Source organism: Tinamus guttatus, unplaced genomic scaffold (genome assembly GCF_059628265.1).
Source record: "Tinamus guttatus ecotype Peru unplaced genomic scaffold, ASM5962826v1 Tinamus_guttatus_pri_ptg000314l, whole genome shotgun sequence".
Lineage (NCBI taxonomy): Eukaryota > Metazoa > Chordata > Aves > Tinamiformes > Tinamidae > Tinamus > Tinamus guttatus.
In genome coordinates, this window is record NW_028288848.1 from 3,307,897 (window position 1) to 3,419,302 (window position 111,406).

Consider the following 111,406-nt stretch of genomic DNA (forward strand, 5'->3'; position numbering starts at 1 on the left):
ATAAAGAGATCTTTGGCCTGTGGGGAAGATTGCTGGCTAGAAAGCTTTGAACAGAGCACGTTCATCGCACTAAGCCTATGGGTGCAAAATGTACATTCTTAACTAGCTGTAAAAGTGAGAAACCATCGAATAAAGGGGAAGAATCTTGCTGCCCAGACAAACCACATTCCGCTTCTGGGTTTGGAAATGAATTGATAGAGCAAATGGGTCCAGAAGCCAGATGTCTGCCTTCATCTCTGCACAGAAACTGGAATAGTGCCCACAACATCTACACCGAAATACTTCCTTTGAAAGCTCTTTGTTAATCGCTTTCCAACAAGGCCAGAGACAGCAAATGTGAAAAACTGATGCCATCTAATGGCCATTGGAGTCTTTACTTTCAAGGGCTGTTTTTCACTTTGGACTTGACCAGAATTTCGATGCTAAGTGAATACCCTTGAATACACATTGCTTCTTATAGATACAGAGAGAAGAAAGGAGCAATTAGCTGTAAAGGCACTTGGATACTCATCCAAGGAAATGAACTTTCTCTCCTCGTCCTTCACAGAATTGCCCTGGGGAGCTCACTGCTGTAGTGTGTTTTTATGGGATTAAACATATAGATATTTAATGGGTAATGCTAGAGCTATGTTAAACTATGTAAGTGGAGGGGGGAGCATAAGCTGTTACCACGTGTGCCGCAGATCTCATCCTACAGCTTCGTTTTGTTTGTTTATAAGTTGACAAAAGCTTTCCACGCTGTGTGCTCTTGCAAGGCAGAACTGCTCGGATGTGTTGGCATTCAGTCTGCAGATACAACACTTAAGGCTAATGCAATTGTACAGTTTCAAAGAACAAAGCTATAGGACAATGTACAACTTGATCCATCTTGCATTTTGGCAATCTTTTATTTTAGAGACTTAAATTCCTGCTGGCTTGCAAGAATTGCCACAGATTTTAGCAAAGGAGTGAGTAGCCTTTATACTAGGGATTTGTTTTCACTCTTCTTGAAAAAGTCTGTGCAAGTTGGGCTGATCTGTAAGTCCCTGAGAACAAGAGTTTATATGAGCTGTGCACGAACCCAAACGCTGGCCAAGCCTGTGGCCCTGTGCACCGGCCGGCCGCGGTGCAGCCGCCCTCCGCGCGCGATTTTAATCCCCCAGCAGCTTTTAATTCGTGCTTCCTAAAGCGGTTCCACACCTGGCTCGCCGGCAGGCGCCCCCGGAGCGCTCGTGCCAGGGTTGGTTGGCTCCTGGCTGAGCTCGTTCCTCTCGCAGCGCGTTGCTGCAGCGCGACCAGGACACGAGCGCTCCTCGCCTCCCGCACAGTGACGAGCTGGCACCGCAGGACGGTGCTGTCCCGAATGGCCCTGTCCGTGACGGCATCCCGTCTCCTCGCCTCAGCAACTGCACTTCAGGCTGCTGCAGCAAAGGAGGCAAAACCCATTTTGCTGCCGGAGCCCCACGGGGAGAGCCCCTGCGGGCAGCTGGGGGGCATCACCCGCTCTCCGCTCGGATTGAGTTGTACTGTCGCACAGGGGCAGGAGCGGGTGTAAATGTGCACCCCCTCAGTTCCTTAAAAACATTCTTACCCAATAGCTTGTGTGCAATTCCTCATGGGACACACTGCTTCTTCTCTGACTTTCTTGGGTTGAGCATTCTGATAGCAAGAACGGCCACCTATTAGTAGCAGTAATTACTACTCTTGACGTGTTGTGTCAGTGATCTGTTTTCAAGCTGGATTTTCCAAGGCCTCCTACAAGACCACGTGTTGAGCCTTAACATCCCTTATGCCTGCGGTGAGCATCTACCTTGTGTCCATGCTTAGGCTGTGGAATCTCTCTTGCAGCACTGGAGGAACAAGGTCCAAGTGCACGTGAAGAGGCTGTTGTGGTTCATGGACCCTTGGAAAAAAAGGGAATTGGCATCAGAACAAAGCTATGGAGGCAGTCAGCCTTAGAGGGCAAGTACCCCAGCGTTTGATACGGCATCCACTGTCATGTCCCAGCAGCACGGAGCAGAATGTAGCTGCTCCTGGAGAGGGAAAGAGAGAAAGAAAACAAAATACTGAACCCTCTACACTGGGACAGAGCTCATGACAGAGCTGGATTTTGACCTCTTTGCAAACAGAAACAAAAGGCTGTTTTGTGGAAGGACAAAGCAAACAAACGTTACATTTTACAAAGCTGACACAGCTCTGAACGCATCACACTTGAAATGCTGCTGCCTCGGAGGGGCTGCGGTTTACCCCGTGCTGGCCGGGTACAACATGGGTGTCTTCAAGTAACTTTGAAAGAAAAGCTTTACTACGAAGATCTCTATTTTCATATTTTTTAATTATTTTTAATGTTTTTAGGGAAGTTCACCCACGTTGCTCCCCTGCTCTGCACCTGCACATCTGCCCCGGAGCTGCGGCTGCAGCAGATGCCCTCGAGCCTCGGTGAGGGAGCAGCACAGGCACAGCCCAGCAGGCAATTCCCTGCTTTTGGCCACACCATTCACCTCTCCCAAGACAGAAAACAATAGTTTTTAGAATATTTTTTCTAAATATTTTTAGAAAAAAAATATTTTTTAGAGAATTTTTAGAATAAACTCATGGAAAAGCCCGTCTTTAGCATAAAAACTTTACACATAGTGTTCAGAACCAAAGCATCTCCTTACCAGGAAGAGTTGCAAGAGTCCTGTCCAAACAAAAGGCTGCTACACAAAGTCCATCTATTTAAAATACTGTTTATTTGTGATTTAACATTAATTAGCATTACATCTATGAGCAATTTCAGATAACATTTATATATTTTCCACAGGACACAGAGTTGGCTGGCTCATTCTTTATGCCAAAGCAAGTAAATAGAGGCATTAGCAAAAGGTGCAAATAGTTCACGGTTGCATTTTAAAAAATATTTATGCACATTGCATTCATTTAGATATATTTTTAAAAAAGTTATGAAAAGCGTAGTTCACAGGTTACTGTTTCTACATATGTTGTAATACAACACAAATAATGTAGAACATAAAAAACAAAGTAAGCAACTGAAAGTTTCCACTATGATTAAAAACACTGATTCCAGTATTTAGTGATAGCTAGAAAATTGTTTCCAGGATCCATTCCGACGTTGCATTATCACACTGACACGGTCAAAGCTAACCAGCCCCCAAACATGCTATAATCAACATTTTTGCATGCCAAACCACTCTCCAGCCATATTTGACAATTTATATATCGTATAATATTTCAACTTGCAATTCGGGAATCACACGGATCTTTTAAATGTATTTCCTATTGCGATGACTGATTTACAGACAAATTTGACACAGCGAAGAAAAACCCTATGTTAATTTCTATGCTTGTTTGTATTTACAATACAGTAAAAGTAGTAAAATGACAATATCAGTAAAAATGAGTAAGTGGCAGTGCCACCCTTACCCATGGCACTAGGCTCTAATTTGCTCTGGGTTCATCCAAAGGACAACACAGATTCATGAGACCCTTTTAAAAGTAAAATGAAAGTGAAGGAAAAAAAATAAGTGTTGCACTCCGTATGAATCCATACAAATTATTTAAAACGTCTAATATGGAAATGTAACTTTGCTGATTTAATAAAAATACCCCACATTCCATATCATATATTTAATAAAAAATAATCACCGAACTTTACCTTTCTTTGTCTGCTCCTATTTTCTTACTATTTCACTTTCCCTTTTATCGGTTTTGTTTCCTTCATTTGGTTATGTTAAGAGATTACTTTTCTTCATTCATTAGCAATACCACAAGGAAAAAAAACAGTAAGTTTTAAACATGAATCCAGTTTAGTTTTTATGCTTTTATCTTTTGATTTCTAAGTCCCTGGATTCCTGAATTATATTTAAGTATACTCTAAACCAAGCATTATTAAATACACTCTACTATTAAATGCTTGGTTCACATGCTTATAATATTTTTATACTGAATGGTATACAAACATTTGAACATATAAAATCTTTTTTTTTGTTGTTTTGCCAGTTAAACTAAATTATCAATGTTAAGTGTATAAAATCCCCTTTCTTGAAAAATAAGGGTATTTCTCCCCCCAACTGATAGAATAAAAAAGAAGTTTTCAAAAATTATATTTCACTAAAATGAAATATTTGGCAAAAAGTTATTGATGAATGGAATTCTTAGACATTTTGTATAATTCCAATAAACTTTCTCTTACACAGTTTTTCCCCTAATATTATGTGCCAGTGTATATTTCTAAATGATCTAATCTTAAAAAGACCTACAGGTGTGCTGCTAATATGCCCCCACTCAAACAGGGGGACAGCAACAAAGTATACGGTCAAAATCACAATACAAAAATGGATGATCTGGTCACCAAATGAGACAGCAGTTTAAAAAAAAAGTCACATGGTCACTCAACAGTAACTTCGTTAAAGACTTTAACTGTACGGAAAATTTTTAGGTCTGCAGAATACTCCAAGCGGAACTTGCTGCGATGGTCTCGGATCTTGCTATGATGGTATTCGAGCACCTGCCAGTGGTTGTGTATGAACCTATCGAATGTTTCAGACCCTCATAGCAATTCTGAACACACTTACGTGAGAGATGAATTTATTCGCGATTAACACAGAAACGTTTTATTATTCTTCTTTAAAGCAAAACCTCTTCCAGTTCGTTGTTGTCGCGGTTAAAAGTCCAGTTACTGCACCCCTCCCGCCCCCCCATCACTACTCTGTTAATGGTCAACTTAAATGTTTAAAATGTGCAATGTCTCCTCCCAACACAACTGCACTTACGCTTCTACTTTCTCCTTCTTTTTATTCTTTTTCAGAAAAGATGGAGTACGGAATTTCTTCTTCTTCTTGGAGGGCGATTTGGAAGGTGACCCCTCAGGGGACAGGGCCTCTTCGATCTTCTCAGAGCTCTTGATGGTGATCTCTACGCTCTCCACAGTACTGCTCGTGGTCAGCTGGCTCACCCTCTTGGTGAGCTCTTCTTCCACGTCGTGCGCGTCGTCTTTGCCATTGACCACCACGACGGGCGCCTCCGCAGACACCAGGTTGGCCCCTTGCGTGTACAGGTCTTCGTGGTTTGCTAGGGGAACAGAGAGTTTGGCAGTGAGATTCTACGTTGTGTGCAGCAAAAAGACCGCACCGAAACGCGCACCAGGTGCGAGGCGAGCCTGTGTTGCAAAGAATGACACGAGGCCTTTGCAGATGTGTTGCTTTCTTTATCTGCCCTCTTGCTTGTTGCAAACAGACAAACGCTGTGAGGACGTCGCTAAAGGACAAGGGGCTCCAAAAGGTGACCTCATCTGTCCCAGGTACACACATGGCTGTTCAGTCTCCTGTGCCTCTGGACTGTGTTTTACTGCACGAGAACAGCTCGTGAGAGCACAGCCATTGCACACAGAAACCTGAAATACCAACCTCTAAAAGGTGGTAAAAGTTAGCTCTTTCTGGAAAATTCTTAGCCTAATCATAGCACTTTATTTAAAGGCAATATGTAACCTCCATTTCCCCCATCTCATCAATATCTAAATTTCAGTATGCCATGAGTTATTTTCCATTTGTGAGAATTCCACATGAGGAAAAATTGAGAAAAAAAAACAATTAAGTTTTCTGGACAGACTCCCACCTGTGTTCTGGTAAAACTGGGTTCTTTTTTTACCCAGTTGACTTCAAGTAAACGTAAAGAATGCAACAAAGGATGACTCAGGCTCGAGCCACTGGCATTTGACAGAAATTACATGGAATACCTTCTAATTTTTCTGGGACATTTTGCGGGGACTGAGTTTGTGACTGAATTTGTGACACAGATGAACCGTCATCTGAGAATAATTCCTGTTCAGCATCTGCAGGACAAGATGTGAATTAGTAGCCATGCAAAAGTAAAACTAAGGCAAGAATGTCAGTAATAGTGCTACAAGATTTACAGCTCTGCTAGCGTTGTACTCTTCATGCTGATAACCTCAAGAAGTTACAATATGCAGTTTAAACTCTGTAGACTGTGAAATTACAAATGTCATCCATTAACTGTGTATTAGTGGTTCCATAGGAAGGGGGGTTGATGAATTCCAGGTAGCCCCATGGTTTCACCTAGCCACAGGCCACAGTTTGCTGTTGTAGGAAATTATTACACCATGCCCTGAAGGAGATATACAGAAAAGTTGTTTTATTACACAATATTAGTGAAGAAGAGTGCATAATAAGTGCAATTGTTAAAAAAACATACACAAACTGAATTAGTCATTCCCTATGCAACAGCAGTATTGGAAAAAATATATAAAGAGGTCATAGCAAAAGTAGTTAAGTTGGGCATTGGGAGAATAATGGAAAAGTTACTGAAATGCTTGAAGAAGCAATGATAACATTTTGGAAATAAGCAAACACAAGGCTTGTTAAAAATACTGAAATCTGATAGCCAGAAAATGGAGAACTTATCGACAAGGCGGTACCGAATACAAAATATCAGAGTATTTCATGGTCTCATGAGAGCTTCTTCTTGTGAATTCTGAAATCTGAACCTTTATTGAAAGAACCCAAGATTTATTCTCTTGCCACGTATTCCTAAATAAGTGTGCAGGAGGGGTTCTCACAGGCTCGCTGTTCGCATATCCCTCCCTTTTCAGGTGGAAACGCTCCCAGCGCGGCGGTGCGGCCCTGGGCAGGTTGCTGGCGGCTCCGCGCGGCCGCTCGGCCCTCAGGGGGACAGGGGGGTCCCCAGCGACCTGGCCAGCTCTGAAATTAACTTCGAGCAGGACCTTGGGCTAAGTGACCTTCATGCTCCTCCAAGCCAAGTTATTCCGTGACTCTAACATAAAAACTCACTATGCCAAAGTGTTTTCTCCTCAACCCTAGTTCTGTGCAAAACTTTCCTTAACTTCAGCATTAAGCAAAACCAATTAAAAAAAAAAAACCCAAGCATTTAACAATTAAAATTCTACATATCTTTTTACAGTATTTTCAAACTACAAAGGAACTGCTGATTGTTGACCTGTAAAGCCCAGCACTAAATGCACCACTGACCTTCCAGCCCCAGCTGCTTGCGCTCCACTGTTTTCTTGTACTCTTCCAGCTCCCGTTCCGTGAGGTGGCTGAAGGGGTTGGGGGGTGCTGGTGGCGCGTGCTCGTCCTCCTCAAACTGCATTGGCTGGAAAAGAGAAAAACACAAATTTTAGCTTTTTTTTTTTTTTTTTTTTTTTTTTAAAGAAAGAAACAGGATGTACCTGGTTAATATCTCCCCCCTTTTTTTTTTTGGCCTCAGATTTGCACATAGCAAACCTGCAGAGAAGGAATATGAAAAGAACCACACAAGCACGGGTGCGCGCACACACACACACACACACAGAGGATAAAACTGACCCAAATAATGGATATTTGCTTAGCAATGAGCAGTGACCACCGAGATGGAAATCACCACTGAATTACATTGGCACAATCACTGTTTGAGTATTTTTCTGCTACAACACCTTCAAAGGGCAAACGTGCTCACAGTTTTGGGAGTAGGATATTCTTCAGAGAAATGAAAGTCCTTATACAATATGAATCTAAACAAAATGTTTCCTGCATTTTTTGGGGAATACCCTAAGTTCTAGGATTTTTTTTTGGTAGGAAAATAATGATGCAGTTTAAGACTGCAACTGGAAGAACTTTTGTGAGATGAAACTTCTAATGACAAAATTATTTTCACACTGATTAAACACCTATTTGGAAAATATTCTTTTTGTCTGAAATAAACCATTCAGCTCAGTATTACCTCAAAAGAGTACTGGAAATTAAAATGAAGAAGCAGACACACCCATGGATGATGCACAACTTTTAGAATTACAGAATTTTGTGTATAATTAAGCATGGCTTGTTAGATACACTAGGGATATTTGTACTATTCAGAAATGTATTGGTGTGGACAGGTAAGAAACTTCACCAGCGAGTTCTATAGGGAGATAAAAGGGTTATTTTCAGCTCTGTGCTTTAGGAAGTTTGCCACGCTCCAGGTTAAACGGTTTGGGGCCAGATCCGTACTTCATTAATATGAAAGCCAGGGTAACCCACTGCACCCTTTGAAACTAAGATTTTAAACCTCTGAGATTAAAGATGCATCCACACTAATAAAGTGTATCGCACATCCTAAATTTGGTGTTAAAATAACCAGTTCTAATAAATGATTTAAAATAAGAAATAGCCCAAACTGAAGTTTGAAAGAAATACAGCTGAAGTAGCCTGCACGTGTGTGAATCAAGGAATCAAGTCCTACTCACTGGGCTCGGCTTTTTATCCACAACAATCCCAGCAAGCAGCTGGGACTGGGGTCCTGCTGTCTTGAGGTCATATCTGTTCTGCTCCCGAATCTATAAAGAGAAAAAAAAGGGTGTTAGAAGCAGATATTGGTAGAGTGTTTCCTTCTGTGAACAATTCACTCATTTCCCCCCAAACCAACAGCTATAACTTCATGCTGTCAGTGCTCACTAGACTGGCAGACCAGAAATGAATGCAAAAATAAATTGATAAATTCTACAGCTAAAACCAGTGAGCAGCCACTTAATGAAGCAGTGGTGCTTAAGTCTAAAAGGCACTGTCTGGGACTTGTAGCTTTAATCTCATCAACAGGTACATTTTTTGTTTTTCCAGCTCTAAGGAAGGGAGTTGCTACTCCTGACTCCAGTTCGATCCCATGGATGCAGTTACAGCTCCTTCCAGTGGAAATTGTCTTCTGTATCTGCTGATACAGTTATGCTTAGGGTGGGGTATTTGGTCAGTCTGACAGCGGGCACCCTATGTGCTTTAAGGGAAAAACAGCAAGATTTTTAGGCGCAGAGAGAGAGCGCTCTAACAATAAACTCTTTTTTTCTCCTCTCTTCTTAACTGCCATTAGACAGTGGACTGGACAACAGAAACTCCAGCACAGTAAGTGCAAATTAATATAGTCTAAGGTCACATCACACTATTAATGATGCAGAGCAATTCAGATTACATCTAATTATCCACTAAACGTATTGCTCAACAGCGCAGACTAAGGTTTCTAGCCTATCATTTCCAGAGTTAATGTGCACATTCACCATCAAAATATATATGTTTGTATCTTTATATAGTATTTATATGTATTATGTATTTGCATACAGGTATTTAGTGCCAAAAGCACTTGTAAACTTAGAAATGTTTTTGTGAAATGACTTGAAAATGTTATTTTACTGCTGTGTCAAATCGTTACTTAAACAGATAATTATATTCTGAAATGTTACAGTTTTCTTCGATTCACTTATTTTACCTTATTTCTTTTTTCCAACACTTCATTTGGATTTGTGTTTAAAGGAACAAATTGGTTGGGATCTTCAATTTTGATTGGTGTCCCTCCACTAGTCTTGGAGGAGTCATCAGCTTTCATCCACTGTAAGAAAGAACATGGCTAGAGATGGCACCATGGGAGAGGGACAATTAGCAGAGAGTTTCCTTATGGCTAGAGAGCAGATGCAAAGAAAGGACTTCCCGACTCGATTCTCAATTCTGCAGGACATTCACAAAATAAAAACAAGCTTGCCCATGGGCACTTAAGTTCTCTTCAAAGGATATGGTGAAGATTACTTTTAATGAGTAGTGAAATAAAAACTCTTGCAAAATGCAATGCAAACTGCACAATAATGAAATATATTTTGAGATGATCACCCTTTCTGGCAACTGCTCTAGAGATCTGCTGACTCCAGAGTCTGTCCCTTCTTATCACTTCATTCATACAATCAAATTCCAGCTCTGCTACTCACAAATTCTGTCTTAAAGATTTTCCCTGGCAAGCCAGGTTTAAATACATCAGTCACAGGGGCGTTCTGTGCAAGCTTGGCTTTAGAGCGTTGCTGGCTACCAGGAGAGGGAGCTCATGGACTGCGAGGTGCTTCCTGCGCCGGCACCAACTCCAGTGCACGGGCCCTGCGCTCGCGGCCTGCAAGAGAGCCGGCTCTGGAACGGCCTGGAAGCGGCTCGGAAGGCAGGGCAGAAGGTGAACCCTGCTCGTCACCACAAGCAGTAACACGGACGGACTCCTCAGAGCCTTAGCAGTTTCACAAACACCGGGGAAGCGTCAGTGAGAGGAGATTGAAAGCTTGTGTTCTCCTCATGCAGAGATGAGAAGATCCCACAGGTGATGTAAAATCCTGAATAATTAATAGCTTTAAAATATATGCTAGAAAAACTGTTTTCTACTATAGGACTCAGAGGAGCTAGCAAAAAAAAGGTGGGGGGAGATCACTGTTCAGTTTTATCATAAACACTTAATTTTCCAAGCAGTAACATCACCAAAACAGAAGAGGCCTTGGTAGTGAGGCCATTAAATCTCCCAGCATCCTCTTTTTACCTGCTTGATTAACTGATCTGCTGATCCTGTTAAAGATTTCCTCATACAAAGCAAGTGCAGGTCGCTTTCTCCCAGGCAGAGTGGGAGTACGAAACAACTGCCTCACGTCTCCACGTACCGTGATCTTAGTCCTGGGACTGGCTTCTCCGTTCCACGACTCCTCAGGCACGTTCACTTTCAAGTAGGTATTTGGAGAGTTCAGCCATCTTGTCTTCTCCCTCTGTTGTCTTTGGGCCAGGAATTTGAGGGGGGAGAGCGGGACTGTATCGTCTTCGAAGGAGAAGGCCGTCACCGTGGCCGGGATCTCGACATCGCTCTTGTGCCTGGGCTTTTCTCTGACTAGTGGTTGCCTGTAGGCATAGCCAGTTCGGTACCCCTGCGGGGGTGACAGAAGATCACCAACGTGCTGTGCTGCCCTCTCTATATTAAACAGGTTCCCTCAGCGCTTCAAAGAATGAATTAGCGATGTACTTCATCATTAATTCAGCCTATTCTGTTATTTTCCCATTTAAAACACCTAGTCCATTGGACTGGGCTCTGCTCATGCTTCCCTGTTCTAGTCTTTGTGAATGAGTGACCAGGGAACAATCGCCCTGCTCGAGCTGCGACTCGGGTGTCATTGAAGAAGACCTTTAATGACCTTGCACCATGACACACACTAACTTGAGACACCACCCCATTTCTCACTTTGCTGTATTAAAAGGCCCTTCCAGAATTCATAATATAAAAGCTATTCCAAACAAGCAATAATTATCATCGTATTTTCTTTTCTCTAGTACACAATTGTACATCGATAAAATATAATATTACAATTAATAACAAAATATAGATGGAAATTTCAAAATCTATTTTCTATGGTAGCGATTGAAAAACATTTGGCCACTACAAAGAGAAAACAGTAATGCTGTGAGATGGGTGGGACGAAGTTTAAGTTCAAAACATTATAAATTCTTACGACGCATTACAGTTTTCAAATAAACTGACATAAAAGCTAAGCCCAACAGCACAGATTAAACCTACTGTAAACATCGCTTCCCCTTCATTTTCAGATTCAAAGAGAAACCAGAAGGAATCATTCTCTTTGAGGAATATCCCCCCATATTCAGCAGGCTACAGCAATTTTTGTGCAGTGCCAACACCGTGTTCTTACCAGGTTGTCTAGCATCCTCATGAGAGCCTCAAACTCCTGCTCCCCAACTTTCCACTTCTGCTGGGAGGCCATGTTGACTCCTCCTCCTCCGGCCGCCGCCAGCGCGTGCGTGAGAGGCTTGAACTTCTGCACGTCCAGGACCAGCAGATTGTCCACCCCACCCGCGCCAGCTAATGCGTGCACCTAGGGGTGTTGAAGGATATAGTTCATTTGTGGAGAAAATTTTGGAATTCTCTGGTTGTCTGAATTCTCAAAAACAAAACAAAACAAGCACTGCAAAAACCCCATGCTCAATATACAAGATGCAGTTCTATCTCAGGCAGGTTTGTTTTCTCCTATGCAAAAACACACTGAAATATAAAATAAATTATTCTTATTGAATGAGACTATCTATACTCTTGGAGTACCCTAAAAAGATTTTTTTTGGCATCATACAACTATTGATATCTTTCATTTTGATTTTGATTTCAAAGCGGATGAGTGACAGAATTCCAAGTGAATGGCAGGGAGATGGAGGAGAGAAAGAGTGGGGGACTCTCATTTCCCCTTCCCCTCTAAATGCATTCTTGGGAGGACAGAATTGCTAGGGAACAGCAAAGAGGGAAGTGGTGAATTTCTGAGGATGAGGCTAGGATTATGGAAGGTAAGGAGACTTCCAGTGGCATCTCCCTAAACTTACAGATATACCTAGACATCTAAAGAGACAGCAGAAGTCAGACAAAATGGAAACCATTGATCTAAGGACTCTATTTTTAAACATAGCCTCTACCATTCTTCCAAAGACCTTTTCTTTATTTGGTTTTGCAATTCTTTGTGACCACAGACTAAAACTTCTTTTCCCTGTCTGAACATTCTGCTTTGACAAATGAGCTAGACATGAAGGTATCTCAAGTCACATCTCCACACACAATGAGTACCGCTGCATCTTCCCGACACTTCAGAGTGTAACAAGATATCTTCTAAGGGAAGTTTGCCCCATTTATATTTTCTTGATAAATCCAATTTCTCTGATTTTTACCTAGCATATTACACTGGATTCCACAACTCTAAACAGTAACATTAGAGATTTTCCCATCTGGGATTTAATCCATAATGCATCAGCACAAGCTTTCGGCACCAAATACTGACAAATTCTCACCTGTGTTTCACAGGCCAGCTGCACATTGAAAATATAGTGAAATGCTTCTTCCAGTGACTCTCCCAGGGCTACCACACCATGGTTTCTCAAGACCAATACCTAGTAAATAGAGACACTGATGTTAAATGGTAGAAACTGGCACAGTGCATGAAAATTGGTCATGAAAAACATGCAGGAGGTTGAATACCTTGCAACTGGGTCCAAGCACTTTTTGAAGCTGAATTCTCTCTTCCTGCTCATCAAGAGACCCCTGGTAATTGTAATAAGCAACATCTCCCAGAATCAGAGCCTCTTGTGATATGGGAAGGATACCACATTTCATTGACGAAACCTGTTTCAAGAAAATGAAGCACTGATAAGTAGAGACAAAAACTCACCATCTTTAAAAACCCTTTTTCTCCAAGAGCCTTCCTGGACTGTAAATTACATCTTTGCTAGGAAAGAGAAAACCTCTCCATAATATAAGTTGAGAAACAATACCTTAATGCTTTACCTGGCGTAGCTTCCTGTAGGGTTACAGAGCTGCTGTTACTTAGGAATGGATTTATGATAGGAGAGGACAAATTATCCCAAAGTATTTTCTGTGAATTTCACCCATATTTAAATCTCATCATATATCTACACAGTACTTTTTCATGCTTTCCTGCTGTTTTTAACTAAAATGCTGGTATATAAAAAAAGGAATATATATCAAAAAGTGAGTTAGCCCTTCCTTTTTCTGTCTCTAGCAAAGGAAGGCACATATATAAATTCATATACAATAATATAACATGGAATTTATTTATCTTGAAGCAACTCTTTTAAGTCTCCTTACATTTTCATTGTGGTCCAGCTTAGATCTCTACTTAATTGTGCCATAATTATAACCTATCTTTTAACTACTACTTTTTAAATAGGGAGGTAAATCAGTACTGAACTACTAGTACAGCCATTTAAAAACATAAATTGCATAATCCAAATGACAATGTACCTAGTACATTATATGCTAGGAGATGCTATAAATAAAGATCGTGCGAACCGTATACTTTACTGCCTCCTCAACCTGAGTTCCATCATATCATATCTGCTCATCTTTTCACTGTGGTGACCCAGCCCTCCTCCTCTGCTGATTTTGTAACCTCACAGAATCAGCCTTTTCTATCAGTGTAGTCATGAATAACTAGTCGGATGCTAAAAAAAAAAATTAAACTGTTGTGAGCAGTGATTCAGCTGCAGAAAGCTGATCTAAGCTCCCCAGTGAACTTGCTTTCTTTTGCACTTCATGCTGGAAGCAGGAGGACTTACGGCTGCTGTTGCAGGGGTGTGTATGTGTATCACACATCTCACGTCTGGTCGTGTGGAGTAGATGGCCACGTGTGGACTGAATCCGGCGCTGTCAATACTTAGAGTTGTACTTCCCTGGTCAACTACGTCTCCTAGGATGTTTACCTTGACCTGCAAAAACCAAAGGAACAAGGTGCAGGAGATCTGCTACTGCTGCAGTTGCCTGAACCCTCCGTCCCTTCTCTGTGCCTCCTCCCATGGCCAAAATTTCACCTACATTTTCTGCACTTTTAGAGATCTGTGCACAAAACAAACACACAAAAAAGAAGCAGAAGAGCAGAACAGCCATGAATCTGTGGTCAACAGACCACCCTAATGTCCAAAATTTTGCTAACTCTTAAAAGCCCAGCCATGGAAAAAGTAAAGATGAGACCCTGATATATATATCCCTCTTTGGTTCAGCTCCATTTTTGTATAAAAGAAAGTCTTGCCACCAAGACCAGCTGTGTGTAAAAACAAAAGATTTGTTTCAACCAGTAAGTGTATTTTTATGTCTATAACATCGTCCAACTGAAGTGAAAAAGAAGAAAAAACATCATCAAAAATGTCAAGTGAATTATATGCTCATGGAACCCATTAGCTAATAGCTTCATTTCTTTTTAGTGAGGTATCTCACTTTCACATTTTAAAATTAATTTTATTTGCTTTTCCTACATTTTAAACTTGAAGAAAATTAAGCTTCTGAGAAATTTCCAATAAGCATGTTAAATGCATAAGGAATTAAAAATAACGAATTACAAACTGCTTGGAATGTTAAAAAAGTTACTCATGGCCCAAGCAAAACAACAGCTGCACATCAAGTCTTGCTCTCATGTTTGTACTTGGGTCTAGCTTTGTTGGTCCATGATACCAATCTCAATTGGCTGCTCCCTTCCAACAACAGGTAGTTTCTTCACAGAAACATCCTGACACAGTGCAGCTTCTATGCCAAAAGCAGCATGTTTTAGCAGCCAGAAATTCCCAAATGCCACTCTATAACTTTATCCCTGATCCTTCTTGAGCCTGGAAAAGATTATTCAGTGCTCTTGCCCCACTTATAAAGATAAGAGCTGATTCTAGTAACACTCTTCCTACAAAGCAGTTTCGTATATATTACTATATCATCACATTATAAAAGCTTGCTGTTACGCCAAGTCTATTTGATTAGCTTCAGCAGAGAGGAAAACAAAGCTCTGCTGCTTCACATCAAAGCTAAGCTGGAGACAAAGCACCAGAAAGCAAAGCTAAACCCAAACAGAAATGCCCAGGACAAAGGACTGTATGATCCAAATAGTTAATCAGCTTTTCATCTGCTGGGCAAACATTAAAAACAAACAAAAACATGATTACAGGTTAGGAGTCCGTGTTAGAGGCCACAGAAGCCTTTTAGAAAACAGGTTGAGCCTTGGTGGGTATCGGTGTTGGTGAATCACATACCAAATTAGAAGCTGATGCTTCAGAAAAAGAGAGACCTCTTGGAATGATTAGAATGTGGTCATGCTCTTTGCTTACTCTTACCTATAAAGGAAGAAAAAAAAAGAGATTACTGATCTATTTTTGAGTTTGTATTAAGCACATGGGAGGGAAGAACTTAAATAAATTATTACATGAATTGAAGGAAAAGGTAAAGTCCCAAATTAAAAAAAAAATCTCTAAATTACTTACTGTGATATAGGAGTTTGGCAAATGTGCCCACCCAAACAAGTCGGCCAATCTGTATAAACTGGCTAGCTTGCAGCGAGTGAGTTTTTCTCCCTTAACGAAGGAGGAGGTATCGATTCCAGCTAGGTCGTTGATGGGTGTAACCATTCCATGGCCTGCAAACACACAAGCAAACAGTGGTCAGTCAGACAATTCATTTGAGGTTATGGCAAGGTTCTCCAGAAGCTCTGTATTTAACATGGTTACCTTAGCGGTACCACCAACTACCACACTGGAAATGCACTTCTCTATTTCTAAGGTCTTCATCAAAACCCTCTGTGAATTTAAGACAGTAGGAACCATACCTTGAAATTATTAAGTCTCTAATGTCTGCAGGGCTATTAAAGAAGTGATATAAAGGCCTGCTTTTAAATACCTTTGAACTTCACACTTTGAACTCTTTCCTGCCCCCAGATGCTATGTAAGGATTGAGCGATGCTTTAAGACATTTGATACTAATCAAGTATTTTTACATGTTACTTTGAAAACTGAAGGAGAAAACACCTCTGCTGGACTCCAGACACCGATATAAATAACGAGAAGGAACATCTCAGTCCGAGTCCTTTAACTCAATACTAAGGGAAAAGTAAGAACTAGTGCAAGAATTCTCCAACTGTTGGACGAAATGATAGGTCTTAACAGAGAAAACACATTGAAGATCAATTTATGTGGAAAGTACTTCCAGAAAATGATTTTTTTTTTAAACAAGGAGAGTTTGCACTTCCAGATTAGCCATCCTGGCCGAGTCCCTGGACCAGTGCTGTGTAGACAACAGTTGGACCTGTGATCTCTCCAGCAGGCCCCACCGCCCAGATAAGGCTATCTGGGTTCTCCCCTAGTCTCCTCCACTTGCCTTATGAATTCTGCAGAGTCAGTTGGGGATTAGTTTCCAAAAGGTGCTGAATATCAGCAGTTGCCTTTTCATAATTTAAATGCAAGAGTAGAAAAACAATCAGAATCTAGAATGGTGTGTTTCACATCTCAGTTTATGTAAACTGCTAATAGTGATGTGCTGCATTTTGTTCTCTGTCTTCATAAAAAATTCATTAGCAAACTCTAGAGTAACCTATTGTCAAGACTCAAGACATTTTGGATAGCACAGACACAAATCAAAAAATATGGGAGAGGGGCTGAAAAGGACAGGTCTTCAAGCCTAGCATCGGTATTGCTTTACAGCTCAAATGGCCTCTGACAGAACTTTTGTACCAAAGAAATTCCAGCATGGATAAACCTGGCGTTGATGGAAAAAAAAAAGAAAAAGAAAAGAGGAAAAAAGGCAATTATGCACATAGTTCACTTACTGAGTGAAGATGAGGAAAAACCTGCAAAAGAGCTTGCTGTAATGTAATCAGCAATCTGCTGTAGCGCAAGCAGTCCAGTTGGGTTATTGCCCTTCTTCATCTGTTCTTGAATAAGGCATTCCAAATCTTCTCTAAAAGCCTGTGGAAACATTTGAGAATCATCAAGGAAACCTGGCTTTGACAGAAATAAGATTACTATAGGTGGGGCTGGTAGGTTTGTCTGTTATTAATGTTACGTGACACTTCCCCTTAGACCTTGTTTTTATCTGCTTAGAACTTTGCCAGACTTTAACCATCTGGTCTACAACTTTGTATGCAAAGTATTGGCTTTTGGGAGGAGTGGGAGGGAGGGGAGGCTCTGTGGCTCAGCCCCAGAGGGTTAGCTATTTCCTAGGGAGACAAAAAAACCCGCAAAATATATTTTTGCAAATATTAACAAGAACGTTTATAGCAATAATTAAAGAATTCTCATAGTTTGGAAGATGTTCTTGAAATTTGACCAAGATTGGTTGTTTTTAATGCTGGATATATTTTCTTTTTGATTCTATAATCTCTCTGAAAATCCATCCACGTTTGATAGAGTCATGAACAAATGGAAAACTGGAGTTCAACCATGGTCAAACACAGATATGAAAAAATAGAAGAAATGTCAGCACGCCACCTCCTCTCTAATTTGTTCCTTCTGTAAAAGAGAGAAACTCTTCCCTCTTCTCACCAGTACTAATGTCGACAAGCCCAGCAGCTAAACTCTTGCAGACAATAAGTGTGAAAAAGGTTTTTATGCTATTAAATCTAATACGTTCCATACCACAGACAAGGCCTGTTTCTTTTAGGCAATAGGAAGGCTAATGACTGCTCAGAACACACACCTGTTTAAAGATTCCTACAGCCTCCTTCAGTCTTGAAATTCCTGGACTAAATAAATTCATGTCTTTTAAACTTTCTGTAGAGGTTCTATTTTCTAAACCTCGTTATTCTTCGGCAGTATCCTCCTGCTTTTCCCTTTAACACACTTGTTCCTTCCAGTTTACCTCCCTCGCTGGAGGACTTGGACTCAGGAAAGCGTTCTGTAAAGCAAATGCTGCTTCTTCAATCTACTCACTGAATTTTAATTCTGTCCTCTACAACACCCACTTTGTTGGGTGAAACTCAACCCGTTTTGTAACACACTCTCTTGTATAATCAAAACTGTTGAACAGGCTGAGGACCACGGGACCCCACAGACATGCACAAGACCCTATGTGACCCTATGCATTGGAGAGCTGAGCACCAGGAACTACCCTTGAAATGTGTTTTTAAGACTTTTGTGCTCCTCCTTCTGAGTAATTTTGCTAAGATCACATCACCTGGGGCTTCTGCAGAGCAGACCACATGAACAACATTCCCATAAAACTGCTATAACTTATCACAAGTGTAAGGTAGACACGAAAAGTCTGATTTTTCCCTCTGTAGAGGCTCTGCAGGGCTAAGATCGGACAGGATGGGAAACCGGAGCCTCCTGGCGCTCCCGACCGATGTCGCTGCTCCCTCTGTTCTGGTCGGGAAAGGGGAATTCACATCTGGGTGCGAGGGGCAGGCAGCAGATGGGGAAAAGGAAGGAAGAGGAGTGGAGAGAAGGAAGAAAGGGACAAACTGGGAGGAAAGAAGTGGAGCTATGGGAGGTGGATCAGGGGGAGGTAAGGGCCATGGGAGGTAATTGCTGGTAAAGCGAACAAAAAATGGAAATGGAGGGCAGGAAAATGGCGGCAAACGTTTGGGAAAACGAAAGGGGCCAAGAGGCTGACAGGCAAAGGAGGAGAAAACGTGAAGCGGGGCACGGGGCTCAGCAAAGAGCCTGGATACGACTGATGCTTCTCAGCTCATCTTGCACACATGCAATGTGCACGGGGACCAGGGTCACCCCGGCCTCACGCCTCGCTTAGCGCCCAGTGGCTAATTCTCTCTGAAAAAGTGGAAATTTAGTTTTTTATCATCTTCCCACTGTTTAGTACTCGGCCCTATGCTTTTCCTGAACGCTATTCATACCCTGTTGAGATGACAATTATTATTTATCTGACAAGCTTTTCTCCGGGGCAGATAATTACTATAAATCCAAACGCTTCACAAGCATTAACTTACTAATCCTCACAACATGCCTCCAAGGTGAAGCACGGCACTGTCACCATTTGCACAGAATGGGTGGAAGAGAGATTGAGGTCAAAAGATGGCAGTAATTTAGGGTACTCGCTCGGAGATGCCATGGGCCCGATTTTCAGAGTACTTAGCACTAAGCAGCTTTTTCCGCACCCAAAGCACAATTCTCAGAGTAACTTCAAAAGCTGCTTGGAGTGTTTAATCCACTGGAAATTACATCTCAGGCCAACAAGTTGGATACACAGAAAAACAAAATTAAAAAAAAAATCAATTATTTCTCAGTTGTTATTAAAAGGCCCCTACAAAAGAACTCTGCCATTTCACACTGTGGGAAAGTGAAATGGGGAGAGTTTATACTTTCATTTGGATAACGGGAAGCCACACATTTGTAGTCTCATGGAGGCGGTGTGGAAGCTGCAATCTGAAATGTGCTTGTTTGGGAGAAGAGGGAGAAAAAACAGTTATTTCTATTACGTTAAAGTCACCTCTATTTCAGGTCAGCAAGGACTATGAAAAGGATCTGCAGAAGTCTTCTCAGTAAACTCTTCTTAATCTTAGTCAGACTGAATTTTAAAACTTTTGTAAGTAACTTTGCAATAGATTTCACATCTTTTTCCTCTCAAGCATCCATAGCAAAAAAATGGCAGTAAAATGCATTCTGGACATTTTTTCATGGAAAATTTTGTCTTTTAAATTGTATTCTTAGTTCTTTTGCTTTCTGATTGAGATGTTTTCATTCTTCTGAGCTCGGTTTTCTCTCTGATGTGAACAACAGTATATTTTACACTCTCTGAGATTGTTTTTAGTGCTGTATCAACCATTTTGTTAAACTCAGCAACCTTCCCTTAAAAATTGCTTCCAAAATATCAGCAGAGAGGTAGGCACAGCAGCTAGGCAGCCTTTGGACAAACTACAAAACAGAGGTGAAAACGGGGAGCAGCTTTTGCAGCCGAAGGCAGCAGTGCAGGCCGTGCCCGCGCGCAGCCGCGATGCTCTCGTCACGCGGATGACCCGCACGCGTTCTTCGATCCACGGTTACGAATTTGAGCGCCTCCACACTCGCTCCTTCGGCCTCCTGTCTGGCTGTCCCTCCCGTCCGCAGCGCTGAGGATCCTCTCCTCCTCACGGTGCTGTGCTGCCCCTCAGATAAGCGCTCGACGCGGGCAGGCAGAGCCTTGCTCTGGAGCTGATAGCGCTGGGAGCAGCGGTTCGGACCAACAGCTCCGCATTCCTCTGGAGAACAGCGTCCCTTACGTGCTGGCCAGCACACGAGCCACCTCTATTGGGGTTCATGGCTTTTTTCTCACTGGTCTCTAAAATCACTGCTGAGGTGGGCTCTGATTTGGAGTTCTGACCCATTCAGCAGCAAGAAGGTGCTTCTGAAAAGCCCCAAGTGCAGCCTGGGGCCCAAGTGCTTTGGTTTTGCTGCAGGCCACGGGGCTGCACTGGAAGCTGTGGGACGTTGCCGCTGCCCACAAATGACCCAGCAAAAGCCACGCTCAGGGTGCACAAACGCTCTGCTCCAGCACAGGGCAGGGATTTCTCAAGGGGAGAGGTCCCTGGTGATCTACACTCTAGTACTCAACAAGAAAACGCTGACTAAGGAAAACAAATTGCTGTCAGATGAATGAAATAATTTATTCAGCTGTTCGCTCAGTATTGCTCAATAAAGAGAAAGTTTCAGGTCTGGGATTTAAGTCATTTCTAAAGATAAATGTGTGTTTGTACTTCCTCATACATGCAACTTCCAGATACATAAACCTAAGCACAATAATAAGTGGTTTAGGTACAAATTTTTTTAACTTGCACCTGCAAGGGTTCTCTGAAACAGTGAAGCCACAAGCCTCAAGTCTTAATCATTTACTTATATTTTTGGAAAGAAAATATATTAAATGTAAGCTGACAGTGCAAAATCAGGGCTTTTAGAAAACAAAGTAAATGTTTGCAATTATTACTTGACAACAGGTATGTTTTTAACCAACAGAAGCAGATAAAGTAGAGTATCTACCTAAAATAGCCTATAACATATTATTGTTCTCTCCTATAGATATTTTATTAAAATTTGAGTATTAGTCTGTTCACCTTGACAGACAGTTCTCTGAAGACATGATGATACATACAAGCTTATAGATATTTAGACTACCTTTCTATGTTGTTTCATGGCTTTCAATCATTGATTTCTACATGTAGGACTCACGTACTTAACAGAACTAGAAACAAAATGACACGACCCTCCCATTAATACAGCAAACAGAACAGCATAGAGGTCACCTGCAAATACATGAAGCCACAGCCAACGCATACGTTCACATCAGGACTAATTATATCATGGTCCAAACCAAACAGCGTTTGATACACCAGTCTATGGGACTAGAATAACGAGGAAACACAAATGAGGTTCCTAAACTTACCAACAGTAATGATACGGCCTGAAAGCTAATAATGTGAAATGCAATATCATGCAAAAAATATTGCAATAAAGCCCTTTATAAATTTTCAATTTTGTCCATTTTTGATCAGTTTATATATTAATATGTATTTTTTTTAAGAGTATAACCAGCCATACCTATATGCATGTGTGCCTGCACACATTCCCACATACGCATCAAGGAATAGTTTCAAACCTGAGCTGGTATCTTGTTGTCGGGGCTGGAGAGCCGGGGCTGCCCGCGCGTCGCTCCGTGGCCCTGTCCGGGACGCGGTTGTGCACAAACAACCCCAGCTGGGAAAAGGGTGGAGCTGGCCGCAAACAACCGCCAGCGGGTTCAGGCTTGCAGGGAAAAGATAAGAAACTCTAAGAAAAAAAAATGGCTTCTAGGTGAAGGCCGAAAGGAACAGACTCACCTATAAATACTGGGAATTGGATAAAGCTGCTGCTGTGTCTATGGAGGAGGCTGCAGCGAAGCCTGGGCTGGATTTGGTGAGTGGCTCAGGCAGAGCAAAGCTGTCCCAAACACAGGTCTGTGGCCACGACAGGCCGTCTGCACCAGCTCTGGGGCCAAAGCAGCGCTGAAACGTTGGCAAAGGCAGCGCCAGCAGCTCCAGGGCTGAAATCCCCCTCACCGAAACCTCCGAGAAGCTGCTGCAGCGACTCCTGCCTGTACACACGGAGGGAAGGCCCTTGGCTGCAATATGGTACTGAATAAAGTGACACTGTGTCACTTACTTACATCCTACTGGATAGAATATAACCACCATTTTTTAAACATGCAAAGCTTAAAATACCAGATCAAATCCAATTCAAGCTTGTCAGGGATCTTGTGTGTTTATGACTAATTGATTTTTCAGTAGATGCACATATGGCAGCAATGCATCCGGACACAAAATGGGTAAAGCCTTCAATGGCGGTTCGAAATATGCTTATTTTTTCATCAGGCAGGAAGGGCACTGGATAGGGATAAACTGGTATTAAACCAAATGATTATTTACCAATATTTATCTGAGAAAAATGACTAAAATAAAATAAAATAAAATAAAGACTTGAAAATGAAGTTAGCTATATTCCTTTTAATTGCCACTCATTGCTTCTCCTGCAATGGAAACTCTTCTTGCTCCCTCACCAGACCCACTTGATAACTTTATTTGAGAGCATTTACCAAACCAGTGAATGAAAGCAAAATGGTAGGTTTCATTACACTCGATTTTATTTTATACATCCCTACCACTTTCCTACAGAATTACTTCAGATCAGACTGCTATTTATAATTAATTAACTTAAAATAGGCGTAGATCCATAGAGATACGATCTAGTTAAAATGTCAGCAAAGGAGGAAGGATTTCATTATGTTTAATGATTTCAGTAATCTAAAGAACAGTGTGTGCTAACAGGGCTCAGATTATGCCAAATTTACAACAAGATTTGCAGACACTTAAAGAAAAGATTAGAAAAGACAGACCTCCAAAACCCCCGAAAGCACCGCTGCCCTGCAGCCCTCTCCTCCCCGAGAGGGAAGGAAAAACCCAACCACTCCAGCACACCACAGGGAATCGGAAATATGGATGTGAAAAATTCCATCTGGAATCTGTCAGGAATTTACAGCTAATGAAAGAAATACAGCATTAGCCCGAGTACAACTTTCCAGCCCTTTAAATTTGCAGCTCCGCAGGCGGGCAGGCCGGGCTGGGGGGTTGCTGCAGGCTCGTGGCCCGTTTCGGGACGTGCCGTCCGCGCCGCGACCGGAGCGCTGCCCCACGCCGTGCCGGGAAGCACGAGGTGCAGAGACGTCTCCATGAGGGAAGGGCAGGCGCCGACCCTCTGAAATCCCCTCCTGGAGATACTGGAGGAGCGCGAAGCGGGACAAGGGCACCGCGATCGGGATGGCCCTGTCCCACGGGAAGGTCTGTGGGGGACGCGCGGGAATGAGCCTAGAGAAGGGGCTGAGGCGACGGGTCCCGCTCCTGGAGGCTCTGAAAGGGGCTTGAGCCCACGGGGGAAAGCAGCGGGTGCTGACACACACACACAGGCCACGGGAAGGACGTTTTGCAGAAATAAAGCGCCCCACAAGGGAGTGGGATTGTGAAAACGCCCCATGTTCACTCACTGCAAAGTACAACAAGCTATGCGACCGCAAAGGCCGAAGTCAAACCATGTCCTTCATCTCTGTCCTGAGATGAACATAGCCAGGGAAAAAAAAAAAAAAAAAAGGAAGCATGCTTTTCTTTGTGTTTGTTTTATTTTGAGGATCCTGTATCCTGCAAGCTAATCCCTTGGGGTTGCCCGCTGCTAACTGCAATTGCTATTTGCCCACTTCTGGAGCAGGAGGCTGGGGTGCAGGCACATGTATAAGAGAAGAAAGACAACAGGAACAAGATAAATTTGTTTTCAACCTCAGTGTACATAAGTAGGCAAATCGATTGATGGCTAAAACTGAATTAATGTGGTTATGCAATAGCAGCACTGAACCAGAACCGCTCTGAATGCCCTTCATAGCTCAAGTGCAGACAAACGCTCTCCACACCCAATATAAACTCAAAGCAAAGCAGCACGAGATCCTGCACGCAAGCCTCCTGCTCGGAGTGAAACCAAAGCAGCCCCAAACCTGCATTTCAGCTGCCAAAGAGGCAGGTGCACATCGGGTGACGTGCCTTGACAGACCCCAAGAAACTGCCACAGATAACTCCAAACCATAAGCCAGGCATCTAAATTCCAATAACCAGGCATTTATATGCTGCAACTATTCAACTCACCCTCATGTACATTATTTGACAGCTTCACCTTTTTCTTAAAACCCATAAAAAAGGTGAATTACACTGCATACAACTGTGCAACTCCAGCAAGAGGGTATGTTAAAGGCAGGCAGGTATGTGTCCTCTTCTGCTTCCATTCTGACCTGTACCTCTTCTTCAAACACAGCAACATTAACTGGACACTATCCATGTTTAAGCAGTGATCCTAATTTCTTTTAGGTGAATTTCTTTTAGGTGATATGTGCATTGCTGTTAGTGAAAGCCCCCAGTCTACTAAAGGCAATGGCTCTACTAATGAAGGCTAACTGGCAATTTTGGTGTTTGTGTGTCCCTATTGTGGAATTTAAGGCTTTACAGGGAACAATTATCCAACCATGGGAAACCCATTTGTTTCCCAAATTCTCCCATAATTACAAATTACAAGCAGGAGGACGGCTAATGCCTGCTCACTACAACATCAAACATTTCCCTTGCAGTTTTCCCACTCTGGGAGGACTACAGCTTCTTTCACTGAATGCTGACGAATGCTGAATGCCATGATACCTGGGCAAGCACTATGGATTTTTTCTCTCTCCTTTTTTGAGAAAAGCATCAAAAAATGCCAGAAGGAAATGAAGGCCAAAGGGTTTGCATACCATAGCTTAAATTATGGTTTTGATTATGCAGCAAATAAACACACTGAAAGATGCAGTTACTCTCTATAAAAAACAGAATCCTATTGTTTAACATAAAAAAGACACAAAAGTGTTTTTAATTTCAGAGTTCAGCTGGAAAAAAATCTAAAAATTCTATTCACATTTTGCATATCCTACAGACAAAAACTTAAAACAGTTTTACTTTAAAGACTGGTCAGCGGTACTTCTGGATGCTACCAGGCTACTCTGACTTACCTGAACTTAATTTCTTTTCACCTTTCAATAAACAAACCACCACAGTTTGGGTCCTAAAAGATCCTCCAGGCCTTTGAGTGTTCATGAGCTACCACCCAACGCAACACGAAGTAAACGTGTCTGAGCTTTCATGGTAACGTCGGGGCATTTTGTGGGCAGTGATTGCACGACTCCTATATTTTGTGTAACACTGATAATGAACAGGCTCTAAAACATTAGCAAATGTTAGAGGTAATGAGAACGGCTTTCCAGCAGCTTTGAAATTACTCAATTTTAGAAAGGAAAATGGCATATGAGAGAAGCATAGTCAGATGGCACATGAAATGGACACCTCAGGTCACACATCGGAGAGAGACGGTAGTTCAGTGCCTGAGGACTTCTGGTCAGGGCCACAGCCCCTAGATAATGTGTATTGCCCCAAATATTCAGTGGTTTCTGAAATAAATTCACTAATTAATTTTCTTGCTAAAGGATTTTAATTTTCCTACGTGAAGGAAGCCAAATTTTCATATCACAGATGAAACATGAGGTAACCAAATTTCCTAGTATCTTGCAGTGATTTACCCTTCAATTTTATACTATAATCCTGTGCTTAGAAAAAAAATGCATGTTCAAACAATCGCATCTTGAGTTCATACATGCCTGTATATTTTTAGAAAGGAAGATTATCATCCTTGCTATATACACTTCATATTGACCAACACTTGCCAGAAGATGACTCAACAACTGTTTCTGCAATTTCCGTGCACACATTAAAATGCAGATTTATCAGTAAATAATAAGATCTTCTTTAAAGTATATCTAATAACCTCTCCTCCTCTTCCAGGACACCTTCCAACTACCTACTACTTGTAGGGTGGAATAAACCAGAAAAGCAGCAAGGCTCTACGGAAACTTCTAATATAATGTAATCCTACAGCTATAACACAAAGCATTACCTACAACATAGCATGATTCAACCTTGAACTTGTGTTAGGCAGCCTGGTAACAAGACAAAAGTTTTCTGGTACTTTTGTGACAAGCAGTATATTCCAGAGGAGAACAGATAAATTATTCTCGGTCCTGCCCCAAGCGCACCACGTCACGCTGCAGCAGCTGGACCCTGCGGGAAATAACGTAGCCTCTATCCCCAAATTTCCGAACCGACAGCTCCCAAACTGTGAGGGACATTCCGTCATAAATGTAGAGAGAAATTACATTAAAAATGCTTTATTTTCTCAGGTAAGAAATCAGAGCAGGATTCCGCTAGACTTTCTACTTTATCAGAAGATGCGATCAACAAAAGAAAGTACTGGATGGCAGAAATCTGTAGGTCAAACACCTCTTTGGGCCTGATGATGGTGTGTTCAGGTCCCAGGACTCCTGTTCTCTTCTTGCCCTTTGCTGCAAGTTTATCCGGACAGCTCTCCTCTTAAAAAAAAGGGACTTGTAGCATAATGGCAGCTCCAAATAGCTACTTTCTAAAAAGTTCTGGGCTCAGCCGCCCAGATACTACCAATAGCCCAACTACTCTTTGTGCTCTCTTCTGTTAAAGCGGTTCCTCAGCCGCAGAAGCAGTACCTGCCCACCCCTCCTGCGAGCCTCGTGCTGACACTGCAGCTTTAGAAAAAGGGACTTGCAAAGGGACATTTATCACATCTGGCAGACTTGGCAAACCAGCTTTTCCCCTGCAAACACCAAGGAGAGTTACGCCTCTCAGATTTAGTGCTTCCCTCAGAAGGACCTGAGAATGCTACATACACAAACACGGTCTCTGTAATTTATTTTTATTTTGTGCTTAAGCAGGCTAAAGACCGGAGTCTTAGCTGTTAGTTCTGACCACTCAGAGTGTAAGTATTTTAACAGTAGAACATTTAACTGTTCTAAAATATGACTAGTGTTATTTAACATAAAATTATCATGATTAATGCATTACACAATATCTCTATATTTTCTTTATAATAAAGAGGTTGGCTGCAAAATTAAACTTGCACAAATCGACTTGAATGTAATAAATTCCTTAGTCAACAGGTTCACATTATCCTCAGAGCAGCGCAGACCCAAGAGGCACTCCACGACAGCACTTTAGCAAACAATCCTATTATTCATGGATGACTTTAATAGAGTGATTACTAACAGCTGTTTGCAGTCTTGTTACATATGGGAAAGCTTCAAAAAATTACACGAGAAGAACCCCAACTTTTAGAATAATTGAACAGAGAAGGACCATAAGCAAAGCTGCTTAACCCCTTGCAAGCTGTGTTATCCCGGTTTTATATACGTATATATGTGTGTATATATATATATATATATATATATATATATATATATATATGTATATACACACACATATATATTTACACACCCACACTGCCACCTGCAATGATCCACTCTCACCCAGTCCTCACTCAGGCCCAATGGCTTCAAAAGTCTTAGACAAGAGTGTTTATTCAATGCGTTCACCAGGTTAATCCAAAAGAACACATAAATTAAAACTATTTTGAAGTCTTCCAATAGATGTAATAGTCTTATCCACAGCCTACACAGGCACCAAACTGACACAGAGATGAGGACTAACGTGGCAAAGACTGGGTGTGATTGCCCCCAAGTACACGATAAGAACATGTAGTTTAACTTTTAAGCAAACAGCCTGATTAAAAATAGTAATCAATGCATTCCTGGATGCAAACGAGAAGTTAATATGCAAAATCAGAAAGCAGAACGTCATGTAACGTGTGTCCTAATTTCTTCATATTTGACCAGTGACTCTGTTGCTCCCTTCCCTGCTCCTAAGTTTTAATTAGGCGCCCTGCAGTAGCCAGTTCTTTTTGTAGTGCTGCAATGAAGCATTAAACCATAAAAGCATCAGGGCTGTTTGTTCACAGACAAAAACTATGCAAACAAACGTTGGATAAGCTGTTTAATGACTGTTCTAAGATGTTCCACCATCCAGGGTTATTCCAGCCAGCTGTGACGCAGCTTTGAAAACACTAAAATCCCAGAAGGTTAACCAGGAACCTCAAAAAACAGCACTTCAGTTCTCGTTCCCCGCTTAGCCCTACTCACCGGGCTTTGGAGGATCTGCGTGACCCTCTTCCTTTGCTCCATCATGTTGAAGTCCTGCCTCAGGTCAGGAGACATGTTCCTCTCGCGGATATATTCCGGGTCGTTTTCATTGATGCGATCAAAGTACCTCTCCTTATGGGGCATGGTGGCTGCGGGGGGAGTAGTGATCACCACCTGGCTGGCATCCGTACTCATGCTTCAGGGCTGCAGGGCTCTTCCTCTCCTAAAACATGAGGGGGAAAGAAGGAAGAGTGATTAAAAACAAAACATAACTTCAAGTCTGGACACAAGCAACGTTCTTCTCAACTCTGCAGAATGATATCTATAAGGAAGCAGAACAGGCAAATAATTGTCAGGAACAGAAAAAAAAAAAGAGAAAAATATATTTAAAAAAAGTATTCAAAACCTATTACTGAATTTTAAATGTTGTGAAAAGTCTCCCCAACCCTTCCGAACCATCTATTCAAGTTCAGTCAAGAAAACAGCAGCACGCAATTAAGAAGTGACATTGAAAGTGCCCATAAGAAGTTTTATGGCAATCTTTGCACATTACATTCATCAAGCCTCCCATGGCTTTTATGTATGACCTGTTCTACTTCAACAGCTCTCCTCAGAAGATGGGCCCTCTGTTTGACATCCACCCAGAAGTTGTCTCCCAACTTGAACTAAGATGTTCCCCAACTGCAGCCTTTCTAACCCATCTCCTGACTTGACTTTGAGGATGAAGCTCTGGGTAACCTGGATCTCATCAGGCCTCCAGATGGTGTCTCAGCTTTGAGAAGACACTAGGAAAAATTGCTAAGGAATTAGGGAATTAGCAGAGAAGGTCATACAAGTGGCCAGGACTGCAGTTTCATACCCCCTGAAAATATTAGTTTTAGCTTTTCTTCTCTTGTATTCAGCGGCAGTAAGAAGACCCTCACTGAAGCTCATTTAATCACATTAGAGAAAAAAAAAAGTTGTGTTTTGGCAGAAAGCTACACTTAAAACGTCATTTTAAAAACTGATCAGCATTTGTATATTTGTATACACAAAGAGGAGGATCAAAAGCAGACGCCGAATTTTCATACAAAAAAAATGAGGTTCAGAAACAACAGATGCGAGAGCAGCGCTCTTCACGGCTTCCCCGCTTTGAGGAACGAAGGGAAACAAGATTTGTGGGAAAAGGCAGCCTGTTATAAAAATAGATTTTAATTTATTTTATAATAAATATATTATATATTTAATATATTTATGTAAATATACATATTGAATAATATATGTAACATGAAAACATTTACATGCAAAAGTATTTAGTATGTAAATAGTTCACATCTCCAGAGGAGGAAAAAGAAGCTGAGCATTAAGGTGCACAATGAAGTACTGCTGGGGTTTGCCATCGTCTGCCCTGGCTCGAAGGGGCTCTTGCTTGGTGCCACCGTGCGCCCTCCCCTTGCATGGGCCAGGGCGATACAGGTAGGACAAGAGGAAATGGCTGCACCAAGCTGCACCAGGGGAGGTTAAGGTTCTGACCTTCTACCTGGGAAGAGCAGTCAAGCATTGGAACAGGCTGCGCTGGGAAGTGGAGTCGCCGACCCTGGCAGTGCTGAAGACACGTACAGATGCGGTGCTTAGGGACATGGTTTAGCAGGCAGGTGTTGAAGGGATTACAGTGGGACTCGATGATCTTGAAGGTCTTTTCCAGTGATTCCACAATTCCGGCAGTGGAACCTGCTGCTGGCATGAGCGGTGTGGAGCCACCTCTGCCTCTCCCACCACAACCTCGTGCTTTCTCCAGCTGCGCGGCCGTGCGAGGAGCCGGGGTGCAGGTGGTTCCTGCCGGCCCCGCTCATGGCAAGGGACATGGCCAGGGTGGGAGCCGGGCGCCAAACACAAACCCAGAAAGCCACAGACACCAGCTGCAGAGCAGCGAAGGCGCTAGCACGTGGGGCCTAAGCAAGCCCTCCCCATGAGCCGCTTGCGTGTTGTAGATCAGCATTACATTTAGGGCTGAGGTGAAAGACAGTTAACACCCTTCTCAGAAAAATCACTAAAAGTTGCAATTGCTTTTGTCCTTTACTAATTTATTTATTTTGCATTTTTTTGAAGGAGCTCATGTTGGCATGCAATGTTATCTCATTTCACGTGAAGAGCTTCCAGGAGCTTATCTGGGACGCTGGATGAAACAAATCACATTCTGCGATGTAGAAGCCACATCCTCAATACATGATCCATGAACTCTGATGACTTTGCTATGGAGGATGTGCAAGTTTGGATGAGGATGTGGAAGAAACTGGCAAGTTTTGCATTTGCTGCTCCAGTGCAGGCCGAGCTCATCCAGTGTTTGCTGGTGGCTCCCCAAGAAGCCTCCTGAGCAGGACTGGTCCAGGGAGGACCGATTTTGCCAAAGAAATATTTCAAGGTAGGACCTTCCCTTACTGCAGACTAGTGATTTAAGGCCTTCACATTCAGGCTGCAGCTTAGGACAGTATATAAAGGGGAGGTATAAAAGCACCTGCTGAAGAATTATCCATCGTGTTTTACAGCTAAGGTCACTGCAGCAGAAGGACGAACCTCTTGAACACCTCAAAGATATGGTCACAGCGTTCGTTCCCTGTGTTCAGGCTACAAGAAGAGACACCTTTATGAATACTGCCATTTATTATGGCTCCCCACTGTAAATGCAGGCTTAAGAAACCAAAGGGAAAAAAAAGCACTACGAGAACAGCAGACCATGCAGACCTCCCTGTGTAAATGCTGCAAGGAGAGAGCAGCCTCACACCAGACCTCTCAACCATCTCCATTTGATATACACTGCTCCACCAAAGTGAGAACCACAACACCTGGTAGTAACTGAAGTTACCCTATAAACGTGCCTAACAAGACCCGTTCTGAATCAGCAGTGAACTGCAATGCCCGTGCCTGGTTTCTTGGTTACTTTTTCTTCCCAGGAGTTACACTGTCCGACTGTTGTTTTTCCAAAATGCTCCTGAATCCCCCTTACCCTCAGTGACGCTTGTTTGGTTGGACCAACCACATGCATGTCTGGACTTCAAAAACCATTTTTTTTTTTAAAGTTTACAGGACATAATTAGTTCAAGTCTGCTACTTTACAATACATCACAATACAGTGACAGAAAGGCCCATTCATCTGCAAAGACACACAAATATGTGGCTGGCAAGACTTAAAAATCCTCAGGAGATAGTTTCTAATTGCTTTCAGCTTTATTCTTTCCTCCTTCCTTTCAGACTAATTTGTTACCTCTAGCCATTAAGATTACATTAAAGTCCTTGTCCCACAGAAAAACTCAGTTACTGAAGGTAATACAGGGTTTGGGCCCAGTTGTTCTTATTAGATCCAGTTCAATGCGCACTCTGTAGGGCCCAGGCTGACTCTTGTGTACCCCCTACTGCTGAGTTGGAAAATGTTCAAACAAACCCAGCCATTCTTTTATTATTTCGGTCGTGCACTGATTAAAAAAAAAAAAAAAGAAGAAGAAAGAGAGAGAGACTTTTGTTGAAAAATATGCAGAGCTTCTAGGGATCCAAAAGTCTGCAGTGCCTTCTGAGAACAGGACTAGTAAGGACACTGAATCAAGGTACTGGCAGAAAACACAGATCAAAATCTATTAATTGCAACAGAGGAGGAGCATCCTCTCCATTTTTATTTCTCTGTTTTTTTTTTCCTTTTAATTCCGTTGCCTGGAGGCAAACCAACTTTGCTGCAAGGCTGTGCAGCTTCTGCCCCTTCCAGCGATGCTCTAGGGTTACTCAAAGTGAGCTGCCGACCTCCAGAGTGGCATTAGTTAGTGCTGCTTAGGCATGCGGCACTGCCCGGGGTGTCCACAGCAGAGACACGTGTCCTTTACAAAGAGCGTCACAGGTAGGAAGAGAAGGAATAAGAGATTATTGTGTCTGTAGCAACTCGACACTACATCTAGACTGGCCAAAATGGATAGACATGCATACACAAAACCATGATCTCCATCCGCTCCCTGCCCCCAGAAGACCTCCAAGACCTCATCCTATCCTGGTGAGATCCATCATTCCTGACCAGCTGACACACAGGCCCATGTCTTGGCCAAACACATACATACTGTCATGTCCATGAAAGATTCAAAACGTACACAGTACCAGTTTTGCCACCTGTCCAACTAACCCCATGCGGAAGTGGAGGTTTCCACAAAAGTATCTAGGAAAATCAGGCTTCCTGTATTTCATATAGAGGTCTGCATCTCTGCAGAAAGCCCTTGTACTTGTGACACCCAGCAGTGTGAGTGACGGCTCTCGTTGCAGAGCTCCTTGTTAACCTCCCTCTGCTTCCTTGGCCACAGCTATGCCCTCCTGAGGCCCAGGGAACAGAGCTGGTACTTGCTGCAGTAGGAAACGGGCCCCTTCCTCCCTCCGCTGATGCCCTTACAACATGGCAGTTTGGCCTCCATAGTCTGTCATATTTTATATCTGCAATGAGGCTAAAAAAGTTGAAGGCTTTGCCTTCATAAAGATGCATGTCTCACTACTCAAAAATAAGTCTTATTTATCAAAAGCTTCTAATTAATTCAAATTACTTTCAGTCTGACATGTGCCGTTCCAAGATTAAGCTTGAGCTCTCCATCTGACATTTGGAAAATTCTAAGGAAAGTGCTGTGCTGCTTTTGCCAGAATCGCTGTGTTCAAAGTCAAATCAGAGAAGCAGCTCAAGAGCAAAGTCAGAGAAGCAAGTATAGAAGAAAATAAAGAGACCAAATGGGAGAAAAAATTACCTTGCCAAAGAGCATCCCAGAAAGGACTGACTTGATGTATTTGTCTGTCAGAGTGCACAGAATATATATATATATATATATAAACAAATATATAGAGTGCGTATATATGTATAACCTGTAAAAAAAAGCATAAGGGAAAAACAGGAGCAACAGAGAAGGGACCAAACGGTCTGATCACCTAGCAACCAACCATGAATCTACCTTTTACGCTGCCTTCAGGGCCGGTTTCAGGTACTCTGTTTTCTCGTCGCGGCAGGATCCCCTCCGCCGGCGAGTTTGTGGCGCTGGAACGCGGCCGCGCGTGCGCTGCATAATGAACGGCCACCGCGCGTTCCCAGCCGGAGCGCTCCCGCTGCATGAGGCGGCCGCCGCGCGTCTCTCCGAGGAGCACGCTGTGCTGCTCTGCCCTTGCTCCTTCGCACCCGCCTGAGTTTGAGGAGCAGCCTGCGCCTTCTTCCCCGCTCCCCGGGACGGCATCGGCGCCAGGTGAGCGGGATGATCCTCGCTCTTGCTGCCGGCCTCACTGGGAAGCAGGCAGGGCGCAGCGGGGCCAACGCGCTGCCTTGGGCCCACGCGAGGGCTGCGGGAGCCGGCACCGAGGCTGGGCACGAAGGAACACGGAAAGGATTCCGAGCAAACGCTTTGGAAGGATGGGGAATACGCAGGGCAGCGCGGCCTGAGCCTGCAGTCACCACCATGATCAAACACAAGTCAAACTTCATGCATCTCTCCTACGAAATTCAGTAGTGAATGCTATTGAATAATCAAATCTATAATCAAAAATCACTTGGATAAACATATAAAGAAACAAATTTTCATTCTACTGTTCATGATATCAAATATGATGAATATCTGACAAGGAGTTGACAGAATGTGTTATGTTATAGCAAGCCTGGGTTTTGCTCATCCGAGCTTACGCACTGGTAGGATGAACAGGAGTAGGCTTCACGCATTAGCATTTTCCCAAAATAAGCAGTGGGACTGCACACACATATGCTGTGCTCCATAGGTACCACATTTGTTTATGAGCCTATTTTGCTAATATACCATGATTCTAACAACGTGTCAGTACACAAGCGCATACTGAAAGTATGAAGCCATGTGCCTAAGTTGGCACAAGGCAGTATATGCCTCAAAAAAAATCCAAGAAACAAAACAAAGAACAAAAAAACACTTCGGTTTTCCCCCTTTAGATTTCAGCTGTGACTTGTGTAGCCAGTTCCCTCCATAGTTCCACAAACGCTTGTTCTGAAGCACGGGGGTGTCCACGGCTGCGGCTTTCGACACAGTTTCTCATACTACAGCCCAAGCTGGTTACAGATCCAATACTCTAATCCAGTGCTGCATATTTAAGTCCTGCAGCTTTTAAACCAAGTAAGCTAATGAAATAGTATCTTCTTTCAGACACTGCATTAAAGTGGGGCAACAGTATACATTTTTTCTAAGAAATACATGCCTGTGTGCATTTGAATCTTGTTTTTGTGTTTCTGCATTAAATCTAAAGCATTATTTTTTTCACAACTATATAGTGCAATATTAAAGTCAACATAAATAATGCAAGCCATTCAACTCACACTTCACACAGTGTAAACTGAAACTGAACCACAGCCACCTCCTTCCACCATTAAAAAGCAAGGGGAGATACTGGGTTGCTGACAGCCATCAAAATGTGAGGATTATTAATTGAGGGTTTAATCTTTTAATGGAGGATGTGAAATCTCTGCTTCGTGCGGGAAGGCTCCTTACGGCGCATCCATCACCGGGAGCTCCGTGGCAGCACCAGCTTGCCGCGGGCACGCTCGGCACCCTCCCATTCGCAGGGCAGCCTTGCAGCATTTTGCAGCACAACCAGGAAAAGAAATAACGCCGGGAATCACGGCTTGATTTACACAATATGCTCTGCCACATGGTCACAAATGCCACTTGCATGTGTTAAGTCTCAAAAATGAGTTTGTGTACTTAACCCGCGTAGACCCAGACTATCTCTGTGCTTCACGATTTGGTATTCCTCCCGGTTCCGCGACAGCTTGTAACGGCAGAGACAACCCTTGAAGAGCTAGTTACCAAATCATCGTTTTTTGGGGTGATAGGAAACACAAATAACCTTCCAAGAGCTGCCTCTTCAGCTCAGACGGGCGGTTCATCCCATCCCTGCTGGGGACACCGCGCGGCCGGGCACGCACGGAGCCTGTCCCCCTGGACACGCTGCTCTGCAGCGACCCACCGCACAGGGACCTCCTGCCCTCAGCTCTCGGACTGCCACCTTCGGGTTTTGACTAGCAAACGGCTAAGCCTGTACAGGCAAGGCCAATACTTCACTGCCAGACTGCCCTGTTTGCTATGCAAAGCATTTAAGTTGGAGCAAACGTAGCTGCACGGGCTGGGTGGTTCGGAAGGAGGCAAAGGAGGGATGGTGAAGTCTGTGGATGAGCCGAAACTCGTGGACGAGTCCCTGGGGCGGGCAGGGAAAGAACAACAGCACTGTGAAAAACAGGGAAACACTGAAGTGCCCAAGAGGGGAAAGGAGGATTCACATCATGTGCTGCTTATCCGCCAAACATTTTCTTTCTTACTGCTCAACATCTCAGGTTTTTAACACAGTCAGCGCTTACTCCTAACAATGTGTTGGAAGGCAACTTTAAGATAAGCTTTTAATTTTTAAAGAGGCAAAATAAACTGTGTCATAAATACTTTGCTTTAACAGAAGGTGAGACTCTTACAGATACTACAGTCTCTCTGGCAGCAATATTTCTCTGCTTCATACGTACCTGGTACCTTGCAATCTACCAGAAAGACAGTTTTAAATTAAAATTATATTTTGAGGCTACACTAAACTGGAATTTTGGAATGCCTGATAGTTTTGTCATCTATGCTTGGATACACAGGATGACTGGAAGTTGTGTGAAGCCTGCGGACATGCACTGTTTTCAAGGCAATTAAAAATCATCTCATTACATTAATTAAATGAATCAGAATGGTTAATTAAAGCATTTGCTAGCCAGTAAACAGTTTGGTACTTTGAGTAGAATTGAAAAAAGACAGTCCTACCTTATACCCACTTTTCTTGTTTTTCTTTCACCTTCGACTGTACCAAACAGTAATTTTACAGCATAGTAGCAACGAACGCTATAATTAGCGCTGAAATTTCTTCTGCGTTTAAGCTGCTTTTCTACAGTGATATTAAATTAAAATTTCAAACAAAAGATAAGAGATCCTAAAAGACGAAGATACCTAAACCTTGAGTGTAAATAACATATTTCTGTGCAACAGCAAGAAAGCTGCCCTGGAGGAGCGTCTTCAGCACAGCAGACAGGTAAGGAGGAGCTGCTAGGGAGAAGAAAATCGCAATGTCATATGCAAAAAGCTGCTCTCATACAAAGCACAGATAAGCTGAATGACAACAAAAGGAAATTATTCTTTTTCCATGCTCTTTCCCAGTTTGCTCCATGGTTAAAAATAATAGTAGTAATAAAAATCTACTGTGGGCTCAGCTATCTGCTCAGCAGAAAATATGAGGGTGGCAGGAGAAGAAGGGTTTTACAAGGAACTTCATCTAATTTCAGAGATATCTGGGACTTTTCCCTGCACAAAGTAACCCGATATTTCCCAAAATGCTGCAATTTAAGCAAAATACAAAGTATTTTTAAAGTAAGACTTATCTCTGCATATCTACATAATCACAGGTGGCTGAGTTGCCTAAAAATATTTCATAAGTCAGTAGACAACAGGAGGCTAAATTAAAAGATTATGTTCTGTTACTACTTATCATTATTAATCTGGAAAAGTACGCAAATACATAACCCACACACAGAGGCAACCAAGATTTGGAATGTTTCTCTGAATTCTCTGGAAAAACAATGAAACCTAAGTTCCTCTATAACATAACTTTAAAAAAACCTTCTGAAAACAAAAATCATTTAGCTACAACACCTGACTGCTGTCAAAAGCTTCAGATTTTGCCACAACTCTTCCCCCTCTCCCTCTTGCAATGCCAAGCTTCCAGATCCCTCTGGAAGCTCATCGATGAGTTTGGACTCGAAGTCCAACGGACCTGAAGGTTTTTGGACTTAAGTCCCACAGATGCAGAATTAATAGAATTTCCTTCTTTACACGGACATACTTCTGCTGCTACGTAGCAGAAGAGTCAGCTTTGTCACATGAACAATGCTTTAAAATCCCCCGGGTTGACGCTGGCCTTGGAAGAGGCCCCATTGGGATGCTGGAGCCGCTCCGGGACGGCGCGACACGGACACAGCGCAACGCTCATCGATCGCGGGGCGCATCCAGAGCCCGTCTGATTTACGGCGCTCTGAGTGTCCCGAGCAACGCGAGGGCCCAAGCCCCGCGTGCTGGAGGCTCGGCGGGGCCGCCTCGGGAGCCGTGCCGGTGGGCAAGCCCAATGATGGACGCGAAGCAACTGCTGGATTTCCCAAATGTTTGGGCAGACAACTGAGCTGGTGCCCGACCAACCTTTTTATAGCCCAGCCTCTGGAGTTCCCCCCTCCGCAACCAGGCCTGACCTTTCCCACCAGCAGGCGAAGGCCGAACGCTCCTGCAGGAGCAGCACCGCCGGCCTCCGCGCCAGGCACGTTTCAGCTATCGCGGAACCGAAACAAGCAGCAACGATAACGCGTCACACAAACACAGGCGACGCAGCTCCAACACTTGAAACAAACTGCCTAGCTAACACAAACATCAAATTCTGACCTTTTACTGACCTGTTTGGTATTTTTATGTTAAATACAAAATAGCCTCACCTCATTCAGCCTCCAAAGGACCTTGTTTCTCTCTTTTATATTGGGATGAGTTTCAGCTTAATATATGGGACACTTGCCCTCCCATTTTGTCTATTTGTAAACATGAGCTAATACATGCTAATGTATATTAAACTATAACATTAAAATAATAATTAAAAAAGCTTTAAAAGCATGCAGAACTTGATAGAGGTCATGTCTGCGTGTGTTTTTTCTATAGAGTTCTTGCCTGTAAAGGCCCTAATATATTAGCCACACCTCATGCTATAGTTTCTCATATTTTCTGTGTTGACTTGGGGCTGTCCTGTCACTCCCATCTCATCCATCTCAGCTGCCCACGTCCCCAAATGCCATCCTTTAGCTGTGCCAATAGCAGACTATAAAGGTAACTTCTGCACTGAATACACAAACAGATCCTGGGTAAAAACCATGTGGGGAGGAGGGCTGGGCAAAGCAGGGGGTTGCAAGGGCCACATACAAGTGCAGAAGGCAGGAAGGTCCTTTGCAAAAGTTCAAGTGACTGCTACATAATTAGCTCGAAGTTTAAAGCATCTTGTTTTAATTATCCCAGTAAGATCCACAGGATTTAGTGTGTTAAACTTTTTCTGTGTTTACTCCTATCTTTAACACGGTCTTCAGCTTGCTTAAAAATAATTTAATAAAATACGGACTACTTTACTAGTAAACCCAAAAAGCTTCCTTTGCAGTCGAGATTTTCCCTACACAAATACGCACATTAATCTCAGTTGACTTGGCCTGCATTTGACCTGCTTCTCGTCTCTAGCACCTCCTGCTAGCAGCACTAGAGCAACAAATTGAATAGAGAGCCAAAGGTCTGCAACACACCTTCAAGAGCAGAAAATGATCCAACTGGATTCGAAGGAAGTCGGCCTGAAGGCAAATGGTCGTTTTAGGCTTAACCACAGCATCGAGCTGAGAAGCAGATGTGCCCAAAGCAGCAGCCACTACGTCCCCAAACAAGTGCTGGAGCTTTATGAACACAAGGTTTGGTCACACACCAAGGGCTGTAGCAAGCTGGCGCAGAGGGCAGCAGAAAGAGTGATTTTAAGATGCACCGAGTAGAAAGCACAAATACTACAGGACTAAGTTACTGTTATTGTCAAGCAAGCTCAAGCTCAAGCAAGAAATTACGCCATAAATCTCCCTCTCCATCAGCACTTGTATGCACTGAAAGCCTCCATAAAATAAAGGACACCCTACAACGAGCTGCTCGGGTATCACAGGATGAGAGACGCGTCCTGGCACGCGGCGCACAGCACTGGGGACCTTGCAGACACCTTGTTACCAGAGTGAAAAAGCAACCTGCCATCTAAAACTTCGCTGAGATTTGACTGCCCCAAGCAGGTTTTCACATCTAGAGGAGCCTGTCCAGTGTGTCAGGTACAGAGGATCTATCCATTACATAAAACTATTAAAATGTAATGAATTAGGACAAAAATCTCCAAATAATATGAGTTGTTTGATTTGAATTTTCAAATTCTGTTTGTATTCCCAGCCCGAGAATGATTCTTGTTGGCTTGCAATTAAACCTTGGTTATGTTTAAACTGAAAGGATTGGGCATGTGATATATGAGTTGGGAGCACAGAATCCTTAAACATGGAGAGATTTGGGCACAAACGCTTCTCTTGATTGTATCACTATAAATTCAAAGAAACCAATTTAAAACAAGCAAGAACTGCTGTAATGGTGACACTGCAAGGTGACCTTTGATGGTGCTTGTGTTTGAATATTGGTGTATTTCATGGAAATCATCCCAGGTTGTCACAGTGTTTCAATTTACACCATAAACAAGGAGAAAATTATTGATGCTACAAAAATATCCGAGGCTTCACAGATCATATCTACTTGAAGAACGACAGTATATACAGCTCTGCATGTCCCTACCACCCTTTTCCTAGCCTATAAAGGAACCTGCGGAAAGGATCTGGTCTCAGGAGCGGACCAAGGCTTCTCTGGAGGAGTAACGGTGCAGTTAAGCCATACTCAGATGATTATGGAGCCCTTTCCTGGCTCCATCCTGCCCCGGCCGAGCGGGCAGTCCTGCGTGCCCAGCCGCGTTGAGCTAACAGCACATTGCACCCCTTCATCCTGCGTTGGAAAACACCGCCGGCACAACTGCAAATGCTCTCACATCTCAGCTCCTGGAAATGCTTCAAGGTTACTTGTCTATATCACATGCAAATGTCTTAAAGACCTTTGCACTTCTTGCAGTAAAACATAAACCATTGTAAAATTCAGAATTTATATGGTCTCTGGCTTCTGTGAAATTGATTGTGAGTTTGATTAAGTTTATACATGTACCAGCCTCATTTTTTCTTGTCATTGCCCTCTGATCAGGTGGAACGAGCAAGGCAACAGCCTTTTTACACCTCCAGTCAACCTCAGCATCACAATCCTACATCTCTCTTCCAACCAAGCACCAACTTTCATTACAGTTAATAGAGTTAAGGTCTATCCTTATATCAAGCTGGGCTTCAAGTAACCAACAGGTTCCGAAGTGATGTGGCTGGAACAAACACAGACACACACAGTGTGATGCCAGAAGATGCCATTTTCTTGGGGCACCAAGTGAGTAACCAGCAGGAACCTGGCGTTCTGGCTGCTGCAGCGCTAAGTTCATATAGGAGAGCAGAATTAGCTCGTAGTTGTTTTAAAGATACTACCATGCCTAAAGTAAAACCCCCATAATAGTAAAGCTTAAACTATGAGTAAGGACAATGAGCTCTTTTATTCTAACACGGATGGTCAGTTAAAAGATGTCAAAGGGGAACTCAGATCAGATGTTTGTGGAAGGAGCCAACTCTCATTTGAGCTCATGCTGGCAGTATTTCCTAAAACATGAACAAACAGTGCAAGAAATGTTTGGGAATTTAAATTAATGGTATAAATTCAAAGACAGCATGAAGAAGTAATGCATACTAAACACTAAGCAGTTTTAAAATTGATACTTTTGTTAATTAAAAAACAGACTCCTCTCAAGAGGAGACAAGCATTCAAAATTATTCAACAACAGGTAGTAAAAGTTAACCTAAAAGAACTAGTTCTATGTTAATAATAAGAGTGCTTAGCAGAATGGGGAAGGTAGTGATTTTTTTTTTCTTTCATGTCATGCTCTTCCACTTCTGATTACATCAATGCCACTACAAAAAGATAAATCAAATCCAATGAAAATATTTAAGTGATTCTATGCAAAAAAATGCTGAAAAGCACATTTTCATTGTTATTCTTGCAGCTCATCTGACCTCTTCAGTACAACCAGGACGAATGCCCAGTCATAAAAAAACTCTAACCAAAGTGCTACGCAGGCCCAGAGCATCAATTAAGAAATATAGCTGTTCCGAAACATCTGAAGAGAATACAAGGGGGCCTCCACAATGGCGCAACCTTTGCCTCTGTCTGCTAACATCACAGTTTACAAAGTCACCATGGAAACCTCCTGCAAACACATGAATGTTCTGGTGGCATTAGATTCCGAACAGAAAATCCTTTGTGAAAATTCTTGACGGCCATGGCCAGTGCCAACCCTCTAATGAAATAATGGCCCTCGCTCGGCCTAACCCGGCCGGCTCGTGACACACGCGCTCACGTGGTAGAGCTGCTCCGTCTCTGGATTCCTCCCCTCCGCTGGGGGAGAGATGAACATCCTCACTTTCAAATACCACCTCCTGCATCAGGAGCCACTTCTGCCTCCAGTTAAACGGATGGGAAGGTTTCCAGGATTGGCCCCTCGGATGCAACCCAAGAGCTCGACGATCGGAGCGTTGACTTGGAAACTTTTAACAGGCTTTGACTCAGGGCACTGGCGAATACAGTTACATAATGAGGAGACAATTAACCAAACTGAATGCAGCAATTCTTCATTACCAAACATTTGCATCAAAGCAAAAACCATACACAGATTTTTTTTTTTTGGCTGTGACAGGTATACAAGTCTAGTATTATTACCTTGTTACTTCTCATAGTGCAATGGAGCAACTACAGTCATATCTCATCTCAATGTCGTGCGCAACCCGACTTACCTCAAAATGCAAAGGCTCTGGAATGTTAAATATTTTACCAATATTTAAATAAAAGTACATCTAAAAAAGAATTAAAAGTGGACACTTAAGAGCTCCAATGATTAGGTACAAAGCTACTATGGATCTTCTTTCTCTAGACTGATGTAATTCCCTATATGCTATTCCTGAAACACAACAAATCCACAGTAGAACCAGTTTGATTGTGCAACTTCGGACATACTAGTGGAACTTATCAAATCACTTACAGATGTGCAGTCATTGGCAGGGGAGAAGGCTGCAGAGGCTGCGTTTGGAGCAAATCAAGTTTTTATCGACTTCTTATCATGAGGTGAAAGTCTGCCGGATTTTCTAATACTAAGTAAATACGGAAAGCTTGTTACCTCCTTTATTTGTAAGCGGATGCCTAAATGGATGGAACTGTTTTGATCACAGTGACAAAAAGCAATAAAACATTAGTTTTATGTCAAAAGTTTCAGAATTAAGGAGGATAAACTTTGCACCGTGAAGAAATGCTTTTACTTTGCCAACACTCTTGATTTCTACATTTATTTTTGTCTCTCTTACTGTGACAGGAAGTTCTGAAAGTTCACTCTACAACTACATTTCTGCTTAATATTGAAAACCAGCTTAGGCCTTTACACACCAACTACCAAATTAATTCTGAAGACTAGCCAATGTCTTCTTTTAGCACAACATTCAGAACAAAGTAAATATTGGGTTAGTTATACCACTTGTTGTTCTAATACTTTAATAGCCTATTGTTCACTTGTGGTTGCCTCAGCAAGATAAAACATCGAAAAACAGCATTTCCTGACTGGAAGTGAATTCCCACTGTGTGTCAGAGGATGTCAGCCAAGACCTCAGCTTCAGAGGAGTGCAAACCCTCTCTGCAATTGTAGAATGACACAAAAATCACGGGCTTGTTTGTATTAGTAAGTGATTTGCAGAAACATCTGCTCATTTGAAACTTTGGTGCAGTTCTTATGTTTTATCATTCAAATACTACTCAGAGAGAGATCTGTTTTTTTTTTCTTTTATTCAAAAAACCCCACAAACTAGGTATTCCATTCCATGCACCCCGACCATCATGATTCTCATTACAGAGATAGCTAAAATTTGGTTCATACCTGATCAAAGTTTTTTAAGCTGTTCTCTGCCTTAAATTATAAAAACATTGAAAATATTTAACTACTGAGTGGCGATAACTTGTCGATACAGGAAGGGCTCTGAAACTGGTGGTAGCTCCTTCCCAGCAGGCGGTGCCAGCATGGAGGGAAAGCTGCGGGACTGGGGTTGTCCCACCTGGAGCAGGAGCAGCCTGATGGGCACTGTGGTTGGCCCTGGTGCCCATGGGTGCTCATCAGGATGGTGGACGGGCTCTTCGTGATGGGGGCTGCATCTCAGGGGGTTGAGACCCAAAGCCCTGAGCAACCTGGCCTGGCCTCGCGGCTGGTTCCTGCTCTCCGAGCAGCAGGTTGGACTGGAGACCTCCTGAGGTCCCCTCCAAATGAACTGTCCTATGATCCCAGCGTTTCCCTATTGAGTGCGTGCATTTTTGTAGGATCAATAGTCAACCTCATGCTGAAGTATTTTCTGTAGTGGATATTATCTGTAACTGCTCAGATAGGGGAAAGATACAATAAAGACAAATGAATCCAACAATATAAAGAAATATGGTAAGACCAAAAAGTTACTGATTTAATATTTTCACCATATGCTCTTGTCCAAGCAACAAGAGCACTCGACATAATTAACACCCCACCAACATCCCAATTAACTATCCCCCCAGCACACAGTTGCAATGAACTGGTCTCCACCAAATCTACCAGAAAGATTTTTAAGGGTCTCCTTCCCCATTGATACAAACACTCATTAGCCTTCACGAAAGTCAGAAGAGTGCATTCAGTGGGGAAAAAAAATCACCAAGATTGCATAAGTAAATTGTGACATGCTTAAAACACAGTGCTGACTGCTAGAAGTTAGCTGTAATGAAACTGCAGTGAGGGACCAAACGTTTTCATATTTTCCTAATAATTTGTATTAGTTTTGTTCTTAAGATATTCTTGCTCGAGGTCAGAGAAAACATTCAGAAGCACCTTACCAAAACTATGGAAAAGCAAATCATACAGCGGGAAGCACAGCTACAAGGTAGGCCCTTTCAGGCTGAAAACACCCAACTTCCAACACCTACTCTGAAACGTCGATGCCTCGAACCCGCCACCACAGGAGAAGTAGCAAATTGCTCCTCCTGCAGCAGGCGAACGTGACCGGACGGCAGGTTAAAGTTTATCTTCCAGGCGGCGGCCCCGGCCCCAGCAGGAGCGCGGGCCCTGCCGGAGCAACGCGGCCCTCGCGAGCCGGGACGCGGCAGCCGGGCTCCTCGAGGCCCCGCTGCAGAGCCGAGAGCTCATCCACCCTGCAGAAACAGGAAGCTTTTCTGTTTGCTTTCCGCCCCAGCACAAGTTTATCTATTTTAAATGCTTGGGTGGGGACTTGGCTTTTTTTAATTCGGACACCAAAAAGTATTTTCAATGGAAACTTTATATTTCTTGGTCGTGTGTTTCTATCATAAGAATTAAGGAAAAAATGGATATAATTGGAGACTTTCAATGCAGTTATAGTATGCACTAACAAAGGCTGCTTCATACATTGTCCTGCAGCCTTCTCCAGCATCCCTCATTACAGCAACTGCAGCACGTGGCACAACATCTAGTTTGCCACTACTTATGCGCATGAAGAATGTCCATCTAAGCACATACTCACACAAACTGCCTACCCTGACATAACATTCGAAGATACCGAATTGCAGCATAACATTTGCTACAACCGCGTGACCAGCACCGCAGTGCATTTAAATGCACTTGAATTAAAGCCAGTGCATTTATTTATGCTCAGCTGTAAGCACCACGCTTGTTTTGCTTGCCTTTGCAGTTAAAAGTGAATTCTCAAAGGGCAGCACAAGTACGAGATCCCGGCAGGATGGGTTCTCCGCCTGGTCTGGTGATGCTCAGCTAAAGTGCTAACACATCCTGGGAAAACAAGGACCCAGCTCTGCTGCAGCTGAGGTTCTGCTTGATCTAAACAGAAGCAGATCACATACTCCTGGAATTGCACCATATACAACAGAAGAAAGCACAGAGCAACTGATTCACGCATCATCCGTACACTAACTATATCGGAAAACACAAAAATTGTAACTTACCAGCCATGTCATGACATCGGAGATGAAATGACAAGTTTGAAATAGAAGACAATCAAAATACAAGACAGAACTTTCTGCAGCATCTATCCCCAACTGCTCTGTCAAACACACAACAGCAATAGCACAAAGCATCTTTATGACAGAATAAAAGGCTCTTTAAATGCTCCTTTTATTTTTTATTGAATGAACCCACTCTTACACAAAGTTCATGCACCGATGTCTCGAGCTTTAGTACTGCCAAACATGTATTTGATTAGTCAAGTCTTGTAAACGACACGCAGAAAAATCCGAAATATTTTTTAATTGTACCTAATTACTTAGGAGGCTGGTCAGGTGGTTGATTAAGACACTGAACTTTCAAGTATTTTGAAACATTTAGTAGTCAGTAAGATACTTGCAAGATTAAAATCTTTTCAATAATAAGTATTTCACAAATAACTAACAGCACCTCTCTGCTCATTTTCAAAGTCACGGTCTAGAAAAAAGAAAAACAAAAACAAGAAAAGCCCAACCCTTAAAACTCAAACCCCCCCCCCCAAAAAAAGAAAGCCAAAGGAGTTCACAAACAAAACCACAAACTCCTCCCAATTACAGCATGAATCCTTTGCATGGTTTATGCAAAGCTGCGTGTTGCCACAGAATTTACTATCTCTACTAGTTATTTTTCTCCTCCATGGAAGCATATTGCACCATATCTCTCATTTGTTTTAAAAATACATGCACACATGCACATATACATGGACCTGTAGTGGAAACAGATCACCTCAGATGTGGCAATTCTCAAGAAATCTTGTCCGAAGTATTTTCAAGTTTACTCATGAGAAAAGGGTGGAGAAAGGAAGCAGAGCAACCCTGAAAGCGCCAGTGAAGCTGCATCTCCAGTAAAAGGGTGGAGAATCAAACCACAGCTACAGGGAGGCTACCAGACTCACAAACACTAACTCATTTACAGGTCTGCAAAGCAAATAATGCCACCAACCTGCCACTTAATCCGCTGGCAAACGCGGCCACAGGCTCTCCAGACCATGACCTGCACTTTGGGATAAAATTAAACTGCTCATCAACTACAAAGCTTCCAAGAAACTGAATTTTGTCTCTTTTAGTCTCTCAGACAGGCACTAGATGAAAGCAGATTAGGAAAGAAAGAACCAGCCAGAGGAGAAACCAGTCCTTTTCTCAACTTTGCTTTTAACAACTTTTTGCACTCCAGGGGAAATTAAAGAGTATGGTTTCCATAGACTCCTTGGTGCCTTGAATTGGACACAGACGTCTTACTGGCCATGAAAATAGCTGCAGTTCTACCATTTCTTAAATATTTACCTTGAAGATACGTCACAGCACTGAGCGCAGAATGGGACTCCTGATATTCGGACCTCTCTGTCAAAACACAAACTGATAAAACCCCTTGCTGATAGAAGCCCCCCAGACCACTATACTTTTGGTTTAACATAAATCCCCTCCCTTTATTTCCCAAACACCAGCCCCTCTCCCAAACAAGCAAGGAACCATGTTACACAGGAATTTTAATTGTTTCCATAACTTCTGTTACCTGCCAAAAAAGTACTTATTATGACAAGCGGAGGACAGGGTGCCTGTGATATGCGCATTTTTAACATAAAATATGAACAGCTGTTTATGACTTATGTAACTGAACTTTTGCACAACTACAGAGCCTAGAGGACAGCACAAGAGGCAGCCGATGGTTCCCTTGAACCACTTGCCCAGGGCTGCTCTGAGCCTTCTTGATCCCACGGCTGGGATTCACCATCGAGCTCCTTCACCTCCGCGTCCTGCGTGTCCTGCTCGTGCCCTCCTCACCAGCACAAACGTGAGCTAGGAGGGGACAAGTCCTGCAGAAAAGGCTAAACCAGGGAGGGGACAGCTGGACCAACGCACACAACGCTGCCTTTGCCACTAGCCCCGCGCAGTCACGCAGGCCCACGGCAGCTTGGCGGAGGGGGGCACTTGGGTTGGAAGCCTGGCTCCTTCCCAGGCTTGTGCAAGAGTTTGGTCTGTCAGCCCCTCCTCACTCTGCACAGTATTTCTTACCAAAAATAATGTCCCTCGTTTCAGTGGGACCTTTGAAATACTCATCTTGTGGTAGGAGTAATTGCACAACACGAGCTGGTGGGGACATTTCCAGCATATTTGTACAACTTCATTTATTTGGTGATTAGGAGCAGGTCTAAAAAACTTTCCCTAGTGTTTATTATGTCATTCTATGCATCATATTATTTAAAAAATCTGCAATTACTGTTTAACAGTAAAAGTCCTGGGATAGTTGGAGTAGGTTGGCAGAAGTGGTTTTGCTATTAGAGCTTATAAATGTTCTCCTGAACAAATACATGCTAGAGTAAGCTTGCTAGTAGGGGAGCCCTAATGATTTCCCTGATGCAAAAATACATTTAAATCATTCTATATGTTTTATAAATATTCCATAAACAGGAGGAAGACCATCTCTGAGACATACATGGTTGAAGTGAGCAAAATACTATTCAACAATAGATATTACATTTTTCTCCACTGATTTGAAAGCTGAAGACAGCATGCTGCAATTTCTGACACCATTAGTGTTTAGAGTCTACCTCTGACAACAGCTTTTGATTTGTGCAGGGCACTTTGTTTTTGACTTGTTATGGGCAGGGTGAAGCCTGAGGCCGCCATGCAATGCAGCTGATAACAGGCACATTTTCCAAATGGGTGATAAATGTCCCATAACTGTTGGCTTCCAACGTGACTGACTTTATGCAATTCCCAGTGCTCAATTCAAGGCTCCTTGATGCAGCCTGTTTTCAGAGACAGTGAATATTGCTTTTAGAAAGTTTAAACTCCCTTAAAAATTCAAGCTAGAAATTCAAAGTCAGCAGTGACATTTGGAAGGTGCGCTTGGAACCTGAATACTGCCGTGAACCACGCTGGTTATCGCAGCTTTAGGCACATCTTATTTTGTATGTAAATCCAAATACATTTACGTATTTCAGTAATTTTATATTACGGCTGTTGCAAAGGCCTTTGTTGTTTTCAAAGCCTAAAAAAACTTGCCTGTCACAGCTGCAAAGGAAATGACAAGAGAGGAAAAACACAGGCAGTATATATCAGCAATTAATTCCATCCACAACTGCCCAGCTGTTTGTGCATGGAAGAATCAGCCTGTTTCCTTTCAGGGCTTTTGCCACTGAAAGCCGATATTGCACTTTCAGAGACACAAGCTGTTTGTAACATGTTAGGAATGTGCACCAGATCACACAGAGCTGAGCAAGAAATGAAATCCAGACCCGGCTCGCTCCGCAGCCTGCCAGCACGCTGTATATATCTACATTAGGAGGATAAAGTTATCTGTGGAGCGGGACACAAGCGGGGGGCAGGGATGGAGGGCGGCCAGCGCGGCCCGAGGAAGCGCGGAGCGGTCACCGTTGTCAGCCTCCGGCAGGGACGAGGTGTGACATTCCCCAAAATCCACATGGCTGGCGCATGTTAACCCCAACAAGGCTTGTTTTTGTCTCACTTCAGCTCGCCAGACAGGTAGATTTGGGGAGGTTTCAGGAAAGCTGCTCCCTTCGTTGGGAGCTGCTGCGGCCTTGGGCCCATCTCTGCGCCCAGCGCGAGCACAACCCCGCGGCCCTGGCGACGCCGCTGCGGGGAGCAGGGGAGAGTCCAGCCCTGCAGCGCCAGCCTTTCCTGCAACTCCCTCCCCTCCTCGACTGCAGGGAGGGCACAGCACAAATAAGAAGGGGATGGGGATGCTGTCCGCAACCTCTAGAAACCCCCACCGTTCCCAGGCGCCCGGAAGTTTCATCCCACTCTGGAAGGAATTCACCAGGCCACATGCACGGCTTATCTTTTTCCTCTCTAATGTATTTTGGGAAAAAATAGAAAAAAAAGAAGAAAAACAAAACAAACAATAACAAGAAAAACAAACATAAAAAAACCTTTTTCCCAAGTCAACCCCCATTTAGAACTCAAGGTTATCTCTGTGGATTCCTTACGCTGGGTAAAACCAGACACAACAGACTTTCTTCCTCTGCCTTGCCTGCATTTATCCCTCAGCTCCAGCAACAGCAATAGAAAAACTCTGATCTTCAGTAACAGCAGGTCCCTTTTTGACTTGCTGGATGAGTGAACAAGAAGCAACAACCTGCATTGCACACAGGCCTCCAGAAAAAATATTAGTGAGCCAGCATTTGTGTTGACAATTGTGTTTGACAGTTCTGGAGAGCAGTATCTCAGGTAAGAAGGGCTAAATAAAATGCTCATTTATCATTCACAGTATGTATAAAATATATAAAATTGACATTTTAATTTCAACACTAATTTTAAAGAATTCTTTGGGCGCTAGAGGGGGATTCACTTTGCCCAACTTTAGAATTTTTTTAAAAAAATTTGAATTCGTTGCCGAATTGAAGACTTTAGGTTGAAGGAATCATTTTCTAGGCTTCATCACCTTAGAGATTATAACAGAAACACATAACTCACAAGCAGACATCCATATGGAAACCATTTCAAGTTACACAAGATGATGGCCCTAAAACACTAGACAGGTACATGCAAGGCTGAGGAAATATTTAGGAAAGTCACTTTACATACCAGAGAAGAAAAATGAAAATAGTGAATTTGAAAACAAGAATTTCCTCCTTAAAGTCTCACAATTCACCCAGCACCAGAGCTGTCGCCTTTGGCATGGATTTTTCCATGCTGCTAACTAACTTGGGAGGCAAAGGGCTCTGTCATATTGACCCAATGTGGCCTAGATAGAGCAGCCATGTAACTCAGAGAGTCATTTCAGCCGTTGGACACAAACCCAGTGCAGAACGACCGCACTGCAGCTCCACGGGAGCAGCACGACTGCAGAGGCACCGCTGCCACGGGCTGCAGGGCGTCCCCGGGCGGACGAGCCGCCTCTCCAACCGCCCTGCTCGGCCGCTGGCAACATAGGAAACACGAAGGGAAAATACTTATCTGTTTCAGCATAAAGTATAAATCAAAAAACATCATCCACACGCAGGGAAGGGAGTGGGAGGAAAGGTGAGGAGAGGAGGTTTTGTGATAATACAGGTGTGCTTGATTAGGAAAAATTATTTCCACGGAGATTACTATAAAGCAAACAAAGTCCAAAAGGAAATGGTGTTTTACCAGTTCCATAAAATGTTTTTCATGCAAGTATAATGCCTCCTCCCCCATCCCAGGTAAATGCTTGAAGCTAATGTACATCTCAAAGACTTTATTTTTTCTTTATTATTGCTATCATGAAAAGATAAATGAGCTGAAGAGTTAGCAAACACATTACACAACTTGCACACACTTCTGGACCTCACCACAGCATTAAAATATTTATATTTCAATGCTACTCTGACACATAAACAAGCAAAGTACTCCTTTATATGAGGACTCTTATTAAAAGCCTATATTTAAAGTCAGGTTAAAAAAAAACGACAAAATCAGCCTACTACAACAATGTTTCATTATCTTCACTGAAATGCAGAAGTCACAGGTGACCTGAAATCTCTGTTTTGGTCAAAGTTAATTTATACTCAATGCGTAGATTCACAACTGGATCTTTTTGGTCTGAGTTGGCAAGATGAATGGAAAACACACAACATTATAAATTATGGCAAAGATGAAAGATTTTTTGAACATGCCAACTTATCAGCATCCATCTGCAAACACCCTCTTTTTTTCCCCCCACATGACAAAGGTTAGAGCAAATAACAAAGTTCAAACTTCATATTACCTGCCTTACAGAGAATAATGTAAACGTTATCTACAGGATATCTCCACAAACCTAGAAGGATAAATTTGATCATAGAAAACATTTCTGTATAAGTAACTTGACCTCTCCTGTAATCTTTCCCCATTTTGCAATCACTTGGTAGAAAACTGGCATGCAGCTGAAGGAAGTAGGAGAGGACCTTTCATCAGGTCCAGGATATCTGCTTTATTTCAAAACCATCTCACCATCACTAAGGGTTTAAAACGTGACACAAGTCAATGTTACACATACTGAGGATTTTTTCAGTTACTTATGTTTTTAAATAACCACTTCTGATAGAAGGAAGACACGATATCTTATCTATTTTGTGCCTTCTTACCAAGAAGGGAGCATCATGTGCAACAGAGGTTCAGATTTCATGCCAGCCTACTTACTAACCATGCCACACGCACCACAAAGCAAGCTTCTTCCTATGTCTTGTGGTAAGAGCTTGACCAGAACTGAAAAAACAAAACAAATGAACAAAACAGCAGCAAAACATTTGCATCTAAAGCGATATAAATCTGCAGTCATAGAAGATTCTTTAACTGTACTGCCTTACTGTGCAAATTTGAGCCCACTATTTCTTAGTGGTACAGTTAAACAAGTATATATATAAGTGTGTGTGTGTGTATATATATATATATAAGATAATAATAATTATTATTTTTGTCAATACCACTGGTAGTTTCAATTCTGCAAGGAAGAGGCCCAGTTAACCAGCATCCCCCATACAGCCAAATACCACATTCGAGGTGGCTTCAGCAGCTATCGCGCCTCTGACCCAGGTCCTCTGAAGCACCAGATAGCAGCTGACACATCAACATTTTCACATACATTTGCCTTCAGATCTCTGGGTAAATATTATCTTCTCCAGGCACTTTGCTACTTTTTGTTTCCCTCCCCTAAAATCTCTTCTATCAACACTTCAGCTTGAGACCAGTCCTTAAAATATCGCTTGGGGAGAAAAGTTCCTGCACGAGACAACATGAACACAAATCACTTCATTTTCATGCTTATCTCCTCTGAGCACTCCTGCTATGCCTCAGTCACCTACCAGCTCCTCAAGCTTCCATTTCTGATGCGTTTGAAATGATTTATTATAGGCTCTCATGTCTTTAACAAGTTATTTCTCAGAATAATATTTCTTTTCTGCCTGCCTTATTATACTTTAAAATTTTATTTGAGAGAGGCCTTTTTTCCCCCCATTTTCTTTGTTGGACACAACTTCAGTTTTTGAAGCCTGTTTTCCTCCTCCTTAACAAATTCCTTTCCTTCGCTGTTAAAAGGCTCTCCTGGCCGTGGGGAGGGGAGCAGGGGAACTTCTTATAGAGTTATCCCATTTTCAGAGCTGCATTTTAGTCCTGCACCCCTATACACTTGCCATGGTGACTGCAAGCAGTAATTTAAAGTGATCCTCTTCACCTGACTCCACCAGTGTGAAAGCTACCACTGACAAAACAGACATATTAAATGTTTTCCTTTACACCTCGATGAAGTGCATGAAGTTTTTGTTGTGCTCACTTAAAAGATGACAGGGTCACTTTTATGAGAACTACCAAGATTATAATTAGCAAAGAAAAGATTCTTTGCTATTTGGATGAAGGTACATGCTTACAGTCACGATTGGAGAAAGAAAAAAAAAAGCAGCATATTGGAAATGACAGGTTAAAGCAATAAAATTCAAAACAAACTGAAAAGCTAAAAACATTTAGGATTTCCAGACATATTCTTCCCATTAAGTACTTTTAACTACTAAAACCGTAGCAGTGGATTCACTTTTGCACTGACATGAACACCCACAAAGTACGTGTAACACTGCCCGTGGTTTCAGTGTCCTGTTGCACTGGCTCTGAGATGCTCAATCCACACTCCATCAAACAAGAAATCCAATAACGCACACGTTACCGACTCCTGCTTCTGGGTTTAATTTTGGAAAGACTGGGATAGGCTGGGATATCAGAAATACGTGTCAGAAATATGTTGAAAAGGCTTTAGCTGGCGCTGGCAGAGTGGTGCCGAAGGTCCTGTCCAGTTCCCTGGTTCTGATTTACCAGAAACTTTCATAAATATTAATGACAATTACATTTGTATGTATGTGATGGAAGGGCCTTCTTGGGAGGCAGGCAGGCAGGCGTCACCTTTGCTGTCTCGGCATCACATACACCAATGTACTGAGAGTGACTGGTACTTCCTGGAAGTTCTTCTTTTCACAAGTTTGAGACAGGCATGAACAGGTTTTCTCCTTTGAAAACAGGCGTGAAATGACCTCCTCATACACCTTCTAGGCAGCACATTAGTGCTCCAAACATCCAAGTGACTTGTTCATTGTATTACAACCAGGCTGGCTCAAGTAATTCATAATACTTCCAACCATACCTTTCATAGTATTTATTTATTGTTAAATAAATACTAATTCAAGGAATGCAGATGCCACACTTTATATGTAGTTAAAGAGTGATATTTGGGAAATCAACTAGCGTAGATGATTGCAAGAATGATTACAATTTAAAAATCAACGGATCTAATTATAGGTTACTCCCAATGCTTGTGTGGACAAACACAGTGTTCCCAAAGGCACAACCTATCTGAGTAGGTCCTAAAGAACAAACAGAATTAAGGAAATTCCAGCTGTAAATGACTTGACCGACATTAGTTTATCTGGACATAATATATGTAACTAAACTAAACCTTAAAAAGTAGTTCCACATTTAGTCAAGTTAAACACAAACTTGGCATTTTTGAGAATCATGCATCGTTAGTAAACACATAAAAGATAAAATAGAGTAGTTAGTTAAGAAATATATCCAGCTTCAGAAGGGAAATGCAGGAAGCTGTATGCTTATTCAATGGACTTTCTAAATAACAACATTTGGTAGGGCAGCCATCATTACTAAAAACAGCTCCGTGTGTGAAGGGAAAGAATATCCTAAAAGCAGGCTGTTGCCAAAAAGATTAGGAGGAGAGTTTTAAATGCTTATCACTACTTTGGAAAAAGTTCAATTTTGAAACCATTATTCTTCATTCACCACACTCAACCGAAAAATGAACATAGCCAAATCGGAGCACGTTGTAAAAACAACTTCCACCATAAAGTAGGAGCAATGATCTGACACATAATTAGCTACATTTATTTTTTTAAGCTCACAAAAAACACGTTATTTTTGAGAAAGCCAACGGGGAGATTAACTCTTGAACTAAGAACCAATTTTAAAATCAGTACTGTGTGGTGGAGATCAGCTTATAGATTTGAATCAATTTAGTTAATAGTTAATAACAATTTTATAATGCCAGCAAAATGGAGTAATCATGCCTTTTGCAAGGCACATTTCAACCAAACCCTTTATATTTTCTTACAGTCACAAGCCTATGGATTTAATATATGCTAGTTCACAGCTCAGAATTGGCATTTGCAGCATTAACTCCAGCATCATGTAGAATGAGACGAAAATTGGATCAGCACGTCACAAACAGCTGAATAATTAAATCACCCCCTGCACGCCCTGGAGCTGCTCTTCATTAATTCTCACTCACTGGCATCTCCAAACAGGTATTACTTTTAAAAGACTGTCAGCATCGACTAAAAACAGCTGAAAATTGACACGTTTTCTGCTTGCTGGACCCCCCCGGGCACCCTCTCCTCTTCCTCCGCTCGGCAGCGCTCCCACCCCTTGAATTCCTGCTCGAGACAGCGGCCAAGGCCTCCCGACCCCGGCTGCAACCAGAAACTTTGCGTTAACGGTGCAGCCCCAGGAATCTGCTCGGGAAAGCGATACAGAAACGTATCCGCTGCCAGAAAGCTGCTTCCACGATAGGGGTGTAGGAAAGAATGGGGAAGCAGGGAAGAGCAATCTAACACTCCTCAACGCTTTACAGACGCTGGCAGCCGCAGGAGGAAAAAGGAAAAAAAAAGGGGGGGTGCGGGGAAGAGGGCAATATCAGTGATTCAGGATTGAGCAAAATGAGCAAAATGAGCAAAATGTCTTCCAAAGATACACTGGGAAAAGTCTGGGAAAGTCTGAATATCCTTCATCTAAATCAGCAATTGAAAATCTTTATCTTCAAAAGTTCTTCATAAACACTAGAATTCAAAATGCACCAGAAAACCCCCTATGGATGCTAGTTTCAGGCATCCTATTAACTCTTTCAAAGGCAGCATGAATTTGGTTCAGCCTTCCCTACTACTACGGGCCACAAAAGCAGTGATCCTGGCAGGATCCTCGCACGATAGTTCCCCTGTTTTACTGTACAAGCTTCCTCGTGTTCCACCACTCGGTTCTCCCCTTGTGGTTTGCACCCTGAAGTGGTGCAAGGCCTGGTCTGATCCCTCCAGGGAACCTCTGCTTTCCGCTCTCGAGTTCAAGCAGTCGTCAGCTTGGTGCTTCACATGTGAAGAACCATGTTCTATTTTGTCACGGGAATTTTCTCAGAAAGTGCTGTTTTTCAGAGAGAAGCTTTCCGTACATGTTAAGCAACAAGAGCTACACCCAAAGCAGGTGCTTTTTAGGAGAAAGGCAGCAACTGTGAACAAGATTTGCTTTTCTTACTTTTTTTTTTTCTTTATTTTGTTTTTAATCCTCTTTGATGACCTTGGTTCGCACAATATATGCGCTGCTTTGTGTTTTGGTTGTTTACAAGTATCTGGGCAGAGCTCCAATGCTTTGATGCAACTGGCCCCCGTAAAAGTTCAGCTCACCCTGCAAGTGTCACCACCAGCAGAGAAAGCGGGACGGGTGGGGAGATGCATGTGAAGGGCAAACGTGCAGGGTGCATTTTCATGTACACTGCAAAGATACAGTTGCAACCAGTCAAGCAAGTAGAAACCGAGTTCCAGAAAGGTTCTTAGTATGAACAGGAAAGAAATCCAACAGGTGAAGTGCTCAAGTTCCAGAGAAGCATGGAAAAATACAACCCTCTTCACGCCATACGTGTTATTTTTTCCCTTTCCTCAACACTAAATGAGAAAAATGCATCAAAACAGTGAAAACACAGGTAAAAAACCCTACCGCCTACAACTTCAAATATTTAGTGAGAAGATTTAAGTCAAAGACCCAGACTCTTCTGTACGAGAGTTTTTCATTTGCTTCATAAGAAGCAAAACAAAACAAAAAAAAAAAAAGAGAAAAAAAAAGTGCATACAACTGTAGAGAATTAGATGTTACATTTCCATGTTATTTTATGGAATGTGCATGAGCTCAGTTGTGGTTTTAATTTATGTGTGTTAGCAGCCCAGGACCCGCTTGTTTTGGCGCCCGCTGGCAGGACGCAGCGCGTGCCCAGGCGCAGGCGGTCCCGCCGCTGCCCCTCGCGCTCAGCCCGCACCGTCGGAACGGAACGGCTGGCTACAACGCGGGAGCCCATGGGTGCCCCAGGAGCTCGCCCTGCACGCCAGGGTCCTGCGCCCCCGAGGTCCTACGGAGCGCTCGGCTCTGCTAGCGGATGGAGGGAAGGGCGCGTAGAACCACAGAACCAGAGAATCATTAAGGTTGGAAGGCACCTCTAGAGATCGTCTAGCCCAACCTCCCTGCACACACAGGGTCACCTAGAGCAGCCTGTTCCACTGCGTGCATTTCATTTTCGCATGTGTCTAGGAATAAGCGCTTCTTCAGTATCTTCCATTGCCCGAGTGTGCGGAGGAGTGCGCTTAAATTGGTTGTGAGTGAATATTAATCGGAATTCAGCCTTATTGGCCTGGGAGGCCAAGGGCTGGTAGCGGAAGACACCTAAGCTTTGAGATACTAAAAAGAAAAGGCTCTCAAGTGCCTGCTTAAAACCGTATCACAACAGCGAGCCTCTGTTTAGGTTTCAGAAAGAGGCTCCAGCAGCTCCTCCACTACTGCAACAGCAGCTCAAGGTCACAACTCTCCTTACACGAACCACATGGGAGAGGAAAACGGACCGGGAACAGCACTAGCCAAATAGCTAATCCTTAACAGAGGATATTTTTTTTTATCCAGGTTAAACAGCTATGGATAATGCTGTCTGCCTGTCTTTACTTTTTACTATCAGTTGCTTTTAGCCTGTTCCTCCAGCAGATCAGGACACAAAAATGATGCAGTTTTACCGTGCCTATCTATCTTTATACTGTGAGGCTCCTGACTGGAGTTACTGAATAAACCTCAAACCTTGCAGGATACATTTTTCCTCATTGGCAGCTTTGCCTTTCAAGTGAGCTCTACTCTTTATTAAAAGACTCAGGCCTTCCTCGGGCATCGCTGTCTTTGAAGATCAAGCCCCAGCTACATTTTAGGGAAAAGATCTTTTGGTTCATACCTTTTCCAAACTGCATGGGATGTTTAAATGATTACATGAGACGGTGTATTTGAATTTGTATAGTTTCATGTTTTAAAAATACATTTTTCCTTTCTTCTGGGCATTCTCGAAATAAATGTTCCCAACAGTGACAATCCTTGTTATTAAAGAAAAATAAAGTCAAGGCTTAAACAGCATAATGTGTGTTATGAATAAAGAGTCTCTTCCCACAAGGGAAAATTAAAAACCACAAGCCATTTCTTCTCAATATGCATTAGCAGAAAGACAGGAGTGAATTCTGCCTCAGACTGAAGAATCATAGAACCATTATGGTTGGAAAAGACCTTTAAGATCATTGAGCCCAACCGAAATCACTTCAACACCTGCCTGCTAAACCATGTCCCTAAGCGCCTCATCCACACGTGTCTTGAGCACTGCCAGGGACGGTGACTCCACCACTTGCCAGGGCAGCCTGTTCCAATGCTTGACTGCTCTTTCCAGATAGAAATTCTTCCCAATGTCTGATCTGAATCTCCCCTGGCACAACTTGAGGTCATTTCCTCTTGTCCTACCTGCAGTTATTCTGGAGAAGAGATCGACCTCTGTCTCACTACAACTGCCTTTCAGGTTGTTGTAGAGAGCGATAAGGCCTCCCCTGAGTCTCCTCCAGACTAAATAATCCCAGCTCCCTCTTGCTATACATTATGCAGAAAGAGTTATTGCAAAGAAAAAGAACAAACTTATATTTTCTTCTAAAACTTATCCTTAACAGGGTTTTTTTTTTTTAAGTGTCTGGGAAAGTTTGCAGTTTGGAGCCAGCCACATGTTACTTATCAATGCTTCAAATGCAGGGTGAATAAGAAAGACCATGTCTGGTTCCTTTTGCAATAGGGAAAATCTCTTTTGAAGTCTTTCTGAGGGACTGACAGGGGAGAAAGTGTCAGGGAAAGGATCTGACAGGTTTTGCACAGTCAGGGGCAAGAAAACGTCTGGAGTAAAACCTCTTGTCTAAATTGGGCAAAGAGATAGAAACCTCTCCTTCAGCAGTGGAAGAACCACATGAAAGGTTTGAGATTCACTTGTATCTTTTTTTTTTCCAGCTATGCATGAATCCCTTTTTATGCTTTTTTGTCAGCTTCTCATCTTACCAGGAGTCTGTGGGAGAGGTCAGTGCAACGCGGCAGCGAGGGGAGCGCGTTAGGGCTCCGTGTACAGCAAACGGTCTCCTGAGTGTCCAGGAAAAGGACCTGCATTTTAGACACCTCAAGCCTGACAGAAGGCTTGAATTTAAAGGTGGAGAAGACTGCAGGAGGGATCTTAAAGCAAAGTCAGATAGCTCTGTAATTACTCTGCTTATGGATAGATCACTTGATATCACTGTTTTACTCTGGGACACAACGTCTCTCCCGTGTTTTCAATTCTGTGCAAACAACTAATCTGAGAAGTTTTGTGTTAACTGCAATTCAAGCATGCGTATCCACTAGCAGGTCAAAAAAAGGAGACACATTTCATTTTTATCAGCACTAAACTAAAAAACTTCCACATTCTGGAGACACCATTTAGGAGGAAAACACTCATTTCCCTCCCCGCTCCCAAATCACAAATATAGAACAAAGGCTTCATATAAACACTCTCCAAAAATCGTACAGCTTCCATATAAACTATACTCTTATTCATATAAACTGTTTTAGTAGGCGTTCCACGAACAACCTACAGTTGTAAGATATGCAATTTTGATAAACTTCTCCATGCGGCAGAAAGCACCAGAGCTCCCGGCACCGCTCCTAAGTGACCACTTCATATTTACGTGGTGAAAGAAGACAGCTTAGTAGCTCAGCACTATTCAGGTTAAATGTACATAAATACATGGTAAGCTTATATTAATAAATACCATCAGCTTTGCATTTTTATAAAGTGCTGATGCAGGGCATTTGCCAGGTAGGCATTGCATCGTACGGGGGGAAGACAGGCTGTTGAGAACAGTTTCTGTCCTAATTAAAAGGAACAGCAATGGGCACACATGATTTTGTCATACTCCTTCCTTCCAATTAAGCTTCTTCCTTACGCATTTGGTTATTTTATTTAGGAAGATTGAATTAAAGCAAAACAAAACAAACAAAAGAGCCTACATACGCAGAGCACATGGGTTAGCAACAACAGACCAGTAGATAAAGGAATTTTCTTTTGTTCAATTCATTAAAATTATTAAAATGTACACAGAAACAGACAAAGAGTTCAAAATTAGACTGCTGGCAAGGTCTTTGAAAGAGGGTTATTTTAAAATACTTCTATCATCATTACCATATCAGCTATGAAAACATGAGTGACGCTCAAAACACTTTTTGTCTTATTTTAATCAAGGATCAGAAAACTGTAGAAAATGGCAGTAGAGAAAATTGATAGGTAAGAGAAGAGGCACCAAAATGGTTAAAGCACTGCAAGAATATTTGCTGCCAATTAAGACCACAGTATAATGTGTATCCTACGTACACTCCAGGGTAACACCATAGTCAGAAGAATACGACAGATGAATAATTCTGTCCGTATAAAATATAGGCTACTACACAGGTTTTGGTGACTTTAGATGCCTCCTTTTGCATCTTTAGGAATTTGGCATGTTATGTGTACATGATGTACTGAATTATAGCTGACTGTAATGAACATCAAAACCACAAGCAGTCGATTCACTAATGTCTGATGATACTTATTATCAATTAGTTAGAGCAGCCATTTGTAGAAAGAGGTAACATTCATCTCAACGCAGCTAGAATTTATGGAGTATCTTGATATCCTTACACATACAAAGCCTCACATTTAGAGTCAACACTAAGCAATATTGTTTAGATTCTTGCACAAAATCCAAGCTGATGTGCAATTTCTCCTTGCAAGAGTGTTTCTTTAGATAACATAACAGATTAAAAAGCACAAACACATACACGTTAATAAAGCCACTTTAAAGAAGCAACTTGTCACTATTGTTGTCCCCTTCACCCCTACTAAAATCATTACACTGAGTGACCAACAAGAACACAGCCAAGAATTCAGATAATAAAATGTTTAGGTACCTTGATTTTTTCCACAGTTCTTCGTGCTCTCTTAATGTAGTTGACCTGCAATGGAGAAGAGAGCGGTCACTGACTCCTGCTTTTCAATATTGCTCTTCAATACTGTATACTTAAAATTAAGGAAACATTAAGACCATTAAAAATTTTCTTGAACTCTTTTTGCATAATATTTCCTGAATTACATTTTACTTTCATAGCATATAAAATATTCTTTGTACAAACAGTCTCAAAGGGAAGCCCAATTTAAGAGCCAGGTGGTGAACGCCTGGTTTGGAACGAGGCCATTTTGCCTAATCCACGGCGGGTGACGGAGCAGAAAGCGAAACACAGCCGACCTGCTCAAATCTGAGGGCAGGAAACAGCCCGTGCAGCCCCGGTGCTTCTCGTGGCGCGGCGGCAGCGGCAGCCGAGCAGGGCCCATGGCCGGCGGCGCCCGCGCTGAGGCGCCATGGGAGACACCGGCCCAGGGCAGCCCGGAACGGCGCTTTGAAGCTCGGCCACCCCGTAACGGCTGCGAACAAAGTCCTGGAGGAAACGACCGCTTCTCCCTGACCCTGGCAGACAACTCAAAAGCGGCGAGTGCTCCTCTTGCTTCATGTTTTATCTTGCAAGTTACCTGAATAAATACTACGGCACAGCCACGCGCTTCCTTATCCCTTGTCTTGCCCTTGGTAGCTGAGCAAAGCTGTCTTCAACCAAAGCTACCAAAATGTATTCCCATGCTTTTCCCTTTCCTGCTCAAGCACCTCTCAAAATTCTGAGGAAAATCTGTTATTTTCAGGAAGGAAGGGGAAGACGCCCCACGATTTTAGACAGGCAGACCAAGCACGTCACATGAAAAGAAATCTATACACTGCAGAGTGGACGTTTTATGCATGCTGAAAATACTAAGATGAGTTTGTGACTGGGCATAGATAGTTAACTCATTTTTGCCCCTATGGTTGTAAGTGTATCTCAAGCACCAGTTCTTTCTTGTTACTATTCCATAACTCTTCCATAGCAGATTCTCAAGTGTTATTGTTTAGATGACCTCAGTTTATTTTACTACAAATGCTTCACCAGTCTCTGCTACTTCCTCATCACTACTAAAGCCTGGATTATTTCATGTTCTCTAAATTTCAACTCTAAAGAATAAACTTCTGAAAAAAACAAATGTGCACAATAAATAAGTAGGATTATATAAAATTTATTGAAGATGCACTACTTTTACAAGGTACTTCAAAACCAAATAATAATTAAAAAAAAAACAAAAGAGTGATAGTTGAAATAAAAGGAGCTATTATTATGTGTGTGCTCAAACAGTGTATTTTCCCAGAATTGCTTTGTTAGAAAAAGTCCTTTTCTTACTCGCTTGAAAAATGCATGTGGCAATAAATACAGAAGTATTTTCTGTATGCTTATATTTAGGAAAGAACAATGTATTCAACATGAATACAAAGCACAGACCTATTCCATCTACTTGTGGATCTCATGGGACTAGAAGCTTAAGAGAGGCAGACTCATAGTGCAGCGGGGTGCTCTTTTTGGGGGGGTTAGGGCCCATTTCTCATGTTTCTGTCCTGCCAACTGCTCCCAGGAAGAGCCTGCAAAGCTACAGCAGTGACTAGAAAAGCAAAGCATGGGGAAGGAGGGAGGAAATGTACTGGCATCAAAATGTCTTGTTTAAAGTAGAGGCACTCCATAATGTAAGTAATTTAAGCACTTCAATGTGACTGTTCATTCTTGGCCTGAGCACAGTTTATTTTTCATCTACTTCACGCTACCAGAGATAAGAGAACGCGATTTCTATGGGAAGTTCCTCATATGTTACTTTAAGTGTAACCGTCATGCACAATAAGAGCTGGCAGCTTCTGTTTTTAGAGACCTTCTATAGAGCACTATCAGATCTGAAAATTTAATAATCTCCTTAATAGATACTCACCTGACAAAGTTTACTAATGGCAAGGATTGACGGAATGTAGAAGTCCTTCTTTATTAGGGCATCCCGTCCCCCTCTAGTCCCATCTCATCGTGCTTGGGTTACTAGCACGGAGCAGCCCGGTCCCCCTCATTTTGACTGGGTTACACTGGCACTGTGCAAACACCCAGCACCAAGTCCTGCAGGAGCCAAAGCCTCCAGAGCTGCTGGCCAAAGGAAGCCACAACAGAACCAGCTGAAACAAGGAACCTTAGGACATGGAAAACATGGCATACATCTTTGAGCAAGTATTTCTGCCATTTGACATCACCTTTTTGCTCTTTCCTCTCTCCTTCACACCTTCACATCCCTCCTTCTCAGAGTCACACACTTTCACAATCTCTTCATCTCTCCCAAATTTAAATTTCCCATTATCAAAAAAAAAAAAAAAAAAAAAAAGCCTCCACAACTGTGAAGTTACCCTGACATTTGGTACCATGACCCAATTCACTCTGCTTAACTGGTGGGTATCTTTTCATCCCCTTCTATCCAGCCCTTCAGGATGGGATAGAGATTGAGTAGGAAGCAACCAGCAGTTGGGTCTTCACTATGCTTAGCCTGTTTAGGCCATACTCCTTAGTCACTATAGCAAACATTAAATGACTCTGTGGCCAAAACTAGAGTATAACATCCAAAAAAAAAAGATGTAGACCATATTGGGGGGGTGGGAGGAGGGGAGAAAAGGAGGAAAGTAATTTTGAAGAGGATTTAACAGTCTCATAATACACAAACAACCCAGGGCCAACTCCCAACTCCAAGAAAATAACAACTAATTCTTGGAGGAACCAACTAGAAAGGGAAACGGATTTGAACTGAAGATATGGCAGCAGTCAGACAAATACAGAATATGAGCAGCTTCAAAAAAACTGGAATACATCCGAATTAGTGCAGATGTTAGAAATTACATATATTATACAAATCCTAACAGGATATTGAAAATACAAGTACAAATTAAATGTTAGTAAAAGGGTTTTACCCATAGGAAAGAAAGATTTTTGTGTCAAAGATACCATTTCTCTTCTTGAGAATTATTAAAGTGTAAAACTATTTGGTTGTTGGAGCCCTCTTCTCCCCCAGTTATGAGAAGCAATGTTTTAGACCTGCATCTAGAAACTATGAGTAACCATAACAATGGATAGCCAAGGAACTGTTAGGAGATTCCAAAGAAACACCCTCTGTAATGGATATGATCTTCAACTACTACCATTATAATGGTTGATCAGCATAGTTTAGGAACTTACACTTCTAGTTGGATCCAAATGTTGAGCATAAAAAGACAAACTTTAGTAAATATTAAAGACAATTCTGAACTCCAAAGTAAAGAACCAGCTTTCTTTTCTTTTTTTTTTTTTTCTTTTTTCTCCCCAAAGAACACCATCAAAAGATTGTGCAACTCTAAGAAAACCCTTAAGGAAACAATTGGGAATTTTTCATAACATGGTATTTCCTTATACCGCTGACCACAGGAATGCAAACAGTTCCACCAAACAGAGATTTCTTCATTGGAAACAACTGACAAACTAACCATGTTTCCATCTTTTCCACTCTCAGCTCTCAGCATACAAAACAGATGATATAATAGGATACAGAAGTGTCACAAAATCAGTACTATAGCCACAAGATTTCTTTGCTTAAAAAAGAAAGACACAAAAAATTAGCAGCTGAGAGACTATACAAAAAAAATTGCCCCGAAGACAAACTGAGTACTTGAGAAACAGAAGAAAAGCAGTATTTGTTTACATTTAATGATTGTCTAATTATTTAATATTATTTTTCCACTGCAGTTTCCACTGATTTGTTGTGGTGCTAACGTACATTGGGAACAATCCATTAACTAGACACAGACACCTATGCCCCATTGAAACTCATGGGCAGAATTCCATAACTCAGCATCAATCCTCTCCCACAGCATTCCCGGACAGCTCTAGCGAGGAATACTGCAGTGAAATGAAGATAGTTGCTCAGTTTACACAGTGGAGGGGGGAGCAGCACTGCAGTTTACCCCTTGTATCTTCCATAGTATCCCTGCTTTGATCTAATGAACAGACTGCCCTCTAATTTTTGACTTTGCAGTAGTTATCGTTACAGGCAATGGCACTTTGGGTACTGAAGATCCACCTTCTGAATGGCCTTCAGCCTCTAGATGAGGAGACCAAGCATGAGCCCAAGCAGTGCCCAAGAGGAAATGCAAGACAAGCCCTACAGAGAAGGGGCAGCTAATTAACAAACACCAAGAGGGTGCTCAGGCTGCCATGGAGAATGAAGCACGTCCTCCTTGCCAGGCTTGATGCAAGCAAAGAGGCAGAGAGCCCCTGAAACGGAGCAAGAGGGAAGAAGAGATGAACATAAAATAGGGTTAAAAGTAACGATAAAACAAGGTCCAATGGTAAAAACAGGCAGTATCATATCAGACTTCAGAAAGGTACCAGGAATGCAAAAAGGTTCTAGTTATCAGCACTCTGACAAATCTCCATCATCGCTAATTTGCAGCTCAATTAGGCCAAGATTTTAATCAGGGCTAGGACTGTATTTTGTTGCTCTCATTACTGCTGAAGGAGACCAAGAGGGACAAGCCACAAAAAGAAGCGACGCGCGCCCAAAAGACCACGCTATTTTCAGAAGGGAAAACAAATCAAAACTTGAAAGGCTGAAAGTTTTACATACTTAGTGTGCCAAAAAAGCAAAGAATCTTGGATGGGAAGGAAGGCAGACAAATGTCTTAACGTCAGAAAGAGACAATAAAAGAATTTGCTTGTGTGGGAGGTTGTTTATGATCTATGACAGTGATTATTACACTGGTAGTTAAGGAAAGACTCTTAAAGATTTCCAAAAAACCATGATAGTTTGGAGAGATGCGCATTGAACTTCCTTTTCTTTATAGCATATTCACAAGACTTGATGGAAACTCATCTTAGTGAGCACTGTGTGACCCTGCTTTAAGATACCAGTAATTAGATTTTAGAGGTTTTTTTATACAAAATGTACTCTTCCATAGTGTCTGAAATTAGCATGGTTTGCACTACGAAAATGCAGTTGCCCCGCGAGCTCCTCCTGACGTCGTTTCCTTGGGTGAAACGATGGCTCAGGAGCAGCCACACGAGACCCACACGCGCGGGATGTCGTCTCCATGACGGGGACAGCATCGGCAGGACGCGACCGCGGCGACGCGGGCAGACATCCCTGCGCTGAAAATCACAAGCTCAGCAACTCCTGGAAGCAGCCGGAGTGGTCCCAGGTCACAAACTGCCAAAACAGGGGATATTTCCTCATCTGCGCAAGCGTGGCATCAACTTTGATCTTTCAGGGAGCTGCAAAAGCAAACCCTGCCCCTTCAGGATAAAAGATGAACGTATATTATTGACATTTTACAGCCCCCTGTGCTGCTCCCTCCCCGGTTATTCTGCCTGGCGTTTCCCTGCTCCGCAGCGAGGAGGCCGAGGCAGACGGCAGCAGTGCTGCAGCCTTGGAAAAGCAGCTCCTCCACAGCCCACAAACGGGATGGAAACGGTTGCAGATTGAATTTGGTGGAAAAACTTGAAAATGGACAACATTGGGATGCAAGGCAGCCTGCAGGCCACAGTGCTGAAGACATTCCTGAGACACACAAGTTTTGGCTCTTGTTCACCATAAGCAGCAGGTGCTTTTGTGACAGGAAAATGAAACATCAGCCGATTTCCCTAAGTCTGTGCTGAGACAGAGAAGACCGCTTGTAAGCTCTTATTTGGCTTCATTGCTATCAGAATCCTACCAAAGGAAACCAGGCACTAAAAGCTGTTCAATTTACTTTTACTGTCAAAGCCATATAGACAACTACTCTGTGTCTAGACTATCCAAACTATGCAGGCTGTAAAGCAAAGCGGTATTTAGGATACACCACACATTGCTACAATTAGAGCAGAATAAGATCGAGCTACATGAAAAATGATTTGCTGGCTTTGATTAAAAGGGACAGATCATTTTTATTTTTGCCTGTAGTCACCACAATGAGTTCAGAATGGCAAGAAACTAGTAAGCAAGTTCTATAAAAGCACCTGGCTCAAGATGAATTTCCACTGCTATCAGTCGAAGCTTTGCCCTTAGTAACAGCACCAAGTTTGATCTTAGACAAGTGTTGCAAATGAAACAAAAGGCATTTAAGAGATTTTAAAATGAGCTTTACTGTTTTTGGTTGCACTAAATACATATTAGAATATATATTAGAATTACATCATTTCAGACTTCCCTTCTGATATTATAGTTTATGGTCTCACTTAGTATTGCGTTTTACCTTGGTAACCTGATAAATCCTACCATTAAGACCCAGTGCAATTTACTGTTGTAAAGAATAAAACTACAGTATAGTATCTGTTGTGATTATTAACTCTTACTATGTTTTAAAATTTTTTTCAGGAAGGAAATTTTAAATACTGCATTATTAGTCACATTAAACTTGCTTCACGTAAATACATCCAAGTATTGGGAAATGGCAATTTCAGAAAACATCTGAACACAAAGAGCCACTCAGCATTTTCCAGCTGTGATTTAATGTCTCTTGAGTACCTACCTCACATCCTAATCTTTGTTTCTCTCCTTTTTTTTTGGTCCAACAGCATAGATATTCTTTAGATTTTAAGGTCTATCAGTAGAAAATCTTAAATGTTTTTTGAAAAATAAATGAAATGCTAAAACCCTACATGACTCCTTTTTCACCTGCTGTTAATGAAGGTTTCCTAGATTATTCTTCCTGTCCCAAAGATTACAATTCCTTAACATTTTCTAGTACTCTTCCCCTGTCAATTCTAATTTTTTGTAGCAGGCCTCATTACTGTCCTCTGATTTCATTTGCTAATATGCAATACTTGCTCCACATTAAAAAAAAAAAAAAAAGTCCACTCTCGGCTTCTCACCAAAAATCGCCTACTCCAACCCCTCCTACACAGCAGTTTCCAGGATCCTACTCCCAGCAACACATCGTTGCTTCAGAATTTCCGAAGTGCTAACGCTCCTAAGAAATCCCATCTGCTAAGAGCCTTTGTGGCTCCATCGTTTCGTGTTTTGCCTCCTACTTCTGCACGGAGTTTCTCAGCACGCTGTTTGATACTCTGCAACCCTCTGCACCCCTCCAGCAGCTTCATCCTTGGCCCTCTCCTCCTTCCATGGCCGTACGCGCTCTGGACGAGCCTGTTGCCTGCGAGCATTGCTTTGACCAGCAATCCTAGGCCTATGAATCAAATGTACTCCTTTACCACCAAGCCATTTTTCAATTGCACCATTTTGATTCTCAATCTGACCACCGCAAGGGGAATCACCACAAATTCAAACTCAGAACCAGGCTCTGCATGTTGTATTCAGACAACGCAAGTTACCCAGGATACCCACTACAGCATTTTCAGTTCCAGAAAGCATTTCAGGGGACGGAGACTTCTGCTGTCTTGGCATCTCAAACTAGAAAGACACTTGCATGTCCAAACCATACTTGAGTATTAGCGGTAGTACTGGTATAGCTACAATGGCCTGTGGAGGAAAACAATGGAAATTTCATATGGAATCTTTCTGTGCTTTTTCATATCAAGTAACAGTAAGATCTGACATGTTTCCATACCAGATTTAATTTCAGAGATAATTTTTGCTTTTTTTTTTGTCACTTGTCTCCTGCAATGTCCACTTGAGGTGTTTTACCAGAGTGACACAATTCATAAGTCTACCAGATCATTAACCTTCAAAACTCCCTTTGAGACTTGCTTTTAACATGACTCCTGCCAAATCTACCCTATGACAGCCTGCCAGGCATTGCCCGGGGTCCTTCCCTCCTTGATTTTATTTACCATGCAAACCCCTTCTGCTGTGAGAGCCCTTCGTGCTGCACATTGCTTAATTCACAACATGAAACCTGATAACCAAAGTGACAAGCAGCAAAGCAGCAACGTGTAAGCATCAACTCTACACCCATTCTGGCATGTGTCTTTCTCTTTAAAAGATGGAAAAGTTTCCTCCCATTCCACTTAAATTACAGTACTTTGGAGCACTTCCAAGCAAGGTTACCGTCATCTCAGGCCCCCTATGGAAACTGCCTAGGGGTGCCTCATACTGCCCCCCAAGCTTTAGCACACACTTAAACTGTGCTCATGTTTTCTTCTAGTATTAGTTTATGAACAAAGTCATAGCTGGATTCACTCTCTAAAAGCTCATGATGACTGGGGTGCATACAGAGTCTTTTTCTTGGTGCTGAAGTATTGAAACACTTGTTTTTTGAGGAAAGCTGCATTTGGAAGCTAAGATCATCATCCGATTTATCACTGAACAACTGTATCGTCCAAAGTAAAGCAAAAAGAAGGGTTTGTATCACTTCTTCCTACTTTTAATCTGACACAGAAAATACGCCTCTTCATAGAAATTACCAAAATATGCTTTAATTTAGTCACCATCATGAGAAGCTCAGTCCCACCCCCAAATGTGAGGAAGAAGAGAAAACCAGCTACACAATGCTCAAAAAATTCAACTTTGTATCTGTATTTTCATTTCTCACTTGTTCGGCTCTGAGCTCTACAAAGCTTAATTCATCCAACCTCCACCCTAACCCCTGGGAGTATCTTGTACTTTCCAGCCATCTGGATTGTATTTACTTTACTAAGAAGAAAGTTAAATTTGTTCATAAAGGAAAAAAGGAAAAAAAAAAGCCAGCTTACTATCTTCCTGTCATGACTGCCTGGTTATCTTCTAAGTTCCTGTTTTCCCAGAAGATTATGATGCCCTCTTGGGAGCTCTCAGTACAGACTGAGAGCTCTGTGGAGGTCATACAACTTCTCCATTCACCACTCACTAGCGCTGCTTCTTACTCTAACAACAGAATTCTTTCTTTGCCCCTTAATTTTCATCTCCTATTTACAGAAGCACTTACGAAGAGCACCAAATCTCATGTCTAGCAAATCAGAACTGCAATAGTTATATTAAACTGTTTATTTAGCCAGTAAAAGTGACAGTTTTGCAAATGGAATCAGCTACTGCTGAACGAAGATCAGAGATGAACGCACAGCAGAACGTATACAAGCATTTATTTTTGGAGCCGTATCTATTTTGACAGCGTTCTCTCTCCTTTGGTAACTCCCCTAACTGCTAACACAGAGTTTCTACATCTGTTCCTTCACCTTTTCTCAAAATAACCCTGCTGTGACGCCCAGCCGAGCACCATGGCTACAAACAGACCCATGGAGTCTTGCAGCAACCGGGTGTGCAGAAAAAGGGCGAGCTGCACAAGAAAGGGAAGCAGCTCGAGCCGATTTTCATCCTACCAACCGTATTTTCTTAAGAATGATCAACTTTCATCTGGGCTCCTCCATACTCTGTCCCTTTTGGTACGTGCTTCAGAAACCTTTGCTTCAAGGCGCATTATCTATCAAACGTAGCCAACTGAAGGTTATCAGCTGAAGCTATTTTCACTCCTGTAGACAAGCACCAGGATCTGAATGAACACCATGCTTGTCCCTTTGGTGCAGAGAAAATTAATGAAAGCTATGAGCAAAACATGATAGGCAGTTAACATTTTCATTGGGAAGCTGAGGCACACACCTGATTCCTTTGGAAATTTAATTCAGTTTAATGAGCTGCTTTAATACCTGTGATCACGGAAAAAGGCTAATGCAGAACTATACTGTAACATAAATTAAAAGACAAGTACTAAAGGAAAATTACCTCCCTTCTAAACAGGGAGTTGTTCAAAAAAGAACTAATTGCTCTTGTTTATTTTTCAGTTGAGCCCTCTCCAAATGTAATTTGAAGAATGAACCCTTCTGAGGTACGATGGTTTTTAACGACCACGCCAAGTATTTTCCAGTCACTTCTATGGCACTTGTGGCATAGCACGGAGCAGAAGCTCGGCTCTGAGCATGCAGGAGGCTGCATTCCGCAGGGAATTCTTTACAGCAGGAGGAAAACAGTAAAGAGATCACAGTGAATTAAAAACGTGATTGAGCACATCCACGTGAATAAGAGCTGCCAAAATAGCACACCAAAATACTCACACACACAAGTAATGCAGTGCAGAAAGTAAAGAGCAGTAGAATCATAGAATCATAGAATGCTTAGGGTTGGAAGGGACCTCTAGATGTACAAGAATAGAACATGGTAGTTGCTGAACATGAATAGAATAGAAAAAGATAAGGTATCAAAAGGGAAGAAAAGAACAAACCTTGCCCAGGTACAGTAAATAATCAGACTAAAGAGGAAGCCCTCAAAAAGCTGGTCAGGAGCAGAATGGTACATAAAATACAGATAAGACCAGAAAGGTACATACAGCCCCTATCTTAGCAATCCTCAAAGATAAAAGCCACAGTAGCTCATTTTTAAACCGGCTTAATTGGGCATTTCTACTTTCTGTTTATCCTGTGTTGCACCTCCTTGCGCCAGCACCAGTGCCCGTGTGTCCACGGAACGGCCGTGGCCAGGGCAGCCCGAGCCTGGACCAGCACAGGGAAGGGGACAAAGCAGAGGCCGGGATGCCTCCCCTGGTGACACTTGCCATCTCTCACGGCTGTGACACTAGGGCCTCATGCAACGTTCCCCGTTTCATTCCTCCTCATCCCCCAAGCCCACAAAGCAGCATCATTATGAACACAAATTGAATTTGTCATTCAATGTGGCTGAAGCTCAGGGAAGATGCAACACATCTCTGCTTGAGGGAACAGTGAGTTCCTTAAATATTACCAAATTATTTATCACAAACAAATCCCCAGGAGATCTGTTGCCAGTTGAGCAATATCTCCACTAACAAGGGCTTTATTTTTTTGTTAGAATATGATTTCAAGCTGTTCGAATTTTCTGTAGAATTGTATTTTAGATGTTAGACACGGACAATAATCAATTTGGCAACTACATTTCCTTTTCTTGAGACACAAGCTGAATGTTCACGGACAGCACAAAAAATAAGTTTCACCTCAAGCAATGACAACTCCTCACAGCTTAATCAAATGAATAAGTGATCACAGCTTAATCTGCTCTGTTTTCTCAAAAATCTGAGTCAGAAAACTGTCAGTAAGAGAAGATTCACCGCGATGTCAGCAGAGCGCTGCCGGTCAATATGTATTGCAGTTGGTACATCAGTCAGTTCTGACATCTCTCCCTCTGTAATGGGGAGAATGCAACGCGACTTTCTTCCCATCCACAGCTGTGGTAGGAAGTTAATGTCTGAGGAAATGTGACAGCATCTGAGGGAACACAACTTCTGGTTTTGTATTCCTTCCATAGGAAACATAAGCTACAGAAGGCAAGTGAAACCAAACCCCGCCAGACCGATTAGGGAATCGGATCTCAACCATCCTGAACAAGCGATAAAAGCAGCGGCGATAGCAGCCTCGCTGCGAGGCACGGCCACGGATTGAAGCGAAACAAGAGGCGGAGGGAGAACACACGGGTCTCTGCGTCTCCCCCTCCTCACTGCCCCTGCTGCCCAGCAGGGAACCCTCATCCAGGCATGATGGGGAACCCGCTAACTGCCAGCGGCACCAGCTCAACACTCATCAACCTAGAGTTTTAAGAGTCATATATTGCAGCTGCCTTTTTTCAGAATAAAACCAATTTTTTAAGCAATAAGGCAAGAAATGTTCCTTTCTGAAAACTCGAAGGCATGGATGTTCAGGGGGGGCTCCGAGCTGGGAACCCTGAACGCGTTTCCCCAAGTTACCTTCCCTCGTCCCGAACGCCGGCGCACCAGGGAAGGGGCTTCCCGCAGCTGCCAACTCCGGGCTTCCTCGGATGCTCCCGGGGAGCAGCCGCCTCTCCCTGCCCTGCGCATGGAGTTCTGGCCTCTCGCTAAGGGTCCTGGAGGTCTAAACCCACTCGGGAAAGGAAAAAAAAAAAAAAAGTGGTAGTAAAGATAGTAAAGATAGTTCCAAAGTGCAACTATGTTAGGAAAGAGCACGGAATGAGGTCCTCCAGGCAAAAATAATCAGAATTCTTTAGAGAATTTAAAACTGAAGAGGTATGTGGTTCACTTCCAAAACTTTAAAATGAAACATTCTTTCTATCTACCACCCATATAGTCTATTACTTAACAATAGCTGCTGCATGTGCATACAGATCTGCAGGAGGCTGAAGGGGGTTGTTACGTGATACTCCTGCTCTGTAGCAAAATGGTTTCTCCTCAAAGTACACACACAGCTTAAAGAAAAGTATAAATCATTATCTTCAATTCATGTTTCAAAATAAATCCAGGTCTTGTTTCAATTCAAGAAGTGAGCAGAGAATTCAGGAAAAAAAAAAATCCTTCCAAAGTGGTTTCAATAAAAGCATTAGAGTGAAACTAATTTCGACTCCAGAGAGACTCCATCAGATCCTATTCCAGCTTCTTGTTTTGTATACATATGGTGTTGCTATGAAGAGGAACATGATTATTTTTGCACAACTGTCTAGTTTTCAAAGGGGAAAAAAATCTGAATACACCTTGAAATATCAGAGTTAAGAACCTTCCAAAAGCGTCTGCCTGAAGAGCAACATTGTGAAAGAGATTACAGCCCAGATGCCAAATCCTGAAGATGCCACTGCACACTGGGTTATTATTTCTGTGCACTATTCCAGTGCATTTCAGTACCCATCTAGATCTATAAACCAATGGAACCTACCTCAGGCACAGAAGCTTCTGACCAACCTCCCAACTCAGTTACATAAGCCGGTATTAAAATGCACTGCTTAGCATTACTTCTAATTCAAACACCACTGCAAAAATACTCAGAACAGGGAAAAAAAATGAAGTGTCTTTAATTATGCATGCCAAATAATTCAGATAATGATTTGCCACACACATGAGTCTGAATGTAAATTAGAATGATAGGTTGTGTTGTACACAAAATGTGAAGACATCAAGAAACTTCGATCTCAGCTTTGGCAAGAACACATTTAAGATACTCTTGCAAGTTCAATGGCCTACACATTCAGCATTTTTTCTTGCCGAGTTCCACAGCTTTTCCTTATAAAATGTGTCCTATAAGATATTCCAAGAGGTGAACAACAATATTCCTCAAGTATAAAAACACTGTCATTTATTGCTAAATTAAAAGCACTAGAAGTAACAATACTCTGCTTGTTGAATTATTGTGGTTCACAACAAGCATATGTCTCTATTGCTCTAAAAATATCCATTAGGGAAGGCTGCTCTGATGACAGCTCCTGTGGTGACAGGTCACTGACCACTGGAGAGAGGAAGAAAGAAGTATCCACAGCACAGTCCTAACTTGAGTGATGGGAATGAGCTCCTGGTATGCACTACAGCAACGTCAGCAGGTTGCGTTTTCTTCATCTCACACTGTATCTTACTTAGGTGACTCCAAAGAAACAGAGTGTGACAAGAAAGGGCTAAAATTGAACAGGGGAGATTCTCATGTTAGATGAGAACGTCCAGCTCGGATGCAGGGGGAAGCAGGAGCTGCCACCACCCTTCCCAAGCCAGCAAGATTCCTGCTGGCTTCAAACACGTTTGAAGACAAAGTCTGCAAGTGGCAATTCAGCTTTTAATGAGGCAGTTCCACAACTCAAGAGGTCTTGGATATCAGTTGGAAAAACACAACTGAAAAACTTTAGTGCTTACATGAGGAAAGTAGCTACTTCAGGTATAAATGCAACCAGCATGTGTATCTTCATTGCTCCATGTTTGCAATCCCATGCTTTGGTTTCTAAGAACTTTTGCAACTCTACAAGTAAGCCAATAATATTGAATATCATGCTGAAATAACATGAATTTGAGAGTAGAAGGAATACTATACAATGAGGAAACCGAAATGCATAACTTCTTAACTGGGAGATATTTGGAATGGATTTAGTCGTCAGTCTGATGCGAATACTCCTGGTATCTGGCCGATATCACCAAGGTGAAACAAAAAATGATTGAAATTCTTCAGGTCAGCTCTGGCAGGTTTTGTTGCAAGGGCTGCTCTCACGGTCTCCAAGGCACTTCTGGTTTGTCATTCACCACAGATGTGCAATCAATCCAACCAGCCACCCACCAGCACCATCACACTGCATACACAGCACGGTCAGTTTACACAACATACAAACAAGAACCCAAATTTACTTGCATTTGAAGACAAATCCCTATTTTAATGAATGCTTGAAGTGCTCAAAATTTTACAAGATTGCTCAATCAGTTCAACTCATTCTGCCACCAAAAGCAAAAGGAAACTCTTATGTTTAGATTTAGGAAGAGAATTAATTTCACAATACACATATTGCTGTCCAAGTCCCATAACCCCAACTCCAAGTTGATACAAATATTGCAAATTAACATGTCAAGCACTCAAAAACTAAATTATCAGGGTACAAAAATATAAGCAGCTTTTTTTCCCCTTTCAGATTTTTTTTTAATATTTAGTTAAAAGACAGAATATTAGTTACAACTTAGTCAAACTGACTCACTTATACAGGCCTCTGCAGTACTTCTAACAGACCCCTTCTGGGAAGGGATCATTTTTCCTCCTACAAAAATACACATTGAAACGATACTCGACCTGCAGTTAGAAGAGTAGAAACTTAGGTAACTTCTGTGTTTCTCTACAAGAACTTCAAAAGATGGTTACAAGTGACAACAAAACAAGTTTGTAGTTTGCCTACTGGCTACAAATCTAAATCTTATTCCTTTTTGAGTAGCAAAACGATGAGATTTAGTACTGTATGTTCTTTCACTAGGAAAGGGGGGATGAAGCCTAGCTAGATCCACTCTCCCAAATATTGCAAATGTAAAAAAATCACCATGCAAACCTTTTCCTCACCTCTCAGTATGCTCCTTTCTAACAAGATTCTGAGCTTCTGCTACTAGGGTTTATTGTAAACACTTGATCCCTTCAACACTATTTATGCAATAATATGCATTGATTAAACAAAGAATACTTTATGATATAAGACTGTGGGAGATGGAACACAATTCACCAAGTTCAGGTGTAGAATAAAGCATTTCTATCAAAGCACGAGAGTTCCTCTGGATCTGTACTTCAATGACTTTACACACCTTCTTATTGATGTTTCCAAATCACTGGTTTCCACGGTTAAAATGGCTAAATTCAAGAGATGAAACAAATACACAGTCACTTTTACACGTCGCTTTGAAACACTGCCACAAACATCTTGTGCAGCACTACAAGCACTTGTGCATCAGTTACTGAAAGGAACAAAACAAGGATAGAAGGATTAAATCACATCTTTAACTAGAGTCCAGCTATTTAATATTTTTAAATGGCTCTGTTCTGATGCCAATATTTTTATCTTAGGTTTATTTTTTACTATTTTGTAGTAATATTCATCTATACAGATTAGGTTTGGAAGTGTGAACAACTCATTACTGAACTAAACAGATATCCCATCCCGTGGAACATTTTAAGTGAACTGATGATATGTACTCTAGGGAAGCAATAAATGATATTAACAAGACAAATTCTGAAGCTTCTAAATGCATGGTAGAATAACATGCACATTGAAAATAACATGCATTGAAAGCCACATCATGTTATAGAGAATGTGGCATTTTGCAGCCCTGCTGCTTTATGTCCTTTACTCATGAAATACAGGGCAGCAGTTTCCATAGGGAACAGGGCACTTAAATACCTTCCCCCTCCTGCCTTCCATGCCATCCTCTCCCTGCCTTTATGTTGTCTTCTTGCTTCTTCTATTTCCATTTCACAAAATGTAGAAACTAGGGCCTTCGTATGAAAACCACATTGTTGGAAAATTACATTAGGAATCATAAGCTGTAAAATCGTAACAAGTCATGGGCATTCTCCCCACAAAGGTGTCTGCTGAGCATCAGCAGATAGGCTTCCTAGCAAAGTTGTGTCATGTACCAAAGTTTCCTGTTATAACACCCTCCCCTCTTTAAGAAAGATTATTCTCATCCTTAGAAACAGGAAGTCATTAAGTTCAAAATGTTTATACTAAATGAAAACATACACATTGCCCTGACTGCTATTCAGTGACTATTGGGTGGTCTCAGTCTGCATGCAGTTTCTGGCCAGCAAGTGCTTGTCTCGGAGAAATTACCAAGCCAGGGACATTAGAGAGCAGTTCTCAGAGACCAAGGAGAGGAAAGGTGCAAAGAATCAGCAGTTATACTTCACAGTTTGGGACTTCTAAATGCTTTCAGAAAATAATAATACAGCAGAGAAAGAGAGAGAGAGAGATTAACATACACACAAAAGCCTCTCAAACATCTGTTTTCGGTATGTACTTAAATAAATGTTTTCCCTGAATAATATCAGCAATTGGCTGGAGCTGTATGTTCCCTGGGATGGGATCAGCCACGTGCGCTGAGGCAGCGCCCGGGCTGCGGCTCCGCACACGCGTGACCTCGTGTGCGCGTGGGGGAGCTCACGGCGCGCTGGCCTCCGCCTCAGCTCTTCAGAGAAACCCTCTCAGAAACTGCCTCTGATCAACATGTTCGCAACACGCCAACTCCTGGTCAGGAGGTTCTTCTTTCTGTACTCCCAAAGCATTTAAATTTTCCTCTCAAATTTGTACAGAGTACAAGTATAAGAAAGCAGAGTATAGACTACAAGGATAGGAAATCTTTGTTTTAGTTAGCCTAGAAATAATACATTAAAAGGTGGCTGGCAAGTACTTTCTAGACACAAGAAAATCTGACTGAACTTCTCTCCCAAACTGAGTAAGAGAAAAAATGTCATTTGTGATTTGAATTTAAAATTATATTCATCTCAATTTACTATCGCACATCTTTTGCCAATATGAGTTAGGTTCCAGGAGAAACCAAATTTAAGTCCATCAGCACAAATTTTCAATTGCTTCTTCAACACCATCTGTTTCTGTCTTACTAAAAGAAAATTCACTTCCTCACAAACCCCAAGCTTTTACTTATGAAATTATATATCCTCAGAAAAGAAACTTTCCAGAAAAACGCAAGCTAATTGCTTTGTGATTATGGGCACTTTCACAAAACTAGGATGGATGTTTCTCCAGCTTGCCCACTTACTTCCTGGGAACAAGTGATATTTTCTGGAGCTGTCTCCAGAAGTGCCAGGAATGTGATTCCTGAGCATTCAGATGTTCTAGGAATCAGCAGGAATGGAGCAAGAAGCCAAGAGACCGTCAAACACGTGTACATACAAACAACAAATAAAACCTGGTAAATTGAATGTTAGAGCTACCAAAATATACCAAACAAATCAGGAAAAGACCAAAAGAATCTGCTATATTATGCCACTTTCCCATGAGATTTACTTTTATTTGGACCCACAAGTCAATATTAAAGTTAAGAATTAATAAAGGCAGCAGTACAGATCAGCTTTCGAGAGACCAGCGACATCTGTTCAGTAAGGCCAATCTGCCAGCTGGACAGAGTCCCAAAAACCTTTAAAGGGTCATCATTCACAGCAAAAGCCTGTATTTGGCTAAAACCTTTTAGCTAGTAAGTTGAAGGTAATATGTATTCAGTGAATTATATTATGTAATTAAGTCATGTTTAGCTCTGGTAATTAGGCTGCCTAATTTTAATAGGTCTAATAATCTTAATGGTCCTGTTTGGTTCAAGCATGGCAACAAAAATCCATTCTAGCTCAGAGCCATTCTTGTGCCAGAGTCAAAAAACAAGTTATGAGAGGGAATTATTTTCTCTGTGTATGTTTGATGCTATGGGAAGAAACAGGCTTTGGTGGCCGATGGCATTTGCCTCCCTGCCACCACCCCACAGCAAGTCTCTCACTGGCCCATGAGGTCTTAAGAGGCGTAAAAAGCCCCCAACAAGTACTCACGTTTTCACCCTTTCCGAAGCAATAGTCCGTGGGCCCATGTGGAAACTGGAGAAAAAGTAGTGTAGCTCAGAGCCCTGCTCAGTCTCTGTGTTTTCCCTGCAGTGTCTACACCAAGCAGGTCCAACTACTTCAGTCTCCTTTTCAAAGGCTCTAGAATTATTCCTCATCCTGGACTATGATATCTAGCAGCTGCCACCAAGCAATTTGTGTGAACAATTCGTGGGGTTTGTAACCCATAAAACACATCCCTCCTGGCAAGCGGTGCCCCTGGCAGCGAGCAGGGAGCTTCATCACCTCAGCGGCTGATTTTGGGTGCCCAAAGCAAGGCTTGGTGACCACGACGTGCCCCAGCTTGTCCATCCTGAAACAGACACATCATTTGCTCACCTTTTCAAGCACAGTAAGTTTTTTTTTTCCTGTCCTAGGACATATTTCATCTTGTGGTGCTATATAAATAAACAAAGTACTATAAACAATCACTTTTATCTGACCGGGGTTATGTCATATGGTTTGCTTTCTTTAAGAAGGAAAACACGTACATAAAGTGCAACCAGATGCTGCTGGCAGAGAATCGATTTAATATGGACTCATTTCTAAAAAACATGATCACAGATGTGGCCTACATCTTGAACCTAGTGTTTAAGGGAAAAAAAATAAATCACTCTTCCTATAATCATTTCACTTCCACTCTGTTTTCTCTAATTCTCCTTTAGCACACAAAAACAGCTTCCTAGGGCTGAGGAGGTAACACCCGCACTTTCGCGCTTCCTCCACAAAGCTTCCAAGCAAACCCTTATCTGCAAGGAGCTGAGCACAAAAACGACATTTTGTCGCAGCTCAGAGCTCTACCAGCTGTGGGAGGGCAACGTTTCAGGTTAGACTTAATTCTAAGCTGACTTTCCTTATTGCAGACAAACCCAGCTTGCCTAGGATTGCACCTAACTCATTAATTTATTTGCAAATAAAGGGTTTCTATAATTTTATCTCACAAAAGTGGAAAAGTGTAAGACATTACAATGTTAGTGTTTTGAGTTAAAAAGGAAACTCATCTGATACCTAAGTTTTACATCACTAGAAACTTCTTGAACAACTCTCACCAATTCATGTAGCTATCACAGCAAGTTAACTTGAATTACGTGATAAAAATTCAATTGATTTGCTCTAGCATTGCTTAGTAAACAGAAGGTTGCTTAATTCTGATAAAAGCCCAATGCACCAACACATGAGTAAGAGTCTAAATAAGAACACGGCTCTTTTCTTTCATGCTGACTTATAAAATACTATCAACTTAGATCAAGGAAATCTGATTAAAACTCAAACCATTTTCAAAATGAGATAGAAACAGCACAGACAGACTGGCTATATCATTCTACCTCTAAAACGCAAAAGGCTTCATCATATCTGGCACTGAAGTATTAAAATACTTTAAGATCATTACTCTTAACAAAAGCTCTCTGGAATTGGATCAGACAAGGTCTTTTTCACATGAATTCTGAACGCAGTGTTTAAGAAAAACATCTCTCTATGTATAATAATTTCACTCTTACTTCACATGTGTGTTTATATTCACCTAAAGCAGAATCAGAAGAACAAACAAAAAGGTTCATCATTATTAAAGTTATTGCATTGGCAAGTATTTATCAAATACTTGTAAAACTAGAAATCAAAACTTGTAAAGAAAACAACCCTCTCCCCCAAATTTTCTCTTTTTTGAATATTAGAGCAACAAGCTAAGCAACTCATTCAAAAGACATCATCCCTGATTTATAATTCAAGCTCAAGGCACGTATTTTATTGGTCTAGGTTATCTTTTCCAACCAACATACCCCAAAGTTTATATTAAATGATGAAAAACAGGTTGAAAAAGAAAATCAAAGCCTACTGAGGATAATTTTTTTAAAGCCAAATATGGAACCTTTATGAATCTACTTATTATCTTCAGAGACATTTCTTATCTCCAAGACACTTTCTCTCTACTGAATCTTTTTTCTTCTGATGTTTTCCTTGCTGTGAACATACATTTCCTATTTTCTTCTCTCAAAAATAAATTAAGATGAAAAGAAGGAAACTTCAATCTTAAAATCCTCTTAAGACTGGATAATTTAGATTCAATTCTATTCGCCTTTGGAGGCCAGGAGGATCTGACAGCAGCATTCTTTCAAAACTATTTGAAATGACCTAAACAACTTCTAACCAGCAATTTAAACAGCCATTACACGTGAATTAAGCATAATATTCAACAGGATCAAAAAAGGATATAGCCATATAAACACTGTATTTGGTGATGGAGTCGGATCAATTTGAAGCATGGTGAAAACTAGTTAACTGCTTTTGGAGAGAGGAAACTGGCTAGAAGGGATAAACAAGAGAAACTGAGGGCAGACATGAGCGGAGCATTTGTTGCTGTTTCACGAGGAGGAATTATTTAAGCTGGCAAGAACATTAGGGCATTTTAACATTAATGCTCAGCAATGCTTTTACTCAAGTTTTTCTTGAGAAAAATAAGACGTACGACTCAGGTTGGCAGCTTCGCCCACACACAGTCTCTGCAGTGTCTAAAAATGACTCCCAGGAAAGGTGGTCCTCGCTCCAAAAGAGGAGCCAACCCGGGCATGGGCATGCGTCTCACGTTATAGCTGCACCCTTGCTAGCAACATACAAGAAACCCCACCTCCAGAACCAGTTAAGTAAATCCAGAGCTTTCACTCTCAAGGGTAACTACAGGTAGCGGGGTTAAGACATGAAGGCAGACATTTTTAAGAGGAAGAGATAATCAGATTGAACTCTTTAAGAATCTAAAGTATACAGGTGAATCCTGGACGCACTGAAGTCCATGCAAAACTTCCAGTCATTTACTAGATGTCAAATATTTCACACTAAGGCCTTCAGTGTTTGTAGAAAGGGTGAACATTAGCAGCTGTCACATACAGGCTTCAGTACCTTAAAAGGAGAAAATTACCATACTGCAGCATTCAAATAGCTCATAATAAAAGACTTGACTTTAAAATATCTCACCTCTTTTTCACAAGTTAAGTCAATACGCATACGGGAGAGTTTAATAATCTAATAATGTGAATATTGAACCAAGAACTAAGCAGGGAATTGCTACCTGCCCCATCATGGAGCCAGCAGGATGCAGGGACCTGGGCAGAATTGGTAGGCGGGCAATAAGGCAGTGCCCTATTCACACCACTGATCTGGGGTACCTTAATTAACCAGCTAAATGCAAGTTAGGAGGTTTGCTTCATTTATTTATTTATTTATTTTAAAGGCTTCTGCCATCAGTACAGTTTCCCAGAAAGCGATTCCAAAAGTGATTCCAAACAGTTGCCTGTGTTAGCCAAGTGCTCCGAATACCCTTCTCCCTTTCCTCCCTGCTTCAGAGATCTAACCAAAGATGCTGAAACTCAAGAGGAACTTGTGGATCCAAATTCATTGGAGAAGCCATAAATATGCTATACGATATGCTATGCTACTGCTGTAAAACATTTCATCTCACAAGTGACAGAAGTTTTCACTGTTCTATGATCTATTAGAATAAGCTAAAGAGAGAAATCAAATTAATTCGAAAGCTACACAATTGCACATTAAATTAAGTCTTAGCTTACCCCAGAGAACAAACAGCTACAAGCATAAGACTACCTGATCTTCAAGAACAAAATATTGTCCCTATCAAGCAGGATCCTACTGCACAACAAGCAATTATGGCACAAGAAAGGTAGCATGAAGACATTGTGTTCATTAGAACTGGCCATAGCGCACAGGGATAATACACTGTAAATGCTAATCTCCAATCCTGTACTTATACATACAATCATATACGTATACTCCAGTCACGTAGCTTTTGACTATAGGAGGGCATCAGTTTATGTCTTCCAAAGCACTGTGTCACTGTAAGAGCTTTCATTTGTACTGTAAAATTGTTTCTAATATTGGCAAAGAGCAGTGAAGAAATATGGGTAGAAAAGGAGTTATGCAGCCAAAACACAGGATGAGAAAGAGCATTATGAAGGGCTTTCCCTTTATTCTAGGGAATAAAGTCAATAATAACACATGTTGAAGTGTATGCAGAAATAGACACAAGGCAAAGTTTTTATATATTTTACAATTCATAAAGTTGCACCCAATTTCATCAACACGCAAATACCCAAAGGTGCCTTTGAGATTAAAAATGGAAAAGGTAGTAGATAAAATGTTTTAAAAGAACTGGAGGACATTAGAGAACTAGAGGACATTAGCAGCTGTGCTTCTCTGGTGCCTATCACAGCACCGAGGTCAAAGGCAGCACATATCACCCCCCGCAAGCCTCCTTTGGGGCAAGTGTTCCTCACCAGAGGAGAGACCGAGGTGCTGCCCTCGCCCTGCACAGGGATCGGACATCGAGGCCCAGCAGGGATCATGCAGCCAGTGGACTCGGCCCCAGCCCTGGTCTGGCAGGGCTCAGGGAAAGAGCAAAACCCCGGGTCGGTCTGGCCTCTCGCTCCGCGCCGTATCCCGGGCGAGCGGCACCGGAATTCGTTTGCAGGGTCCCTCAGCAGGTCTGTCTGCACCCTGCGCGTCTTGCGGTTCCACCCCTGTTTTAACAGGCTACAGCTAACACTACAAGAGGGAGAGATGGTGTGAACAGCCAACAGGGAGCTGTAGCACACCGGAGGTAGAGCAGGGCTGAGCTGCACATCCTGCTGTTCCAGGGAGCAACACGCTGAATGTTGGAATAAGGTTTCAGCAACCTCAGACACAACCAGAGCTATTCTACGAGCTTCAATTACACTCCTTCCAGGGGATCTGGACATTGCCTGTTGAATTTACTGCCCTAATGGCATTGGAATCAAAGAGACTTCCTGAGTTAGCCAGAATTCAAAACAGGCATCAAAGATAGGATACAAGGATTAAATAAGTGCCTGAAATGTCCCCTATCGGTCTTTCCGTTGCTTCAGACACTCAAGCTGCTTCAGTTTTAAACTCCGCTTAAAGCAAAATGAACAGATGCCAATGAAAAAAACTGGATGGAAATTCCAACTCAGCCAAGACTGGCATTGTTTGCTTCAATTATATAGAACCACCGTGTCCGGCCCTCGGATACTCTTTATTATACCCTCATTTCCCCCGCCTCAAGAAACCTCTGTAGCAGAACAGCCCAAGGAATCGGAGCTTAACAAAGACGGTCTCCAAACTTGATACAGAGACTGCATGAATGAAGCCAGTAATCTGTGTATGGTTAGAGCTTAAAAAAAAGAAATTCCGATGGACAAGATGAAAACCTACATTTGATAATAAAACTTCTTTTTATGAGTAAGCTTAATACCCTTCCTCTCCATAGAAGAATGCAATACTACATTTCTTGCCAAGAAAGAAAAAAGACCAAAAACCCAAGCAGAACAAGAGTCATAAAAAAGAGGAGAAATAAGCATCGGATGCACACAAATACACACAGTATTTCCAGCCTCACAGTACTTTTTTTCCATGCAACCCATACCTCAGTTAACCAGGAGCCCTTTAAAGATACCAGTACTCGAAATAAGCCTGCAGGAACACGGCGGAGTTGAAGCAGGAGCAAAGCAAGAGGGGGAGCGGGAGCAGAGGGAGGGAATTCCGTGGCGGGGCCGGGGAGCTGCTGCGGGCAGGCAGGCAGCCCGGAGCCCCGCTGCTGGCTCACGTGCTCTGCGCCACAGAAAAGCTGCACGTGAGGACCAGCCACTACACACAGGCAGAAACCAGGCTGCTACAGAATATGCAGGAGCTTTCTCTTTCCGCCCTACAGATATCAAATTGCTAACTACAAAAATAAATGAGGACAGTGTTTGCACCTAAACCCCCAGATACCACAGTTCTGCCAGTCTGAGTTGAAAGTGCTGCTCTCAGTGTTTGGGCATTTAAAAAGTGCCCAATAAAACAAGCTCTCCCTAAATCATTTGGCTAATCACATTTAAAATTGAGGAAAGGACACTAAAATACTCATCATTTATCTTCAGCAGTGCATGAAGGCAACTGCTCCACCCTCCATGTGAAATGTCACTGAGTTCTGTTGTTCAAAGAGCAAACAAAAGTTTTACAAAATAAAACTGTTTACTTAATAAAAATAACCATTGCCCATTTTAAATAGACTTAAACTCACCAGTGTTTTCTGAAGTTTGCCAGAACACTTAGTGCTTAGAAGTGTGTATGCATGCACATATGAAGTTGTATATAATAAAAAATTCATGGGACATGAATAATTTTCTGTAGTTTAAGTACCCACATAAATTATTAGACCACTGAATATACCTATTTGGAAGACTTCCCTACTTGCTTAAATCTTACTAAAAGACAGATCTACACCTAAAGGAAAATATAAGACAGCTCAGACAGCTTGTCTTACAAATACATTATGTCTCCATTAAACTACTTTCCAAGGAAAGGAAAGTAGTTTCCCAGGACTAGGAAAGTAGGACAGAAAGCACCAAGAAAATGCAACTAATTAAAAAAAAAAAATCACTAAGTCTGATCCCAGTAACAGATAATAAAGCAGATACCTGAATTATGAAGATTCAATACATCTTGCTGTCCTAAAGTTAAGGGTATTAAAGGTATTCACTTGTTATCCAAAAGTAAAATGTTTATTTTTATTTTTCCTCATTCTGAATGTTCATCAGCTAACGGTGGTCTGTCGGTGGTTCCCTGACAGTAATGTACAAGAAATGAAGGAGCACCCAAATTTTCAGGTCAAAAAAGCATTTACTACTACCCTGCATTCTTGCAAGTAATAGTTGCATAGGTATAAAATACCATGTTTTTGCTGGGGCAAAGTACTCTTCTTTTGCATATTTATTGGATTCCATCCTGCTCAGTGACTTTCCATGGCAAACGCAACCTCCATGCAGAACACGGTAACTAACCTTCCCTTGACTACAGGGAGCAGAGCAAAGCACTCCCTAATGAGAAAAATATTGATAACTTAGGGAAAAAAAGGTAATTTTTTTGAAAAAAAAATCAACTTCAGTTACTCTAGTAAATTAGAACATGCATTAAGGCTGTTTTACTATTATATTCCCTATGCTGAATTAATAACTCTAAAAAGTATGGTTCATATCAAATATGAGGAATACATTTTTGATTAATACCCATACAGGAAGTGCATGATTAATATTTCCTCAGTGCTATAAAGCATCAGTCAAACATCTTCAAGAAGTTAACTCCTCTTGTAAATAAACATAGTGCCTACTAGAAATACAGGCAACACAAGCAAAATGCCAACAGCGGTTTCAAGATGCTATTTAAGCTACAAATCTCTGGTGCCCTTATGGAAAACAGAGGCTTAAAAGATTAACATACATTTCTTTCAAGAGTGTTTCAACTTTTCTTGCTCTGTAAACAAATACCTTTAAATCTGAGGTTGAGGTGAAGGTTTTTTGCATTAAAGTTATCAGCTAATTAATAGCTCATATACAAGTCAAAGTACGTTTGACTACTGATTTTATTCTTTTCCTCTTACTCTTGGCCATAAGGAAGAAGACTATTTAATTCCCCCTTTAATTCAAAAGTGACAGGAATGTATCAAGTGAAGTATTAGATTTGTAATTCCCGCTTTGCCTTCCATGTCTCCTCGATAGCAAACACACACAGTTTCTGGAATAGCCACCCATATAGTGGAATATAGCATAGCATGGCTCCTACTGCAGGTCAGCCCAGATTTGAAGAATTATGGAGGGTCTCTCTTTGCTTCCCCTGGCACCAAAAAAAACTTATCAACAGAAAACAGGTTCACCTTGGGACAATACATGCAGCAGATAATAAAAATTTTTCAGAAGTTCTTGCTGTTGAAAATCAGTATCAGGTCGCCTGACGTGCTGACACAGGCAGAGCTGTTATTTTTAAACACAGCCATGGTCTATTTAACTAAAGCATCTTTACTCTGACTGAGCCAGTATTACTTTCATAAGACTCCTTAAGAATGTACACTGAAGACTGCATATCATATTAAACAAATAAATAACACAGACTTCTGAAGACGACGCTTCACAGTGCTCGTTTTCTCTATGAGCTTGTTGAACGTGTTGTATATGTCACATTTCTCATGTTAAAATTATATTGACTCTACTAGTCAAGGGCACTTTGCAGGCAACTTGAAATGAGTGACGAAGGCACTGCCGCTGCCTTGTATCCCTCCCTTCTGCTTGGCTTTTGGATAATTCCGTGATAAAAAACAAGCTGCGGAAGGCACAGGAAACAGAAGCAGAACAGGACGAGCTGATTTCGAGATCTCCAGTGCCCGCAAAGGAAAGGTAGCACCTAACTAACCAAGTTCATTTCCTAGGACACTATTCTTCTGTGCTGTCGGTCTTTTCAAAAGAGCGTGCAGGTATTTGATGCAAGGACCTTGCTCCATTGTGTGAACAGCATACAAAAATCTGTTGAAATGTCATTTCTAATTCCTTTACAAGCAAATATTTGGGGAAGGGAAGTGGGGGAGCCTCATCTTTTTCATAGATCTCTTTCGGGCACTGCAACAAAAGCAGGTTTGTTTGGGTGTTTTCTGTTAGTCTCCTTATACTAATAACAACTTAAACATAACACCTACCATATCTCCAAACCTAGAGAACTAGCTTCTCCACGCCAGCTTTCCTACAAACTGGTCCTCTTGCAAGAGGCTCCATTCATAAAGAACAACTTCCACTCTTGCACTCGCTCCCAGGAGCCGGCTGTCCCATTGCATTTTCACATGGAATTGCTTAAGTAACTGCCCTTGTGAGTGGCAGAGCTTGGGCAAGAGCAGAAGGGACAGGACCAGGTGGCCAGAGGAGGGAACAGCAGGATATCCTCCCCTTAGCTTGGTTACAACGTACAACCAAGTATTTTAACCATGTAGTGTGCTAAAAAAGAACAAGCTGTATTAAAAAGGCTGGTGACGCTCACTGGAACTGGGATGCACAGTTTTCATTTACCTGGACTCTTAATAGAATTACAGAGTTACCATTTGCTTCTTTAGTGGTGAGTTTTTTTGGGTTTTTTTTGGAGAGAGCAAAACTAAAAGCTTAGAGAGAAAGCAAATGACCCTTAGAGAAAGGCCATTGCATTATGCCAAACCGCAGGCTTTTCCAACACAAATATATGCTAGTACACATTCTTCAAGTTAACTAGTAAACAGAACGGACATAAAAAAACATTACTTACACTATACTTTTATACATTATAGCTGATAATACTGCAGCTTTCACTTCATCTTTAAATGATTGGTTATGTTTACTAATAGCAATGGCAGCTACGTATTTTTTAAAACGGACCTTTATCTAACTTTAAACTGATAAAGGGTGGATTTTTACTTTCTCCAATCTCATTTGTTATAGCTAACCAGCAGCAGGGTGTGGGCTGAAGCTAAAAATTTTGTCATAGGTCCCTGTGAAATCCGAAACCAAAATACAGCAAGGTGACCTTTTGGCAAAGGACCTTCTTGTCCCTATGTACGCTACAGGAGAAGCTCTGCTAGCTCCGTCTCAATAACAACCTCCTTCACTTTAGCTGTAGCGATAGCAACAGCATTAGGCTTCTATCATAAAGGTGAATTTATTGCCTAAAATAGTTGTTGCTATATTTTTGCAGCAGGTTTAGCAGCAGCCAGGCTTTATCCTTCCATGGTACTCCTCAAGCTATTCTTCCTTCCTAAAGGCTAATTCAGATAATAAGTGTGACTAAATTATTCCTAACCCGACCACTAGCTAATTCATTTTAATTAACATTTCACAACCAGCGTAGAGTCCTATGCAAAATGCTAGTCAATATTAACAGGAACGCAGACAATACAACTAAATTTTTATTTTTACTGTAGAGAAGAGATTTCAACGATTTTTAACAAGGAAACTTGGTGTTTCCAGTGTGGAGATAGGATCTCCTGAAAACCGTTCGGCCCACCGGACTCCTATACTTTGTTCTCACCTGCTTTGCCCAGAGAGCAGATTGACTCCGGGCTACAACCACGTCCTGCACCCGACCCACGCTCAGAGCGCTGCCTTCCTCTAGCTCTCAGTTATAACAGACATATTTCCCAACCGAGGAAACATTTTGTAATCTTTGCAACCAAGGTACAATATTGCAGACTGCAGGACCAAACGGGTGGCCATCCTCATTGCGGAACATTTTTCTGGTACATCTCAAGGCACTGAAAGTTTTTCTCATGGGCGATGCTGGGGCTAGCACTAGAGAGGTGGTATTTTGATCCAGGAAAAATAATGTACTTTGAAGGAAACGGGTTGCCACTTGGCAATAAAAGTCACTTAATATCACTAGAAGTACCAACACACAATAATCCTGTCATATTAAGGTGGCAAGAAAAAGAACATTTTCTGCTCATTAGACAGCAAAAGTTTCCCTACCGAACAAGCAGTAGCTGTGAACAACTAAGTGGTCTTTGAAACCTACCTGTCACTCCTTCAGAAGGTGTTTCAGGGCATGTAAAATTATGGATAATGCTGCTCAAAATCATCTCATCTTGAACAAACACATTAAAAGTGTAATGTGCATATGTAAAATCACTTAAGGTATAGAAAAATGTTTCAGTTTTTCCCCCCGTTTGGCTCACAAGAAGGCACATGATGTAGAAAGGGAACCCACGTGGCCCCCTGCCACTTATATCAGGCTATATTACCCAGGCACCTATAAAAAATAACTCCTAGCATGTCCCACAGCTTCAGTACTTTAAATAGAGTTATCCAAGCTCACAAGCTTTCCTGTATTTAATATTTGTGCTTTAACTACAATGATACCTGTTTTTTTAAAGAACAAACAAAAAAAAACAACACAAAATCTGTTTCTGCGAATCTGTTTCTGCGTACAGACTCACTCATGCTAGCACTGTGCAGATGTATTCAATCCCTTAGCACGTGGCAAAATTATTTATACAAAGGTCTAAAGGGAAGAAAGAAAAAGGGAGGAGAGCTGAACCCGGCTGCCAGAAAAACTGCTGTTTTTTTTAATTCTTGTTGTTAATACAAGGCAACTCCCCACCATGTGATCTGAAACCAAGCAAAATAAATCTATTCACATTTTGAAAAGCCACAAATGGCAACATATTGGACAATTGTTCTACCCATTTCTTATTTTTAGCTCAATATTTGACCCATGATTTTGATCAAATTGATCAAATTGAAAGAGAAAAATAAAACGCATCCCTAGAGAAGGAGTTTTGCTGATTACAAGCATCCTTTATTTTACCAAGTTTAATATAGGCCATCATTAAAGGAAATGACACAACCAGACTTCATTTTTGTTCCTCAGCTGCACAGGATTAAATCTTTTTAATGAAAATAGTTAGAAAGATTTTTACAGAATGATTTGCTTTGGGTGTTTCTTCTTAAGGAGTGTTCCAAATGTGTTCCAAATAGCACACTGAGAGATATCTGCCAAGCATTTCAACTGTGTCATTTCAGGCTCTGAGCTATTTAACACAGACCATGCACGTGCCTTTTGAATGTCGAGTCAGCTCCGCGTCAAAGACAAATAACTCTAATTATTCAATCCATAATAATCAGCAAGTTGATAAGAAATCTCATTTGTAATCAGTAGATGTCCATCAATGAGATGGAAAAAAAAAAAAAAAAAAGGGTACACAGATTCTTTCATAACTGCAAGCATTTTAGGAATGAGTAAATCACAGAACCTCTGACCTGAAAGCACATCAGTTTGCCCTAAAAGACATTTCCCCTAGCAAGTGAGGCAAAGGCAGGGACCATCTCAGCTTTTTGCCTTCTGAAGATCAGGACAAAAAAGGAGGAAAGAACTCACTACGAGTTTTGCCCTTGCGCATTTACTTTACAATGCATCTAAACCTACATATGCATTGAAAGGGAGCTGTGAGCACCACGAGGAGAAGCACAGCGAGACCTCGCGTAACCCCCGCACAACGGGGCGGCCCCGGGCACTGCCCCAGCTCTGTGCAGCCACGGGAACAGCCGCCGCCACCCGGCTCCTGGTCCCCTTGTCCCGGCAGGAATCCCAGCACGGCACAGGGGCTGCTGCGCTGCTCGGGGAGCGCGGGAGCTCCAGCTCCCACCTTGACACACAAACAGCCTCTTGCACCATACACTTCAGCGCTTTCATAAAAATGCCCAATAACACGGCTGAAAAACACCATGAGAGAACATTTAATCTCACCCTCTCCAAGGTATTATCAAGCACAATCTCAACACAAGGTTTGAACGCTTGAAGTTCTTTGGTTTGGTGTTTTAGGTTTTCCAACATGCTCGGGACGCATGGCAGGTTGTCTGGCCTGTAGCAATTATCAGTATATTAAAAGAAACAGTCAGGGCAACTAACCAGCTTCGATCATTCCTCATTAAAATAAAATATTCTGATTTATCATTGTCCAGAAGCCCAAGGAAATTACACCATTCAAAAGCACTCTTGAGAACAGTCTGTATTTGATTTGGGGAAAACAAATACACTTGCTACACTACTTTAGTGCCATTCTATTTGGTTCCAGGAAGAGCTGGATGCACTGCTCAGTACTGTGCACTGTTTCCATTGTGAGATCCCATTTTCAGTTTCACATGATTTTCTTTTCAGATGTTTGGTTGATGGTTGCCTATGTGAAGCATATGATAAATCTGATTTGAGCAAAAATACTTTCACTCTTCCTGCATTAAGCACATAAATATACTCTTCCATGCTACAGTTTAATGACAATTTTTACATTTTGGAAAGCATTACCCGCTTTTGAAGAGCTGAGCTTGCGGCCTAGCTGCTGTTCTTTTTAAAAACAAAGGTTGTATATGAAGTCCAAGGATTAAGATGGAGGTGAAGCCATTTGGCTGGCTCATGAACTAGACCCCGAGGCAGCCGCTTTCAGAAAGGCTGAGACATCAGCACGAGGTCCCACCAGCGGCCTGCGAGGTGACTTCACCCAACCAGCTCGTGGCACCCGGTGCCCAGGAGCCTCCCTCCCTCCAGGGCTCGTCCCCTGCTCAGGTCTGAGGTATTGAGACTAGTTATTGCACATATAGATGAAGATAGGGGCAAAATTTTGCAGAGATTCAACACAATCTTCCTACTTTGTCCAGCACGGTGATATACATCAAACTGACGTCCAGAAGGAAAAAAACATCACTCCAATCTAAGGCTTGAAGTGCTCACAGCCTCCTCTCACTAACTGTTCGGCTAATCCTAACAAAGCCTAAACATTCTAATAGAAAATGTTTTCCATTTTCTAAATGATTTTAACTGACAAATAAATGCTTTAGTGTAGATTAACACCATGCTATATTTAAAGGTGTTCTCATATCTCAACCAAATCTATTAATGGAACTGACTTGGTTTGTCTTAACTAATGATCTCGACCAAAAAAATCACCACAGGTATTTGCTACAGTAACTTTAAAAGACATACTTCAAATGCTATTTTGAGGTTAAGTAATGTATAATGGCTGACACTACCCTTAACGTGGAAGAGCAACAAAATGTTTTCCTCATGTGCCCACTGCCTGAAAGTTAATATAGGAAGTAGATCTGTTTGTCATTGAGTTTACTCTAAAATTATCACACGAGGAAAAAATTCTTGCTGATTCCCTAAGAATGAAATAGCTTTTATTCATTGCTATATGCCAATAAATAAATAAATAAGCTACAGAAAAGACAACAAAACACAACAGCAGCTGTACCACCATCTCCTTTTCTAGTAAGGCAACAACTTCTCAAAGCCTAACTTGAAGAAAACCCTCTGATGTGACAGGGTTTTACTGCTGTTTAATACCATATAGCCCAGGCCAGGTCAATACCAAACCAGTGACCTACTTGAATTTTGAACCAGTGACACTATGATGCTGCAAAATTGATTTACCAAATAAGTAATAGCCAGGGCTTGCTATGACCACTGATGTTACAGGACAGTTTAAAATTTCTTTTTCTTCAGTTTAAAGACTAGTAAAGGCAATATTACATGTCTGCTCAAAATCACACAAATTATTTTCCCAAATTCAACTTACTTATAGGAAAGTTCCCATTCTAACACCATCCACCGTGTAGTTGTTTTAACCAGCAACACTACATTTAACGGCATGGGGGGAAAAGCTTGTAGCTTTCACTCCTTTCTTGGCTTTGATCTGTAGCCCTGCACTTAGGAAAGGAAGCTCAGGAGCACCCGCCCGTCCTAAGGTGTTTTTCCTCTTGGCTGCCCGGCGTTTGAGGCTTTCCCGAGGCGGGCGCTGCCGCGGCGTCCCCAGGCCGCGCTCGGCACGGAACCTTCCGGGCCCCGCTCCGAGCTCAGCGCTTTCCGCTGGGGCGACACGCGCGGCCGCGTCTACCAAACCGCCAAAACAGCGCGGAGCGACCACAGAGCTCACGGGCACCTTGTTGATTGGGACGGGGACGCGACCCCATGTCCCCCGGCCCACAGATCCTCCCCAGCCCGGGCAAATTGTCCCTGGTGTGAAACGTGCAGACGAAATTCCTCCAAGGAGAGCATTACAGACAGCACACCGGCCTAAAAACTGTCATGCTCTTAAATAAAAACCAGTTCACCGCGTCAATCCTCCGGCAAGAGTCAAGGGTAATGACCGATTTCACCACGATGCCATCAAGACACCCCCGAGCAGAGCAGCACTCTTATCCATGGGCCCAGAATTAAGGACAGGCTTCATCATCACCACGGCATGCCAGCCTTGCTCGCCACGGCTCAGCCCCTAAATAGCCCACTCCTTCCTCCTGAATTTGCCCTTTGGGATCTCCCAGTGAAAACTAAAGCTAAAACTGGTCTCTGCGATTAACCTGTGCAGATATGCAGGAAACACAGGCTAATTCACGGCAGTGAAGGGCCCGGGACCTCCTTACTCTGCAAAGCTTTAGCCAAATCTTTCTATATCGACGCAAGAACCCACCACATTCCCAGACTTCACACTTGCATTCACCACAAAGTACTGGATATCACTGCAGAGGCCTCAAATGAAGCTATTGAGAACTTACAGAAACCTTATGGTTGGAAAAGACCTTTAAGATCATCAAGTCCCGGCACGGTAAGTGATTCAGCTGATTACTTCTTGTCCCAGGATCTCGTCACCATTAACTCGGACCACTTTTTTAAGAACTTCTTGCTCCGTGTGGCAGCACCAGACAGGGCAGGTGCAACTACATATTTTCCCTCTGTTTATTATCATATCTGTACCCTTAACATGGTCCAGTACTGATGGATGAAAAGCAGCAGGTACAGGCTCCACAGCCCATAATCCAACACTGCCAAGAAGACAGAATCAAAGGCAAGAAACCCAAACGTTTTTGAGCAAACGTAAGAAGAGCTGGCCACCTCCACACGAGTCGAGGAGATCTCCATTTTTAAGGCATGCTCCACACCCCTTGTACAAAGCCAGCCCAAGGCGTTGGCACCAAAATCAAGTCATTTGGCAATGCAGATTGCTCATCTGCCAGAGCACCCTGAGTTCCAGGACGAGGACCAACCTATAAATCCACTTTGCATTCGGAACTAAACTTTCCAAAGTTTTCTTGGAGGGTGAGACAGCAACCGGGGAACAAAATCCCAAAGGTCTGTTATAAACCCTCAGTCCTGAATCCTAAAGCGCAAGGCACAAACCCTGAATTTTGTCTTTGCCCATACGAGCACATAACAACACATAATAACAAAAAGCCATACTGTTAAGAAAACACTGCACTATATGGCCCCAATTAATCCCCCGAGACTAGGAAGAGTGCAAAAATGAACCAAACGTGACAGCTGTTAGTCACATCACTAGGTACAGCTCTGGCAGACATGCAAATATTGCAGCGATGAGAATATACGTGCCTGCACTTTGAAATGGTATTCTCGAGCTCAGCACAGCAGTATAAATAGCAAAGGTGGAGCTGCATATGATTAAACATTCGGAAAGCCTCACTCTTGCAGAGATCACAGATTTTAAGTTTTCCGAGGCTCGCTTTGGACTCTCGAGCCTGGCGGCAGGCCCAAGGCAGCCGCAATTGCGATAATCACTCCCCAGCTCTGGCGGGGTTGACGGAGCAGGCGGGCAGCAGTGCTCGGCTCCGCACCGGAGCGCAGCGCTGCATGTGGCACCCGTGGATGGCTGCTGCGGCGCGACCTGCGTCGCCTTGCAGGGAAGCACAGCCAGACAAAAACCATCATCATAACCATTAAATAATTAGATAGATAGATAGATAGAGTGACTGTGGTGCCGGGGCGCTGCGTGTCTCCCTGGAGCTGATGCAGGAGCGGTTGTGCCAAGCTGCCGGAGGCAGCGGCAGGCCCGGGGGACGCGGGACGGGGTCACACAGCCTTTGTGCACACACATCTGCGGCGAACGTACAGCCCAAGCACACCGTGCACACACCGCGCACACACACGCCGAACACACAGCCCAAACACACCGTGCACACACCGCGCACACACGCCGAACACACAGCCCAAACACACCGTGCACACACCGCACACACGCGCCGAACACACAGCCCAAGCACACCGTGCACACACCGCACACACGCGCCGAACACACAGCCCAAACACACGCCGCGCACACACACACATGCACGCGCACACACCGCGCACACACGCACATACACGCGCACACCGCGCACACACGCACATACACGCGCACACCGCGCGCACACGAGCACACACCGCGCGCACACGGGCGGGATGCGCGGGCTCGGACTCCGCGAGGCCGCGGGCGGGAGGAAGGTGAAGGGCGGGGGGGAGGCGACATTTTAGGTCTCGCCGCGGCACCGGCACCTCCCTCCCGCCCGAACTTCCCCCCCCCCCAGCCGACATCTTGCGGCCAAGTTCATCCCGCCGCGGCCCCCCCGCCATGGCCGTTAGGCGGCGGCGCGGATGGCGGCGCGGCGGGGATGGCGGCGCCCCGCTCGCGGCGTTACCTCGGCGGCGCTTTGTGCTCACTCCATGCCGGCGCTCCCGCCTCCGGCAGCGCGGGCGGCCGCGGCTCCTCCGCGGGCGGGCGAGGGCGGGCGCGGAGCGGGGCGGAGCACGATGTGGCAGGAAGGGACACCTGGGCTCCTCCTCTGCGCGCGCCCGCCGCCGCGGAGCACCGTGTGGCCGCGCGCAGCGCCCGCCGCCGCCCCTGCCCCGCCGCCGCGCGGACAAGTTTGAAGCCGGGGGCGGGGGGGGACCGGGATGGCGGAGGCGGCGCCCGCGGTGCCGCGGCGGGAAGGGAGGGAGGAGGCGGCGGCTCCGCAGCGATGGAGGCGGGAGCTGGCGCGGGCCCGCCCGCCGCAGCCGCCCCCCCGCCGCAGCCGCCGGCCCCTCCATTGTTGCCGCCATCCCGCCCGCGGCGCCGCCGCTCACGCGCCGCTGCGGCCCGGGTCGCCGGCGCGCGCGGAGCCGCAGTGCGGGCCCGAGCCCGGGCTTGGGGCGGCCGCCTCCCCTCCCCGCAGCGCCCGCCCCGCCGCACCGGCACCGCCACCCGCACCGACACCGCCGCGGGCCGGGGCAGCGGCTCAGCCTGCGCAGGGGCATGTATATACACACATATACATGTACTCCATATATATACATATACACACATATGTAACACTCCATATATATATACACATATATATGTGTATATATGTATGTATGCGTGGCGCCGCAGAGGTGGGAAAAGGCGAAAAAAATAAAATGAAGAGGCGGTGTAAGGGGAGGTGTGCGTGCACGCAGCTCCGAGGGGGCTGCCCGGGCTCCGCCTGCCCCGGCTCCCGCCGCCGGGCACCGGCCCCGCGCTCCCCTCACGGGGCACCCGCTGTCAGCGGGGCTCCCACCGGCCCTTCCGAGCTGCGCAAGTGCTGGGTGGCACGTTTCCTTTCTGTGCTAAAAAAAACACCCTGCGCTTTATAAGCAATTTAAAAATTGGTCTAAAATATGCTTTAAAGGCTTAAAAGCTCCCTTTGAAATCAGCAATATTGCTTACAGGTGTAAGATCACTCGCACGTCCAGCTTCATGTAGGGTTAGGCACAGAAACGTCTGGTCCTGCCTCCTGCCTGCGCTTGCAGGGCTCCTCCGGGCCTCTGCGGTCGGCAGGGAGACGGGAGTGGGGCTGCGATGGAGGGAGGCGCAACCCCAAAAAGCTGAGAAAAGCCAAAGTTAATCATGTTTATGGAAGAGAGGTGACATGGCAATGAAAACGGTGTTTTGGGGCTTATCCCAAATTCTATGCCCTGACCCAGGTAACTTGCTTATCTGGAGGACAGTGCTGGTGCAAGTGCAACTGGGCATGAACGTATGGCTGCAAATGCAAGGAGGGCTGTTGACCATTAGAGCAACTAGGCTCTGGAATAACCTTTTGATAGGGGCGTTGGGGATGGAAAATCTCGCTGCTTCTGAAATGAAGCTTATTAAAGTCATTATATGATGTGTTGGCTGTAGTAGCAGGGGATAGACTTGATGTCTCAGGAGGTTGATGATAGTGCTCAAGTGCTGTGTGACATTGACTGCACACCCTCAAACTTGAGTTTCAGAGGCACCCATCACGTACCCCAGTGGAAGGGTTTGAGTCATGTAAAGATGCCTTTGGTGCTTATTGTAGGGTGAGTTTTCTTCCCCTAGGCATAAGGATAAGCTCTACAATTGCTTTAGTCCTAAAAAGATTATGGAGATGACAAATCCTCATGATTCAAGCCATAAAAGGATTACAAATAGGATCAAGAAGAAACTTTCCTGCATGGGACAGACTTTCGCCATCCCTTAGGGAGGTTTTGCGCCTCCCTGCGAAACGGTGTCAGGAGGTGCTGAGGACTCGCTGGCCTCGGCCTCTTGCCGCCAGGGAAGGTCCGCGCTGCCGATGGCGCGGCGGATGGGGAAGCTCCTGCCGGTGCTGCCGCGTTTACAGAAAGGCTTGAGGAGCAAAACCAAACTCACAGTAAGCTACCACGGCCTTGCATTTCTGGAGGGTCAAAGTGGGCGCTCTTTTGCTCTCCTTGGTCTTTACTCTGTTTCTACCTGTTCTCAGCGTCAAACTCTCATTACACTTCCTGCAGAAAATCTGCGAACCAGGTGAAGCGTTTGCTTTTTTGAGGACCGCGGAAACTCTTTTCCCCTTCCCCCGGAGCTGCAGCCTTTTCACCCTCTGGAAAGTCGTGCATCTAATGAGCGGACCTCGCCGAGCTACTCATTAGAAACTTGGCCAAGCCACAAACATTTGTTTCCTTGCTTTATGCCAGACTCGGAGAAGGGAGGAGGGAGTGGCATGGAGCTCATGTTAATGAGTTCTTCATTCCCCACAGAGAGATAATCAGAGCACTGCTCAGAGATTCAGAGATTCATCAACGTTTTTTATTAGCACTTTAATGACCTACATGTCTTTTTTTTTTTTTTTTTAAGAGTTACTTCAGCTAAGAGCTAGATAATTCCTCGTGCAGCTGTGGTTTAGGAAGCGGCTCTGGGGACTTGCATGCCAAATTACTTTAGCTCTAGTTTAAAAGAAAAAAAAAAAGGACATACTATAAGGCTTCCTGGGTGCCTCTTTATTTCAATCAAGGGCATTATGTCCTCAATCTGTCTCTTCTGGGTTGTGTGGGGGGTTTTGCTTCCTTCTGCAGTCGTTACAGCTTTGAGAAGCTGTGTAACAAAAAGCCTCCCATGCCTCTCGGATGGCATCCACGAGCCGAGCTGGTTTGGAAAGCTTTGGAAAGGTGTTTCCAGGGGCAGCGCTGAACCCCAAGAGCACTCAGCTCCTGTCACACCGGTGAAGGTCACACTGTCTAAATGCCGGGACCTGGGTGCTTTTCCCCCTGGCCCCAGGATGAAGCCATAGTCAGGTCCTGCTGAGGCCCCTCGCGCATGACAGGAGACCCTGTCACAGCGATGGGGTCATTGCCGTGGGAGCAGGGGCTGGAGACGGCTCCCATGCAGGAAGCTGCTCCAAAATTACAGCTGCTTTCTTGAGACGTTTCACAGCAAGACGGTTACTCTTCAGCTGCCCTGCTTCCAGCACACTGGCGGAGCTCAGGGCTTTGGGTTTTCTTTTAGGAAATGCCAAAGAGGTTGAGGTGTCCGTACTTGAAGAAGTGCCTGTCTTCCTGCAGCAAAGTGCCATGGTGGAAGTCAATAAGGGCAGCTGCTCTAGAGTCCCTTTGGCTGGACGGGAGAGAGCTGCCGGCCTGGTGCTGTCACTTAGGAGGGTTCTTGGCTGGAAGTGGCAGCAGTTTCTTCCCATGCCGTCCCCGCTCCCCAGTGGCCACATTTCCTTCTGGTCTTCTGGAGAGATCTGTGAGAATATACACATTAAAGGCAGAGGCAGTCAAATACTGCAGAATAAGTGGGGGCTACAGGAGTATTATGAAGAAATAGTATTTACTTTTTCCTGAATCGAACCCCAAGTGTTTCCTGTCAGACTTCAGTACAATGGAGCGCAAACGTACAGTCCATTACGTTCACATTTCCTCCAAAGCAGAGGCTCTTTCCTTCCAACGCGGAGGGCAGGAAGGGATGCCTCCTGCCCCCGCTCGGGTTGCAGACGGGCTGCGTCTCATTCCAAACAGGGTTTGAAACAGTCAGCAGGCGCTGTCTTCAGCGGTTGCTTCGCTTCGAGTGCACACGGCGTGAGGATCTGAGGGGTGTAAACGTGCAGAGACCCCTCTGAGACCAAGGAGAGCCTCGCTGGGGTAACATCAGCGTGGATGGAAGCAAAATGAGGTCCTCAGGGAACAAAATGCTGACGCTGGGACCAGTGGAGGCGGGGGAGGGAATCAAGATACACAACACTTGTCCAGAAGAATAGAAGCTTGTATCATATTAAAAAAACATAGTTCTCATTTCCTCCTTATCCCTTCAGGACAGGAAAGAACATCCTGCTCTTCTAATATGAGCAAAATACAAGTTATTTTTGGAAAAAAAATCACATTCAGAGCACATTTTTTTAAAAAGACATCTCTAATCTATAATTCTGGTGATACATTTGGAGCACAGTACATCCTTTTGCAGCAAGAAACCCACGCTTACCAGCTCAGCATCGTCTGAGCTCAGGCAAAAGGTTTACGTTGGTTCAACAACAAATGAGGAATTCTTTGCTTGGAGTCATGTATTCACTGTGACTCCAAATGCAACCAGCACTTCATCCGGCCGTGCTGCTGCCAGACCTGCCGGGCTGGGAAGTCCATCACAGGCGCAGTGCAGGGAAGCAGCATCGCATCGGGCCGCGGGATGGAGAGGGAGCACACATGGATTGGGGCTCACAACTGGACTGGACTCTGCGGTAAACTTCCCGTTTCTTCTTTATCTCAAGACAAATTGACCTCGGATGGAGCAGAGCCGCCCTGAGCGGCCGTGAGCCTCTCCGTGTTGTACGCGTTGTTCTAGCTGGATCCGCAAGGGAAAACGGGGTGTAATCTCCTCCTGGACAGGAGTCCTGAAACTGGGAGCATAAAGTCAAGTTCAAGACCCTTTGGCAAACCATTACTTTTCACAGGTGATGAGTCACATGGTAGGACAGCACAGAGATTAAATCAGTCTCAAATTTGTCCAAAAAGAGCAGTTCAGAAATAAAGCTTGATTTTTGATTCCATATCCGTAACTAATCAGGAACTGTCCCCCTTTCAAAGCAAATAAGATTCAAGGATCTCCAACAATAAGGATAAATAACTTTGATGGAGGTTCATCATTTACCATGTGAAGAGTAACACACAGCTAATGTACCACAAAAAGAGTTCTACTTTCCCTTTAAATATCATTCTTCACACGTAAGATTTTAGCTCCTCTCCATGTCAGGGCCCCAAATACCTAAGCGGACTCTAGGGAATGACCTCATCTGTGTTTTCTGAGCATATTCCCGGCGTTTGCAGGGCCTCCTTTCAGCTGGGTGAAAGCCGAGGGTGCCGGCGCGGGGTCCCCTCGCGCGGGCGGCGGGCCTGGCCCGCGGGCCCCCCGGCGCAGCACGGGGCACCGGGCGGGCGCTGAGCTCGGCCTCGCGCTGCCTCCCGTCGCGGCCTCGCGGAGAGCAGCCTCCCCACGCGCATCCAGAGACGTTCCTGTGAAGTCAGTGGATTACTCATAGACTTCAGGCACTCATTTCCCTGGCGGGACAAACTGTGGTCAGTGCTTTCCATAGAAAAGGACACCAGATTGCGTCTGCTGCCTGTTCCGCTTTGCTCCCAGCCAGGAAGCAGGGAAGGACAGCGTTGCCCCATGGTCAGGTCTGTGCAAACAGACCCTGGAAGCTCGAAACAAAACAAATCAATCACAGAGGTATGTGCACAGTGTGCGAGAGAAAACTATTTGCTCCTCTTTGCCCAGCAAATCCATTTTTCAGAACATGTTTTAACGGGCTCAAATTTTGTCTCTTTCCCTGCTGTTGATGTTCCATAAATTACAAGTGAGTGGTTTTAACCGGGGATATTTGAACTCTCTTGGACTCCAGTGGGGAAAGAGAAATGAATCTGCACAGCGGCGTTCGGTGTTACAGCTGTTTCGCTAAGGGAGATAAGGAAATTGTGGAGGAGGGAAAACACAAATCCACTTTAACTGCGATAATACGTAATTTTACGTGGCGTCACTTATATACTACAAAACAACACACAGATTGACGAAGAAAAGTGCTAAAAATGTTGAAGTGATACACAGCAGAAGAGGAAGCTCAGATGGTGCAGAAAACAAGCACTGAGTTGTCTGAAAAGAGATGGTGAAAATAAATCAAGCGTCAACACAGTTGCCTAGATTTCAGCAGCGCGGGAGACGCATTAGTACAAATTAAGTATCTGCTCCCTGTAGTTCTGCAAATGATCAGAAAAGACATTAATGTCATTAGTAAAAACAAAAAACATGCCTATACTTATTACTTATTTGTAATAAGGTCTGGCTGATGTATAATTAACTTCCTTCACAAGAAGTCTTTTACAGTCTCGGAGAAGAGTCTCTGCCATGCTGAAATTTACAGGAAAATTCCCATTATTTCAATGCAGCTACAACTTTCCCATCTGTTTCCACACCCTGACATGAACTGACATTAACATATGCAACACGTCATATAAATCCATGTGAACAGTATATGTATACATGGACACACATTAGTTTTGTTTGATTATTTTACAGGGCAGGCTTTGATCAGGAATGTTTGTTTCCCAAGAGCAGTGACACGGTTCTGCCAAGCCGGACAGTGAGGTATGCTGCGGATTTGCGGTGTGTATACACAGGATTACCCTCTGGATGGCTTGGACACATCTACTTGTGTGTGTTTCATTGAGCTGCTTCCCTCTCTTTCTACCGGGATACTTTTCCTCCACACTTGAGCATGGCTTTGCTGAGTTATTTAAACATGTGCCTAACTACGGATATACGCGGCCCAAGTGAGGTCCACTGGAATGGGACACGTCCTTGTGCACCTGCTGGACTGAGCTCTTGATTTAGATCCCTGTGTCAAACGTATGACGCAGGGTGACACCAAATGGCATCGCACAAGACTGCAATTTGTGATACGACTCCTCAGAAAGGTGGGGAGACTTTAGTCTTTGGTATTGGCCTTGGGTGGTGAAGGATAGGACAACGGCACGCAACTGCTCAGCTGACACTAGAGCAGATGGGAATGGCCATTTTGGAGCTGGCCGATTGTCAAACCAAACTAGAATGACAGATCCAGCATCCTGCCTGACTTTCAGATATGAAATCAGCTGCAGACTTTGTAGCCCTGCTCCATTTTCCACAGTCTGGGCACTCTTCAAATCTGTCGAATGTATACGTGAGAACCGGCTGTTTCACTTCCCTTTACAACACCAGAGGTGTAAAGAGGCCAACACGGAGCCAAGAAAGGGGGCTCAGCTGGGAATTTCTGAGTGTCTGACAGATACATTATCTGGCATGTATGTCTCCAGCCGCTGGGTCCTGGGCTAGCATTGCTGCTGCTCACAAAACCTTCAGGCAAACGGCTCACATTGCCTCCGAGTTAGGCTCTGAGACTCAGACCAGTGTCGGCAAACACTGCTCCTCTTCTGTCAAACCTGTAACTTGGACCTTGTCGCTCTGCTGTGGGGACAGGGGCTCTGGGTGGCAGCAGGCTGGGCAGCAGGAGCGATTCCTCCCTGTGTGATGCCTCAATAATATGGTCCCTTCACTTGGGATGTTGTTATCAGGGGTTCAAAGCAAGATAGCAAAAATACTTTCCATGTTGTGTAACTAGTTTCCTAGCAAAGAGATTCAGCTGCAGATATGATACTCACTCTCCGATGCTTTCGGGGATTATCAGTGTAATTTCAAATGCTAATGATAACCTTGAGTGTTAAAAAAGATACAATAACCTGGGAGTGTATTTCCGTCTCTGCTACAAAATTTGTGTGTGAACATGGGCAGGTCTTTGGTAAGAAACATTTCCACTGAATTTGCATGGTGACAGACAAGAGTTTACAGAAGTACTGAGGTACATAGTTTGTCTTTCAAATCCCAGTGCAGCAGGTGATGCCGTAATTCACGCCCTGTCTTCCACTTGTGTGTGCCTTTTCCCAGCCCTGGACTGAAGCCGCTGATTTCTCTAATGGGATCTGACACTTGGTACTTCTGTTTCAAAGTTGCCCATCAGTCAGGCAACACCATACGAAGCCAGCTGTATTTTCAGACCTGTCTTATTTTGGGTGGAACTTTCATTTTAATGAATCCAAGTCAATCTGTTGATTCAAGACTAACGAACTACTGTGAATGCTCTGCTGTATCAGAGGAAATAGTTGGAGGCTGATGTCTTGGTCCCTAACAAGTCTTTGCGAGGATATTAACATGTCTTGCCAAGACCTAGTAATTCCCTCGCAGCCAATGCAGCATTCCTCAGAGGCCATAAGGAAAGACTGGAAAAGGGGATCGTGTGGAGCAGTCCAAGCAGAATTAGCTACTATGGAGAAACACGCTGAGAATTTGACTTCAGATGTGGATATAATGTAACAAAATCCACCAAATTTTGGTGGATCCATTAGAGACCTATAAGAAAGAGAGAGAAATATTTTCAAAAGGAAATAAAAGCTGCCCATACAATTTGGTATTGTTAGCAGAACAAGCAGACATGATGACTAAAGAGGCTAAAAGCAGGGAACCAGGGAAGAGGATATCGTACTGCTATTACTAGGTTTTGTTTACCTGCTCCAAAGTCGTCTGGGAGAAGTGTCAGGAGTAAAAACCCAGAAAAATGTTAAACATAATCATTGCTATGTAACTGATTACCCAAAATACTGTCCTTCTGGGAGCTGCCTATAGTAGGGTGAAGCCGACTTTTAAAAATTAGCAGCAGGTTTTCAAATACTGCACTTGAGAGTGCCGGAGTAGGCAAGATAACACGGTTATAAGAAGCTGGTGCAGTTCTGAGGCCCCTTTTAAGACGTACTTTTTATTCACTAACAGGACCGGCTCTTGACCCGCAGCATTCGAGTATGTGCGTGCAGGGCAGCCCACAGTGTCCCGACCCGGGCTCCGGGGCCGCGGGGAGCCGCGGGGGAGCCAGGCGCTCCGGGGCTTCCCGCTCTGGAGCAGCCACACGGCGCCCTAGGCTGTTCTGCAGCCTGCAGGGCGGTGGGGATTTTACAGCGAGCTTTGGGGAGACCTGGCCAGCACAGAGTGCTCCGCACGTCCTCTGCTAAGCATCTCGGCTCGCTCCACCACTCATTGTTCTGACAGTTGTCTCATTTATACACTTTTTACATCAAAATCCATTCCTTTAAAGCTTATGCTAAGCTTTAAGCTTCAGCATGTGGTAACAGAATTAATCATTCTGGAAATAACTCTGTCTACTCGGCTCTCAGTCGCTGTCTTGACGGCGCCCTCTCCAATTCCCGCGTTAGGTCCCTGGGAGAGCGGCCGGGCGCTCAGCGGGGAGAGGGAGTAGGAGGCTGACGGAAGCAGGGGGTCCCTCTGGCCATGCGAGGTGCAGCGGGAGCTCCCCCCGTGCGTCCGTCTGTCCTGGGGAAGCACCACACGGCCGGCGCGGCGGGGTGGAGATGCCCAGGACCCTCCTCGAAGGGCCCTGCTGGGGCAGCGTCAGCGCAGATGGGAGCTGGGTTCAGACTTGGAAACGCCCCGGGCTCCTGCAGGCCAAGCAAGCGCCGATGGAGCTGCCGGTCCTGCCCATATGGTTTTGTTTTTCACTTGCCAACAGCTTCTATGTGTGCGTCTCTTCATAAAAAGCAAGGATAGTCTGCATGGCTTTTAAACCTTTTCCTGGATATATTAAGGAGTAAATAGTATGTGTGAAATCACCAGCAGAGAAATTCAACCCAGACCAAAAATAGTTTCCTTCTGCTTTCTTATTCAGAAAAATGCTAATGCCTGGTTCTGGGATTCTCACGTTTCTCCAGCCAGTGGGCAGTCTTTTAATAAAAGCATCCTCTTGCATGCTGTCTTATTCCCCTCACAGTTGCCTGGACCAGGTTTTCCCTTCCTTCTGATCCTAGAATATCTTACAGCTAGCTGTGGAAAAATACCAGCAAAAGTAGTAAGGTATAAACATGTTGCTAGCTTCTTTGAATATGATTTAGCTGCTGAAAAGGTTACAAACATATGATGGTTACAAACATATGACTAGACATCTGTCTGCTGATCGCCAGCAAGTGCTTCCTGGACCACCCTTTAAGAACTTGAAATTAGAAGAAAAACATTCCATAGTTAATTAAAAGCTTTTTTTTTTTTTAATGAAAGTCACAAGAGATGGCTCTGCACATAATCTCACACAAGAAAAACCTCCAGCACAACTGACAAATCTCTTCCCATTTCGTAGTTTCCCATGCTTGCAGATGTAATGGCTTTTCCACAGCTCATAGTAGTTTCTCGGAGAATACGCTCCGCTCTGGGCCATTTGGTGGTTTCAGGTGTATCACCTTACGCTGCTGTTGTGCTGCAAGATGCATGTGCAGAAACGGTCCTTGAGCAAGGAAACATGCGGTCATTTTCAGCCATTGTTATTCCACGAAAATGGAAGACGTGTGGGATGTAGGTAAGACCGGAACACAATACAGCTGGGGCAATCGTTTAAGACATATTATGCTCTTACAAGTCAATAAGTCAGTGTGTTCATCTGAGATCACTTTGTATCTGAGGTACGCAGAAGTACCTGCATTTTAGTATCCTCGTATCAAATAATACATAGCAAAATATCATATTGGTAGCTGAGACTAACTTAATCGCATGTACCTGACTTGTTTTGCATCGTTCATCAGTTTTGACCTTGTTGTCCTTGGGTAGCACGTTTGCTCCAGCTCAGAGCGCTCTGTCAACATTTGGCAGTGAACCTGAGTCAGGAAAGTGTAACTAGTTTTCAGCCTCATCTCTTTGCTAGCTAGCATCTTGCCATGAAGCATGGCTAAAAAGGCTGGAAATGAATACAAATTGAAAGCTAACAGAGCTGTTTTACGGCTTTTATTACAGAGGCAACAGTACCCAAGTCACGGAACAAATTTACCGAGAAAACAATTTTTACTGTCAAAACCACAAAGAAAAAGCCAAAGTTCCCATTTAAGCTATAGCAGTTCTACCCAAGTTAAACAAATGTGGAAAATGAGGATTTTGTGATTTTCCCACTTCCTCCAAAGTGGTGGTGCCCTTTTTGCATTACAGGCCAAGATGTTCTGATTAGCCACGTTGCCTTTAAATGGAACATTTTACTTTCCCTCTTGCTTGACCTTAACCCGCTGGCTCTCCTTTGGATCCTCTCTCCACCTCCGATCCCCTTTCTCTTGTTCTGCTGTTCTGCTGCTTAAGCTAACATTACTTTTAAAAGTTCCTTTTTAATCAGATAGCGCCTGCTGGCACGAGCTGTCAGCAGGATTCGTTTCTCCAGGCTCTTGCCTTATGTTGCATTGCCTTGGCAACAAGACTTAGCAGCGAGGCGACAGCCTTGAACTTGTCAGAGTCTGTTACAATGCGCCGCGCGTGTCCTGCTCCCCAGCACATCGCGTTGCTATAACAACTTCTAACAATAAAACTCATCTCTCAGCTTTAAATACAGGAACTTTTACAGCCTGTTTCCTGGCAGAGCTGCTGCTGCATTCTGTGAATCCTGGCTGAGGTCGTTTCTCCTTCTTCCTTTCGGTAAGCAGGACTGGCCCTTCTTTGCCCTTCCTCCAGGGAAAGGCACCTGCTGCCCGCGGCGCTTTGGTCCGCGCCGGCACCGGCCTCCTCTCCTGCAGCGAGCGGTAGGGATGGGAGCAGAGGAGCAGAGCTGGGGTGGCCAGACCCGCAGGGGACCAATGACTGTCCCCCTGTCGTCCCGCCCTGTCCAGCACAGGTGGTCGTGACATAAATGCCATTGATTTCTTACATGGTGGTCTGAATTGCTGAATTTCCATCTTAAAAAAAACATCCTATACATACCTATGCGAGGCATACATCTCGCAGCAGCAGTGCCAGGGAAGCCCTTTAATAACTGGGAAACAAACGTATTCGATGGAAGTGCATGGCCAGGAGCACAGACTGAGCCAGCGTTGGGAAGTGCGGAAGTTTCCCAGGAGCTTGTCCTGTGCCCTGTGGCACCTCCTTCCTGTACTTCATTCATGATGATAGTGCAGAGCACTCATCCTTTTCCTGTATGTCACTGCGGTGAGTATCTCGTGCAGGCTGAATATCAGTCTCACTTTTCCATAACACGGGTCACATTTCTTCAAAGGGACAGAACTCGTAACCAGCAAATGGAACAATGGGAGAGCCTGTGTATGAATAACTCAGGATACAGTGTATTTCAAGTGCAGTGAGGGATGCAAACAGCAACAGGAAAGAAGCAGTAGTTCTTTCTTCCTTTAGGAATAAAGCTCATGGCTCCTGCAGCCAGGAAGCTCTGACTGTGATACTGCTTTGGGTGAGATATGGAAGCTCTGCCTAAGCAAAGGTTGGTTTGTTCACATAGATTTTAAAATGTAAAAATGGTGCCTCTCATTTTGGAAAATTACTGACAACCTGAAGAAAATAATTACAGGTAGCAGGGATGTCAGATTTCAAAGAGAAGGATGTTTGCCTCGGGTTCTGGCCTCAAACTGCTTTCCAGGACTGAGGAAGCAAATTTTGCAATAAAATGGGGAGCCTGAGGCACTGAGATCTGCACAAACCTGCAGGGAGAGGCCATCCTGGAGCAAAGTTTATGGTTTAAACAGCCCAGGCAAAGCTGGGGTGGGAGGAGAAGCAGAAGCACTGACTGATTGTCTGAGGTCATTGGGGAGCCAGGAGCAGCGTGAGCACTGCAGCTCCCGGTGAGGTCTGCAGCTCCTCGTGAGCACTGCAGCTCCTGGTGAGGTCTGCAGCTCCCCATGAGCACTGCAGCTCCTGGTGAGGTCTGCAGCTCCTCATGAGCACTGCAGCTCCTGGTGAGGTCTGCAGCTCCCCATGAGCACTGCAGCTCCTGGTGAGGTCTGCAGCTCCTCATGAGCACTGCAGCTCCTGGTGAGGTCTGCAGCTCCCCATGAGCACTGCAGCTCCTGGTGAGGTCTGCAGCTCCTCGTGAGCACTGCAGCTCCTGGTGAGGTCTGCAGCTCCCCATGAGCATTGCAGCTCCCCATGAGGTCTGCAGCTCCTCATGAGCACTGCAGTTCCCCATGAGGTTTGCAGCTCCCCATGAGCATTACAGCTCCCCATGAGAGTTGCAGCTCCCCGTGAGGCCCACAGCTCCTGGTGAGGACTGCAGCTCCTCATGAGTATTACAGCTCCCCGTGAGCATTGCAGCTCCCCATGAGGTCTGCAGCTCCCCATCCTGCTCTCTCGCCACGCTGCCGCTGCCCCCACGATGCCCCACCATGGGCTTTCCTGTGCTGCAGACTCACTCCATTTCTCAAAAACCAATGTGCAAACTTGGGCTCTTTCCAGGGTCTGCTCTCTGCTCCTCCTAGCTCACTGGAGCTGTTCACTGTGTCCCCCATCATTTATTTTAGATATTTTAGAAAGATGTGTGCTCTCATGGTGCTCAGGTTTATGTGCTGACTGCTGACCACTGTCTGGGATTGCTTGCCAGGTAGGCATGGGGGTTCACCCTCACCAGACCGGTTGTGGGTCCTGGGCTCCGTTTCTAAGGTTCACAGTTTCTACATGGGACACTTGTAGAATGTTTAATAGCAACTTTTTGACTTTGTCCTGCTATCCGAGATGGACAGTAACACAATATCTTGTGCCTGGGCTGCTGCACCTACTACAGCAAATATCTGTTTCTTGGACTGTCATTCATTTAATATATCGCACCGCACAATAAGCCAAATAATTTCAGCAAATAAAGGCCCAGATGAGTTTTTCTTAGCTGAATGTGCCTTGCTCACAGAGGCTGGGACTTCAGCATGGAGTCAGGGTTTGTAAAATGTGGTCTTTAATTTCTCTGAAGTTACATCCATTGATCCTTAGTGCAAGAGCAAACGTGCTCTGCTTGTTGGAACAGGAATTGAGCAATCTATAGCCTCTGCAACTGAATTTCTTTGTGGCTTTGTCAATTTTACACATAATACAAATAAATCTCTACTGTACTGCTAATGTTAATTATAAACAATACTTATCTCCAGTCCTTTGCTGTTAATTTGGAATGCATCTTGCAGGCCTGACAATGCAAAATTAAATATGTGTTTCCCTAGGAAATGAAGCCTGACAGGTTGTGCAGTTTGTCCATCTGTTTGTCCATCAGCACTTCCACAGAAACATAAAACTTAATGCTGCTAATGAAGTATAATCTCCTGATGACATTGCCTTTAGTTTTCACACATGCAATCATACTTTTTGTGCAACAGAGACCTCTGTTCAGTTAACATGATGCCTGTCTTCCTCAAAGCTTTGTTAGTGCCCATGCTACCTGGGTTCAGTAACCTGAGTGCACACACTGAGTGCCTGATACCCGTAATGTATTTTTATTACACAAAGTTTCTTTATGTCTTCCAGAAGGAAACCTAAGAAAATCTGATATCCTCAATCTGAAAGCCTGGATTCAGGGACCCTGCCATTACTAACAAGCCCACATCCTTCCTACACCCCTGGAAACGTGGTGGGCAGTGGGTGTCTGCTTGCTCTTCCTTAGCACCATTAAGTTACTTTTTGCTGAACAAATTATCCTCTAAAAGAGCTTAGTATGGCACCAGTGACCACTGTGGTCTCTTTTTAAAAGATGATTCATGTGTTATATCTAGATTTTTCCCTTCTCTTTTCCTCCTGTAGCAGACAGGAAAATGAAGAAGCCTTGGAAATGGCCACAAAGCTCATATTTAACTTGCACAAAGCTGAGCGCAGAGGAGCAAAGATGTGTTTGAACTATGGTATGTGGAAACAGAGCTGGGAAGGGAACTCAGCAAACGTTTTATTTTCATCCTTGTCATTAAAAGTTTAGAAGTGAAGTCCTAACATCTGTTATTTAAGTGGAAAGTGCAGACGTGGATAGACTTGGATACGTACCTGGCCTGCTGCTGCCGCCTTTCCTCTCTAAACGCACAAATGCAGCTTCTGGGAACCACCCAGGCGCGATCGGCTTCCAGGGCTGGCTGGCTTTGTCCTCCTGAGAAAGACACAGATAAGATCTCTAGATAGGCTCCTTCCTCCTTTCCCTGATAGCTTCTCCTCCAAACACATAATTTGTTGTTACAGTTTCTAGTTTCGCTGTTTCCAAACAGACAACATTTATTTTAAACCTGATCCAAAGCGACTTGTGACATGTGTTTAAAACCTCCATTTAACTCAGATTCGAAAACTTAAAACAGGATCAACTTTCTATTCAAATGTTCCCAGGCCTTTCCCGGCCTTGGCATGCTGCATTGCTGCTGCTACAGACCTCAGGCTTATTGCTGCAAAAATGCCCCTGTTAATCGTTGCTAGACACTTTTCTAGGGGGGAGTAGGAAGCAAAGCGTGCTCAAAGCGCGTGCTCGCTGCTACACGGACGCACGCACAGGCTGGAAGGGTCCGTCTCGCGCACAGGCCCGACTGCCGCCCCGCTCGCCGCAGAGCCTCGGTGAGCGAAACAACCCACCCGTTTGCAGCGCAGCCCTGCAATGCACAGACACGCGCGGGTCGCCCGTGTCCTGCCGTCGCAGCGCGGCCGCTCGGAGAGCAGGGCTGGCTCGGCCGCCGCGGGGCTGCGCGGGAGCAGCCCCCACTGCAAGGCACGGCCGCCCCGCTCGCCCCCGCCGCCTTCCGGAGACATTTCTTGGCTCGGGATCGGCGTGGCGGCTGCGTGCGGATCCATGGCAACGGAGCGGAGCGGCCCCGCTTCCCCAGAGCCCGCAGAGCCCAGCGCGTCCCTCAGACCCGCTGCCCAGTGGGATCACAGGCCAGACGCTGGCGGCCCAAAGTCCTGGAGCAGGAGCCGGGCTCCGGCTGGGAAACGAGCCCAGCACGGGAAGGTCAAGGAAATGCAAGTTACAGCTGCAATAAAGGTATCATGTGCATAGCAGGCTTGGTGAGATAGTGGGGTTTCTTTTATGGCTTGTTTCCTGGCCTTGATCACTTGACACAGACCAAGATTTCGAATGGGTTAATGGCCTCTGCCCCTTGCAAAGCTGGTCTCAAGCAACTGTGGTTGCTGTTTGTCAGGTCTTCCTCCCTCTCCCCTCTCTTTTTTTTCATCTGATGCAAATATAGCATTACAAGAACATAAGAGATAGCCTAATTAGGACAATGTAATTAAAAGCAAAGTATATTGAACTATCCTCATGAAATACCTTTGTAACAGAACTTGCAACATTTTAGTCAAGATCAAATAGCAGCTTAGGAAGGACAGTTCCATCTCTTTAATCTTTTCAGATTACATGCCATAGACAATAGTGTCTGATAAATTAATTATTAAAGTATTTTGCATTATCCATATTGGCAAGTTCATTAGGGCCACTCCAATGCTTCCTGGAGACTCCAAATGCCAGGAACCGAACACCAAACATTTTAGCTTAGCTGGAAAGCTCGTCCTACTTTCTCTTATTTAACTTATTGGTCATGTATTATTCAACTGAAATAAATAGCGCTGCCTCCAGGCAGCCTGCTCCTCTGGGCAGGTCGGGGACAGCCCTCCCGGGCTGGCTCGCTCAGCCAGGGGCCTCAGCACGGGCTGTCACCAGGGCTGTGTCTCAAGACATCCTCGACACAGCCCGTGCATGGAGGTAGCACTGCTCCTGCTGGGTCAGCAGTATCGGGGCGCTCATGGTGTTTAGATGCTTATCTATGTCCTATGCATCTTCTGACTCCTCGGTATTTGCCTGGTACATTATCCAAATCCTAGGATTTGCCTGCCCACCTGGAGAGAAAGGGGAATATCCCAATCGCTTCTCCATACGGGACAGGGTTCAGCTGGGGCACCTGCCTGCAGGAGCCTGCAAGCCTGTGTGAGCACCCAGGCACCGCGAGCTCTCAGGCCTGAATCACGTCCCTGCCTTGCTCCTGGGTGTTGGGCATAGACCATATTAATACTCCTCTATTCTATTCTATTCTATTCTATTCTATTCTATTCTATTCTATTTATTTATTTATTTATTTATTTATTTATTTACAGATCCTCCCTCACGAAAATGTCCAGGACAGGATCTACTTCAGAAGACAGGTCCCAGCCAGAATCAAGGAATGTCTACAAAACACTTTCTCATCCCTACACTGTTTTTCTTGCAGGACAATTCTCTTGTGGAGTGAAGTTCCTGAAAGCAGTGTACAGGTTCCTATGCAGAGAATTCACCAGTCTGTCATTATTATTTTCACCAGGCAGGGAGGAAAATTAGCCTAATTTTACAGTGCTAAGTGATTCAAAACCACCTAGAAGTCACCTTTGGGTGTAGAAGCCAACACAGTCTGGGTCTGCCAGACTGGGCACTTAAAAACAACTAAGACAATCTTACAGACCTTGATATTATTGCTTCTATTACCTGCTTTCTTTAGTATCTTCTGGGAAGATGGCCATGTGGACCTCTTTTCTTTTTTAAATATATTTATTAAATCAAGAT

At 43.4% G+C, this 111,406-nt stretch overlaps 1 protein-coding gene across 2 annotated transcripts; it reads right to left on the reverse strand.

Annotated features, from left to right (window-relative positions):
- Positions 1-2,692: 2,692 nt before the first annotated feature.
- ADD3 (adducin 3) lies at positions 2,693-94,597 on the reverse strand. 2 transcript variants are annotated; one of them, XM_088528635.1, is made up of 16 exons: positions 94,460-94,597; positions 59,949-59,993; positions 28,147-28,369; positions 16,892-17,030; positions 15,555-15,706; positions 15,327-15,407; positions 13,872-14,021; positions 12,775-12,918; positions 12,588-12,686; positions 11,450-11,632; positions 10,418-10,675; positions 9,223-9,342; positions 8,216-8,305; positions 6,984-7,107; positions 5,714-5,809; positions 2,693-5,049 (listed from the first exon to the last, which is right to left on the reverse strand). In XM_088528635.1, exons 3-16 carry the CDS (start codon positions 28,339-28,341, stop codon positions 4,748-4,750), a joined length of 2,133 nt encoding a protein of 710 aa, XP_088384761.1. In that variant the 5' UTR covers positions 28,342-28,369; positions 59,949-59,993; positions 94,460-94,597; the 3' UTR covers positions 2,693-4,747. The 2 variants fall into 2 exon arrangements, with proteins under 2 accessions (XP_088384761.1, XP_088384762.1); XM_088528636.1 differs by lacking the exon at positions 5,714-5,809.
- Positions 94,598-111,406: the final 16,809 nt, after the last annotated feature.

Bases quoted from the DNA above. Each gene is read 5' to 3' on its own strand.
- ADD3 (XM_088528635.1), bottom strand. From the start codon at position 28,341: ATGAGTACGGATGCCAGCCAGGTGGTGATCACTACTCCCCCCGCAGCC. The intron at 15,408-15,554 runs GTAAGTAATTTA...CTTCCTTTATAG, and splicing joins TGCCAAACTCCTATATCACA to GTAAGAGTAAGCAAAGAGCA. The intron at 10,676-11,449 runs GTAAGAACACGG...TCACCCCCGCAG, and splicing joins TGAGGATGCTAGACAACCTG to GGGTACCGAACTGGCTATGC.